The sequence below is a fragment of the Erinaceus europaeus genome, chromosome 3 (genome assembly GCF_950295315.1).
Source record: "Erinaceus europaeus chromosome 3, mEriEur2.1, whole genome shotgun sequence".
Lineage (NCBI taxonomy): Eukaryota > Metazoa > Chordata > Mammalia > Eulipotyphla > Erinaceidae > Erinaceus > Erinaceus europaeus.
In genome coordinates, this window is record NC_080164.1 from 14,489,042 (window position 1) to 14,628,534 (window position 139,493).

Consider the following 139,493-nt stretch of genomic DNA (forward strand, 5'->3'; position numbering starts at 1 on the left):
GAAAAAAAAGTCCTTCTGGGTTCTGTACAGAAGAGTGAGGATTAGGGGCCGGGTGGTGGCGCACCTGGTTGAGCACACATTAACAATGTGCAAGGACCCGGGTTCGAGCCCCCAGGCCCATCTGTAGGGGGAAAGCTTGTGAGTAGAGTGAGGCAGTGTTGTAGATATCTCTGTCTCTCTCCCTATTACCCTCTTCCTTCTTGATTTTGGGCTGTCTCTATTCAAGAAATAAAGATAATACCAAAGAGAGAGAGAGAGAGAATTCAAGCCCCCCAGCTCCCCGCCTGCCGGGGAGTCGCTTCACAGACGGTGAAGCAGGTCTGCAGGTGTCTGTCTTTCTCTCCCCCTCTCTGTCTTCCCCTCCTCTCTCCATTTCTCTCTGTCCTAATGACAACATCAATAACAACAATAATTAGGACAACAACAACAATAAAAACAAGGGCAACAAAAGGGTAAATAAATAAATATAAAAAAATTAAAAGACGAATGAGAATGGGGAAAGGCACACAGTGGGACTTGATGGCGACCTGGTCAGACCACAGGGAGTTAGTTGGTGCTAACAGACATGGAAAAAGCAGGTGGATTTCAAAGGTCTGTGGGATGTGGTGCTCGAGGCTGCCCATGGGGGGAGAGGGAGGGTGTGCGTGGGCAGCCAGGACAGGGAAATCTCAGAGAGAAGCGGGTCTGCGCGGAATAGGAATCCCATTTCAAACATCTTGCACTGGGAGTTGACTGACTCTTTTCCACCTGATTCTGGCTTGTCACAGGAATGCTCCAAAACGGGAAGAAGTTCGATTCATCCAGAGACAGGAACAAGCCTTTCAAGTTCAGGATTGGCAAACAGGAAGTCATCAAGGGGTTTGAAGAGGGCGCGGCTCAGGTAGGATGGGGGGGGGGGGGCCTCCCTGTTGAGGGGATTTGGAGAGTCCAGCGTCTGGGGACTAGCACTCTACCCTCCTCCTCTGCCCAGTCACGGGCCACTGCTTTGACTCTGTCACCACGGCAAGGTGACGCCACCTAGCGTCAGTCCTGGCTTTGTGCCTCCCGGTCTTGCATTGCCTTTGTGTCTCTGGGGACACCTCTCCACACCTGCTCAGAACTAACTGAGGAGGCCTCTGAGCCACCCAGCACTGAGACAGCAGGGGAGTTGGGGTGGGGTAGTCCAAGGTGGGTGTTTTAAACATTAAGAATAGACCAATTTGCACAGACATTGCAGAAATAGTGCATTCCCATATATGTTTTACTCAGCTTCCTGAATATGAACATCATACACACTCTGGATGATGACCAAAATCATTACTATCAGCTGCTGTTTTCAGAACCATTAAGTATGTTACTCAAATCCCAACAGTCAGCTCACGAGTGCTGAGAGGGAGTCTTTTAAAAATATTTATTTATTCTCTTTTGTTGCCCTTATTGTTTTATTGTTGTAGTTATTATTGATGTCATCGTTGTTGGATAGGACAGAGAGAAATGGACAGAGGAGGGGAAGACAGAGAGGGGGAGAGAAAGACAGACACCTGCAAACCTGTTTCACTGCCTGTGAATCAACTCCCCTGCAGGTGGGGAGCCAGGGCCTTGAACCAGGATCCTTACGCTGGTCCTTGCGCTTTGGGTCACGGGCGCTTAACCTGCTGCGCTACCGCCCGACTCCCGAGAAGGAGTCTTAATGACTGCTGTGCAGAGCCTCGGTTCACCCTTCTTCCTGGGTTTATGAAGCTATTTGCTGTTCTGTAGCAGGTCTCTACCTGCCAGGCCTTGCAGGGAACTCCAAACTCTTATTTTAAAAAGTTTTTATTTATTTATTTGATAGAGAAATTGAGAGGGAAAGTTGAGATAGAGAGGAAGTGAAAAACAGAGACACCTGCAGTCCTGCTTCACTGCTTGTGAAGCTTCTCCCCGGAAGTGGGGACCAGGGGCTTGAACCTGGGTCTTTGTGCATGGTAACATGTATGCTCTACCGGGAATGCCACTGCCCAGCCCCTCTTTTTTTTTTAAATTATACTTTATTTATTTTCCCTTTTGTTTCCCTTGTTTTTTTATTATTGTTGTAGTTATTATTGTTGTTGTTATTGATGTTGTCATTGTTGGATAGGACAGAGAGAAATGGAGAGAGGAGGGGAAGACAGAGAGGGCGAGAGAAAGACAGACATCTGCAGACGTGTTTCACTGCCTGTGAAGTGACCCCCCTGCAGGTGGGGAGCTGGGGGCTCAAACCGGGATCCTTATGCCGGTCCTTGCTCTTTGCGCCACCTGCGCTAAACCTGCAGCGCTACTGCCCGACTCCCTCTAACTCTATTTTTATTTATTTAATGTAACACTGGGAAATGAACCAAGGGTCTCACCTACATATATACCGATGTGTGGCTTCCTCAGTCCGATTTTTAAATGCTGTATCCTTAGAGAAGGAGACAGAGAGGCAGACAGAGGAGAGAAGGGGAGAGACACCAGAACACCACTCCATCTTCCATACAGCTCCCTTGGTGCTCCCTTTTTCTTTTCTTTCTTTCTTTATTTCTTTCCTTTTGTTGCTCTTGTTGTTTTATTGTTGTAGTTATTACTATTGTTGTTGTTGGATAGGACAGAGAGAAATGGAGAGTGGAAGGGAAGACAGAGAGGGGGAGAGAAAGACAGACGCCTGCAGACCTGCTTCACCACTTGTGAAGCGACTCCCCTGCCGACTCCCCTGCCTCCTCCCTGGGGAACCGAGGGCTTGAACCGGGATCCTTATGCCGGTCCTTGCGCTTTGCGCCACCTGTGTCTAACCCGCTGAGCTACTGTCCAACTCCCCATGGTGCTCCTATGTGATGCTTGGATCAAATCCAGGCTCTTGTGCATAGTTAGGTGTGCACTCTACTTAGCTGAGCTACCTCCCCCCTCATGACCTCTAAACTTTTCTGCTGATCTCCTGTCACTAATTTGAGTGTGTACATGTACATGTGCTCTTAATATCCTTCCCTTTGGGCTCCTTTGGAAGAGTAAGGAACAATGAGCTAATTTCCCCAGAGAAATTAGAAAGCAGTGCCCCATGGAGTCTATGTCCTGTAACTGTGCACGGGCATTTAGGTTGCTTCCATATTTTGACTATTTGTAAATAATGCAGCTGGGGGCTGGGCGGTGGCACACCAGGCTAAGTGCACATAGTACGATGTGCAAGGACCCTGCACAAGGATCCCAGTTCGAGCCCCTGATTCCCCACTGAAGGGGGGTCGCCTCACAAGTGGTGAAGCAGGTCTGCAGGTGTCTTTCTCTCTCCGTCTTCCCTTTCCCTCTCAATTTCTCTGTCCTATCTAAAAAAAAACAAATGGCCTCCAGGAGCAGTGGATTTGTAGTGCAGGCACTGAGCCCCAGTGACAACCCTGAAGGAAAATGATGATGATAATCATAATAATAACTCAGCTGTGAACATGGGGGTGCGATGCCTCTTTGAATTAGTGTTTTCATGCCTTTTTGATCAATGTGTAGAAGTGATATTGCGGGGAGTCAGGCAGTAGCGCAGCAGGTTAAGCGCATGTGCTGCAAAGCACAAGGACCGGCATAAGGATCCCAGTTCGAGCCCCCAGCTCCCCACCTGCAGGGGAGTCGCTTCACAGGCGGTGAAGTAGGTCTGCAGGTGTCTGTCTTTCTCTCCCCCTCTGTCTTCCCCTCCTCTCTCCATTTCTCTCTGTCCTATCTAACAACGACGACATCATCAACAACAACAATAACCACAGCAACAATGAAAAACAACAAGGGCAACAAAAGGGAAAATAAATATTTAAAAAAAAACTTAAAAAAAGAAAGAAGTGGTATTGCTGGATCATCAGATGTTTCCATTTCTATTTAAAACTTCTCTCTTTTTATTCATTTTATTTATTTATTTATTCATTAAGAATGATTGGTGGAGAGAAAGAAGCAGATATCACTCTGGTACATGTGCTGCTGGGGATTGAATTCAGGACCTTATGCTTGAGAGTCCAGTGCTTTATCCACTGCGACACCTCCTGAATCACTGCTTAAGACTTCTCCACACTGCTTCCCACAGTGGCTGTGCCAGTTTGCCTTGGACAGTGTCATGGAGTACCTTTTCTCCACATCCTCACCAATACTTGGTGCAGACCATTCTCCTTGGTGGAATCGTGTGTGTGTGTGTTTTAAAATTATTTAATTTTTATTTATTTTGGATAGAGACAGAAACTGGAGGAAAGGGGGAGATAGACCTGCAACACTGTTCACCACTCATGAAGCTTTCCCCTTAGGTGGGGAGCGGGGGCTTGAACTCAGGTCCTTGTGCATTGTAACAGGTGTGTACCACCACCCAGCTCCCATCTCTCTCTCTTTTTATTTTAAAAATATTTATTTCCTTTTGTTGCCCTTTTTGCTTTATTGTTGTTGTTATTATTGATGATGTTGTTGTTGGATAGGACAGAGAAATGGAGAGAGGAGAAGACAGAGAGGGGGAAAGATCTGCTTCACCACTTGTGAATCGACTCCCCTACAGGTGGGGAGCTGGGGGCTCGAACCAGGATCCTTATGCTGGTCCTTGCGCTTTGCGCCACCTGTGCTTAACCTGCTGCGCTACTGCTCGACATCCTCTTTATCTTTTTAAAAAAATATTTATGTATTCCCTTTTGTTGCTCTTGTTGTTTTATTGTTGTAGTTATTATTGTTATTGATGTCATTGTTGTTGGATAGGACAGAGAGAAATGGAGAGAGGAGGGGAAGACAGAGAGGGGGAGAGAAAGATAGACACCTGCAGACCTGCTTCACCGCCTGTGAAGTGACTCCCCTGCAGGTGAGGAGCCGGGGGCCTTGAACCAGGATCCTCATGCTGGTCCTTGGCGTTTTACGCCACCTGCGCTTAACCCGCTGCGCTCCTGCCCGACTCCCCTCAAACCGGGATTCTTATGCAGGTCCTTGTGCTCTGTGCCGCGTGCACTTAACCCGCTTCGCTACCGCTTGACTCCCCTTTTTTTTTTTTTTTTGTCTCCAGGGTTACCACTGGGGCTCAGTGCTGGCACTACAAACCCACTGCTCCTGGTGGCCATTTTTTCCACTTTATTAGATAGGACAGAGAGAATCTGTAGAGGGAGAGAGACGTCTGTGGCCATGCTTCACCCTGTGTGAAGCTACCCCCTGCAGGTGGGCATCTGGGGCCTTGAACCAGGATCCTTGTGCAGGTCCTTGAGCTTCTTACTACATGTACTTAACCAGGTGCACCCCCGCCTGACTCCTTGCCCCCATCTCAATGTTTTTTGTTTTTTTTTCAATTTTTTTTTCAATGTGTTTTTAATGTGCATTTCTCTAGTGGTGAGTCAAGTGGAGAGCTTCCTCCTGTGTCTGTGAGCCATGCGTATCTCTTCTTTAGGACGCTCTCTTCTGGCTTTTTTTCTTTTAAAATCAAACTGCGTCCTCTCTCTTCTCTCCCCATCTGCCCCCATCCCTGCTAGATGAGCTTGGGGCAGAGGGCGAAGCTGACCTGCACCCCTGATGTGGCGTACGGAGCCACGGGCCACCCCGGTGTCATCCCTCCCAATGCCACCCTCATCTTTGACGTGGAGCTGCTCAACTTAGAGTGAAGGCGGGAAGGACCTCACTGTTCGCACTGCGCTGTGCATAGCTGACGCTGCTGCTCTGCTGGCCCTCCTAGCGGGCTCGGCCACTGGGACGGCTCCTTCTGCTGGGGGCTCTTGATCAGTGCCCGCGGTGTCCATTCTCTCTGCCCAAGTTGCTCTGTATGTGTTCATGGTCACTGTTCACGCGCACCTTTGCTTGAGGAAGCTTCGGTTGCACACGGGAGCATTTCGGGTTGTGCATTTTGCGTGATGCATGTTGCAGCCATTCCTGATCAGTCGCAGGTTTCTTGTTTGCACAATCTCTACTGCCTTACTTTTCCTTAAGCCAGACACACAGGTGCTCAGACAGGAAACGTACATGGTGTACACCGAGGGACTCGAGCCAGTTACCTTTGCTGTCAGTTTTTCTCTTAGAACTCTTGTTGGCTTCTGACTTACATAATGTTCTACTTGGAAATGATGTGTAAAATAAAGGCTCTGTGCTCACCAACTTCCTGTCCGTTTTTATTGTGAGTAGGAAGTGTTCTGAGGACCACTTAAGCCAGTTGCCCTTGGGGAAAAGAATGGAAAGGAGCCAGGTAAGCAGGAGAGTGATAAATAGAATCGCTGCGGCCTGGGTGGGAGCACACCTGATTACTCATTCGGGTAGTATGACTGAGTAACTGTAGAACTACGTAGGATTACTAATCACAGTAGAATGCGCAAGAATGGGTTCAAGCCCCTGCTCCCCACCTGCAGGAGGGAAAGCTTTGAGAGCAGAAGAGTGTGCCACGGCTGTTCCCCCGCTTTTTTTTTTTTTTTAGATATTTATTTTCCCTTTTGTTGCCCTTGTTGTTTTATTGTTGTAGTTATTGATGTCGTTGTAGTTGGATAGGACGGAGAGAAATGGAGAGAGGAGTGGAAGAGAGAGGGGGAAAGAGAGACACCTGCAGACCTGCTTCACTGCCTGTGAGGTGACTCCTCTGTAGGTGGGGAACTGGGGGCTCAAACCAGGATCTTTATGCTGGTCCTTGCGCTTTGCGCCATGTGCGCTTAACCCACTGCGCTACCGCCCTACTTCCTGCCTTTGTTTTTTTACTGTTGTAGTTATTATTGTTGTTGTTATTGATGTCGTCGTTGTTAGATAGGACAGAGAGAAATGGAGAGAGGAGGGGAAGACAGAGAATGGGAGAGTGCGCCGCCCCGTCACGACCACCAGAGAGACTGACAAAGTCAACTCCTCTGGACCTGCATTCAGACTTCAAAGAAGCTGGGCAGAAGGACGGGAATGGGTCGACGCATTCTCCCCGTTATTGCTACAAACAATTATACTGTCACAATTGATTAATAATGCTTTGGCAGTGCCTGGTGAGAATAGAGAGTCAAAAACACCCCCTCTCCCTTACACAGGAAGATATTTGAAAGTTACATTCTGAAAGTGTAAAAGGTGGGTCAAACATAGACGGACAAAACAAGTCATGTTATGACTTGCCCCTCATAGAAACAATACAGAGATTGAGGCCTCCCAGGTACAAGTTGACATATTAAAACAAAAAAAGATTAATAGTTAAACTGTACCAGACCTAGATGAGCAGTGGTCCACGACTAGGCAAAGATCTGTATGCCCCCATAGAAGATTAATGGTAGAGATAGCCCTCAGCAAAAGTCTAAAACAATTCTGGGTATGACCTCCCCTGAGAACAGAACGATACAAAATATTGTATCCATTCTTTACAGTTATAGGGGAATAACATGTAGCTTGCTTGTTATTTCTTTATGAGCTGGTTGCTTAGGCAACCTAAATGTAACCTGAAAAAAGTATAAAAGCTAATGCAGTTTCACTATTAAAACGAGTCCGGATTCACCCTCCAATAGAGTGTGGTGTCTATCTGTTCTCCCTCGCTGACTCCTGACCCACCTGGGAGGTTGCCTTCAAGACCCCTGCTGACCCTCCTGCTGCTCATCCACTGAGTGGTCCGCGGCAGGAGAGAAAGATACCTGCAGACCTACTTCACCGCTTGTGAAGTGACTCCCCTGCAGGTGGGGATCCGGGGGCTCGAACTGGGATCGTTAAGTCGGTCCTTGCACTTTGTGCCACCTGCGCTTAACCCGCTGCGCTACCACCCGACTCCAAGCTCCCCCGCTTTTTCTAAGGGTCAGTTTATTGAAGAGTTTCACACGAGGTAGACTGCATGGAGCATATACAACTGGGAGTTTAAAATCTATTCAGACCCAGTGCTTTACCAATTGAGCCATCTCTCCGGCCTCTTCTGCACTCTTAAAAGCATTTCAGACGTGAGCCTTGGCTGGCTGTAGCGATCTACAGGACTGGCTGTAGCGATCCCCTTGGCCTCTGAGCACACATTGACCTGGCACAGCCTACTCAGTGTTTGTCCACTAAATCAAAGTTCTTGTAAATTAACTGGGACAGATTACAGATGTTCCAAATAACTAGATAACTAGAGGTCATTTTTAAACTTTAACTTTAGGTCATGAAACTCAGCTAATAAATGTAGATGAATCCAAATGACAGCCATAATTGTCAATAGCAATAATTTCCCCTTGTAATTAGTTTAAAACTACACTAGAGGCAAGCCAGTCTATTTAGATAAATCACACTAAAACACTCATTTGTTTCCTCTCTACAAAAAAAAAAAAAATTCATTGTCCATTTGTAATTACCTTAAGGCATATTGTACATTACCAAAATTCATGAGGAATTTATAAAAGCATATCCACAAGAAAAGTACAGCTGCGACCATGTCATCTTCCTGTCCTTAGGAACGATTTTACCATGCTTTCCAAAAGCACTTAGACATAATAAGAAAATTATTTCTTCATTTTTAATAGGCTTTGAGAGGACAGCATAAAAAATATAAAGCAGTCTTTGTTCTTCAAGTAATATGCATTTGAAAGCAAACAGATGCTCTTTGTCCATTTAAACACTGCAGTGTGTGCACCCTTGAGGTGAACTTGGGGTTATCGTCATATACAAAACAATTAGTCTATGTTTTCTCATTTGGCCCATGCGTAAACTAGAAAGACAAGATTACAGCGCTCTCTTCCAAGCTTCCAAGCTAAGATGAATGTGGTAACAAGCACATCGTTTCCATGCTACAGGAGCTCATGATTGTCAGAATGGACATTTAAGTATTTTATTGATGACAAAAATATACTAAGAGCTAAGTTCTAATATATACATAGACACTAAATATCTAAGGGGAAAACTACAGAAATACAACCTTAGACATACAACAACCAACACATATGCCCTAGAGCTTGCTCTCTCATTTCTAACAATGTGCTGTCATCGGAATGACCTTGTCTAGAACGGATCTGTTCTAAGGACAAGGACACTCATATTGACAATGGTGTTTTGTTATCTGTAGAGCAAGTATTCAAAGATACTGGTGTGGTTAACAACTGGGAGATAGAGCAGATTTGTCTGTCAACATTTTATTCAACCAACACAACAAACCTTGGTAACTTTATGTGCAAAATGAAGATCCTTTCACCGAGTTGTTAGGAAGATGACCAACATTCTGTAAGTGACATCTCTCAAAGAAGTTCCCTTGATGGCTAAGCTCTGCAGACTGGGGGTATTAAGAGCACAGTAAGGTCCCTGCTCTCTAGAAGCTCAGACTCTAGGATCATCTACCCTGGAACTATTACTACTTTTTTTTTTTTTTTTAACCAGAGCACTGCTCAGCTCTGGCACATGCTGGTGCGGGGGATTTAACCTAGGACTTTGGAGTTTCAGGCATGAGAGTCTTGGCATAACTATTTACCCGGACTATACTTGAAAGGGTTCAACTTCTTATTTTTTGCTGGAGAGCAAAGCTGTGGCATCATCTATCAATCACACATTCTACCACAACTACACCCCTGGACCCATCTGCCAGATTTTCTTCCCTTTGTATCAAACAGGAGGAGGGAATTCACAAGAAAACACTGGCATGTTTTTTAAAAAAGGCAATGAGTTTATTAATGTGACATAGTCTTCCATCCAAATACTAACCAGGCTCGGCCCTGCTTAGCTTCCAAGATCAGATGAGATCAGGCATGTTCAGGGTGGTATGGCCACAGACCTAGTGTGACATATTCTAATACATCCCAAAGGGGGCTATTTTGAGTCTCAAATAAGAAATCACAATATTCAGTATTGACTGAAAACACAGGAATGGGTAGTGGTGGTGGTTCATGGGCATTAGTCCAAAGGGCAAACACAGACGACGCTCACGCTCACTTTGGTGGGTCTGTGTTGATGCCGTATTTTTCCTTGAGTAGCTTCAATTGTTCTTCCTTCTTCTTTGTGTCCATCTTCTGAAATGCCTGTAAGTGTGGCAAGCACCAAATCCAACAGTTACTAATCTACAGACCCAGGAATTTCCCCAGTCCCGCTAGTCAGAGAGGAAGTCACCCTTAGGCCAAGCTCTACACTGATATCCTGTGGGCACCCCGGCGGCACTTACCCTGTTAGCGTTGTAGTACAACACCACGAGGTATCTGTTACAAACATTGAATCCTGACAAGTGGTCACAAGCATTCTTGGCATCAAAGATGTCTTCGTAGACCACATAAGCTGTTCCTCTAGTTTCAGGTGTGTTCCCCCTACACAAGCAAATCAGACTTAAGATACTCGCTTACCTGAGCATTAATAGCTGAGTAACAAAACTGTCTTTGCAATCTTTCCTGGCAATTTTTAGTAGTGAGTAAGGTTTACCAGATGTATAAAATAGAACCTATTTTGTTTGTAGAGTGGTTGAGGTGGGAGACGAACTCTTACCAAGATGTGAGATTATAATGATCTAGGAAAACAGCCAACCACCATCCTTTCTGGCCAGTAATGGCCATCCTCCAAAGCAGAGAGCTAATGGAGTTTCTTCTGTTTCTTGAGAAGATTCAGTGTCTTTATTTCTCTCCACTTAAAAAAAATTTTTTTTTACATTTATTTATTCCCTTTTGTTGTCCGTGTTGTTTTACTGTTGTAGTTATTTTTTTTTTAATTTTTTAAAAAAGATTTTATTTATGAGAAAGATAGGAGAAAGAAAGAACCAGACATCACTCTGGCACATGTGCTGCCGGGGATCGAACTCAGGACCTCATGCTTGAGAGTCCAAAGCTTTACCATTGCACCACCTCCTGGACCACAAAATTTTTATTATTTATTTTTATTTATTTTCCCTTTTGTTGCCCTTGTTTCATTGTTGTTGTAGTTATTGTTGCTGTTGATGTCATCGTTGTTGGATAGGACAGAGAGAAATGGAGAGAGGCGGGGAAGACAGAGAGGGGGAGAGAAAGACAGACACCTGCAGACCTGCTTAACCGCCTGTGAAGTGACTCCCCTAGGTGAAGCAACTCCCTTACAGGTGGGGAGCCAGGGGCTTGAACTGGGATCCTTACACCGCTCCTTGCACTTGGCTACACGTGCGCTTAACCCACTGCGCTACCGCCGACCCCCTGTTGTAGTTATTATTGATGTCGTTGTTGTTGGATAGGACAGGGAGAAGTGGAGAGAGGAGGGGAAGACAGAGAGGGGGAGAGAAAGACAGACACCTACAGGCCTGCTTCATCACTTTTAACTCCCCTGCAGGTGGGGAGCCAGGGGCTGGAACCGGGATCCTTACGCTGGTCCTTGTGCTTTGCGCCATGTGCGCTTAACCCGCTGCGCCACTGCCTGACTCCCGAGTTACATTTTCTTAAACAGTGCTGACGAACATTCAGTACACTTTGGGAGAAGACAGAGACATAAAGGAAAAGGGGCACAAAGTCCCTGTCACTGTCCCTGGCACTCCCTGGGTGCTGTCCATGGTGCTTCTATGTGGTGCCAGGGACTGAACCCCAGGCCTGCCGCACAGTAAGACAAGCACTTTGCCCACTCAGCTATCTCCCAGCCGGTGATGGTGTTATGTTGAGGAATGCACGACTGGGTCGCGCCAGAGTATAAGTATGTGAGCCAAGATAGTAATCTTACCTTGCTAAAAAAAAAAAAAAAAAAAAAGAAATTGAAAATTGCATCTCATCCTCCCCCTTAAAACTTTTTAAAGAGAGACCAGAACACAACTCCAGATGTGACTCTGGGGACTGAGTCTGGGACTCCCCGCAAGCCGTGTGTGTGCCCTGCTGGCTGAGTCACTCCTTCGCTCTGACTGCCGGTGGCACCGGGGCTGCCTGCCGTCTCCCTGCTGCCGTCTTACATAATGTGCACGCCATGCATCACACAGCTGGGTGTGGCTGGGGAGATCGGGACAAGCCAGAGCAAAACGCTGGAAGGCGTCTACGGTGCTGGTCCTGGAGGAGCTCAGAGGCTGGCAGCAGACTGCTGGCCAGGGAGCTGCTAGGGCAGCACTGGGCATGGTGGCTTCATCCTCACCAGAATTCTTTTCTACTTATTGTTTAAATTATTTTTACTTATTTGACAGAGACGGCCAGAAATCGAGAGAGAAGGGGGTGATAGAGAGGGAGAGAGACAGAGAGACACCTGCAGCCCTGCTTCACCACTTGCAAAGCTCTCCCCCTGCAGGTGGGGACTGAGAGCTTGAACCCCAGTCCTTGTGCATTGTTAAGATGTGCGCTCAACCAGGTGTGCCACCAGCCGACCCTGTCACCAGAATTCTTTAAGACAGGAAGAGATCAGGAAGATTATTTTTATGAGAACTGAAGCTCAGAGGAATTAAGTATTTTGCCCAGTTTTACATGATTACCTAGTGTCCAGTTAGTATGGGACAGTGATCTTACAATTAGCCCAGAAATATATTGTGCTGCTTTTCCATGAAAAGTTGGCAGGCAGTGGCCACTCAGACTATAAAAAGCCAGCAACCTGTGTAAGGTCACATGGTGAGTGACAAGACCCAAAGTAGAATCTGTTTCCAGATCCCTAAATTGGGGAAATCTTGACACAATCCTTACCTGCCTAGAGCCAAGTTTCTTAACCCAACAGTCAGTATGCCCACTGAAACCATATGCAAAACGTTGTGGATATTCTTCTGTAGAAAAGGTCTAAGGTCTTTATAAAATAAAGATTTGAGCTCATTTTCCTCCCCATGTAAGTAACAATGGTGAGACTTCTCAAGATATCACAAGGTTCTTAAAGGTAAGGACTCAGGGGGAGTCGGGCGGTAGCTCAGAAGGTTAAGCGCACGTGGCGCAAAGCGCAAGGACTGACCTAAGGATCCCGGTTCGAGCCCTTGGCTCCCCAGCTGCAGGAGAATCGCTTCACAGGTGGTGAAGCAGGTCTGCAGGTGTCTGTCTTTCTGTCTCCGTGTTCCCCATCTCTCTCCATTTCTCTCTGTCCTATCCAACAACAATAACAACAGTAATAACTACAACAATAAAAAAACAAGGGCAACAAAAGGAAATAAATAAATATCTTTTTTAAAAAAGGTAAGGGCTCAGGTCATAAAATTTTTCTTGGGCTGTCAGAGTGGCTCCCTTGGACAGTGGGCACGACCAAAGGGGGAACCTTGTCCTCAACACACTGAAGGAAACTTGATGCTGTGGTCTCTTTCACTCACTCTGCCTCCCTTCCCGTTCACCCCGCCCCCAAGAATCAAGAAATAGCTATTCTAATGTCAATTGGGGGGGGGGGGTAGATAGCATAACGGTCATGCAAAGAGGCTCTCATGCCTGAAGCTCTGAAATCCCAGGTTCAATCCCCTGCACCACCATAAGCCTGAGCTGATCAGTACTCTGGTAAAACACACACACACACACACACACACACACACACACACAAATTAAAATCTTAGAAATCCTTTCAGATGGCTCCTTAGGTCATCATACTAAAGGTGACAACAGCTGTGGCAGTGTATTGTGTAGAGATTCAATTCAGAGTCAGATCTCATACTAACTCTCAGACAGAACAAAGGAGTGCGAGGTATGGACAGAGGAGGTCAAGTTGATAGCAACTGGACTGGGACTTAGGTGTGACTGCACTCCCCAAGCTGAAACAGCAATGGTAAAGCTCGTAAGTTCTATTACAAAGAGAGAGAAAGAGAGAGACGTTATCACGGAGTATTTACGTGGAGCTAGAAGGACACTTTGGTTCTGTAGAATAGGTGCGTCACCCACTCACTAGGCTCTAGTGCTGGTGACACAAATGAAAGCATCTATTACCCAAGAAAGGCATTTACTAGTTGTTCAGTTAATACCACCGAGGGTTATGAGCACGAATTTCAATTTATCTTCTTCACTGCCGAGGCTTAACTGCTCTGGGCTTTTTCAGACAGAAAGAATGAGGCAGTAGCCCGGTGGAGCAATGGACCAAGTGCTGCTCTCTCAAGCATCAAGTCCCAGGTCTGCTCTCTGGCATCACAGGTACCGGGATGACTCTCTCTCTCTCTCTCTCATTAAGACATATTTCTGAAAAAGAAAGAAACAAAGGGAGAGAGGGAGAGGCACCACAGTAGCCAAGCTTCCTCTAGCGTGCCGAAGGGGGGTTCCGCCCTGAGTGGTGCACAAAGCGGTGACACTACCCAGGTGCGCTACCTCGCCGGCACACCAGCGTGAACTTCAACGTGAATTCTTGTGGGGCGGCGAGACAGCTCACGTGCAGAGTGGGCTTTGCCGAGCACATGACTCGGGGTGAAGCCCAGCCCCCGCACTACCGAAGCTTTGGTGCTGTGGTGGTTTGCTCTCGGTCTCTCACTTCTATCCTCCTACCTGGAAAAAGTAAGACTTAAGTGGTGAAAGTACAATGACGACAAAGCAATAACAAAACACTTGGATTCCTGTAGTTATTTTCTATGCTTTTCAGCAGAAAGCAGTGGTTAGACACATTTTCTCGCTGTCTTTATACCCATTTACTTAATTTATTCAGGAGCTCTGAGCTCGGACAGTGAAAGCTGTTGAGAAGATGAGTCAATAAGAACAGTAGCTATGTCAGTGACCCGTGCCAGTTCCTGCTCACGCGTTGTTTCTTGATTAGCCTTGGCTCTCAGTGAGCTGGACCGTGAGTCCCAACAGGCATTTTTCCCTTACAAGAAAAACTCTGAGGGAGTCGGGCGGTAGCGCAGTGGGTTAAGCGCAGGTGGTGTGAAGTGCAAGGATCCTGGTTCAAGCCCCGGGCTCCCCACCTGCAGGGGAGTCGCTTCACAGGCGGTGAAGCAGGTCTGCAGGTGTCTATCTTTCTCCCCCCCTTTCTCTGTCTTCCCCTCCTCTCTCCATTTCTCTCTGTCCTATCCAACATCGAACAACATCAACAATGTCAATAATAATAATAATCACAACGAGGCTACAACAAAAAGGGCAACAAAAGGGGAAAAAAATGGCCTCCAGGAGTGGTGGATTCATGGTGCAGGCATCGAGCCCAGCTATAACCCTGGAGGAAAAAACAAACAAACAAAAAAAACACCCCTCTGATTTCAACCTGTGAAGTGTCTAGACTCTCAGGGCCACTGCAGCCTCTGTGAATGCATGTGGTGATCCTGCTACAAGTCATCACTAAATTATAGAGACCAACAGTTTTTGTTTTTTTTCCCCATAACAATGTTTCAGTAATCTCAATAGACTCACACTCTGATTTGACGAATAGGTCCATATTTTCCAAAAATGTCATACATTTCTTCAGCTGTGATTTTGTATGGCAGGTTTCTTATATACAAAATCCGATTTACTTCAGGAGGAAGTCGAATCTAGAATGAAAAACACTTATTGTCACTCTAATGGGAGGCACTACTGTTTTTACAAGCTGTCAGTGATATATAACTTTTAAAATGACAAATAGGCTGTGAACTCCCAGGTTCAATCCCCAGCACCACCACATGCCAGAATTGAGCAGAATCATGACTGAGAGTGAAGTGCTGGCACTCTCCAGCCTGAGGTCAAGTTTGACCCCTGGCATCCTACACGCCAGACTGATGTTTATGTGACCACTACACGAAGTACTAATTTCAATTTCTTGTCATTCAGTTAATAAGTATTTCTTTCTTTTTTAAAATTTTATTTTTTTAATCAACTATACCGCCTAGCCCCACAAATATTTCTCGAGCATCTTCTTTATAGCTACAACAAGCTAGACATTAGGATTACAAAGTGAAAGAAAAAAGGCAAGGATGGCCGTAAGGATCCCGGTTCGAGCCCCCGGCTCTCCCCACCTGCAGGGGAGTCGCTTCCCAGGCGGTGAAGCAGGTCTGCAGGTGTCTGTCTTTCTCTCCCCCTCTCTCTCTGTCTTCCCCTCCTCTCTCCATTTCTCTCTGTCTGATCCAATAACAATGACATCAATAACAACAACAACTACAATACAACAAGGGCAACAAACGGGAATAAAGAAATAAACAAATAAAAAAAATATATCGTAGGGGGAAGACGCTGATGGAGAATCCCCGAGCTGCAGGCTCAGGGAACCGGCGCCCTGTTTACCCGACACTCATCCAGGCTCCCGCCGCCGGGGTCCGGGAGCAGCTCGGGGTCCGCACGGTCGCGGCCAGGACTCCCGCCGGGTGTGGGGGCGCAGGTGGGGCTCACGCAGCACGTCCCCAGGGCCGAGCAGGGCGCAAGTCCGCGGACAGGCCGGTACAGCCCGGGTGTCCCCTTCCCTGGGCACCACGAGGGGCGAGAACACCCCGACCCGCGCCGCCCAGGAAGAGCAGCAGCCTCCCCCGGGCCTCCCCCGGCAAGACGGCCCCGATACTCACGTTCGCCCTCTTGGCCGCTTGCATCGCCATCTTGGCGGGCTGGTGAGTTTACCGCCGCGAGCACTGGAATGCCCCCGGGCACCTCCGGGACTTGCTCAGGGGAAAGCGCCACACGAAAGCCAGCGAGACATGTACACTCAGCCCCGGCCGGAAGTTGCTGTGACACCCCGGAAAGTTGCCGTCTCACCGCCGAGACGTGATGACGTAACGTCCCTTCTTGTAAAGACTCCGGAGCAAAAAAGAACCCGAGAGAAAAATGAGGCCGGAGGCTTGAAAGGGGCGGACCCAGACGCGTCTGTGCGCCAGACAGGAAGGGGCGGGGTCTGAACGCGAAACGAAGGAGGAGTTCCGGCTGGGAGGGCCCTAAACCGGAAGTTGCTTGGGAGGGGCGGGGCCTGAGGGTCTGGATCCAGGTGGGAGTGAGCCCAGGTAAGTAAGGGGGCGCGGCCAGGCGTGGGGCCTTCCTGGTCTGCAGGGCGCACGCGCGTGGCTAACTGCGGCTTCCAGGGCTGGCGCGCCCCGTTTAGCGGGGTGTGCGGGCTTCCTTCTTGCGTGATGACCTGGCCGTGGCGCTGCCCGTGAACTTGGCATCACCAGATCGGGTCACCCCTTGACTCCCCGCAGCGAAACTCTCATCCATAATGGGACCTCCAGTGAGCACACCTGCACTTCAGTCCACTCTCTATTTCCTTATTTATTTATTTGCCTTCAGGGTTATTGCTGGGGCTCGGTGCCTGCACCACGAATCCACTGCCCCTGGAGGCCATACCCCCCCCTTTTGTTGCCCTTGTTGTATCGTTGTTGTGGTTGTCATTATTGTTGTTGGATAGGACAGAGAGAAATGGAGAGAGGAAGGGAAGACAGAGAGAGGGAGGGAAAGACAGACACCTGCAGACCTGCTTCACCGCCTGTGAAGCGACTCGCCTGCGAAGCGACTCCCCTGCAGGCGGGGAGCCGGGGGCTCGAACCGGGATCCTCACGCCGGTCCTTGTGCTTTGCGCCACATGCGCTTAACCCGCTGCGCCACCGCCCAACCCCCTATTTCCTTATTTTTTTTCCTTTTGTTGGCAGAGACAACTATTGAGAGGCGGGAAAGGAGGGAGGGAGAGACCTGCAGCCGGGCTTCAGTGTTCATGAAGCTTCCCCTCTGGCGACGGGGGCTTGAACCAGATCCCTGCACATGGCGCTTTACCGAGTGCACCACCGCCAGGTCCCGGCCTTCATTTCTTTCTTTCTTCTTCTTTTTTTAAGGCTTACTTGTTCTTTTTTTTTTTTTTAATCTTTATTTATTGAATAGAAACAGCCAGAAATCTAGAGGGAAGAGGGTGAAAGAGAGGAGAGACAGACACCTGCAGCATTGCTTCACCACTTGCAGAGCATTCCCCTTGCAGGTGGGGACCAGGGGCTCGAACCCAGGTCCTTGAACACTGTAACGTGTGCACTCAACCAGGTGCGCCACCACCCGGCCCCTCTTGTATTTCTTCAGGTGGGCTCTGCAGGAATCCAGTTGACGAACCAGGGTTTGGTCAGGTTTGTGTTACAGGCAGGCCTGGAGTGACTTGCTGTGAATGGGAAGGTGCGAGGTAGCCGTGGGCCCTGCTGCAGCCCTCCTCCTTCACCGGGGCAGCTCCAGGACGATTTTGCCTACGTTCTTGTTGGTCTCCATGTACACGTGGGCCTCTTGGATCTCAGTGACGGGGAAGATCCTGTCCACAACGGGCAGGAGACGTTTGGAGCCCTCCGCGGAGAAGAGGGGCAGGATTTGCTCCCTGAAAGCCTTCACCAGGACTTGCTTGTACTAAGATAAAGAAAAGGAAACTGTCAGCCAGGAGGAGGCCTTGCTTTCTGCTCTCTCAGATGTGTACATATCTGAATGTGAATACAAGGGGAGCTGACCCTTTCACCACCAGCGGGAGGTACAAGTTGTGACCTTTGTGTAACCTCTGTTTGGTACCAGATAAACTGCAGCCTGGAGTGAAATCCCAGAGTCACTGACAAAAGTCAAAAAGTCAAAAGACATTTTATGTAAAGGCTTCACACAGGAGGCAGCCACAAGCAGTCCTTATAGAGGTTCAGTTCCAAAGGGATGCTGAAGCTGTGCTGGGGCCCAGCACGGGTGAACCCACATTGGGAAATATCCCCAAAGCCACCTCCTGCCAGAATGCCACAGGGATTTCAGGAGCATACAGCCTGTTGAAGGCGGTGGCTTACTCATCTGTCTTACCTAAGAGGCTATCTTAGCACAGAGTTGGGTTCTGCTTTTGAAAGTACAATCTTGGAACTATTGGGAGAAATATTTCCAGTAGGTCCATTCAGGGGCCAGTTGGTGGCACATCTGGTTGAGCGCTCATGTTACAATGCGCAAGGACCCAGGTTCCAGTCCCTGATCCCCACCTGCAAGGGGAAAGCTTCACGAGTGGTGAAGCAGGGCTGCAGGTGTCTGTCTATCTCTCCCCCTTCCCTCTCGATTTCTGGCTGTCTATCTAATAAAGAAAATAAAGATAAAAAAATATTCTGAACTTTAAAAAGAATAAGAGAGAAAGTTCAGGGGGTTGGGTAGTAGCGCAGGTGGTGCAAAGCGCAAGGACCGGTGTAAAGATCCCGGTTCGAGCCCCCGGCTCCCCACCTGCAGGGGAGTCGCTTCACAGGCGGTGAAGCAGGTCTGCAGGTGTCTGTCTTTCTCCTCCTCTCTGTCTTCCCCTCCTCTCTCCATTTCTCTCTGTCCTATCCAACAACGAACGACATCAACAACAACAATAATAACCACAACAAGGCTACAACAACAAGGGCAACAAAAGGGGAGAAAATGGCCTTCAGGAGCGGTGGATTCATGGTGCAGGTACTGAGCCCAGCAATAACCCTGGAGGCAAAAAAAAAAAAAAAGAGAGAGAGAGAGAGAGAAAGTTCAAACAAATATCTGGATATGTGGCAAAGCATAGGAGTTTAGTGGCCCGTGTAGGGCCAGAACTCAAACCTGGCTCAAACATCGTGGTTTGTGCTTTTCTGGCTGAGGTATCTCCAACCTTCCCCATAGGAAGCGTTTTCTAAGTTAAAAAAAAAAAAAATTGGGAGTCGGGCGGTAGCACAGCGGGTTAAGCGCAGGTGGCAGAAAGCACAAGGTCCAGTCCTCTCTCCATTTGTCTCTGTCTTATCCAACAATGATGGCATCAACAACAATAGTAACTACAACAATAAAACAACAAGGGCAACAAAAGGGAATAAATAAATAAACAGAATTAAAAAAATTTAACAAAAAATTAATTTTAGATATTGGACAGAGATAGAAATTGTGAGGGAGGAAGAGCTAGAGAGGGAAACACCCACAGCACTGCTTCACCACTCCTGGAGGAAGACAGAGGGACTTGAACCCAGGTCCTTGTGTATTGTAATATGTACACTTTACTAGATACACCACGACTCAGCCCCTGAAGTGTGTTTTTCAACTTTCATCTTTTTTTTAAAAAAATAATAAAAAGATTTATTGCTTTCTGAGAGAGAACCAGAGCATCAGACTGTGGTACCAGGAATCAAACTCAGACCCCATACCTGCAAATTCTGTGCTCTACCACTGCACACCTCTGCCAGCGCCACCATCTGTAAAGTTTCACTCGCCTCTTCCCAAGATGTTGGTGTCTCCCGACCAATTTGAATTAGTTTTGTGAATTGGGGTTACCTGTATTTGTCCATGTGGAGGCAGATTTCCATATAGGCTCCCTAACTTAAGATTTATTTATTCAGTTTAATGAAAAGACCAGAGCACCACTTAGCGCTAACATCACACAGTGTCAGTTATTGAACCTTGAACCACACACAGGCAAGGCCTGTAATTACTGCCGAGCTATCTTCCTGCTAGCATCTGAATTTGAGAAGTGAGAAATCTCCCTGAGGTTATAGAAACGACTCCCTTTTTGAATAGTAGTTAAATTACATTTTCTTGGGGGCCGGGTGGTAGCGCAGCGGGTTAAGCGCACGTGGTACAAAGTGCAAGGACAAGTGTAAGGATCCCAGTTCGAACCCCCGGCTCCCCATCTACAGGGGAGTCGCTTCACAAGCGGTGAAGCAGGTCTGCAGGTGTCTCTCTTTCTCTCCCCCTCTCTGTCTTCCCTTCCTCTCCATTTCTCTCTGTCCTATCCAACAACGACAATAATAGTAACAACAACACTGATAAACAACAAGGGCAACAAAGGGAAAAAATGGCCTCTAGGAGTGGATTTGTGGTGCAGGCACGGAGCCCCAGTGATAACCCTGGAATCAAAAAAAAAAAAAATTACATTTTTTTGTCACCCAGCACTCACTTTTTGGTCCCTAGATCGCAGCAGACTGGTGATCAGACTTCCTCGTTTAAAAAGTAACTTGGAAAACAGAGGCCCGCTGACTTCAGCTCCTCCCATCAAGCCGTAGAGCACCCAGCGGCCATCGAGCGCCAGGCAGTTGACGTTCTTCTCCCAGTAGGATCCGCCTATGCAGTCGAGAATCACGTTGACGCCAGCACCTTCCACATGGAGCACAGATTTGGAATGCCAGTGAGACAGAGAGCTTGTTGCTTGTTGGGCGTAGTTACGGATAGATAAACACGGGCATATAAAGAAGCAGGAGCAAGTGCTGAGTGTCCAGGTTGGAACTGGAACCATCACCCATGAAACATGGCTGTAAGGAGCCAAGTGGTGGTCCAGCTGGTTGAGCACACGTTACTGTGCACAAGGGCCCCAGTTCAAGCCCTAGGTTTTCCCACACAGGAAGCAGTGAAGCAGGGCTGCAGGTGTCTTTGACACTCTTCCTCTTTATCTTCCCCTTCCCTCTTGATTTCTCTGTCTCTATCCAATAAATAGAGTATAGAAAATAAAAACCTGGGAGTCGGGCGGTGGCGCAGCGGGTTAAGCGCACGTGGTGCAAAGAGCAAGGACCGGCATAAGGATCCCAGTTCGAGCCCCCAGCTCACCACCTGCAGGGGAGTCGCTTCACAGGCGGTGAAGCAGGTCTGCAGGTGTCTGTCTTTCTCTCCCCCTCTGTCTTCCCTCCTCTCTCCATTTCTCTCTGTCCTATCCAACAACAAGACATCAATAATAACGACAAAACGATAAACAACAAGGGCAACAAGAAAAGGGAAAATAAATAAATATTTTAAAATAATAATAAAAGAAAATAGGAAGATAGCTGTAAATGGAGTTAATGAAATACTGAACTCTAGTGCACATGTGCAAATAGTTACAGTCAGTCTTGTATGGCCCCTGGCTACGACAAGAAAGAAACAGCAAAAGCACAGTCTGATATCTCCCCTGATCTCTGAAGAAAAAAAAAAAATTGATTACCCAGTTTCTAAAACCCAAGTGGCGGTCCAGGATGTAACACAGTGGATGTAACATAGTGCTGGACTCAAGAGTGAGGCCCCAAATTTGGTCTCCCGCAGCACATGTGATATCATGTGATATCAGAGTGATACCTGGTTCTCTTTCTCTCCCCCATCATTCTCATTAATGAATAAAATAAAATCTTTAAAAATAAAACTGTGTGGTGGTTCGGGAGGTGGCTCAGTGGATAAAGTACTGGATTCTCAGGCGTGAGGTTCCGAGTTCAATCCCCGGCAGCACATGTGCCAGAGTGATGTCTGGTTCTTTCTCTCTCTCTTCCTATATTGCTCATAAATAAACTCTTTAAAAAAATAAATAAATAAAACTGTGCGAGTCACACCACTTACAGTATGCACACAGTAGCCATCCTCTTCCTAAATACTGTCAGTCTTCACTGTCACACACCAGGGTTCTAGAATTGGCCAGGGCAGCTGGTGTATATATTTTTTAATTTATTTCCTTTCTGTTGCCCTTGTTTTATTGTTGTGTTATTGTTGTCATTGTTGAATAGGATAGAGAGAAATGGAGAGAGGAGGGGAAGACAGAGAGGGGGAGAGAAAGAAAGACACCTGCAGACCTGCTTCACTGCCTGTGAAGGGATTTCCCTGCAGGTGGGGAGCCGGGGGCTCGAACCGGGATCCTCATACTAGTGCTTGTGCCATGCGCTACGTGCGCTTAACCTGCCGCGCTACCGCCCAACTCCCCTACTGGTGTGTATTTTTAGCAGAGGCAAAACCCATCCAGAGGACTGGCTCGCCATCATCTCTGAAACTCCTGGCAAGCGGCAGAAGGCTGTTGTTTACCTTTGGTGAATTTCAGTGCTGCTTCAGAAAAATCCTCTTCTCTGTAATTGAAGCCAGCGGCTGCCCCGAGTTGTCCTGCCATCTGAAGCTTGTGCTGGGAGCCAGCGGTGACCAGAGGAATGGCTCCCGCCACGCGGGCGAGCTGGATGGCCGCTGTGCCCACACCACTTAACCCTGCGTGGATGAGCACAGTTTCTCCAGCCTGAACGTTTCCTGGGACAGAAAGGACAGAAACCATCTTCTTTACTGCTGCAAAGGCCTGCCCTACCACGACCTCTGGGACCCTGGCACCACCAAATGTCTGATCGCTCCCTTCTTTGCCTGCCTGCCTGCCTGCCTGCCTGCCTGCCTTCCTTCCTTCCTTCCTTCCTTCCTTCCACCCTCCCTCCCTTCCTTCCTTCCTTCCACCCTCCCTTCCTTCCTTCCTTCCTTCCACCCTCCCTTCCTTCCTAGATCACTTTATTGAGGAAATGTTGACTTGTCATGTTTGTACAGTTTCCTGTCTCCCCATGGTAGATGTCAGCAGACCACCCTCCACCGACCTGTCATCTTCCACCGTAGGATACTGGGCGGGGGCCCCAGTTCCACCCCTGGGTCTACTATTAAGCCTTGCTATCAAGCTCTTGCTGTCTTCAGAAAACATAACTGTTCTTTTTTTTCTTTTTCTTATGACCTCTGGTCAAAGTGGGAGACCACTCTTTGATACAGTTATTAGGAGCTGGATCCATGATCCCTGTCTGACCTGTGACATTCCAGAATGTGCACCTCAGGGGCCAGGCGGTGGCGCACCTGGTTAAGCACTCACATTGCAGTGCGCAAGGAACCAGGGTTAAGCCCCTGGTCCCCACCTGCGAGGGCAAAGCTTCACGAGTGGTGAAGCAGGGCTGTAGGTGTCTCTCTCCCTCTTTGTCTCCATCACCCCTCTCAATTTCTCTGTCTCTATCCAATAATAAATAAATAAATAAAAGTATTTATATAAAAAAGAAAAGCCCAAAATGTGCACCTCTGATCTGGACCCAGATAAACAAGAATGGCCACCACTGCCAGTGTCACCCTGACACTTAGTCCCTGTTCATTCTAAAACTGGCCTTCAAATGGTCTCAGTGGTCCAGTGACCACATGACACCAGGCTCCTCCTAAAATGGTGCTTTGATGGGTGGGAAGGACCTGCCCAGGTAGAACACGTATCTTATGTATAAGGTCCTGGGTTCAAGTCCTGGTACCACATGGAAAGACCAGGGATAGCCTTGGGAGCTCTGGCGAGGTGGAGCAGTGTTTGACTGTTCCTTCTCCCCCTTTCCCCCCATCTCACTCTCTTTCCTCTAAAAGACAAAAGCTGAACAGGTTGGCCTGGGGAGGCTGTTCAGTGGCGAGTCTCGTGCAGGTGCAAGGCCCTGCTTTAAACAAAAACAGTTTCCATTACACCCCTTTCTCCTCAAAATGTCAGTTTAAACTTGTAGTTTAGATAGCCTGCCACTCAAGACCGCCGTGACCTAGTCCCAGCCCCACCTTGGCAGCGGGAGTCATCTGAGCACGTCTCTGTCCACCACAACTTGACACGTCCTTCAAGTCCTTCTCTCCCCCTGCCAAGCCCTGCCCACCAGCAGCTTCTACTTGGGATTTGGCCACTCTTCTGGGCTGCACTGCGCTACCCTCCAGGCTGGGGCCAGATCCCCATACGTTCCCTCATGAGAAGTCTTGGCTGACCTCGGTGGGCTTGGGCTGATAGACTGGCCCCTTCTTCTGCACCAGGACTCCCAGAGAGAAGCTGGGACAACTACCGGACCTCCGGCATCAGTGTCCAGCCATCACCACTGTGGGGTGAAGACCTGACAGCACTGAGGGTGTAGCAGGCTGAGGGACTGGGGCCGGGTGTATCTTAGGCCAGAGCTGCCCTGTGGGCTGCGGGGTATTGAGATGGCTGAGTCAAGAAGCTGAGTTAGTATTGGGGGGGCTCACCCAGGAGATGCAGCAGCTGGAAGGCGGTTAGCCAGGCCTCTGGGATGGCCGCAGCTTCAGTCAGAGTCAGGCCCTCAGGCACAGGCATGAGGAGCCCTTCGGGGACGGTGACATACTGGGCCTGGCCCCCACCGGGCAGCAGAGCCATGGCGGGGTCCCCAATCTTCCAGGGTCCTCGGCAGCCGGGCCCCAGCTCTGCCACGTGTCCAGAGGCCTCGAGTCCCAAAATGTTGCTGGCTCCTGGGGGTGGGGCATACTGGCCCTGTCTCTGCAGAGAGAGAGATTGCACTAAGTGAGGAGCCCAAGCAGAAGTCTGTCACAGGGCTAGGGAGTCAGCATAATGGTGATGCAAAAAACCTTTCGTGCCCGAGGCTCCAAGGTCCCAGGTTCAATCCACAAAACCACCATAAGCCAGAGTTGAGTTGAGCAGTGCTTCGGTAAAAAAAAAAAAAAAAAAAAAGTCTCTTGGTTAAGAGCACATGACACAAAGCACAAGGACTAACGTAAGGATTCCAGTTCGAGCCCCCGGCTCCCCGCCTGCAGGGGAGTAGCTTCACAGGCCATGAAGCAGGTCTGCAGGTGTCTATCTTTCTCTCCCCTCTCTGTCTTCCCCTCCTCTCTCCATTTCTCTCAGTCCTATCCAACAACAATGACATCAATAACAACAACAATAATAACTACAACAATACAACAACAAGGGCAACAAAAGGGAATAATAAAAAAAAAATGTCTCACCATCCTTGACCCTCAACTAAAAATAGTGCATATCTCTCTTTCTCTTGCTCACTAGCTCTTTTTAAAAAATATTTATTTACTTATTACCTTTTTGTTGCCCTTGTTTTTTTTATTGTTGTAGTTATTATTGTTGTTGTTATTGATGTCGTCATTGTTGGATAGGACAGAGAGAAATGGAGAGCAGAGGGGAAGACAGAGAGGGGGAGAGAAAGACAGACATCTGCAGACCTGCTTCACCGCCTGTGAAGTGACTCCCCCCCGCAGGTGGGGAGCCGGAGGCTCAAACCAGGATCCTTACACCTGTCCTTGTGCTTTGCGCCACCTGTGCTTAACCTGCTGCGCCACCGCCTGACTCCCTACTGGCTCTTTTTTATGACTGAAAATTCACTATAAGGTCTTGTTTTGTGGGTCAGGAAAACCAAGGACCAAGGCTGAGTCTAGAGAGAGCTCAGTCTACAGAGCACACACCATACCGTGCGGGCCACCCTGCATTTGATCACCAAAACCATGGAGAGCATGGGGTGGGGTGGGCTCTATGGATGGTGAAGGCATGTGTTAGTCGCTCCCTTTGTGTCTCCTTCTCTCTCTCTCTCTGTGTCTGGATATAGAATAGAAAGGTTGAACCGGGGCTGCTTGATTGTTGAGGCATGAGACCCTTGGTTCATTCCCTGCATGTTGTGTTAATAATGATTTTATTTTTTTTTTACCCAAGCACTGCTCAGCTCTGGCTTCTGGTGGTGTGGGAGATAGAACCTGGGACTTTGGAGCCTCAGGCATGAGTGTCTTTGCACACCCGTATGCTCTCTCTCCCACCCGGAAATACCTTCTTGTCCTAAGTTGCAAAATAAATAGGTAGCAGGACCAGGAGCAAAGCAGGACCAGGAGTGCCCATGTGTCAGCACCAGGCTCCACACTCCGACCAAAGGTCTTAGACCAGAGGCACTGTACTCACCACGGGAGGGCATTTTCGAAGCACACTTGCCTGGGCCCCAGGTCCTGTTTATTTTGAAGAAAATCATCCCAGGTGACTGACTCTGGTGCACATTTCTCTATTAGCCCAACCAATGCAGCTGGGTGACTTAGTGCTCCAGATGAGGGAGGAAAAGGCATAAGGTACCAAGTAATAAAACAGAAGTTCAAACTTTGGAGCCACTGAGACCTCAGTCCACATGACAACTCTCCCGAGGATGTGGCCTCAAAGTACTATTGCTCTGACTCTCAGTTTCAGGGAAGAATACAAAGGAGGTCTGGGTAGCCTGAAAAATAAATCAAGTAATGTCAATGGTGCTCATTCCTTCAATAAAAGAGTTTCCCAGTGTACAAGGACCTGGGTTCAAACCCTCAGTCCCCAACCCACTGCTCCTGATGGCCATTTTTTCTAGGTTTCTTTTCTTTTCTTTTTCTTTACCAGAGTAGTGCTCAGTTCTGGCTTATAGTGGTAAGGGGGATTGAACCTGGGACTTTGGAGCCTCAGGCATGAGAGTGTCTTTGCATAACCATTGTTATCTACCCCTGCTTTTTTATTTTTTATTTTGATAGTATAGGATAGAGAAAAAATGAGAGAGAAGGGGGAGATAGAGAGGGAACGAGAAACACAGACACCTGCAGACCTGCTTCATAGCTTGTGAAGCAACCTCCCTGCAGGTGGGGAGCCGGGGGCTCAAAGTGGGATCCTTTGCACAGGTCCTTGCTCTTGGTACTATGTGCACTTAGTAAACTGAGTGCTCATCCCCCCCCCACACCCTTTAGGATTTATAGGAACATCACTTTAAAGAGGCTGGGGTCAGAATGGGGGTAGATAACATTGTGGTCATGCACCCCTCCCCCATTGGTCACCACCATAAGCTGGAAATGAGATGGGCGGGATTTAGAAGTTTTATGGCCTGTCAGGATAAGATTTACCAGTCAGGTAAGGGAGATCTTCAAGACCTTGTGTTATCTGGTCAGGTGGGTCTGGGGCTTCTCTTCCGAACATTTTGGCCTTCTACAGGAGTCCGGTTAGTTAACTTTTTTTTTTTTTAACTAATTACCCTTATTTATTTATTGGATAGAGACAGCCAGAAATCGAGAGGGAAGGGGGTGACAGGGAGTCAGGAGCTGGCCGGTGGCACAGTGGGTTAAGAACACATGGCTGAAAGCGCATGGACCTGCATCAGGATCCCGGTTCGAGTCCCCCACTCCCCAACTGCAGGGGAGTCGTTTCACAAGTGGTGAAGCAGGTCTGCAGGTGTCTGTCTTTCTCTCCCCCCTCTCTGTCTTCCCCTCCTCTCTCCATTTCTCTCTGTCCTATCCAACAATGACAATAATAATAACAATCAGGGCAACAAAAGGGAAAAAATAAATAAAATTAAAAAGAGAGAGGGGGGAGAGAGACAGAGAGACACCTGCAGCCCTGCTTCACCACTTGGAAAGCTTCCCCCCTACCCCCTACAGGATAGTGTGTGTGCTCAACCAGGTGCGCCACCAACCAGCCCCATTTTCTTTGCCTTAATATTCCTTCTTTTTTTTTTTTTTTTTTTTGCCTCCACGGCTATCGCTGGGGCTCAGTGCCTGCACTATGAATCCACTGCTCCTGGAGGCCATTTTCCCCATTTTATTGCCCTTGTTGCGCTTGCTGTAGTTGTTAAGCTGTTGTTGTTGATAGGACAGAGAGCAGTCAAGAGAGGAGCGAAGACAGAGAGAAAGACACCTGCGGACCTGCTTCACCGCTTGCGAGGCGACTCCCTGCAGGTGGGGATCTGGGGGCTCGAACCGGGATCCTTACACCGGCCCTTGCGCTTAACCCGCTGCGCTACTGCACAACCCCCCCCCCCCACTTTTTCTTTTCTATTTCAAGGCTTCGTGAGTGGTGTGGCAGTGCTGTTTGTCTCTCTCCCTTCCCTCTTGATTTCTGTCTCTACCCAATAAATAAGTAAATATTTCAAATATTTATTTTACTTAGCTAATTAATTAACTAATGATTTTTCACCAGAGCACTGCTCAGCTCTGGCTTATGGTGGTGCGGGGGACTGAACCTGGGACTTTGGAGCCTCTGGCTGGAGAGTCTCTTTGCATAACCATGATGCTATCTCCCCCGCCATAAGTCAATACTTAGCGTCTTTTCCCCTTCTAGAGCGGATGGGGCGACACGCTGGAGCCCGCTCTGGAGACAGCTCTGCATTTTCACTGTGGCAGGTGGCGCCCAGCCCTTCCTTCCAGCGTCCCGGGAGGTGCACAGGCTGGAGCCCCGCCTGCCCCGACCCCTCCGCAGCCCCTACCTGGATCAGGTCCGCCCGGTTCAGGGCGCTGGCCGCCACCTCCAGCAGGACCTCCCCGTCTGCTGGGCTCGGCCTGGCCACCTCCTTGAGGCAGAGGACTTCAGGGCCCCCGGGCTGGTCAAAGTGCACGGCCAGCATGCTGTCTGGGGACACTGGCGAAAGCACAGGGGAGTCCGGGGTTCGAGCGCCCCCTGGCGAGGGCTGGGCTGAGTGGGCCGGCACCCACCCACCTCCGGCCCCGGCCACACGGCGCGGGGTCACCTGCTCGCTGCGGTGCTGGCTGCTGGGTGCTGGCTGCTGGGTGCTGGCTGCTCGGGCCCCAACCTGCGGGCTCAGCAGGTGCCGGACTCTGCGCCCCGCCGCCGGGGTGGGGCTGACGCCTGAGCACTCCCACCCCATCCACGCCCTTTCCTCTGGAACAGAGGAAATGTGGGAAATGCGAGGAAGGAGGGGTCCACTGCCCACACCCATGTATTTATTCATTTATGCATTTATTTATTTACTCTCTTTACTTACTGAATAGAGACTGCCAGAAACTGAGAGGGTAGGGGTGAGAGAAAGACAGAGACACCTGCAGACCTGATCCACTGCTTGTGAAGCTTCACCCCTGCAGGAGGGGACTGGGGCCTTTGAACCCCAGTCCTTGTGCGTTGTAATGTGTGCACGTCACCAGGTGCACCACTGCCTGGCCCCGCCTTTAAAAAAATAATAATAATTAATATTATTATCAGAGCACTGCTCAGCTCTGGTTTATGGTGGTACTGGGGATTGAATCCCCGACCTTTAGTGCCTCAGACATGAAAAGCACTTTGCGGAACCATTATTGTCTTCGTAGCCCTCAGGCACGAGAGGTTCGTGCATAACTATTATGGTGTTTCCCAGCCCTTTCCTCTCAGGATGAGGCTCTGAGTTCAGTCTGAGTTCACTGTGTGTATCAGAACAGTGTTCGGATTCTCTCTCCTCTTCCATTATAAATATATAAATTGAACTCAGGTTAGTCCTTCAATTTTTTAAAAAATAAACGTGTTTTTTCTGATATCACTAAGGGATTTTTGTATTTATTTATTTGTACTTATTTATTTTTTATAAATAACCAGAGCACTGTTCAGCTCCAGTTTATGGTGGTTCAGGGGATTGAACCTGGGACTTTGGAGCCTCAGGCATGAGAGTCTGTTTGCATAACCATTATGCTATCTGCCCTCTGCCTGTCCTTCAATTTTTTTTAGAACTTGCCTGAAGCTCTAGGTGGGGCAGATTCAGTTCCTTTCCTCATATCCATCACCTAGCAATCCCAGGATATCATCCTAAGGGGGGGGGGGACTGTCACCAGACAAGTGGGCCATGTTAAATGAACACTTAGTAGCTTACATAGTATGGTCTAGAAGGGACTTCCCCCATTGCGAAGTATCGCATAGGCAACAGAGTGTTCATATTTCTTAGTTTAGTATTTATTTTGGACAGAGACACAGTGAAAGACCACCTAAGCTTCCTTCAATGCGTGGGGCCGGGCTGGAGCCTGGGTCATGCCTGTGGCCTAAGCAGCAAGCTATCCAAGTGAGCTATTTCACTGGCCCCAAAGTGCTCCTGGTTTATTATTATTATATTTATTTATTTATTGGATAGAGACAGTCAGAAATCGAGAGGGAAGGGGGAGATAGAGAAGGAGAGAGAGACACCTGCCGTCCTGCTTCACCACAGGCAAAGCTTTCCCCCTGCAGGTGGGGACCGGGGGCTCGAACCTGGGTCCTTGTGCATTGTAACATATGTGTTCAACCAGGTGCACCACCATTTGGCCCCAGTGCTCCTGTTTCTGAGGTTAATTCATTCAACAGTGTTGGGAAGTAGCGTGATCCTCCCATAACCACGTAACCCCGTCAGTCTGTCAATCTGTCAGTCGCATGGGCCCTGGGGCTCCCTCCACCAGCCCTGTGATGCTTGTGTCAGGGCATCTCCAGGATGATTTTGCCCACGTTCTGGTTGGCCTCCATGCGCATGTGGGCCTTCTGGATCTCAGCCATGGGGAACACCCGATCCACGACCGGCCTCAGCTGCACGGCGCTCCCGGGAGAGAAGTGAGAGATGACCGTCTCTGTGAACTCTTCCACCAGCCCTTCCTTGTACTGTCAGGGAGGAACGACACATGAGCAACGGCTGGCACCTTTTCTTTTTTTTAATCTTTATTTATAATTGGATAGAGACAGCCAGAGGGAAGGGGGAGAGAGAGAGAGGGAGAGAGACAGAGACACCTGCAGCCCTACTTCACCACTCACAAAGCTTTCCCCCTGCAGGTGGGGACCAGGGGCTTGAACCCAGGTCCGAGTGCATTGAACATATGCGCTCAACCAGGTGCACCACCACACAGCCCCACTCAGTTTTCTTTTTAATGTTTATGTATGTATTAATGAGAGGGATAGGGAGAGGGAGAGAGAGAGAGAGAGACCCCGACATCACTCTGGTACATGTGCTACTGCCTGAGTACTGAACTCAGGACCTCATGCTTGAGAGTCCAACACTCTACCCACTGCCCCACGTTCTAGACCGCAGTATTGTTTTTCCTTGCTTATTTGCTTATAAGTCAGAGAAATTTGGCTTGGGGGTAGATAGTATAATGCTTATGCAAAGAGACCCTCCTGCCTGAGGTTCCAATGCCCCATGTTCAGTCCCCTGCACCACCATCAGCCAGAGCTGAGCTGTGCTTTCTGGCCCTGCCCCTGCCAGCTGCTGGGCTCCTTCCTTCCCATCTGCAGGTGTGGGAATTCCCACGTGAATCTTGGACCTTCAGACAGGCAGAGTGAACAGCTTCTAGGGGGAAAGAAGATAAAAGACCAGGTATTCTGACGGAGGAAAGGGTCGGTCAGGGTGACTCTGAGGAGTGGCAGTCGGCACTGTCAGGGGAGGGTGACAGAGCAGGACGTACACCACAGGGTAGTGCTCAGACTTGTTTGTTGCTGTTGTTGCTTTTCTATTTTATTGAACAGAGACAGCAATCGAGAGGGAAGGGAGAGATAGACAGACCTGCAGCCCTGCTTCACCTCTCACGAAGCTTATCCTCTGCAGGTGGGGACTGGGGGCTTGAGCCTGAACCCTTATAGATGGTAACATTTCCACTTAACCAGGTGTACCACCACCTTCCCCCCATTTGAATTTTAATTTTATTGGAGAGAGACTGAGAGAAATTGAGAGGAAACAGGGCAAGAGAGAGAGAGAGAGAGAACATGGGCCCAGAGCCTGTTCAGCTCTGGCCTGGTCTATCACTCACCTTCCTGTCCCTCAGCCTCAGCAAGCTGGCCCTCAGGCTGGCTCGCTTCCACAGCAGCTTGGAAAGCAAAGGCCCGCGGACATCTTCTCCCCCCATGAGGCCGTAGAGAACCCAGCGACCATCTGCGGCCAGACAGTTGATGTTCTTCTCCCAGTAAGAGCCACCGATGCAGTCCAGGATCACGTTGACGCCCACACCTGGTGGGCGAAAGCACCGCAGGGTGATGCCCTGCTTCTGCCTCTCTTACTCCCTCTTGTGGGTCGTGTGCTGTTTTGTCATGTAGGTGGCCCAGGTTTGAGCCCAGCCCCTACCACGTTGAAGGAAGCTTTAGTGCTACAGTGTCTCTTTCTTCCCTCTCTCTCTGTCTCTCTCCCTCTCCCTCTCTCTCATAACTATTTATTTGCTAGAAACAGAAATTGAGGGCAGTGGGTAGGTAGCATAATAGTTATGCAAACAGACTCTCATGTCTGAGGCTCCAAAGTTCCAGGTTCAGTCCCCCGCACCACCATTAGCCAGAGCTGAACAGCGTTCTGGTTAAAAAAAAAAAAAAGACAAGAGACAGAAATTGAGGGAGTTGGGCAGTAGCACAGCAGGTTAAGCGCATGTGGTGCAAAGCACAAGGGCTGGAGTAAGGATCCCGGTTCGAGCCCCCGGCTCCCCACCTGCAGGGGAGTTGCTTCATGGGTGGTGAAGCAGATCTGCAGGTGTCTATCTTTCTCTCCCCTTCTCTGCCTTCCCCATCTCTCTCCATTTCTCTCTGTCCTATCTAACAACAACAACATTAATAACAACAACAATAACTACAACAACAATAAAAAACAAGGGCAACAAAAGGGAAAATAAATATAAAAATAACTTTTAAAAAAATTGAGAGGGAAGGGGAAAAAGAGGGAGTGAGAGAGATGTTTGCAGCACTGCGTTACTTCCCGTGAAGATTTTCCCCTGGAGGCAGTAACTGGGGGGCTGGAACCCAGGTCCTTTGCACATGATAAATGTGCACTCAATTGGATAAGCCATTGGTTGGCCCTGGTTCTGTAGCCCCTCTCACTCTCTCTCTCTGTCTCTATCTGAAGAAGTCATCCTGGAGCAGTGAAGTCTCAGTGGTGATAGATCTTTAAAAAATATGTTTATTAGAACCAGAGCATCACTCTGGCACATGCAATGCTAGGGATTGAACTGGGGACCTTGTGCTTGACAGTCCAACACATTATACACTGCACTACTTCTCAGGCTGCAAAGAAACACAATCTTAGAAAAGGGAACGAAAAGGAAGAGAAAGAACATTTGCTCTTTTATTTTTTAAGAATTTTTTATTATTATCCTTATTCATTTATTGAATAGAAACAGCCAGAAATTTAGAGGGGAAGGGATGATAGAGAGAGGAAACAGGGGTGGGGGTAGATAGCATAATGGTGATGTAAAGAGACTCTCCTGCCTGAGGCACCAAAATTTCAAATTCAGTCTCCCACATCACCATAAGCCAGAGCTGAGCAGTGCTCTGGTAAAAAGAAAGAAGGAAAGAAAGAAAGAAAGAAAGAAAGAAAGAAAGAAAGAAAGAAAGAAAGGAAGGAGGAAAGAAAGAAACAGACAACTGTAGACTTGCGTCACCACTCACAAAGCTTTCCCCCTGTAAGTGGGGACCATGGGTTTGAACCCTGGTCCTTGTGCACTATAACGCGTGTGCTCAACCAGGTGCACCACCACTCAGCCAGAATGTTTGCTCTTCAAACGGCTTCTGTCTTAGAGCAATTTGTTAGGCAGCAATAGCTAACTGATCCAAGAGAGGCAGAAGGAGACTCAGGCTACGGAGGTGGAGGAGGAAGAGGCGGAGAGGAGGAGGAGGGTGAAAGGAAGGGTTGAGCTGGGGAGCAAGGAGCCACCAGGCCTTTCTCACATGTGCACAGGGCTACACGGACATGCTCACACACATACCCTGTGTGGTCTTCAGCGCCTCCTCAGAGAAGTCCTCCTTTTTGTAGTCGAAGCCCGTCTCTGCACCCAGCCGCTTGGCCATCTCGATTTTCTCCTTGGGGCTCGTGGTCACTAGAGGGATGGCTTTGAACAGCCTGGTCAGCTGGATGGCCGCTGTGCCCACACCCCCAGTGCCGGCGTGAATAAGGACTGTCTCCCCCTCCTTGACGCCTCCTGTGGTGACACCCTCAGTTAGCGTTGCTGGAGAGGCTGGAGGCACACGGGCAGGAGGATGTGGGGCAAGCCCTCTAGAGACGGTCAGGCCTGGGTCAGGGAGGGCACAGAGTGGGGCAGGAGATGCTGCAGTGGGTACAGCACTGGACACTCAAGCATGAGGGCCTGTGTTTAATTCCCAGTAGCATGTGTACCAGAATGATGCTCTGGTTCTCTTTCTCTCTCTTGTCTTATCTCTCTCGTTAATGAATAATATATACGTGTGTGTGTGTGTGTGTAAGAGAGAGAGAGAGAGATTAGAAGGAGAAGGAGAAGGAGAAGGAGAAGGAGAAGGAGAAGGAGAAGGAGAAGGAGAAGAAGAAGAAGAAGAAGCAGAAGAAGAAGAAATAATAGCAGGAGGAGGAGGAGATATGTAGCAAGAGGGTCTGTGATCAGAGCTGGCCGCACTGCTAGGTGCACTCAGTGGACCAGGAGCATGCTGGGTGCTGTAGCCGTTTCTGCCTGGCAGATAGGTCCGCAGCAAAGCACAGGACTAGAATGGTTGAGGTCCCAGGTTTGGTCCTTCATACCGCATATTTCAGAGCTGAGCTATGGTTTCTCCCTTTCATAAGAATAAGTAAACATGGGGCCAGGCAGTGGTGCACCTAGTGTACATGGTGCCATGCACAAGGACCCAGGTTTGAACCCTTGGTCCCCACCTGCAGAAGGCTGCTTCTTCACAAGCAGTGAAGCAGTGCTGCAGGTATCTCTCTTTCTCTCCCTCTCTATCTTCCCCTTAATTTTTCTCCATCCTGTCAAGTAAAGAGAAAGAGGGAACATCATCCAGGATCCTAGGCAGGAAATCCTTGGCTTCCCCCATGGATGATAGGGGCCTAGACCTTGGACAGATGCCTCTCTCTGGCATCACTGGTCACATTCATTGGGACCCCTTTATAGGCTTCTTCAGGACTGTACCGTCACTTTGAGATAGCAATGGGAGGGATAGCTCCACCCTCTGGAGGGAGGCTGGGTCATCCTACTCTGCCACTACAGGAAGACTGGTTCTGAAGTGAGTGCTGCCTAGAATGTTTGCAATGGTGACTAAGGACTGTGAGCTGTCTGACAGGGACTCAGAGGTTGCACTGGCTCCTTGCTAAATAGGAATGGATATGGGCCCCGGGTAAGGCCATTGAGGTCAAGAGTTAATTGCATTTATATATCTTCTTCAAGCTTGTGAGTAACTCACTGCTCTAATCTTACTTCCTAGTTCTACTCTCAGCTCTGACACCACCTTCCCAGACAATATTTCTAGTCCACCCCCATGTTAGCTATCAAGCTCAGGCAAAGATTATTAAGACATGAGCTCCTTGGAACATTCCTAAAACAGACTTCCTAGCTTCCTTCTACCCTAAAGTTCCTACTTTCATCTGCTCTAGTCCTACTTTTTGGTTCCTATTGATAAAATATTTTGTCCTGCTTCCCATATTACTGCACTCAGCCACCAAGTACCAACTGCTACGATTCCATTCTGATTTCCCTGGACACATGACCCCACCAATGTGTCCTGGGACCCCACCTCTCCAGAGCCCTAACCCCACTAGGGAAAGATGGAAACAGGCTGGGGGGTATAGATCAGCCTGCCAATGTCCATGTGCAGCAGAGAAGCAATTATAGAAGCCAGACCTCCCACCTTCTGCACTCCACAAAGATCTTTGGTCCATCCTCCCAGAGGGATAAAGAATAGGAAAGCTTCCAGTGGAGGGGATGGGACACGGAACTCTGGTGGTGGAAACTGTATGGAATCGTACTCCTGTTATCTTACAATCTTGTAAATCAATATTAAATCACTAATAAAACACTAATGAGAGAAAGAGGAGAAGGAGAAAAGAGGGAAGGGGAGGGGAAAAGTGGCTGTTAGGAGCAGTGGATTCATTGTGCAGGCACCCAGCCCCAGTGATAACCCTGGTGGCTAAATAAATAAATAAATAAATAAATAAATGTATGTATGTATGTAAATAGGAGCCAGCTCATGTGTAGAATGCACCTTGCCAAGCATGAGGCCTTGGATTTAAGCCCTCGTTGTACATGGGGTCACCACAGCACTGGGGAAAGCTCTGTGGAGCATGACAGAATGCTGTGGTGTCTCCCCTTCTCCTTCTCTCTACATAAATAAAAACAACAGCAAATAGTCTAGAAATAGTGGTGTTGCCCATGTGTGAGGCCCGTGCCACATTTAAAATCTGTAAATGAGCAATGGGGTCTTGTCAGCTGAGGGTCTGTCCCCAGAAGAAGAGGACAGAGCTGGGGTGCTCTGACACCCTGGACACTGACTCCTATGGGTGACAAATTTGGCTCCTTTGTCTCCTCCAGGGAGTGATCCCAGCGAGCACCAGGTCAGGGGCCCCGAGGTGAAGGCAGGGCAGGGCCATGGAGGTGTCCTCACCCACACAGTGCAGCAGCTGGAAGGCGGTCAGCCAGGCCTCTGGGATGGCCGCAGCTTCTGTCAGGGTCAGGCCCTCGGGCACGGGCATGAGGAGCCCTTCGGGGACGGTGACATACTGGGCCTGGCCCCCGCCAGGCAGCAGAGCCATGGCGGGGTCCCCAATCTTCCAGGGTCCTCGGCAGCCGGGCCCCAGCTCTGCCACGTGTCCAGAGGCCTCGAGTCCCAAAATGTTGCTGGCTCCTGGGGGTGGGGCATACTGGCCCTGTCTCTGCAGAGAGAGAGGGGGACATGGGCGGGGAGACTCTGAAGAAAAGGGGCCAAAGTTTGTCTCTCTGGGGCTGGAGGCCAGTGGGACTTAGCCCACGGCCTGCTGCTTGGAGATAAGTCATTCTGGGAAGAGCTCATTTGTGAACTTTTCAGAAACACTCCAGAGGCACCTATCCCTCCAGAACATTCCCCCAGCACTATCCAAGCAGGCTGCTGTGCTGGGGGGCGGGGCTGGGGGGAGCAGGGCCTCTGAGAAGTGAGGGAGGGGCACAAGTCTACTGAGGTTGCCGACCCTGAGATGAAGGACAGGGGGACCCTACTGCCCACTCAGCTCTGTTTTCTCTGCCCTGAACTTAACTTCCATAAGCAGGTGGGTTGGGGCTGGGGAGACAGCATAATGGTTCTGCAGAAGACTCCTGCTTGAGGCTCTGAGGCCTCAGTTTCAATCCTCAGCACCACCATAAGCCAGAGCTGAATAGTACTCTGGAATCTCTCTCCCTCCCTCTTTCTCTCTCTCTCTCATAAAATAAATAAAATATTAACAAAATTAAGAAGGTGGGTTGTTGGGGGCCAAGAGGTGGTTTACCCGGTAGAGTGCATGTATTATTCTGCACAAGGACCTGGGTTTGAGTCCCCGTCGTTAGTTACATAGGAGCACCTTCAGGGGGGAAAGTGAACCAGTGCTTCAGTCTCTCTCTGTCTCTATCTCTCTGCCTCTATTTAGAGGGAAAAGATGGCCATTGGGAGTGGTGGAGTCCTGTAAACACTGAGCCCCAATAAGAAGTCTGATAGAAAAAGAAGGAGGAGGAGGAGAGGGGAGAAGAAGTGGACAAGGAGGAGGGTGTGGGCTGTCATGGCTGAAGCTGGTCTGAAGCTCTGACTGCCTGCTGCCAGGGAGACTGCTGTCCTGGCTGTGGGCTGGGGCCCAGACCTCAGCTGCCAGAGACTCAGCAAGGCCCTGCCTGCTGGTCACACCAGCATTAGACGCATCGTTGCTCCATCTAATGCCACTGGAACAAGAGAGGGTCTATACAAAGGGTCCAGGGACCCTCTGCTCTCACACCGCTTGTTCCCACTCACAGCTCAGTCCCCTCCTTCAGCCAGCTGTCTAGACTGTGCAGACCGTTGGTTCTGGGTTCAGTTTTCATCTTTGCCATTCATTCATTCACTTATTCACACCGAGTACTAATCAATACACAATACGCTTGCCATGTGTTAGGCTCTGTGCTAGTGATGGCAGGTTGTCTATCCTGGGGGAGTTCCAGGGTGGTGGGGGAGACAGATTTTTAGAGAAACCCATGTCATAGTAGTGTGGGAGGTGTTGCAATGGACAAAATATTAAACTTTCAAGCGTGAGGTCCCAAGTTCAATTCCTGACAGTGCACATACCAGAATGATGCGATGCTTCACTTTCTCTCTCCCTCTCCCTCTTTCTCTCCCTCTCTTTTTATTGCCACCAGGGGCTCAGTGTCTATACAACAAATCCAAATCCACCACTTCCAGCGGCCATTTTTTCTTGATAGGAAATTAAGAGGAGAGGGACCTGTAGCACTTGCTTCACTGCTCCTGAAGCTTCTCTCCTCCACTCCCTCCACAGGTGAGGACCGAGGACTCAAACCCAGGTCCTTGTACATGGTAACCTTGCATATGCTTAACCAGGTGCGCCACTGGCCCGCCAACTCCCCTCCTGTCTCTCTCAATCATAAACGAATACAACCTTGAAGAAAGAGATGAAGAAAGAGCCAAGCCTGTGAGCACTAACGCCCAGCCTGCCTTGCTGAGCACCCCACTGTTGTTACCTTGCCAAGTCTCTTGCAGGGGGACGGCAGGGGAGCGTGCAAGCACCAAGGTGAGAACCAAACCAGTGCTGGCTTGGGGCTCGGAGGGCGTCAGCGGTGAGGGGGAGGAGACTCACCAGAGGTCTCTTCCCAGAGGTGAAATGCAAGGCGGACCCAGGAGACTGTGGGCGCAGGGACAGAGAGAAAGTGGATTGTGGGTTTCTGGTGTAGAGGCAGGAGCTCTCTCCTCCCCCGGCCCTCTGAGGGATCCGGATAAATGAGGGAGTCTACGCAGCGCGGGACCAGGTGCAAAGTGGGTGTCCAACAAGTGTAGTTCCTCTCACAGCAGCTGCCTGCAGCTCCCAGCTGGGCTGCCTTCCCCCTCCCCTCAGAGGCGAGATGAGGAGGGAGGGGTCCCTGCAGGTGTCCGGTGCTGGAAGGCCCTTCCTGAGTCTCATGCAGATGCTGATGTCCCAAGTCACCCCAGGCCCCTCCTCACCCCCCAAGTCCCTTTCAGCCCTAGCTGTGGAGGTCAGTTTCACACATATCTGAGTGATTCCTCACTCACACAGCGACTGGCTTGATTAGGGTTAGGGTGCCTGGGCTAAGTAGAGTCAGGGCACCTGGGGTAATAGGTACCCACACTAACTAGGTCTGGGTACTTGGATAAGGAGGGTCAGGGCACCTGGATTGAAAAGGGCCCGGGTCCCTGCATTGAGTAGGGTCAGGGTACTTGGATTAAGGAAGGTTGGGGTATCTGTATTAAGCAGAAGCTCAGTACCTGGATCAGGTCCGCCCGGTTCAGGGCGCTGGCCGCCACCTCCAGCAGGACCTCCCCCTCTGCTGGGCTCGGCCTGGCCACCTCCTTGAGGCAGAGGACTTCAGGGCCCCCTGGCTGGTCAAAGTGCACGGCCAGCATTTTATCTGAGGACACAGGGGTGGAGGGACAGAGGAAGGCTGTGAAAAGGGGAGAGGACTGGAAAGAACCCCCTTCCCCAAATCACCGGACAAAAGGGTCACCCCCACCAGCCCCTCTCCCCTGGTTCATCACTGTCTCTCAGGCCTCCTCTCTCTGAGAAGAGGGGCTGGTTGGTGCAGGAGGCTCTGGAGTGCAAGAAATGGGGAGTGAGTTTTGGGCAAGAGTGGGGTTGGGGGCCTGGCACAGAGTAGGGTGCCCTGGGGGCTCTGGGCAGGCAGGAAAGGTTGGGCCAAGAAAGGGGGGGCATACCTGTGACCATTCCGAGGAGACTCTCCAGCAGAGCTGGGGTGCTGTGTCTCTCATGCCCTCGTGCTGCTTGTCCCTGCAGGCCCAGCTCAGGGAGGGAGTATTTATGTTCCAGGCACAGGCGTGACCTGGGTGTGTTCTGTTTGTTCATTAGAAAATGCACCGATCTGAGCAACCCAACAAAGTGATGAATTTGGTCCTCCACTCCCCACCCTCAGACTGAGACTGGGTCACCTGTTTTCTTCCCGGTGAAAAGGACTGGGAATGTGTGGGTCTCTGTGCCTCTGAAATTCTGGGGGCTCCCCAGGCCAGGAGGATGGAAGCTCAGCAGGTGTCTCCAGAGGGCAGACATCACATGGGGGGGGGGCCTCTTGTGCTCAACTCTGTGCTAGCCTCAAGGTGGGCAAAAGGTAGGTGGTTCAGTCTGAAGGTGAAGGAAGTTCTGCTGTAAACACCATGAAACTGGTTACTTTTTTAAAAAATTATTTTATTTATTTATGAGAAATATAGGAGGAGAGAGAAAGAACCAGACATCACTCTGGCACATGCGCTGCTGGGGATCGAACTCAGGACCTCATGCTTGAGAGGCCAAAGCTTTATCACTGTGTCACCTCCTGGACCACAACTTTTTTTTTTTTTTGCTGGATTCCACCACTCCTGGTGATGATGATTTTTATATTTATATTTCCTTTATTTTGGATAGAAACAGAAAAATGGAGAGGGTAGGGGGAAACCGAGAGACAGAGAGACACCTGCAGCCCTGCTTCACCACTTATGAAGCTTCCCCCTGCAGGTGGGGACCGGGGGCTTGAACCGGGGCCCTTACACATTATAGCATGTGCACTCTGTCAGGGATACCAGTGTCTGATCTCCATTATTCTTCTTTTCTTTTCTCTAGATAGAGAGTGAGAGGCAGAGAGGACAGGTACTGGAGTTCCATTCATGAAGCTTCCCCCTGAAGTTGCTCCCATGTGGTTCCTTATGCTTGGTGACATGTGCACTCTACCGGGTAGCCACCTGCTGACCCCCCAGGGTTCTGTTTTGTTTTTGCTTTATTTTTATTTATAAAAAGGATGCATTGACAAAGCCATAGGATAAGAGGGGTACAACTCCACACAATTCCCACTACCAGATCTCCATATCCCATCCCCTCCCCTGATAGCTTTCCTATTCTTTATCCCTCTGGGAGTATGGACCCAGGGTCACTGTGGGATGCAGAAGGTGGAAGGTCTGGCTTCTGTAATTGCTTCCCTGCTGAACATGGGCGTTGACTGGTCGGTCCATACTCTCAGCCTGCCTCTCTCTTTCCTTAGTGGGGAAGGGCTCTGGGGAAGTGGAGCTCCAGGACATATTGGTGGGGCTGTCTGTCCAGGGAAGTCTGGTCAGCATCATGTTAGCATCTGGAACTTGGTGGCTGATTAATGAGGGTGAAGGGTTGACATTCCATGCCTGATGTCTCTGGACACAGTCTGAAGTGAAGCATGCTGAGGTGGTACTTGTTGTGTTGATTAAGTTGGGATCAGCAGATGCAATATCATTTAGTATGAATTGAGAGAAGCATGCAGGAAAGTGAGCTCTACCCTAGAGGTTCCAGGATTGGGGGAAATATAGGCTCTATAGAGGAAGCAAGAGGTTTCTGCTGTCTTAGGGTTAAGAAGACAATAGATAGTTATTGCTATAATCACATTATTTGGCAAATGAGTTAAATTTTGAAAAATCCCTTTGTTATAATTTGTTGCATCATACACAACATCACACTAATTTATGTCCTTTGACATTATTTGTATATAGCTGTGCCACTGGTTGCTTCTGTTCTCCCTGGTCTAGGCTTTTAAGAGAGTCAATATATCAGACTCAGCCTATGTATTAAAAAGACTCAGTCTGGGAGTCGGGCGGTAGTGCACTGGGTTAAGCGCACGTGGCACAAAGTGCAAGGACCGGCATAAGGATCCCAGTTTGAGCCCCTGACTCCCCACCTGCATGGGAGTCGCTTCACAGGCGGTGAAGCAGGTCTGCAGGTGTCTGTCTTTCTCTCCTCTTCTCTGTCATTCCCTTCTCTCTCCATTTCTCTCTGTCCTATCCAACATTGACAACATCAACAACAATAATAACTACAACAATAAAACAAGGGCAACAAAAGGGAATAAATAAATAAATACTTTTTAAAAAGACTCAGTCGTAGGGGTCAGTGGTGGCACACTTGGTTGAGTGCACATATTACAATACGCAAGGACCCGGGTTTGAGCCCCCAGTACCCACCTGTAGGGGGAAAGCTTTGCAAGTGGTGAAGCAGTGCTGTAGGTGTCTCTCTGTCTCTCTCCCTCTCTGTCACCCCCTTCCCTCTTGATTTCTGGCTATCTCTATCCAATAAATAAAAAATAAAAAAATACTCAGTCTGTGCTTTAAAAAGTTTGAGACATACAATTTTCCCCCTCTCATATTAAATAGTGATTTATATGACTACAAATTAATAGGAGTGTACATAAACACCATTACCACCACCAAAAGACTGTGTCCCATCCCCCGGACGCCGCCCGGGAAGCCGAACAGCTACCCTCACCCTCAACCCAGGATTTTTACTTTGGTGCCCTACTCCAGATTCAGTCAAATCCTGCTTTTAGTTTCCCTTTCTGTTCTTTCTCAACTTCTCTTTGTGAGTGGGAACATCACATATTCATCTTTCAATTTCTGACTTAGCTCACTTAACATAATTCCTTCTAGCTCCATCCAAGATGGGTCAGAGAAGGTGGGTTGATTGTTCTTTTTTAAAAAAATTTCTTTAATAGCTGTATTGTTTTTGTTTTAAATGCAGTGCCAGGGAGTGAACCCAGAGACTTGAATAAATGCCATCCCACTGTTGTTTCCCTGGCCCAGTTTAGTTCGTTTTTTAAGTTATTTATATTTCTATTTTTCATTATCTGCTAATAAATATTCACATCATGTATAATTATGTACATTAGTATATCAGTATCTATCTAAAAATATGTCTTTTCCAAAGCATTTTCTCCAGGGAAAGGATGATTTGCAAGACGATTATTAGTGCAGTCTCCTCTCTGCCCGTGATGGAATCTGTGTCCACTTCCACCACTAACTCAGGTCCCTCTCAGCCCCTCACACTACCCAGCCTCCCCCTTTACAGCCCCGGCTTTGCCGCAACAAACCCCAACTAGTGTTAAGTTCCATCCTATGTTTTCGTCTTCCATCCATTCCTCTCCTCTCTGCCCCTCCCCTGCCCTTCTCTCCTTCCCTTTCCCCTTCCTTTCCTTCCTTCCTTCCTTCCTTCCTTCCTTCCTTCCTTCCTTCCTTCCTTCCTTCCTTCTCTATTTTATTAGATAGTACACTGAGAGAAATTGAGAGGGGAAGGAGATAGAAAGGAAGAGAGGAAGGTGGGGAGCAGGGGCTTGAACCTGGGTCCTTGGGCATGGTAATGTGTGTGCTCAACTGGGTGCACCACTCCCAGGCTCCTTCCCTTTCATTCATTTATTTATTTGACTCCGGGGTTATTGCTGGGCCTCGGTGCCTGCACTATGAATCTACTGCTCCTAGAAGCCATTTTTTCCCCATTTTGTTGCCCTTGTTGTCGATATTGCTATTGTTGCCATTGTTGTTGTTGTTGGATAGGACAGAGAGAAATCGAGAGAAGAGGGGAAACACAGAGGGGGGAGAGAAAACGACACCTGCTGACCCTTTTCACTGCCCGTGAAGCGACCCCCCCCTTGCAGGTGAGAAGCCCGTGCTTTGCACCACGTGCGCTTCACCCACTGCACTACTGCCTGACCCCCTTCTTTCTTAAGCTCCGCTTATGAGTGAAATCACTGGGCATTTGCAATTATTTTTATTTTATAGTAGTAGAGATGGGAAGATCCCCCAGCATGTCTCCACCATCCACAGAGCTCCCCAGTGCCATCGTTTTGCTCCCAGGTGATGCTGGGGTCTGAGCCCAGGGGCTTATACACTGGTAGACACACTCCATGGTGAGCTCCCTCCTGGACCCCGAGCAGTTACCTTTTGTGAAACATGCCCTGCTCGAATCCCTGTTCTGCCCAGATCAGTTTGGGGAGTGGGTGGTAATTTTTTTTAAACGGGTTGCAGAAGCAGCATTCACAATTCCTCCTGTAGCTTTGGCCTCTAATGGGTCTCTCCAAATATTCTGTTTTTAGCAAAACCCACTGTGTTTGGGGCTGAATGGAACCATGTGTCCCCCATCACCCAGCTGATCTGAGGGTACAGCAGCTGCTGAAAGTTAAATGGGGTGGGGGGCAGGGGGTGTCCTCTCTCTCTGATATGGATTCCATGCCTCCCTCCCGCCAGGTTTTCTTGCACATTGTGCTGAGTCACTCTGAAGCAGCAGCTTCTCTGGGATCCAAGTGAGCTCTGCAGTCAGCAAGCAACTCTAACGATGACTCAGGCTCTGCAACAGGGAGGGCTGCAGTGGACTAGCTCAAGGCTGGGTCCCCTCCAGCTTCTTGTCTGCAGAGCTTTCTTAGGCTCTTCCTCCTCCCCCGCCCTTCATGGATGCTCCTTGAGGTTGCAGTGGGGCGGCAGGATCAAGGACTTGGGGAGGCTCTAGAAGGCACGGGGACCAGGGACTTTTCAGACTGTACTGCGCACAGCAATCACGCTGGAACAGACCGTGAGCGAGCATCTGCTTTTGCAACAAGGTTGGTGCAGACACTGCTGGTTTTCAGGTCACGCTTCAATAGCAAGAGTGTAAACAGATTCCCAGCAGCTGTGTGCCAGCCTCCCAAGTGAGGCTTCTTAGATAAGCAGCGCCTGCACTCCCTGTGCACACTGCCACAGTGGTTTTGGGGAGAAGCCTGACGTGACAAGCTCAGAAACAATTCTGGGGTTCAGTTAGGTTTAGAACTGCTGTTCAGGGAGTTGGGCGGTAGTAGTACAGCAGGTTAAGTGCAGCGGGTTCATTGCAAGGACCAGTATAAGGATCCCAGTTGGAGCCCCTGGCTCCCCACCTGCAGGGGAGTCACTTCACAGGCAGTTAAGCAGGTCTGCAGGTGTCTGTCTTTCTCTCCCCCTCTCTGTCTTCCCCTCCTCTCTCCATTTCTCTCTGTCCTATCCAACAACGACGACATCAATAACAACAATAACTATAACAACAATAAAGAAAAACAAGGGCAACAAAAGGAATAAATAAATATTAAAAAAAAAGAACTGTTCATCAGTGAGCACTCAGGATGGGGATGGGTCTGTGACCCACATTACATTATTGCTTTTTCCTGAGAAGAGAAAGGCAAGGCATACTGGGAGAGATATTCTGCTTCTCAACCATGAGGTGCAGTCTAGAAAAGAAGAAAAAAGCTTATCAGCTGAGCACCAAGGACACCTCTGAGACTGTTCCCAGAGTGAGTGTCTCACTCCTTGATGGATGTAAAACATGGAATTAGTCTTTCTAAATGAAATTTATTAAACGATTAGACAGAGGTATATGAAATAGATCTGACATACAGTAATACTGCTTCTTGCCCAGGATGAACCTGGGACCTTGGGGCAGGGAAGTATTTTTGCATCATCATTCTGCTATCTCGCTGGCCCAGAATGATCTTCTCTTTCCTTTTTCTTTCTTTTTAAAAAATATTTGATAGAACAGCGATAAGTGGAGATAGGAAAGGGAGACAGGAAGAGAGAGAGAGACACCTGCAGCACTGCTTCACCGCAGGTGGGGACTGGGGCCTTGAATCCTGATTCTTGCTCACTGTGATGTGTGAGTTCAACCAGGTGTGTCACTGCCCTGCCCCCAGGATGATCTTGAGACAGAAGAACTGCTCCTTTTACTTCTTCCTTTTCAACATTTTCTGCCTAATTTCACCCTTCTTTCCTCCCTCCTCCCCTCCTCCAATCCTTTCTTCCTCTGGCAGGGCCTTGCACCTGCACTATTCCACTGCCCTTAGCAGTGCTTCTGTCTTTCTTTCAGACAGAAAGAGATTGTGTGTGTGTGTGTGTGTGTGTGTGTGCGTATCTGTGTGTGCACATCTCTGTGTGTGCATCTGTGTGTGTGCGCATCTGTGTGTGTGCATCTGTGTGTGCATCTGTGTGCATCTGTGTGTGTGAGCATCTGTGTGTGTGTCTGTGTGTGTGCACGCATCTGTGTGTGCGTCTGTGTGCGTGCGCATCTGTGTGTGCATCTGTGTGTGTGAGCATCTGTGTGTGTGTCTGTGTGTGTGCACGCATCTGTGTGTGCGTCTGTGTGCGTGCGCATCTGTGTGTGCATCTGTGTGTGTGAGCATCTGTGTGTGTGTCTGTGTGTGTGCACGCATCTGTGTGTGCATGCGCATCTGTGTGTGCATCTGTGTGTGTGTGTGCGCATCTGTGTGCGCGCACGTGTGTGTGTGTGCGCGCATCTGTGTGTGAACGAGTATACTGGAGAGACACCTCAGCAACATTCCACTTTCATGGAGCTCCCCTTGGAGTAGTACATGATGCTCCCAGGTGGCACCAGGGGCTCGAACCCGGGCCCTTGAGCATGGTGGGTGTGCTGTATTGGGTAAGTTATCTTCCAGTTCCTGCCTAGTTTTCGGCAGTGATAAAACAAGGCATTCTTTTTTCTGTAGGATCTATAATTTTCTCTAGATAATAAAAGCTGCCTTTCATCGTCCTCTGATGACTTAACTTCCTTTTCTTCTGAGATAGTCTCCTGCAAGGAAATAAGAGCTGGATTATTATCTGTGAGCAGTAAGTTATCATTACAATATTATTCATTCATTCACCCATCCATTCATTCACTCCTTCCATACATATTGACTACCACGCACTAAGGATGCAAGGATGATCGGACAATCAGACTTAGTCTGGGGGGCCCGGCGGTAGCGAACGGGGTTAAGCGCACATAGCGCGCAGTGCAAGGACCTGTGCAAGGATCTCGGTTTGAGTCCCCAGATCTCCACCTGCAAGTGTTGAAGCAGGTCTGCCGATGAAAAAATGACTTCTTAGTTCTGCTCTAAAGCTGTCTGATAGAAGAGACAGATATATATGATTATGTCCCTAGAGTCTTTCATATCAAAGAAGTTTCAAATAGTCATAAATTGTATTTCCTGATTTTTTTTTCCGGTAATGCTCAGGTATAATTTTTGAGTGAAAGTGGTAAGAAAAGCAAGTGAAGAGTTCTCCAGAGTTGGCACAGTGGATAAGATACTGGTCTGTCAAGTATGAGGTCCTAAATTCAATCTGACCAGGCGTCGTATGTCCCAGAGTGATGCTCTGGTTCTCTCTCTCTCCTCTCTCCTTCTCTATGTATTTTAAAAGAAAAGCGAGTGAAGGAGAAAGAAGTAAGAATAGAGACAAGTCACTTTCCAAGATGTGATCCCTGTGGTCCACCACAGTGAGCTCTTTGGGATGATGGGACCCGCCCTTCTAATTGGCACACCTTCTGTGGAGTCTTTTGTGTTGTTAAGTGAGCCTTCAGTATCAGCCACAGAATCTACAGGGCAGGAGTGAGAAACTTCACTGGCGTCTCCCCAGCTCCCAGGACAAAACTGGATAGGGTGTGAGGCTTCCCTAGCCAGGAAAGGAGGCAGTTTGCAATGGGACAGGAGAAACTCACTGGAGAGGGTAGAGGAGAGACGCTCAGTAGCATGCCCTCCTCCTGTTGGTTTTGCTAGAAAATCAACTTCCTTTCTACAAATTCCTTCTTCTAGCCTAGCTGGTTTGAGCTGGATCTCTGTCACATGCTGTCAGAAGCCCTAGGACCACCAGGAGTGAAGACAGGCCCTGGGAGACAAACTCACCCAGCTTCTCGGTGGCTTCCACACAGACACTGGGGTACATGCCCTCAGTGTACGTTGCCACCAGAAGATACATGTGGGTCTTCACAACTATCACGCCAGAATTTTCCTGCAGAAGAAGAAAACAGAAAGCCCATTCTTTGGTTCTCGTCACAGGGACTAACAGTTATATTCTGGTTGCATCTTCCAGTTTTTTCCAACTGCCAAATGTTCATATGTAGGATCCCCCCCCCCATTCATTTAGCTGGCTTTTCTGAAAGTTTTCTTTTCAAACTGTTGTAACAATAGCATGTGGACTGTGAAAAAAAATAAAATAAAAAAACCCTGCATGATTGTGATTGTAATACAGCCCTCTCTGAGTAAGAACAACTGACGTGACAGATTTAGCAATGGAACTTGCTTGGTACATTGTGGAGCTGGTCAGCTATGGGTTATCAAGCATTTCTCCCGTAGGATAATGGAAGACTCATTTAATTTTGTTAAGCCTCAATTTCTTTCTTAGAGTGGGAAATAGTTTAGAATGTGGATGAAGTGGAGGCGGGGCTACGGAGCAGCAGCCGCTGTGTCTCTCTCCTCTCCTGGGTCAATTAGCAATACCAAAGGAGAACACCTGGGGCCTCAATAAGACAGGACTAGAACGACTTCAGTAAACTACCAAACCACCGGCTCCAGATGCCAGCATGATGCCGACCAGACTTCCCTGGACAGACAACCCCACCAATGTGTCCTGGAACCTCGCTTCCCCAGAGTCCTTCCCCACTAGGGAAAGAGAGAGACAGGGAGTCTGGGAGTGTGGATCGACCTGTCAACACCCATGTTCAGCAGGGAAGCAATGACAGAAGCCAGACCTTCCACCTTCTGCACCCCACAATGACCTTGGGTCCATACTCCCAGAGGGATAGAGAATGGGAAAGCTATCAGGGGAGAGGATGGGGTATGGAGTTCTGGTGGTGGGAACTGTGCAAAGCTGTACCCCTTTTATCCTATGGTTTTGTCAATGTTTCCTTTTTATAAATAAAAAATTTTTAAAAAATTAAAAAAAAAGAATGTGGGTAAAGTATATTTACCTCACAGTAGAGGGCATCCAGTAAGTGTGATTTTAATCTCTTTTTTATTATTTTTAAAAAATATTTATTTATTCCCATTTGTTACCCTTGTTGTGTTGTTTTATTGTTGTAGTTATTATTGTTGTTATTATGTCGTTGCTGGGTAGGACAGAGAGAAATAGAGAGAGCGGGGAGACAGAGAGGGAGGAGAGGAAGACAGACACCTGCAGACTTGTTTTACCGCTTGTGAAGTGACTCCCCTGCAAGTGGGGAGCCAGGGGCTCAACCGGGATCCTTACGCCTGAAATTGCTCTTTGCGCCACCTGCACTTAACCCACTGTGCTACAGCCTGACTCCTCGAATTTAATCTCTTTAGTTCCTGGGAGCCAGGCGGTGGTGCACCCAGTAGAGTACACATATTACTATATCCAAGGGTCCCAGGTTCAAGGCCCTAGTCCCCACCTGCAGGGGAGAAGCTTCACAAGCAGTGAAGCAGGGCTGTAGGTATCTATCATTCTCTCTCCCTCTCTATTTCCCTCTCCCCTCTCAATATATCTTTGTCCTGTCAAAGAAAAAAAAAAAAAGGAAAAAAGTGGCTGCTGGTAGCACTGACTTTGTCACACAGGCACCAAGCCCCTGTGACACCCTGTTGTGGCAAGAAGAAGAAATAAACAAGCAAACAAACAGAAATTAATCTCTTTGGTTCCTTATAGGAAAAAGAGTCAAGAGAAATGTTTAAGTCTGGATTAAAAAAAATTATTTATTTTCCCTTTTGTTGCCCTTGTTGTTTTTATTGTTGTAGTTATTATTGTTGTTGTCGTTGTTAGATAGGACAGAGAGAAATGGAGAGAGGAGGGGAAGACAGAGAAGGGGAGAGAAAGACAGACACCTGCAGACCTGCTTCACCGCCTGGGAAGCGACTCCCCTGCAGGTGGGGAGCCGGGGGCTCCAACTGGGATCCTTACGCCAGTCCCTGCGCTTCACACCACCTGTGCTTAACCTGCTGCGCTACCACCCAACTCCCAGATTTTTTTTTTTTTAAAGGAGGAGCATGTAGAGTGTGGAAGATGAATTGTTGTGGAAAGATAGTACAGGCAAAGTCCACCTGATAGGTTCTGAAAGAAATCTCTCTCAAAACCAGGGCCAAGCAGTAGCACAGTGGGTTAAGCGTACATGGCACAAAGCGCAAGGATCCCTACACACACACACACACCAGCACTAAAGGGGAAACTTCCCCAGCAGTGGAGAGGTGTTGAGGTGTCTCTCTCCTTGTTTTCGCTCTCTGTCTCTTTGTCTCTCACCTGCTATCTTGGGAAAAAAAATAATACAGAGTCTACCAGCACAAAGTTCCAGCAAATCTCTGGCAGGAAAACAAAAACCAATCAGATTTGCCTTCCTGGCATTAGGCTGCTGTCACCATCACTGCTTAGTCTGTGTCATAGACAAACTCAGGAGGGGCCCAGAAAATGATTGGAGTCAGCTCTCTTCAAAGCTTGAGCACTCACGTTCTTAGCGTAGAGTGAGTAGTCATCTGCGCGCACACATTTGTAATCCTTCTCCTTGAAATACAGCCCTTCTCGTCGGGCTTGTAAAGGGTTCTTGGCGAATCCGTTTGTAAGTGTTCGAATATCGTTGGGCATGACCTGTAGAAGTTAAATAGACTAGGAGCTGGCAGACTTCGGCAGGCAGGTCAAATTTGGCCCACTGTCCACTTTTGCAGGTCTATAAAATCATTTTATTTATTATTATATTTTGGGAGGGATGACAGGGTATCATGCATGTTAATTTTTACTGCTCCTATATACTCTTTCCCCTCCCCCCAGAGCATTAAGAAGGAGAGATTGGGGAGTCGGGCGGTGGCGCAGTGGGTTAAGCACACGTGGCGCAAAGCACAAGGACCGGCATAAGGATCCCTGTTCGAGCCTCCGGCTCTCCACCTGCAGGGGAGTCGCTTCACAGGCGGTGAAGCAGGTCTGCAGGTGTCTATCTTTCTCTCCCTCTCTCTGTCTCCCCCCCCCTCCATTTCTCTCTGTCCTGTCCAACAACAACGACATCAATGCAATGATAATGATAGCCACAGCAATGGTAAAACAACCAGGGTAACAAAAGGGAAAAATGGCCTCTAGGAGCAGTGGATTTGCACACCGAACCCCGGCAATAACCCTGGAGGCAAAAAAAAAAAAAAGGGGAGATTGGAGCTTCCTGCAGTGATGTGGGCATCCCCATGGGGTATCAGGGCTCAAACCTGGACTTTGGACATGGCAAGGCACTCACCTACCTGATTCAGTTGTAAGTTTAAAAAAAACTCCTTTTTAATGTTTAATGAACTAATTCATTTATTTTATAGGCTAGAGAAAAAATGAAAGGGGAAGGGCAGATAGAGGTGAAGAGAAAACAAGAGATACCTGAAGCACTGTTCACTACTAGTGAAGCTTTCCCCTTACAAGTGGGGGGCTGGGGGCTTGAACCCAGGCCCTTGCACATGGTAAAATGTGAGTTCAACCATGTGTGCCACCTCCAGCCCCTCAGTTATCAGTTTTTAAGTGGATGGAGTAAAGAAAACAAAACAAACAAAAGCTCAACTATGAACTGGTGTTGCATTGGAATTCCCTGAAATTGCATTTGTATCTAGAAAGCTTTGTGGGAACATCTCCACACCTGATCTTGTACACATCTGTGGCTGCTTCCCCAATCCAACTCAGAAACAATCAGCTGTGACACAGACCTTCTGGCCCTAAAATACTTACAGAAAAAGTTCATTTAAAACTGGCTGGGGGGGGGGGGCTGGGAAGTAGTGCAGCAGGTTAAGCGCACATGGCAAGAAGAGAAAGGACCGGCTTAAGGATCCCAGTTTGAGCCCCCGGCTCCCCACCTGCGGGGGAGTCGCTTCACAGGCGGTGAAGCAGGTCTGCAGGTGTCTATCTTTCTCTCCCCCTCTCTGGCTTCCCCTCCTCTCTCCATTTCTCTGTCCTATCCAACAACAAAAACAATAATAATAACTACAACAACAATAAAAAAACAAGGGCAACAAAAGGAAATAAATAAATTAATTAGTTAAAAGAACTTAAAAACAACAAGGGTGACAAAAGTGAAAATAAATAATGAAAAAAATAAAGAAAAAAAAAAAAAACCAAACCAAACAACAGTGGAGCAAAAGCATGTCCCCCCCCCCCCCCCCCCCCCCCCCCCCCGCTTGGTCTCTCTTACACTGAATCCGGGCGAGGCGACACACAGAGTCCGCTCGTGGAGTTTGATGAGGGCCGCGCTGTCCACATGCTTTGTGCCCAGGAGAGTGTCTAACATGAGGGTCTGCAGGTGGCTCATGCTGTCTCAGCGCTGAGGAAGCAAACTGCAGTTGAACCCGTGTGCTCTGGCCAGTTTGTGAAACTCCTGCAAATACAAATGTCCCGCCAACGCTGGGTAGCTCTCCTGTGAGTGTGCACATGCTGGCGATCGGTGAAAGTGCTGGGCCTTCTTTTCTTTCCCTTTCTTTTTAAAAATCTTCTAGTTTCCTACTATGTGCGCTTAACCCGGTGCGCCACCCACCACCTGGCCTCCCAATCTCATAATTTCCTAACCACATCAGTGATGTGTATCGGAATCACCAGCAATTAAAAACTAAACACGGGGAGTCAGGCGGTAGCGCAGCGGGGTAAGCGCACATGGTGCCAAGCGCAAGGACCGTCATAAGGATCCCGGTTCGAGCCCCGGGCTCCCCACCTGCAGGGGAGTCGCTTCACGGGCGGTGAAGCAGGTCTGCAGGGGGTCTCGTTGTCTCTCTTCCTCTCTATCTCCTCCTTCTCTCTCAATTTCTCTCTGTCTCTATCCAATAATAACAACAACAAAAAGAACATATTTATAAAAAAAAAAAATCAAAACAAAGTAAACACAGGTCCCTGTAAGTGTGGCAGTAGTAGGACTTGCTGGCACGGGGTGTGGAGTTCGAGTTCTGACACTGCCTTATCAAAGTGATAAGGTGCTCTGGTCCTCTCTCTCCTTAACAGGTAAATCAATCTAACGGTTGGGAAGTGGTGTGACTGGTTGAGCACACACATTATAGCATGGAAGGATGGAGTTCAAGGCCATGGTCCCCACCTGCGGAGGGGGGAAGCTTCATGAATGGGGAAGCAATGCTGCAGGTGTCTCTCTTCCTCTCTCCCAGCTCCCCTCTCAATCTCTCTCTGTCCTATCAAATAAAACAATAAAAAAAGACAACTCTGTGGCGTAAGGATCCCAGTTCGAGCCCCTTGCTCCCCACCTGCAGGGGAGTTCCTTCATAGGCAGTCAAGCAGGTCTGCAGGTGTCTGTCTTTCTCTCCCCCTCTCTGTCTTCCCCTCCTCTCTCCATTTCTCTCTGTCCTATCCAATAACAATGACATCAATAACAACAACAATAACAACGAGGGCAACAAAAGGGAGATAATATTAAAAAAAAAAAAAGAAGAAGAAGGAATTAGGGAGTCGGACGGTAGCGCAGCGGGTTAAGGGCAGGTTGTGCAAAGCGCAAGGGCCGGCGTTAAGGATCCTGGTTCCAGCCCCCAGCTTCCCACCTGCAGGGGAGTCGCTACACAGGCAGTGAAGCAGGTCTGCAGGTGTCTAACAACAATAATAACTACAACAATAAAACAACCAGGACAACAAAAGGGACTGAATAAATAAATTTAAAATAAAAAGAAAAGACAACTTTGTGGGGAGGGCAGGGGTGGGCACCAGTATATCACACACATGACCATGTGCAAGGACCCAGGTTCAAGTCTCTGTTCCCACCTGCTGGGGGGAAGCTTCTGGAGTGGTGGAGCAGTGCAGGCGTCACCACGTCTTTGCGTTTCACCCTCTTATTAAAACCCAGGACTAGGTAGTGGCAGCCTTGTAAAGTGCATGTTATGGCCGTGCACAGGGACCTGGATTCAAGCCCTCAGGCCCCCCTTGTGGGGATGGGGAGGAGCTTCACAGTAGTGAAGTGGGTCTGCAGTTGTGTCTGTCTCCCCCTTCTTCTCAATTTCTCTTTGTTCTATCAAATAAAAAAGTTAAAATATTTAAAAAAGAAACCAAAAATACCTGGCGGGGGAGGCGAAAGGGGGGATGATAGAGTAGTATAGGCACTAGGCCCCAGCAATAACCCTGGTGACAAAGCAAACAAAGTAAGACACTTGCCATGAATTGAACAAGACTCCTTGAGCCCGGCTGGTCATGAGCCCTCACAGCCGCTTCCAGGAAGGGCACCAGCCGTGGACACCAGGGTAGAAGCTGTCCGGTCTGAAAGCCCTATTCTCACCTGCTCTATTCCTACTTTCCGGTTACTGTTTATTCAACATTTTGTCCACCAGGTTACAGACGCTACTGTGATTCCATCCTGACTTCCCTGGGCAGACGACCCCATGTGTCCTGGAGCCCCACCTCCCCAGATCCCTGTCCCATCAGGGACACACAGACAGGCTGGGGGTCCACCTGCCAACTCCCGTGTCCGGCGGGGAAGCAACTACAGAAGCCAGACCTTCCACCTTCTGCATCCCCATAAGGAATTTTGGCCTATATCCTCAGAGCAGAAATGTCAGGGGAAGATGACCAGAGAGCTCTGAACTCTAATTCCATCAGGACCCAGAGAGAGAAGAGGAAAAAAAAAAAAAAAAGAAGAAAGGAAAAGACATTCGGAAAAGAAAGACTTTCGCAAGTAGTTAAGAGGTGTTAAGTGTGACTTAGAAAGGAAGAGAAGGCAGGCAGGACCATAGAAATATCTGCGGCCAGTATGTACAAACACAGACAGTTACAGAGTAACAGCCAACCCCCATCTGTGACCTTGGGAGAAGCACTTTGGCTTCCAGGGGACATGGGGACACAGAACTGCGGTGGTGGGAACGATGGTGCAGAGCGATGCCCTCGACATTTTGTAGTTTTGTAAATCACTAAGGAAAACACTGATTGTGTTGTGGTGGTGCAGTGGCTACGGCACTGGACTCTCAAGCATGGGGTCCTGAGTTCCATCCCCGGCAGCACATGTACCAGAGTGAGGGCTGGGTCTTTCCTCCTATCTTTCTCATGAATAAACAAATAAATTCTAATAAAAACAAACAAACAAACAACAATGATCGTGGTCCGGGACGTGGCGCAGTGGATAAAGCATCGGACTCTCAAGCATGAGGTCCTGAGTTCGATCCCCGGCAGCACATGCACCAGGGATGTCTGGCTTTTTCTCTCTCCTCTTGTGTTTCTCATTAATAAATAAATAAATTTTTAAAAAGTTATTAAAAAAAAAGAAAACAAACAGCTGGCTGCTTTCTGGGGGACGAGGGGGAGTAAAAAGACCTTTAGGACACTTCAGGCGACAGGTCCCGCAGTCACAGCTCCCGAGGCCGCCGACCCCCCAGCCCTGCGCCTCCGCCTCCCCCTCCCCCTCCCCCTCCCGCCCGGGGTTCAGGCCGCGCTCCGGGCGGGGACGTCAACAGACTGGGGGCGGGGCCCGGCAGCGACGTGTCCCGCGATTGGCTGCGATCGCCGTCCGTCATCGCGAGGCGCCGGAGGGGTCGTGGCCGGACTCGAGTCCTCCGCTCGGCTCGTCGCTGTGAACGTCGTCTCACTCCCCGGCGACAGGCAGTGTGCGGGCCGCGCTCACGTCGGGCGGGCTCGGTCTGCCGCCGCCGACTGGGCTCTCCGCCGTTCCCGGGAGCCGAGGTGCCGAGCGCGGCCCACGTCCTTGCCCCCTGGGCTGACTGGGGCGCTCTGAGCCGGCTCTCTGCCCGGCCTGCAGCTCCCTCTCCCGGCGGGCCGGGGCCGGGGCCGGAAAGCGCCCGCTGCCCGTCGCGGCAGCGCCCCCTGGAGGCCGGGCGGGTGGGGCCGCGCTGCTGGCTGGGCTGCGGGCGGTCCATTCGATCTCTGTCCCTGGTCACCAGGAGGGGTCACTCATTAAGCAAAAGAAGAAGGTGACTGAGTGGCCACGGCTGAATGAGCGCTTTCCCTCTCTCTCTCTCTTTGAGCTTTTCTAGGGGCTCTGTTGCTTGCGACCACGATGACAAACTTAGACAGTGTTGACCAGACGACTGACACCCTCCCCGAGCTCAAGAGCTCCAAGGAATGGTTGCAACCGAAGTCAATTTCGTTCGTGGAGGTATTTCGAGGTCTATACCGGGGCGGTTACATTAGGAAGGGTTGTGTGCATAATTATAATAAAAATAGGAAAACATATACACACTATATATATATATATAGAGAGAGAGAGAGAGAGAGAGAGAGAGAGAGTTGGTTTTATTTATAGTTATGTTCTTATCTTCGTTCCACCAACTTTGTTGTTTTCTAGCTTTTTAAAATATATTTTATTGATTTATTATTGGATAGAGACAGGCAGAAGTTGAGAGGGGAGGAGGAGATAGACAGGGAGAGAGACAGACAGACACCTGCAGCCCCGCTTCACCACTCGTGAAGCCTCCCCGCCTGCAGGTGGGGACCAGGGGCTTGAACCCAGGTCCTTGCGCGCTGTAATGTGTGCGCTTAATCAGGTGCGCCACCGTCTGGACCCCTCACTTCTTTTTTTTTTTTTTAAATATTTTTATTTATTATTGGATAGAGACAGATTGAGAGGGAAGGAGGAGGTAGAGAGGAAAAGAGACAGATACCTGCAGCCCTGGTTTGTTTTTCTAACTTCTTAAGGTGGAGTCGAAGCCCATTACATATATAATTTCCCCAATATAACCAAGTTTGAAAGTTTCTGTTGAAGTACTGCCTGAACTGCGTACTCGAACACAACACACGTTATAACTTTTTAGCTTGTGATTTGTTCCCAAGCCGCTCTATGAAGGTATGGTTTGTATAAAATAAACTGCCTTTGGGTGAAGCAGGTCTGCAGGTGTCTGTCTTTCTCTCCCCCTCTCTGTCTTCCCCTCCTCTCTCCATTTCTCTCTGTCCTATCTTAACAACAATAATAACTACAACAACAATAAAAACAAGGTAACAAAAGGGAAAATAAATAAATTAAAAAATGAAAAATAGTAGAGATGTCTTATAAAAAATAAACTGCCTTTACTATTATTTCAGATGTATGTTTTATTTTAGTGAGATAGAGATGTAGAGAGGGTTTTTGGGTGGTGGTGAACTTACTTAAACACACAGCAAAGACCAGAGTTGCACATCCCCATGCTCTCCAGATAACTCTGTTCTTTTAATACTTGACTTTTCAAAATGTTGTCATTTTAGGCACTAGCTGAAGATGATATTGATGCAGCTATTCAGTCGATACTGTATAAAGAAAACTATGCAATTAAGGTGAGCAGTCATGGGGCAGCTCAGAAATTAAATGGTTTTCTACTTTAGATACAGTCCGTCCTCGTTGTAAAAATGTCAGAAAACGGAAACTAAACACCACTAACTCCTAAGAGTGGGGGGCATAAGAGATCTCTGAGATTGGTTTGGTTGACTTCGGGAGTCGGGAGGTAGTGCAGTGGTTGAAGTACACATCGCGTGAAGTTGGAGACCTGCGTAAGAATCCCGGTTCGAGCCCCCAGCTCCCCACCTGCAGGGGAGTCGGTTCACAGGCGGTGAAGCAGGTCTGCAGGTGTCTGTCTTTCTCTCCCCCTTTCTGTCTTCCCCTCCTCTCTCCCATTTCTCTCTGTCCTACCCAACAACAATGGCATCAGTAACAACAATCATAACTACAACAATAAAAAACAACAAGGGCAACAAAAGGGAAAATAAATAAATATTAAAAAGTTAAAAAAAAGATTTTAAAGCATTTGTTTATTTACTTATTATTGTTTAAAAGTACTTTTAAAAAGTTTTTACTTATAAAAAGGAAACACTGGTGGTCCGGGAGGTGGCGCAGTGATAAAGCTTTGGACTCTCAAGCATGAGGTCCTGAGTTCTATTCCCGTCAGCATCTGTGCCAGAGTGATGTCTGGTTCTTTCTCTCGCCTATCTTTCTCATTAATTAATAAATAAAATCTTAAAAAAAAAAAGGAAATACTGACAAAACCATAGGATAAGGAAGCCGGGCGGTGGCACAGCAGGTTGAGCGTGCACGGACCGGCATAAAGGTTCAAGCCCCCGACTCCCCACCTGCAGGGGGTTTGCTTTTGATTCCTGGAATCCCGGACCACCAGTGTTTCCCTTTTATAAATAAAAACTTTTAAAAGTACTTTAAAACGATAATAAGTAAATGCTTTAAAATCTTTAAAAATTTTTTTATATTTATTTATTTTCCCTTTTGTTGTCATTGTTTTTATTGTTGTAGTTATTGTTATTATTGATGTCATTGTTGGATAGGACAGAGAGAAATGGAGAGAGGAGGGGAAGACAGAGAGGAGGAGGGGAGGGTTTGCAGGGGGTTTACGGGTGGTGAAGCAGGTCTGTAGGTGTCTGTCTCTACTCCTCTCTGACTTCCCCTCCTCTCAATTTCTCTCTGTTCTATCCAACAACAATGACAGCAATAACAACAATAATGACAATAAACAAGGGCAACAAAAGGGGAAAAATTAAAAAACAAACAAAACCATAGGATAAGAGGGGTACAACTCCACACAGTTCCCACCACCAGACCTCTGTATCATATCTTCTCCCCTGATAGCTTTCCTAGTCTTTATCCCTCTGGGGGTATGGGCCCTGGGTTATTGTGGGATGCAGAAGGTGGAAGGTCTGGCTTCTGTAATTGCTTCCCCGCTGAACATGGGTGCTGACAGGTCAGTCCATACTCCCAGCCTGTCTCTCTCTTTCCCTAGTGGGGCAGGGTCCTGGAGAATCAGAGCTCCAGGACACATTGGTGGGGTTGTCTGCCCAGGGAAGTCTGGTTGGCATCATGCTAGTATCTGGAACCTGGTGGCTGAAAAAAGTTAACATATAAAGCCAAACAAATTGTTGACTAATCATGAGCCTAAAGGCTGGAATAGTTCAGATGAAGACTTGAGGGGGGTCTCCATTTTGTAGATAGTAGGCCTATTTTAGTTATATTCCAAAGGGCCCATGACTGTACTAGTTTTTTTTTTTTTTTTTTTTTTTTCTGAGCCAGAAAGCTAGATCAGGGAAGAGAGTAGCTCCCTAATAGATAGAATCACTGTATGGCTCAGCAATTCCACTCTCAGGCGTATACCAAACAAAGTTAAAACAGGGACTGAAGTACATATGTATGTCGTTACAATAGCCAACAGGTGGAAGCAACCCAAATGTTCATCAGTAAATGTATAAACAAAGTGAGTTCCGAATTTATCAAAGAAAATTATTCATGCATAAAAAAGGAATCCAGTTCTCATTACCTGTACAACGCGGACGAACCTTGTAATAATATAATATGCTAAGTGAACTAAGCCAGACACAGAGGGCAGATATTACCGTGTTTAACTTATCTGAAATATCTAGAACTGACAAAATTCATAGAGACTAAAAGTAGAGTTTACTGAGGATATGGGGAGAAAGAAACAGGAGTCAATGCTCAGTAAGTACAACATTTCGGTTTGGTGTGGTGAAAGAGCTCTGAAAACAGATCACGGGGGCCAGGCAGTAGCACAGCAGGTTAAGCACACATGGCACAAAGCATAGGGACCAGGGTCAGGATCCCGGTTGGAGCCCCACCTGATTTTGTGAGTTACTTCTAAGAATATACACCATGTCTAAATTTTAGAATAAGACAGTTTAGGATGATTTACTTATTTGCTTCTTCTCTTATTATTTACTAGGAACTAGATAAGTATTTACAACATCATGACTTCTTAAACACAAGAAGAAAAGAGTTATTACATAAAAGATGGGTTGACCATGTAGCAAATCCTCTCCAGAAGAAAATTATAGAAAAAGTTTGTTCACACAAGAATATTACTAAAAGGAGGCAACGGGAATCAGCTGGGTTTTTAAAACATGTAAATAAACAGGTACTAAGATCATTGGATTTTTTTCCCCAGTTGTCTTAAAGATTAAGTCGTCTTTCATCTTTAATCTCCTCTGGGCACGTGTGTGTCATCTACTTGAATAGCATGTCATGTCCTTTAGCCCAGGGCCTGTGGGAAGGTTGGGGAAGAGGGTGAAGTCTGAACCTGAATGCATATGTTAAAACTATTTTCCTTTTTACTCCCTACCCAAGTAATTAGCTTTTTTAAAAAATTTCTTTATTGGGGGATTAGTGGTTTATAGTCAACAGTAAAATACAGTAGTTTGTACATGCTTAAGATTTCTCAGTTTTCCACATGACAGTTCACCACCCATTAGGTCCTGCTCTGCCAGCATGTTCCAGGAGCTGAGCCCTCCCCCCACCTCAAGTAATTACCTTTTAAAAGAAGCTTATTGTATAGAGATAGGCAGAGAGAAATTGAGATGGAAGGGGAAGGGAAGAGGAAGAGAGGCCTGTCTGCAGCCACTGCTTTACCACTAGTGAATTCTCCCTTGCATGGAGGCTGCAGGGGCTTGGACCCAGGTCCTTGCACATGGGAATGTGTGTGCTCTGCCAGGCGCACCCCCCCCCCTCCACTATCAATTCTACGGGCCAATTAAAATTTTCTTTTTACTCTTAAGATCATGGCATTGTGTTACTCTGGCAACCAGTTACTTAGAAAACTATAAAGTGTTCCTATTCTCCTGTCATTTAAAAGAGAACTGAGATGTTTGGCTAGTAAGAATTCTTTAAAGTCACCAATATTTTAGCTTTCCCACATTTTATAAGATTTACTTATTTGTATGTGTGAGAGAGAGACACCAGAGCATCTGTCCACTCCAGCGCAGATGGCCCAGCAGTTAAACATTGGGACCCAGGGCATCGTGCGTACATACTCTGCTCTCCTGCTCAGCCTCCCCCAACACCACACTGTTTCCACACTCTTTGTTGAGCGCTTGTTTGGAGAGTCTAGCAGGGGAGCGCAGCTACTCGTATACCCTCGACCGAGAACCGGTCCGTCGTCTCTGTTCGGGGAAGGCCGTCCTCTTTGACCGAGCACGCAGCTTCCGGAGGGACGCACATGGAGCGGGGAGGGAGGAAGGGGACACCCGCCTAGCCAGCCAGAGCAGCCGAATCAACGCTGGCGATCAATGGGGTGACGGATGTCACAGCCAGATCGCCCTCACATCCCTCATTCTTTGTTGAAACTTCACACATTTAAAGTACGTTTCATCACTATTTCTGTAGTATATTTAAAACAGCAAATGTTTATACAGTAAGTTTAAATTCAGACTTGATTCTTTTTGCATGTGCCATAGATGCCGTTTTGAAGCATAAGAGCAGCACAGCCTGACTCTTCAGTACTATTTTGCTCAGAATTTACAGTGACCTGCCTCTTGTCATGTGTAGCTTTGTGCCCTCTCTATAGGGAAATGTGTTCATAGAACACTATGATCCAAGAGAGTATGATCCCTTTTATATGGACAAAGAAGACCCCAGTTTTATGAAGGTAGGATAGATTTCTTATGTTAGCTTTGGTTTTATATAGTTTCTTTAGGTTTATTGGATAGAAACTTCTGTAAATTGTATTTTCTATCACTAAATTGTATTTATATATTATACCACTATACATTAAGCGATGAAATCCCTAAGTTTTGCTACCTGAAGTAGATTGAACATCTATGAAGAAAAAAACATCTATTCACATGTCTATTACCTAGGATTAATTATTATTATTTCTTTTTAACCAGAGCACTGTTCAGCTCTGGCTTATGGTGGTGTGGGGGATTGAACCTGAGACTTTGGAGCCTCAGGCATGAGAGTCTGTTTGCATCAGCATTATGCTATCTACCCTCCGCTCCATTAATTTTTTTGTATGTCTTTAAAGACTTCCTTTTAATTTAGTTATTTGCTTATTGTTTCTTATCTTTATTTATTTGATAGAGACAATCAGAAATTAAGAGGAAGATATAGAGAGGGAGAGAGACAGAATTACTGCTTCACTACTCTTGAAGCTTTCCCCCTGCAGTTGGGGACCGGGCTCTTGAACTTGGGTCCTTGTGCACTGTCACATGTGCGCTCAATCAGATGTGCCCGCCTTCCTTTTTATAGCTGTGTGAAAATATCGGTGGTAGCGCAGCGGGTTAAGCGCCAGGACTGGCATAAGGATCCTGGTTCGAGCCCCCGGCTCCCCACCTGCAGGGGAGTCGCTTCACAGGCGGTGAAGCAGGTCTGCAGGTGTCTGTCTTTCTCTCCTCCTCTCTGTCTTCCCCTCCTCTCTCCATTTCTCTCTGTCCTATCCAACAACAATGACATCAATACAACAACAATAATAACTACAAAAACAATAAAAAACAAGGGCAACAAAAGGGAAAATAAATATTTAAAAATATGCACAGCTATATAGAGCATTTTACTGTATAAATAAGGATGTGTAGATTCCTGTACACATGGTGTAGACATTCAATACTGGTGATTGAATGTAGGGTCTTGCACATCGCTCTACTGCTGAATTTCTCTCTCTCTCTGAGTGTGTGTGTAAGACAGCAGGCACAAAGTACCACTCCAGCATCCACGGAGGTCGGAGTCGCTGTGTCTTTGCTTCTCTCACGTGCCAGTGCTGGAGAACACATCAGGGCTCGCCCTTGCTGGCACGCACACTGCCGCTGTGCCACCTCCCCAGGCCCTGTGTTAGCTTTCGTGGTTTTTACTTTTCCCTCAGTTTATTTTCTTGTCAATACATTCTCATCATTGTATGATACTTGATTAAGAATAGCAACTAATTTTCACTGAGGTCTTAACCAGGTTCTAGAAAATTTTTTTTTAATGAGAAAGACACACACACACACACACACACACACACACACACACACACACACACACACACACACACACACACCAGAACACTGCTTGGCTCTGGTTTATGGTGGTGCTGGGGATTGAACCTGGGACCTGAGAGCCACAGGCATGAGAATCTTTAGCACAGCTCTTGTGCTATCTCCCCAGCCCTTCTGGGACTCCCATGTGACACTGGTCAGGTTTACCAGGACCTCACAGATCTCTAGTAGTGCTGAGCTGTCTCTCTGGCCCAGCTTTTTTTTTTTTTTTTTTTTTTTTGCCTCCAGGGTTATTGCTGGGCTCGGTGCCAGCACCATGAATCCACTGCTCCTGCAGACCATGTTTTCCCCTTTTGTTGCCCTTGTTTGATCATTGTTGTGGTTATTATTATTATTGTTATTGATGTCATTGTTGTTGGGTAGGACAGATATTGAGAGAGGAGGGGAAGACGGCAGAGAGAAAGACAGACATCTTCAGACCTGCTTCACTGCTTATGAAGCGACCCCCCTGCAGGTGGGGAGCCGGGGTCTTGAACTGGGATCCTTTTATTTCATATTTATTTACTTATTTTCCCTTTTGTTGCCCTTGTTGTGTTTCATTGTTGTTTTAGTTATTGTTATTGATGTCATCGTTGTTAGATAGGATAGAGAGAAATGGAGAGAGGAGGGGAAGACAGAAGGGGGAAAGAAAGATAAACACCTGCAGACCTGCTTCACCGCCTGTGAAGTGACTTCCTTGCAGGTGGGGAGCCGGGGCCTTGAACCAGGATCCTTACGCAGGCCCTTGCGCTTTGCGCCATGTGCACTTAACCAGCTGTGCTACTGCCTGGCCCCCTCGCCCAGTTTTTTTGTTTAATATTTATTTATACCCTTTTGTTACCCTTGTTGTTTTTATTGTAGTTACTATTGTTGTTGTTCTGGCCGAGTTTTTATTCTTTGTTTTGAGATAAACTTACATGAGTGTTACCAAATTGTATTTGTTATTATGGGCATATTTCTTTAAAAAAATGTGTAGTTTTTTAAAAAAGACTTATTAATATGAGAGGAGAAGGGACCAGATTTGTTTACTGATAATTTGTTTATTAATAATGAGAGAAGGGGAGAGGAACCAGAGCGTCACTCTTGCACATGCAATGTCAGGGATTGAACTCGGGACCTCATAGTAGAGACTCCAGTGTCTTAACACCCTGTGCCACCTCCCAAGCCGCCTGAAGAGGCTATTTAATGAAGAGCTAGTCGGGGGCCAGGTGGTGGTGCACCTGCTCCCTACCTGTGGGGGAAATGCTTTCAGAGCAGCAAAGCAAGTACTGCAGGAGTCTCAGTCTCTCTTCTTCTCTGTCCACCCCTCACACCTTAACTTCTCTCTGCCCTATCAAATAATTTAAAATAATAATAAATAATAATAAAGAAAAAGTGGCGACTAGCAGTGGTGGATCTGATGTGCAGGCACTGAGTTCCAGCAACAATCCTGGAGGGAAAAGGAAAAAAAAAATGCTTATCGTGTTTCTTTGGCTGGAGGATTTTGCTAATGGAGTTAATAGACTATCTCCCCCGCTTCCTTCTCTCCACTCCTCTCTCTCTCTCTCTCAAATGATTTATCAACGAGAGAGAGGAGGAGGAGTGAGTGAGAACTAGAACATCATCTGGCATATGCTTTGCCAGGGGCTGAATTTGGGGCCACAAGCTCGAGCGTTCCAGCCACTGTGCTACCTCCTGGCCCTTCCCATCACTTTCTGTGGTAAGTCTGCATCATGATTTAGGTTGCTGTTAGTGGGTAGGGACTGCGTCTGTGCCCATTCTGGCACGATAGTAATTGTGATGCTTAGGACAGGCTGAAAGACCCCTAAGCCCACTTCTCAAAGAAGTGCTTTTTCTTGTAGGTAATCATCCCACCATTCCGAGATCCTTTGAAAAAGGCCCAAGCAGACAGATACAATGAAGAAAGAACGCTTCTTCAGTGTGAGACTGGTACTTAGTTCCTAATTGCGACGTGATTCCACAGCCCGAGTGCAGTGGACGTTGCATGTAAGGTGCTAACACAGATGACTTCATCTTCCTGCAGGCAAAATCTACACAATGACAGAATTCAAGGAGGAGGCCAAGTTGCGTTCCAGATTCCCCAGAATCCGTAATTCAAGACACTTCATGACTCCAAATGAGTGGCTGAAAATGCCCACATCCTACATGGAAAGTGACTTTTGTAAAAGGAGAAGGTAATGCGTGACCCAGTCGTAAAGACACGCTCGCGCTGCTTTTCTGAGAGACGAGAGCACTGCTCCACTTCACCCTCAACAGTGCCAGGCATTGAACTCGGGGCCACGACTACGAATCCATTGCTCCTGGAGGATTTTTTTCTGTTTTTCATTTTACTGGATAGGAACGAGAGACGTTGAGAAGGGAGTGGATGAGAGAGAGGGGAAGAAAGCTAGACACCTGCAGCCCTGCTTCGCCGTTCATGAAGCTTTCTTTCCCTCTGCAGGTGGGAGGGTGCAGTGCATGAAGCCGCATCCTCGAGCTTGGTACTGTGCGCACTTAATTGGTGTGCCACCACCTGGCCCCGAGCTTTTTTTAATTTTCTTTTTCTGCCTCCAGCGTTATTGCCGGGGCTCGGTGCCTGCACCACGAATCCACTGTTCCTGGAGGCCATGTTTTCCCTTTCGTTACCCTGGTTGTTTTTTTACCATGGTTGTGGTTATTATTATCGTTGTTATTGATGTCGTTGTTGGATAGGACAGAGAGAAATGGAGAGAGGAGGGGAAGACAGAGAGGGGGAGAGAAAGATAGACACCTGCAGACCTGCTTCACCACCTGTGAAGTGACTCCCCTGCAGGTGGGGAGCCGGGGGCTCCAACCAGGATCCTTCCGCCGGTCCTTGTGCCATGTGCGCTTAACCCACTGCACTACCACTCGACTGACCCCCTTTTAAAATTTTTTTATTTATAAAATGGAAATATTGAGAAGACTATAGGATAAGAGGGGCATATTTCCACACAATGTCCACCCCTAGAGTTTGTTTTTTTTCCTTCCCTCCAGGGTTATTGCTGGGGCTCAGTGCCTGCACTACGAATTCACTGCTCCTAGAGGCCATTGTTTGATTTTTTTTTTTTTGGATAGGATGGAGAGAAATTGAAAGAGGAGAGAAGGGGTGGTGGAGGAGAAAGACAGATACCTGCAGACTTGCTTCACCACTTGTGAAGCGACCACCCTACAGGTGGGCAGCCGGGGGCTCGAACCCAGATCCTTGCGCGGCTCTCCGTGCTTAGACCTTACTACGTGTGCTTAACCTGGTGCGCCACCGGCTAGGCGCCTTGATTGATTGATTTTTAGGGTGTGTTTTCTTAACTCTTAATCACACATAACACTCGTGTTGTATCACACATAACACTCGTGTGTGTTTCAGAACACAGACCGTCACTGTCTGACACAGCGCGGGATGATGATGAGCGTGCAGCTGTCTGAGTGTTGTGCATGTCTGTACAGACCGGCACTGTCCGACACAGCGCGGGATGATGATGAGCGTGCAGCTGTCTGAGTGTTGTGCATGTCTGTACAGACCGTCACTGTCTGACACAGCGCGGGATGATGATGAGCGTGCAGCTGTCTGAGTGTTGTGCATGTCTGTACAGACCGTCACTGTCCGACACAGCGCGGGATGATGATGAGCGTGCAGCTGTCTGAGTGTTGTGCATGTCTGTACAGACCGTCACTGTCTGACACAGCGCGGGATGATGATGAGCGTGCAGCTGTCTGAGTGTTGTGCATGTCTGTACAGACCGTCACTGTCCGACACAGCGCGGGATGATGGTGAGCGTGCAGCTGTCTGAGTGTTGTGCATGTCTGTACAGACCGTCACTGTCCGACACAGCGCGGGATGATGGTGAGCGTGCAGCTGTCTGAGTGTTGCGCATGTCTGTACAGACCGTCACTGTCCGACACAGCGCGGGATGATGGTGAGCGTGCAGCTGTCTGAGTGTTGCGCATGTCTGTACAGACCGTCACTGTCCGACACAGCGGGATGATGGTGAGCGTGCAGCTGAGTGTTGCCATGTCTGTACAGACCGTCACTGTCCGACACAGCGGGATGATGGTGAGCGTGCAGCTGTCTGAGTGTTGCCATGTCTGTACAGATCACACTGGCCAGACCAGCAGGCCAGACACTCACAGCACTTCAGATGCTTGTTTATCCCTTCTGAGCCAATCCGTAGCCTATGTTCTTGAATTTTATCCAAATGGAACGACAACGGTTTTTTTTTTTTTTTGCTTGTTTCCGGTTTCTTTATTCAGCACGACGCCTGTGGGGTTTAATCTGGGCAGCAGATAACACACCCATGTGGCTAGCAGTTTCTCTTCGTGTTGCTGGGTAACACTCAAGTTGGTGAATATACTTCCGTTTATTGATTCACTTTCCTGTTGGTGGACCTTATACTGGGGTGAACAGAGCCTCTGAAAATACTGCCGGCATTGCTTTTCAGAGGGCATGTGCATACAGTTCATTACATACTAGCGGCAGAGCTGCCGAGTCATGGAGCAGACACGTGCCTCTGAGACTCTATTACCTGGTGTCTCTTTTAGAAGATTCCAGGTTATTTTCACTTCAAATATTTTTGTGCCCTATTCTTTCTTTTTCTTCCTAAGACTGCAGTTATATGTATGTCACACCATTTTACTTAGCCCTTGCTTGTGTTTTGTTTTCTTTTTGCCTCCAGGGTTATTGCCGGGGCTCAGTGCCTGCACCCCGAATCTACTGCTCCTGGAGGCCATTTTTCCCCTTTTGTTACCCTGGTTGTTTTTTTACCATTGTTGTGGTTATTATTATCGTTGTTATTGATGTCATTGCTGTTGGATAGGACAGAGAGAAATGGAGAGAGGATGGGAAGACAGAGAGGGGGAGAGAAAGATAGACACCTGTAGACCTGCTTCACCTCCTGTAAAGCGACTCCCCTGCATGTGGGGAGCCGGGGCTTGAACCGGGATCCTTACGCCGGTCCTTGCGCTTTGTGCCATGTAACTTAACCCACTGCACTACTGCCCACCCCTCCCCCCTTTTTTATAAGACAGAATTAAAGAGAGGAAGTGGAAGAAAGTGCAGCACCAAAATTTCTTTCAGAGTGGTTGGGGGCTGGGCCCGCACCTGGGTAGCTCACATGGTAAAGCAGTTCACTAGATCCAAGTGAGTATTCTAGCCCTGTTCCTTGGTTTTTACTCTGTCCTTTTTAGTTCACTTTTTCTTTTCTTTCTTTTTCTCTCTCTTTTTTTAACCAGAGCACTGATCAGCTCTGGCTTATGGGGTGCGGGGGACTGAACCTGGTACTTCAGAGTCTCTTTGCATAACGGTGATGCTATCTACCCCTGCCCTGTTGCCCTAGTTCCTGAGGTGTATTTCAGTTGGGCACTTTCTCCTGACCTCTCTCAGCTCTCTGAGCTTTCCCCAGTTGTGTTCCATGTGTTGATTAACCAAACAAGTCTTCTCAGCTGCATTCCATATACTGAAAAGTTCATCAGAGGGATCCTTATGCCGGTCCTTGCACTTTGCGCCACCTGCACTTAACCCACTGCGCTGCCGCCCGACCCCCCTTATTTATGTATTTTAATGAAAGAGATACAGAAACACACATACACACACATAGAGAGAGAGAGAGAAGAGAGAGAAACCAGAGTATTGCTCAGCTGTAATGGTGGTGCTGGGGATGGAACACAAGACCTCAGAGCCATGGTCATGATATCCTTTATATATGTATTTGCTTCCAGGGCTATTGCTGGGGCTTGATGCCAGCACCATGAATCCACTGCTCCTCGCAGACATTTTCCTTTTGATTGTTGTTGGATAGGTTAGAAATCGAGAGAGGAAGGGAAGACAAGAGACAGAGAGAGAAAGACACTTGCAAACCTGCTTCACCACCTAAGAAGTGACCCTCCTGCCCCCACCCGGCCCCCAAAGGCTTTTCTGTATATCTGTTATGTTACTGCCTCAGCCCCTGATGTGATTTTTCCTTCCACCATTTCCATTTGATTCTTCTCATATAGTTTTTATTTCTCCCTGAAATTCTCCGTCTGTTCACCTGTGTTAATTCATGTTGCCACCAGAACTTTGAGCTACAGATACACACGTGCACAACACATGCCGGGTGCCATGTGAAGCGAAATGGAAAGAACCTGGGACAAAGTGAAGTAAAATAAGTCAGGAGGAGAAATGCAGGTATTGGGTCATTTCACCTGTATGTGGAATTAAAAGAAGCAAAACAGATGAAAGAACAAAATGGGAAGAGTAGTGGACTGACGGCAGAGCTGAGGTTGCCAGAGGGAAAAAGGGACTTGCAGGCCTGAGGTCCAGATTTTAATTTTTTAAAAAATGTATTTATTTATTTAAGGAGACATTAACAAAATCATAGGATGGGGGGGTACAACTCCACACAATTCCCACCACCCAATCTCCATATCCCCTCCCCTCCCCAATAGCTTTCCCATTCTCTATCCCTCTGGGAGCATGGACCCAGGGTCATTGTGGGTGAGGTCCAGATTTTAATACCCAGCCCACATACGCCAGAGGGATTCTATGGGTCTCTCTCTGATAAACAAGATTAAAAAAAAAATTCTTTATTGGGGGACTGATGGTTTACAGTCGATTATAAAATACTATAGTTTACTTAACATTTCCCAGTTTTCCACATAACAGTTCAACCCCCACTAGGTCCTCCTCTGCCATCATGTTCCAAGACCTGAACCCTCCTCTCACCCCAGAGTCTTTTACTTGAGTGCAATATACCAACTCCAGTCCAAGTTCTGCTCAGTGTTTTCCCTTTGTTTTTCAATTTCTGCTTTTTTTTAAAAAAAATTTATTTATTTATTTATTAATGAGAAAGATAGGAGAGAGAGAAAGAACCAGACATCACTTTGCTACATGTGCTGCCGGGGACTGAACTCGTGACCCCCTGCCTGAGAGTCCAATGCTTTATGCACTGCGCCATCTCCCAGACCACAAATTTTCAACTTCTAAGTGAGATCATCCCATGTTCATCCTTCTGTTTCTGGCTCATCTCACTTAACATGGTTCCTTCAAGCTCCATCCAAGATGGGGAGAAGAATATAAAGAAGATATCAAGGTGCATAAACAAGATTAAAAAAAAAATTGTGGCGCTCGGAACCTGCTCATTCCTAGCACATTCGGTCTGGGAGGACCCTGCCAAACCACTGTACTTGCGCTCATGGTGCTCAGAATCCAAGGGGAAAGAAAGTAGAGTTTTCTTTCAGGGTGAAGTTGGGTAGTGAACTCAGGGCCCCAGGCATTACCTGATACTGCTGAGCCGCCTCTGGGTGATAGTTTTTAAAATGATCATTGTTCCTCTATAGACATCTTCAGATAGGGACCAGGCGGTGATGGACCCATTAGAATGCTCATGTTACAGTGCTCAAGGATCCGAGTTCAAGCCCCCGGCCCGGTTCCCACTTGCATAAGGGAAAGGCTCACTGATGGTGAAGCAGTGCTGCAGGTGTTTCTCTATCTCCCCCTTCTCTTTAATGCCTCACTATTAGTGTTTCTCTATCTTTATTTAATAAATAAGATAAATGATTTATTTATTTTGCCTCCCGGGTTATTGCTGGGGCTCGGTGCCTGCACTGTTTTTGGAGGCCATCTTTTCCCTTTAGTTGCCCTTATTGTTTATTGTTGTTGTTATTGCTGTTGGATAGGACAGAGAGAAATGGAGGGAGGAGAGGAAGACAGAGAGGGGGAGAGAAAGATAGACACCTGCAGACCTGCTTCACTGCCTGTGAAGTGACCCCCTTGCAGGTTGGGAGCCGGGGGGTTTGAACCGGGATCCTTAACGCTGATCCTTGAGCTTTGCGCCATGTGCACTTAACCCTCTGCGCTACCACCTGGCCCCCGATAAACGATCTATTAAAAAAAAAATCTTCAGCTAATGTTGCTCCCAGCCCGTTGTTATGGAAAAGCAGAGCAGTGTGTGAAGTCACAGCTTGTGCTAGTGGGTCTTGGCATGTAGAGGTGTCTGTCACCTGCTCTTCCGCCCAGTCTCTGACCCCAGCTCCCCACAGCTCTGGCTTCTCACGCCTTTATGTTGGATTCTCTCTGCGAAAAAGGTTCTGTTTTTTACAGTTATGTTCATAAATGACACAACTTGGGGCTAGGCAGCGGCACATCTAGTTGAGTGCACACATTACAGTGTGTAAGGACTCAGGTTCAAGCCCCCGGTTCCCACCTGCAGGGAGAAGGCTCCACGAGTGGTGAAGCAGGGCTGCAGGTTATCTCTCTTTTTCTCTCCCTCTGTATCTCCCCTTTCAGTTTCTCTATCCAATAATAAAGAGAGAAAGAAAGAAAAAGAAATAAATCAGTGACACAACCCTTTGGCTTCTTTTTCACTGGTGTATAAACTCTTATTGACTAGGGAGTGTCTTAAAACTTTGCCTGGCTGATTCTTGACTGTCAGTAAATGGTAAAACAGTCCTCATCACGGTTTTAACAAAACTGCCCAAACAGCCAAGAAAGTACTGCAGTCTTCAGTAGTGGTTTTCTGGAATGAATATATACAGCCAGTGTATCACAGTAATTTCTGTACAAATGTAAGCTCGTCTGACTCTTAGAGCACTCTCCCATATTTTATCTTGTTGAAGGTTAAACATGAAAGTGAATTTTAACAGCAGTAGTTTTGATTTGGAACACTGCTCAAGAGCCCCTCCTCTTCTGGAAATGCCGAATGGAGAAAAAGCAGTGGTTTCCAGGTGAGCCTGCTACTCTGTAGATTGCTGCTTGTTTTATGACACTTCACGATGGTTCTCCGCCCCTTGGCCCCACCGTGTCCTTTAAGTTGCTGGGGTCAGTGTCGAGGCATGCGCCAGACTGCTGTACCACTACCATGTCTGAGGCAAGCAGTGATTGTCTTTAGCTTTAGATTTTAAAGGGCGAATTGCAGCCAGGGAAAGAGCAGCTGGTGGAGCACAGGGTTTATGTGGCTGGAACATGGTTTGAGCCCTGGCACTGCAAATACTGGCGTGATGCTCTGGCTTCTCTCTTTCTTCCTCTCCTATGAAGTTTTCTCTCTCTCTCTCTCTCTCTCTGTCTCTGACACACACACACAATGAATGAAATACCTATGAAGAAGGACAGGTAGGGCCAGGAGGTGGCTAACTGCCACAGTGCACACTTCACCATGCTCAAGGACCTGGGTTGGAGCCCCTGGTACCACACAGGAGCACCATGCATGGCAGGTGCTGTGGTGTCTCGCCTTCCCTCCCTCTGCTTCTCTGTTTGTCTCTCTCTATCTCTTAAAATAGAAAAAGAGTCTGCCAGGAGTGATGGAATTGTGCAGGGGTGAAGTTTGGGCACATCTGACAAGATAAAAAGGGAAGGAAACACCAAACAACAGATCCTCTTAGAAGTAACATCGATACAGAAAGATCTAACACCTCATACTAAAGGCTAGGTTTTAATTTTAATTCGGGCACGAAAATGGAATTTCGGACTAGTTTTGGTAGTGGTATCTGTTAGAATATTCTACCCAGAGAGGGGAGATGTTCTAGGCAGAGAACGAGTACACTGTACTGGGCAGGTAACGTGAGAATTCACCCCAGTTAACAGTAGGAAATTACCAGGAGAGCTTCCTCAGCATGGTTAGAGAATTTGTTATCTGATCATGAGTAATGAGACTCTTCATGTGTTTTCCTGGAGGGATGTAAAATAGTACGGAAACTTTGGGGGACAGTTCAGTAGTTTCTCAAAGTGTTAAACATGTGGGCTGGGGAGATAGATAACATAGTGATTATGAAAAAGGTTTTGTTAGAAGCACCACCATGAGCCAGACCTGAGCAGTGGCTTTGGTTTAAAAAAAAAAAGTTAAACATGCAATTGGGCAAATAGTTCAGCTGGTAGAGGACAGGACTTGCATGTGTTTGGCTCCTGGTTTGGTCCCCGGCACAGCGTGCATTAGAGTGGTAGTGCTCTGAGCCTTAGAAGGAGGGTGTTTGTTCTCAGAGTCCTGTTAGTAGAGCATAGTTCAGGTCTTAGCAAGAAGAGTGCATTGTTGGAGTACTTAGGGACTGACATTTTAAACTAGAGACTCAAGTCTGAGCTCCTACATGAAGGAAGCGCACTGGATCATCTCCCCGGGATTCGGGAAGCATCTCGGTCATGAGGGGGAGGAGAAGGCGTATTTGGCAGTTGGCTCTCTCTGGGACGGCACAGTGGGCAGCTCTGTGAGGAGCTTGCTTACTAGGATCTTCAGTCTGCTGTTTGACTCAGCAGCAGGGGTTTAGATGAAAACATCACTAGAGAAAGTTGATGCTTTTTATTTGGAGTTTGTTTTCACAAAAAGTCAGTACACTCCCCTAAGCCAGAGCTGAGCAGTGCTCTGGAAAAAAGAAAAAGTACATTCATATACATTCATCAACTTCCTTTAAAAAAATATCTATGATTATTTTTTAATTAGATAGGACAGAGAGAACTTGAGAGGGGAGGGTGAGATAGGGAGAGAGAAAGACACTTGCAGACCTGCGTCACTGCTGCAGATGGAGACTGGTGGCTTGAACCTGGGTCCTTGGCACATGGTTCCAAAGTACTGGGCGCTACACATGAGTTCATAATTAAGAGACATGTTTTCCATTTTGGTTCTTCCCTACAGAGTCAAAGACTCATCCTTTCTGGAGAAAGGACCTCTGCATTGTCAGATGGGAAAGACTCCAAACCGCAGAGAGGCCGACTCTGAGGGGCAGCGCCTCAGCCTGGAGGCAGGAAGTGCTGTGGCCCAGGAGGCAGTAAGAGCGGGGGTCCTGCTGTTTTGTAACACACAGGCACCAACTGCTAATCCCCAAACCTAAACAGATGGGCACTAATCTGTGTGAAAGGGTTCCAGGGAGAGAGGAGCAGCCATCCCCCTGAAACACCCTTCTTCACCCCCGACAGAAAAAGAAAAAAAAAAAAGGCAGGAAAAAAGTACTAGAAGCTGAGAGAAAAGTTTGCTCCCGGGCGTCCACAGAGTGGAGAGCAGGACTCCCGAGGCCCCGTTCCCGAGCTGTTGGCCTGCTCCCTCTCCACCATCTCTACCATTTCTCAACCACTTCTCACTCATCTTTGGGCTCTAAGCTTGGCCTCACCTACTGTTTCCTTTAATTCAGTCAGGACAGCTAGAATAATTTCAGTAGGACCACCAGAGTAGTGAAATGTAAGGCATAAAAGTCTGCAAACTGAAAATGTCAGCTGTATAGAAACTGTCCACAGAGCACAGAGGTCTCACCCTAAGACAGCTCTGCAAACTTGCTGGCTGGCTGACCATCTCAGCCCAGCCTACTGCTTCCAGGTCAAGAGTCCACCTCTCCCTCTAAGCCCCAAGGCCTGGAGGCCTGGAGTTTAGGGTTTGGAGAAGTCATACCTTTCCCTCCATCTTCCTTACTGCCCAGTTAGAAATCAGAAGAGCAGCGAGCTCTTAGTTCTGAGTAAGCAGTCCATCTTCACCTCTCATTTTAGATGTCTCTCTGTTTCACCCAAAGGAGAAAGAAACACTGAAGCTCTGTTTTGTGGTTTAGCCTCTCCGGTGGTTCGATTTCAGTATCCTTCCGGGTGCTTTCTCTCTCAGAAATTTCACCAGCACCTACTGTGAGCCAGGCAGTGTTTGAGACATAACACACAATATCAAGAACTCTGATCTTCAGGAGCTTATAGGACAGGGCAACAATATCAATAACAAATATATGATGTGAACTCAGAATAAGTGCAGCAGGGAAAACGCAACAGGTAAGGGGCTGGTGGTGGTGCACCTGGTTGAGCACACATGCTACAGTGCACAAGGACCCAGGTTCGAGCCCCCCAGTCCCCACCTGCAGGGGGAGAGCTTTGCAAGTGGTGAAACAGGGCAGCAGGTGTCTCTCTCTCTCTCTCTGTCTTCCCCTTCCCTCTTGATATCTGGTTGTCTCTATCCAATAAGTAAAGATAGCAAAAACAAATTCAAAAATCCAATAGGAAAAGTGGGATGAGGGAAGAACTACCCTGACAGAACCGGTCTAAGTGGACAGTGAGGGGGACGAGTTGTTTTACAGTCGCACCCTACACACCCTCTTTGTGTATTGTGATGGTTATTAAATTTAATCAGCCTCAAACGTGACTACTCCTTACTTAGCTTACTTACCTCTGCCCCTCTTCCTGTCCAGACTGCTTCCCTCCATCCCTCCAACCTACCCCGGTCCCCACCCCCAGTTCAGTGAATAGCTCCAGAATCAGGACCCTTCAGAACAAAAAAAAAAAAAAAAAAAAAAATCTGGGCCTGGACTTGTGTTGTTGGAGACATTTTTGATGACCTTCTCAATCTCTTTGGTTGTAATCAACCTATTAATGTTTTCCAGTTCTTGCTGGCTCAGTCTGTTTCTATCCTGTCAGGTTGAGTGGTACTCCTGCAGACAGCTCATGGTTGCATTGGCAGTCCAGTGAATCCAGTGCCTTTGATGGGTGAGTTGAGACCACTAGCAGATACATAGATGTAAGATATTTCAATGTCACTACTTTAAACATAGGTCGAATATTCTCACATGTGTGTTTTAATCATAAAGGATACAACACCTTTTTTAATTGCAGCATAGCATGCCATAGCATGAATGTATGTCCTATGACTTCTTTACCCAGACAACTGTTGATGGGCATTTAGGTTGCTTCTGCTCCTTAGCAATGGTGAATGAAGCAGCCATAGACACAGGAGTGCATCTGTCCCTTTGAATCACTGCTTTCATGGTCTTTGGATATATGACTAGGAGCGGCGCGGCAGGATCATAAGGTCTGCCCATTTTATTTAAGGACTCCATGCCGTTTCCCATAATGGCTGTACTCCTCTGCACCCCCCTTAACGGTGTAACAGAGTTCCTTTTCCTGCACTTTCTAACCATGTCATTTCCTATTTTGATGTAGGCTATTCTCGTGGTTGTGAGATGGTATTTCATTGTGGTTTTAATTTGTATTTCTCTAATGATATGTGAAATGGAATATCTGTGTGTCTGTGGGTCATCTGTATTTTATTTACTTATTTATTTTACCAGAGCACTGCTCAGTTCTGGCTTATGGTTGTGTAGGGGATTGAATCTGGGACTTTGGAGCCTCAGGCAAACAGTTTCTTTATATGACCACTGGGCTACCTATCCCCACCCCCATCTGTATATCTTCATTAGAAAAATGGCTATTCTGATTTATTGCTCACCTTTTAATTGTGTTGTTTCTGCTATTGACTGTATGATTTTTTTAAAAAAAGAATTTATTTATTCATTCATGAGAAAGACAGGAGGAGAGAAAGAACCAGACATCACTCTGGTACATGCGCTGCCGGGGATTGAACTCAGGACCTCATGCTTGAGAATCCAATGCTTTACCCATACGCCACCTTGTAGATCACGACTGTATGATTTCTTTATAGGTGTTTGACACCAGTCTCATCAGATATGTGATATGCAAATATCTTCTCCCAATTGCTTTTTTATTCTTGTGGAATTTTCTTTTGATGTGGAAAATTTTTCCGATGTAATGTATTCCCGTTTAGTTTCATTTGCGCATTCAGTTGACTCTGAGTACATCTTTGATGTTAAGGCCCTAAAATGTTTCACTGATGTTTTCTTCCATGTATTTTATTGTTTCAGGCCTAGTATCCAAACCATTAATCCATTTTTGAGATAACTTTGGTATATGGTGTTAAGTGGCCTTCTAGTTGCATTTCTTCTTGTGGGTCTCCTTTCAATAGTTCTTGCAAGGCCAGGCTGGTGATGGCAGATTGCTTTCGTTTCTCTGGATTAGAGAATACCCTTCTTTCTCCCTAATATCTGAAGGATAAATTTGCAGAATAGAGTATCTGTGGTTGGCAGTTCTTATCTTTTAGTACTTTGAATGTTTTGTTCCACTCTCTCTTTGCCTCTAGAATTTGGATGACAATCTAGCAGGATATAGTATTCTTGGCTGAAAGCCTTTCTCATTGAGCACTCGATAGATATCTTGCCATTCTCTTCTGGCCTGTAGTGTTTGTATGGAGAAGTCTGCTGCTAATCTTATGGGTTTTCCTTTGTAGGTGACTCTTTGTTTTTCTCTTGCAGCCTTGAGGATCCTTTCTTTATCCTTATTCCTTTCCAATCTAAGTATGACATGTCTTGGTGTCTTTAGGTCTGGGTTAATTCTGTTTGGGACCCTCTGGGCTTCTTGAATCTTTATGTCTTTGGTGTTGTCTAGACTAGAGAAATTTTCAGCTATTATCGCCTGGAGAACGCTTTCTTCCTCCCCTTCTCTTTCTTCCTCTGGTAAGCCAATAATGCGTATATTGTTTCTTTTGAAGTCATCCCATAAGACTCTGTTGTTGTTTTCAGCATCTCTTAATCTCTTTTTGAGATCTCTTACTTCTTCTTTAGTTGTCTCTAATTCATCCTCAATCTTGCTAATTCTGTCTTCAGCCTCATTGATTCTATTCTCTCTGCCCTCTACTGCTTTCTGGAGTTCATCTATTTTGTTGCCCTGCTCTGATACTGTTTTAGCTTGTTCAGCTAGTTGCCTTCTTAGCTCAGCAATTTCAGCTTTCAGCTCTCTAATAACCATGAGATTATTAGAATTTTCTTCCATATTCTCATTTGTTGTTCCTGCATTTCTGATTACAATTTTTTCAAATTCTTTACTCACTCCTGTTATTATTTCCTTAGCTAATGTTTGGATGTTGAACTCGTTGTTTTGTGCTTCACCCTCTGGAGGACTTTTAGCTGGACTCTTGTCCTGGTTCGAGTCTCCATTATTTTTTCTTGTTGTTTTAACCATTTTATATAAGTTAACAGTTTTTTCAATCCCTGAGTTGGAGTTCAGTGGTGTAAAAGCCTTTTTTTTTTCCCCTGTAGGCTATGGTAGCCTGAGGGCTTTTAAACTATCAATAGGCTTCTTGGCTTAATCAATGACTCCTGACCAAGAGATAAAGCAGGGTGTGGCAGAGATAATCCAGTGGTTATGCAAAGAGACTTTCACAGCCCTTCAGCTATGCCACCGAGGTATAGGTCTTCTCCTGAGTTTCCCGGTTAGATCTCTGTGCCCTCCCTGTTGCTGCTCCAGATTCTGAGGGTAGTAGCAATGGAGACTCAGAGTTGTACTTGGTGAGTCTCTGGGGAGTCCTTTCCTCCCTTCAGCTGTCCCCTTGTTGGTGGAGCAGACTGGAGGTGGTGTCTCCACTGACAAACTGTCAAACTGTTAGCAGTCACTTAATCTCTCCTTAGGCCCCTCTCTCCTCTCTGTCACCAGCCACGCGTGTTTGTACTCACGGGTGATTTACTGGGTTTCTGTGGTCATTCTAGTCCTGTCTTGTTTCGGTCCGGGTGGTCTCCTTTGGTATTCCTAGTTGATCCAGGAGAGGAGAGGAGAGGAGAGAAAGCGATCTGCTGCTCGTAGCTCCGCCTCCGGAAGTCGAATCCCAGTCCCAATTTAAATTTCCAAGAAAAATGTGTGAGGTCCCAGAAGCACTCGCTGTGTATACCAGAGCTATACTCCGGTTTTTCTTACTCTTGCATGTGTTCGCCTCTAGAATTTGGAATCAGAAATTTGATCAAAGCCTGATATCCCAACCTTTATAGATCACTTTTTTCCTTTCCCTAGTATCCTGCAATATTTTTCTTTGAGTTTTGATAGTTTTATAATGATGTGTCTTGGTGTAGGCCATTTAAGATAGAAATTTATTCTCTAAAAAAAAAAAAAGAAAAAGAAATTTGTTCTCTGAGCTTCTTGGATGTCTTTTATTCACATTGCCCTGGTGTGGACATTTTTCTGTGTTCTTTGAATATGTTCTCTGCTCCCTTCTCTCTCTGGCAGTTCTATAACTTTCATATTTGTCTTTCTTATGGAGTCTTCTATTTCATGGAGAATTGCTTTATTTTCCTTAAGCCTTTCTCCTCTGTCATCTTTGAATTCACAAAGTGTGTTCACTATCTCCTAATTCTGATATTCTCGCTTCTGTCTCATTGACTGTACTTACTGGACTTGTCATTTGAGTCTGCTATGCATTCAAAGTGTCCTTTACACCTTGTACTTTTGTTTGGATTTTTTTTTTGTATGTTTTCTATTGCTTTATTTAGAGAATCACTCAAGTCTTGAATATGTTTTTCTTTCTTTTTTTTTTATTTCTTTATTGGGGAATTAATGTTTTACATTCAACAGTAAATACAATAGTTTGTACATGCATAACATTCCCCAGTTTACCATTTAACAATACAACCCCCACTAGGTCCTCTGAATCCTTCTTGGACCTGTATTCTTCCCACCCACCCACCCCAGAGTCTTTCACTTTGGTGCGATACGCCAATTCCAGTTCAGGTTGTACTTGTGTTTTCTTTTCTGATCTTGTTTTTCAACTTCTTCCTGAGAGTGAGATCATCCCATATTCATCCTTCTGTTTCTGACTTATTTCCCTTAACATGAATTTTTCAAGGTCCATCCAAGATCGGCTGAAAACGGTGAAGTCACCATTTTTTACAGCTGAGTAGTATTCCATTGTGTATATAGACCACAACTTGCTCAGCCACTCATCTGTTGTTGGACACCTGGGTTGTTTCCAGGTTTTGGCTATTACAAATTGTGCTGGCAAGAACATATGTGTACACAGATCTTTTTGGATGGGTGTGTTGGGTTCCTTAGGCTATATCCCCAGGAGAGGAATTGCAGGATCATAGGGTAGGTCCATTTCTAGCCTTCTGAGAGTTCTCCAGACTGTTCTCCACAGAGGTTGGACCAATTTATATTCCCACCGGCAGTGTAGGAGGGTTCCTTTGACCCCACAGCCTCTCCAGCATTTGCTGCTGTTACCTTTTCTGATATATGATGTTCTCACAGGAGTGAAGTGATATCTCATTGTTGTCTTTATTTGCATTTCTCTGACAATCAGAGACTTGGAGCATTTTTTCATGTGTTTCTTGGCCTTTTGGATCTCTTCTGTGGTGAATATTCTGTCCAAGTCCTCCCCCCATTTTTGGATGGGGTTATTTGTTGTCTTGTTGTTGAGTTTGGCAAGCTCTTTATATATGTTGGTTACTAAACTCTTGTCTGATGTATGGCATGTAAAGATCTTCTCCCATTCTGTGAGGGGTCTCTTGGTTTGGGTAGTGGTTTCTTTTGCTGTACAGAAGCTTTTTAATTCGATGTAGTCCCATAGGTTTATACTTGCCTTAGTCTTCTTTGTAATTGGATTCGTTTCATTGAAGATGTCTTTAAAATGTATGCGGAAAAGAGTTCTGCCAATATTTTCCTCTAAGTATCTGATAGTTTCTGGTCTAACATCCAAGTCCTTGATTCACTTGGAATTGACTTTTGTATTTGGTGAAATACAGTGATTCAGTTTCATTCTTCTGTATGTTTCAACCCATTGTTTCCAACACCATTTGTTGAAGAGACTCTGCTTTCCCCATGTAATAGTCTGGGCCCCTTTGTCAAAGATTAGATGTCCATAGGTGTGGGGCCTCACTTCTGGGCTCTCAGTTCTATTCCATTGGTCAGTGTGTCTATTCATGTTCCAGTACCAAGCAGTTTTGATGACAATGGCCCTATAATACAGTTTGAGATCTGGGGGTGTGATGCTTCCGGTTCTGTTATTTTTTTCTCAAGACTGTTTTTGGCAATTCTAGGTCTTTTCTGGTTCCAGATAAACATTTGTAGCATTTTTTTCTATTCTCCTAAAAAATGTGCTTGGGATGTTCTATCTTAAGTTGAGATTCTTGAATTGCCCTCATGATGAATTTTCCAAATTCTTTCTCTGATAAATCCCCCCGTTTTGTACATTACTGTGGTTTTTCAGTAGCAGTTCTTTCTGTGGCTGTAGCCTTAATTTCGTGGACAGCTGACATTTTCCTCTGTTTGCATAGTTAGCATGGTGCCTTCACCTTCAGTTCTCAGTTAATTTTCTGCCACTCTGGTGATTTTTTTTTTTTTTTTAAGCAATTTTGTGCCTGATACCCTGAGGTTAGGGGTTAAGAGCCCAGTGATTCTCAGCACTGCAGCAGTACTGTGCTACACTGCAAGCCACCAAAAGGGTGCTGGTGGACAGCATGCATTCTTTCTTCAGCATGGGGACTCTCTCCCCTGCTCCTCTGTTTAGCCCACTGGCCACATGTGCCCATCTCTGGCTATGTTTTTTTTCAGAAGCCTTAGCTATAGTTTCACGAGACTGGTGTGTTCTCTCGTCGGATTTCTAGATCTCTCCTTGACTAACTACCCCGGTTCACTTAAACCTCTGCACAGATATCTCTTTAGAGAAGCCTTCTTCAACTTTGCTACTTGAAATTATCACCCCATCCACCCCCACACCCCGTAAGCTGTGTATGCAAAAAGCTGGGGCCACGGACTCAGAAGGAAGGCGGGACAACCCTTCTGTTGTAGAAGGAAGACAGATATATGGGCTTAGATGAAGCTGGCTCCGTAAGGATTGCTTCCTTGTGTTTCTTTAATTTTCTTAATGTAGTGAGAAGATCGCCCACAGTTAACAGTGAAGGAAGAAGTACAGATTTAGAGATTTGGGAGCAGAAGAAAGCTCACTGGTGGTGTGCATGCCTTACCATGCCTAAGGGCCTGGGTTTGAGTCCCGGCACCACATGGGAACACCACAGACAGTATTGGGGGGAAACTCTACTGAAGATGGAATGGTGGGAGCTATCTCCTTTCTCTGTTTTCTTTTCTCTTCCTCTGTAAATAAAAATAATGAGAAAATGGACCATGAAGATCACTTAATGGTCCCTTGCGTGTGAAGACCTTAAGTTCATTTCCTGTCACCATATAAATAAAAAAAAAAAATGAGAAAAGAGAGGAATATCGTGTTTTAAAACACCCCAACAACTCTAGAGTGAGTTAGCCCTCAAGATACACTGCCATCTGGAGTGTATCTTCCTGAAGCCCTGTCAGCATCAGTCACCTACTCTACCTGTGACAGGGCCAGTTCTGTCCCTGATTCCCCACACGTCTAAGCCCAGACAAGGGAAGGAGAGGCTGAGATTAGGGAGGGGACCCTGCCTAGAGGACAAGTCTCCTAGCGCCGGCAGGATGAGGCTTTGGGGGGCAGCTGAGCTGAGCTGAGCAATTCTGCTGCTCTTACAAGCCTCTTATCTCTGTGTGACACCCAAGACTTATGTCATCTTCAAAATATTTTAGCGACTAAGGAGTACGTACCCTGATCCCTGACTTGTAAAAGAGCCTGGTAAAGAAGGTCACTTCAGAGGACGCCATCCCCAGCAAGCACCGCTCAGGGGAGGACCAAGGAAGGCACTCCAGAATCGTTCTGTGTCTGAGAAAGGAATTCATAATAAATTTCATTTACTTTTTGAGTTCATTGTATGACAACTAGGAAATAAAAATACCAGGTATTGACAATTGCTGCTGATGTATTTCTCTTAGAGGTCGAGTAATAATTGCCTGAAACATCCAATAAAAGTAATAAGGGGTGCGGGTGGTAGCACAGTGGATTAAGTGCACATGGCATGAAGCACAAGGACTGGTACAAGGATTGGTGTAAGGATCCTGGTTCGAGCCCCTGGCTCCCCACCCGCAAGGGGGTCGCTTCACAGGCGGTGAAGCAGGTCTGCAGGTGTCTGTCTTTCTCTCCCCCTCTCTGTCTTCCCCTCCTCTCTCCATTTCTCTCTGTCCTATCCAACAACAGCAACAGCAGTTACAACAACAAGGGTAACAAAATGGAAAAGATGGCCTTCTGGAGCAGTGGATTTGTAGTTCAGTCACCGAGCCCCAGCGATAACTCTGGAGGCAAAGAAAAAAAAAAAAAGTAACAATAGTTACTTTGCCTATTTCATGTCATTTAGTCTTCCCCCAAATCAAGCTGCGTTCCCTTGGCTGGGCCCTCTTTAAATCCACACTCACAGGCTGGCAGGTGGCTTACCTGGTAGGGTGTACACACTGCAATACATGAGGCCCTGGGTTCAAGCCCTGGGTCTGTCACAGAGGAGTCCCAACAGGGGAGAAGCTTCATCAAAGCAGTACTGTGACATCTCTGTGTCTCTTCCTGTCTGTCTCTCACCCATGAAGGCAGGGCGTGGGGGTGGGAGGAGACATCTGGCCTACAGGCTCTGTAAGACCCGCTAAGTCATTCAGTCTGGCCCTGCCAAGGCAACCATAGGTGGCACTCAAAATTCAGTAAATCTGGGAGTTGTCACAGCAACACCAGTTTATATTAAGTGAATCATAACAATAATGTAAATGTTGAGGAACAAGCAGCAAGGGCTGTCCATTATGGGACAGACAGGACACATAGAGGAAGAGGCAGGACAGAACGTATGCTGCTTCTGTGGTGACTCACAGGGAGGACAGTCAGTACCAGGCAGAGCAGCAGCGCCCTTAAACATTGACACACCGTGGCAAAACCCCTGTGAGCTGTGGAGTATTTGACGACGGGACTCCCTGTGGTGTTAACGGCCTTGCCTCTGGTGACTGAATGAAGCCGTCAGTTTCCTCGTCAACAGACAATAAACTGCAGTCCAGCCTCTACCCACACTTGCACGATCAACAGTCCTTGCAAACACCGAGTCTCAGATGAAGATTAAGGAGATTACAGTCGACTAAAAAGACCCCAGGAGTCAACACGCATGCTGGGTATGCCCCAAGTCCAAGATGCAGCGTGAGGACAGCCACCAAAGCAAAACGATCGAATTGCTGGCAACACACACTGGGCAGCTATTCAAACTAAGTTAAAGTGGTGGGACATCCTGCAAATGGCGACTACATAGGAAAGTCAATGCAGTGTCATCCTTCAAGAGAAATGGACCGATGATGATTTTTTAATATTTATTTTCCCTTTTGTTGCCTTTGTTTTTCATTGTTGTAGCTATTATTATTGTTGTTATTGATGTCATTGTTAGACAGGACAGAGAGAAATGGAGAGAGGAGGGGAAGACAGAGAAAGGGAGAGAAAAAGAGACACCTGCAGACCTGCTTCACCGCCTGTGAAGTGACTCCCCTGCAGGTGGGGAGCTGGGGGCTCGAACGGGCATCCTTAGCTAGTCCTTGCGCTTCGCACCACATGCGCTTAACCCGCTGCGCTACTGCCTGACTCCTGGACCAATGATTATTTGATGAAGTCCAAGGAGAACCTACGCGTCTAATTTGCGGTGATGCATTAACGTCCAATCTGGGGTATCATTCTGGCTCCAAATATGCTGAACTCAGTGACTTGCATCTGGATCAAAGGATGGGTGGTGGCTGTTAAGGAGCTTTCAGCAGCGGACAAGTGAAACTGTTGCAGTGTTAGTTTGTCTTGGATCGTGTCTCAGATCAGATGACTGACTTAGCACAAAAGGCAAAAACAAAAATACAGACAGCAACAACACAAACTATTGAAATGTTCTGCAGGGAGTGTCCAGTTTTTCTGACAGACAACACAAATACTGCCCAACGGATCATTTTCATTAGTGGAGTCACTCCAGAGTTTTTGACATTTGAGAGTTAACTTCTGTCGCAGCACTACAAGAGGCAAAGACTCATTCTGAGAGACTTGTTTTTATCAATGAATCAACTTCAGCTAGTGACCTTCTGACAGAATGTGCTCCGGCCACGGTTGGCTTGCAAAGGGTTAATTGCTTTTGTCAGGAAAGAACAAGTGATTCACAGGTACAGAGCCATATCTTCCCAAAGACAGGTGTCAACACACCTCCTCCAAATTGTCATCACATTCTGGCACAGGGTACTGGGCGCCCAACCCCTCTTGACCTCTCACCGCCCCTTTGAGGCCACAGCTTCTTCCTGTTTCACTCTGCAGTTTTCCCCCGACTCTGTCTCCTAAGCCTCACTATGAGCGAGCACACCCGGCATTTGTCCCTCTTTAAGACAGAGAAACACCTCATCACAAGAGATAAGGGGAGTTGGTAATCTCCAGGTCCTAAGAGCTCCTGCACCCCTAAAAACTGGAGCTGCTCTGATTAAAAAAAGAACAGAAAGAAAAACTGTCCAAATAAAATGTGGGCATTGTGCAGCTGATTCTGGGATTTCATTTAAGCGTCTAGAGAAAATGACAAGACGACAGGCTAGCTGGCGGCACACATCACAGTGCATAAGAGCCCATCCCTGCCTGCGTGGGGAAGGCTCGGGAGTGCTGGACAGTGCTGCAAGTTTCTCTCCCTCTCTCTCTCTCCATCCCCTCTTTTTGAAAATTATTTTAAAAATTTTACTTTATTATTGGGTAGAGGCAGAGAAATCAAGAGGGGGGGAGAGGGAGCTAGAAAGGGAGAGAGACAGAGAGACACCCGCAGCACTGCTTCACCTCCCGTGAAGCTTTCTTCCTGCAGGTGGGGGCAAGGGGGTTGAACCCGGGTCCATGCACACTGTAGTGTGTATGCTTAACCAGGTGCGCCACCGCCCGGCCCCCCTCAACTTATCTCTGTGTATATTCAAAATAAATTATATATACATATATATATATATATATATACTCAGCGAATACAGAAAACACACCAAGGAAAGCCATGCTCAGAGCATGTGTTGAAGGCCACGCTGGGTTTCAGTGGCAGGACATTCAAAGTGAGCCCAGATGTGGCTGGCATCCATCCGCATGTAGCCCAGCTCTGAGGGCAGCTTGAAAGGCTCGTGTACCCAGGCCGCCTGGCTAGCTCGCTCTCCAGCCTATAGTTTATATGACAACACAGAACCCTAACAATAGAAACTGAACTGAGTGGGGCTGGGTTGGTGGCGCACCTAGTTGAGCGCATATGTTATAATGCGCAAGGACCCGGGTTTGACCCCCTGGTCCCCACCTGCAGGGCGAAAGCTTTGCAAGTAGTGAAGCAGTGTTCCAGGTGTCTCTCTCCTCTGGTATTCTCTTCCCTCTGGCTATCACTATCCAACAAGTACATAAAGATAATAAAAAAGTAAGTGAATTAAGTCTTTTACTTTTTAAAAAAAATATCTATTCCCTTTTGTTGACCTTGTTTTATTGTTGTAGTTATTGTTATTGACGTCGTCGTTATTGGATAGGACAGAGAAATGGAGAGGAGGGGGGAGAGAAAGAGAGACACCTGCAGACCTGCTTAACCACCTATGAAGCGACTCCCCTGCAGATGGAGAGCCGGGGGCTCGAACCGGGATCCTTACACCAGTCCTTGCGCTTTGCGCCACCTGCGCTTAACCGGCTGCGCTACTGCCCGACTCCCTAAACCTTTTACTTTTAGAAGCTCTGTGGTTGGGGGAAACCTACTCAATTTAGAGGACTTGTAGTTCTTCAGTATCCATTAGGAAAAAGGAAAAGAAACCTCACAAGAGCCTTTCTCCTGAGCTCTAGACTAGGACCAGAATTAGTCTGAGTCCTGGGTTTTCCATTTTGCACATTTTCCACATAACTCTCTCAGCCATTCACTCCTGGAACTCCGCAAACAGGTAGCTGGGGAGGGAGAGGAAGATCTGTGGACTGAAGGCCGGTCACAGTGCCCTGTGGAGAGCTCCCCCCTGCAGTCAGCGGGAGGAGAAGAGATCAGAGGGAGCAGCCCAGCAGAGCCAGCAGTTGACCTTGTAAAAATAAGGTGGTACAGGGGAGGGGCCCCGGGGCCTCAGGCATGTGAGGTATGGACAGTTCCTGCTGAACCATCTCAGAACCCCAGTTTCCTTGGAAGAAGTTTCTCCAGTTTCCTTAAGAGCCCTTGGTGTACAAGGTTTGCAAGCAGTTCCATTCATAAACTTAGACTTTTATTCTCTCTCTGTACATAATGGCAATGATAAAGCTTAAAGATGCATGTTCTGTGAAATACGCAAAACAAAGAATTAAATAAGACTTCAGAAAATTAAAGTTGAAAAATATTTTCCACATCATTAGAGTTCACAGTATTTAAAGCAAATCAAGCTTTCCCCACCCCCTTAGATTTCAAACTGCATTGTCTCAGCAGAGAGAGCTCCCGCCTAGCCAGGAGCCAAACCATCAAGTTTCTGCTGTTTCTGGTCAGTGCATGAACGGACACTATTTCGGTATCAGCCTTCCCAGTCCTTCACCTCCTGAGTGGCTGTGACCCAGCAGAGGTCACAGGGTGTGGAATGGTTACAGTGTCCCCAGACCACCCACAGTGGACACATTCAGCCAAGTGGTATGACAGCTGCTGGTCCGACGCCGTCTCCACGTAATACATGAGTAGCCCTGAAAATGGAGACCTTGGCGAGGACGCAGCCCACCGCGTTAACACTAATACAAGGCACTGCGCTACCGGGCCGGGTGTGTTCAGAGGGAAAGTCATGTTTGCATAGATTGCTAGCGGTTTAGTGTGCAATAAAATCGGGCCCAGTGGGTGTGACCTGGTGATGAGTGAAGCTGGGAGCCCTCTACCCGGGGCAGCACCGCTGTCTTCTCCAGCCTCGGTTCGAGGGCAGCTCCCCAAGTCCCTAGAGGAGAGTTTTCTGCTCAAAAAGCTGCAGGTCGAAGCGGACCCAGACCTCCCCGGTGGAGACTTCATGCAGCAGAAGCCGGCGTGTGGTGGGGCCCTTGCTTTCCTGCTCCGTGTGGATTTTTGCCAGTGGAACTTCAGTCCGACCCAGGAAATCTGGTGAGCAGACAGGGGAGAGTCAAAAGCCCTGTTTTACTTTAAAGAAAAATTACTCATTGATAGTAGAGAGGGAGAGAGACCAGAGCACTACTCGGCTTGGACACACAGTGGTGCTGGGGATGGAGAACCTGTAGTCTTGGGTTTTTTGTTTGTTTGTTTTTTAAAGAGAAATTCTTGGGAGTCGGCTGGTAGCGCAGCAGGTTAAGCGCAGGTGACACAAAGTGCAAGGACCAGTGTAAGGATCCCGGTTCGAACCCCTGGCTCCCTACCTGCAGGGGAGTCGCTTCACAAGCGGTGAAGCAGGTCTGCAGGTGTCTTATCTCTCTCTCCCCCTCTCTGTCTTCCCCTCCTCTCTCCATTTCTCTCTGTCCTATCCAACAACGATGACATCAGTAATAACAACAATAAAATAATAAAACAAGGGCAACAAATGAAAATAAATAAATATTAAAAAAATAAATTCTTATTTAAAAAATAAAATTGTTAGGGGCCAGGAGGTAGCTCTCCTGCAGAGTGCACACATCACCATGAATGGGGGCCCAGAGTCAAGCCGCTGACCAAGCACCACACAGGAATACGGCTGTGCGGGGCAAGCTTCACGGTGGCAGAGTGGTGCTGTGGCATCTCTCCTTCACTCTCTGTCTCTCTCTCTCTCACCTATTATGTAAAAAAAAAAAAAAAAAGCCTGCCAGAATGAATGGAATCATGCTGGTACAGGATCCCAGTGAAAAGCTTGTTGGCAGAAAATAAACCGTTGAGAAGCTCCTGGAGGGAGGGACCTGGTGACAGCTCACCACCGGAGCGCAAACTTCTCAGTGTGTGAGCAAAGGGCTCAGAACCGGCACCACATGGGCAGGCGCCAAGGGAGGCTCCAGGAATGGTGAGGAAGCTCCTCCTCTCTCTCTTAAGAGGAGCCTTTAGGCAGTGGTTGAGTCACAAAGGTGAGAGTCACAAAGGTATGGAGTGCTGAAGGGAGGGAGGGAGGGAGGGAGGGAGAGAAGAAGGAAGGAGAAAGAAACTACTATACACGATACTATTTGCATATTTCAAATAGGGTTAATAATTTTTTTAAAGATTTTTTAAAAGTTTTTAAAAATATGCATCCCTTTTTGTTGCCCTTGTTTTTTTTTTAAATATTCATTTATTTTTTGTTGCCTTTGTTTTTTATATTGTTGTAGTCGTTGTTGGAAAGGACAGAGAGAAATGGAGAGAGGAGGGGAGACAGAGAGGGGGAGAGAAAGACAGACACCTGCAGACCTGCTTCACCGCCTGTGAAGCGACTCCCCTGCAGGTGGGGAGCCGGGGTTCGAACCGGGATCCTTTTGCCGGTCCTTGTGCTTTGTGCCACCTGCGCTTAACCCGCTGAGCTACAGCCCGATTCCCGCCCTTGTTTTCTTTTGCTGTTGTTGTTGTTGTTGTTATTGATGTCGTTGTTGGATAGGACAGAGAAATGGAGAGAGGAGGGGAAGGCAGGGGGAGAGAAAGATAGACACCTGCTTCACCACCTGTGAAACGACTCCTCTGCAGGTGGGAAGCCAGGGGCTCGAACCAGGATCCTCATGCCAGTCATTGTGCTTTGCGCCACTTGCGCTTAACCCGCTGTGCTACCGCCCGATTCTCCCAATTTTTTTTTATTGCCACCAGGGTTATCACTGGGGAGTGGTGCCTGCATGATGAATCCACTGCTGCTGGTGGCCATCTCTCTCTCTCTCTCTCTCTCTCTCTCTACTTTTCCTTCTTGATAGGACAAAGAGAAGTTGAGAGGGGAGTGGGAGATAGGGAGACGGACAGAGAGATATCTGCAGCATTTGCTTCACCGACTGTGAAGCATCCCTTCTGCAGGTGGGGAGCAGGGGCTCGAACCCGGATCCTTGTGAATGGGAACATGCACTTAACCAGATCCACCACCGCCTAGCCCCCCTCATAAAGCTTTCAGACCCAAGCAGGTGGCTGCACACAGGGCCGTGGGCTTGAGGGAGCAGCCAGGACGGTGCCACAGTCTCTGGAGGCTGTCCCGGCAGTGCCACCAGAAGGGCATTTCCATTCTGTTTGCGGGGTGTGACACCCCCACCCCACCTACCAGTGTGAACAGCACAGGACCACCAGCCCGTGCCCTTCCCCGTGGGCCCCTGGGGGACAACCTGAACCTTGGCTTCTTGATCGTGGGGCCCCTGTCCCCCCCCCTCCCCACACACAGGCCCACGCACCATCCGGCGAGAACTGGTCTCTGTCAAACATGGTGAGACACAGCACATCCTGGTGCAGGTCCTTGATGAAGAACTGGCAGTTAAAGTTCCACTTGGGGTTCAGCGTGTCCTGGAGGGTCCTGGTGGTGTAGCTCTGGGAGCCCATGCTGACCTCACAGTAGGGGCTGCTCCTTCCTGCAGACGGGGCAGGGGGCACGCCCGTGAGTGGCCGGCGGGCAGGAAGCTTCGGTGGCCTCTGGGCCCTGGCTGGTGAGGGTGTCACCATCTGGAGGTGACTCACCCCAGGTCCCCGGCCTGGGCAAGTGTCAGTGCAGCCTGCTTCACGCTCCCCACATGGAAGCACAGACGAAGGAGCCTTTGGTACCTACTTACTGGGCAACTAGAGTGCTGATAACCATGTCTGAGGCCGGGAGATAGTTCACCTGGGAGAGAATGTGCTTTAACATGCATGGAGCCCTGGGCTAGAGCCCTGGCACCACAGCACCAGGGGAAGCTCCCCAGGTGGTAACTCTCCCTACCTGCCCTTTTTTCTCTACTTGAAGTGACCGGGTTTTGGGAAAAGTCAGGACGCATTTTTGCATAGAAAAAAAAAATAGCTCATGGCTTCCAATAACCCAATAAAAAAAAAAAAAAAAGAACAGCGGCAGGGGAGCCAATGGAATCGAGAAGCTCCAGTTCTGCGGAAAAGTGAAAGGCGAGCAAAAGCGTTCACTCCGTGCAGCGCCCGATGCCCGGCGCTTACCATTGGGTTTACAGGCCTTCAGTTCCGCGGCTTCTATGACGTGCACCATCAGACGCCCGATGCCTGCCGTCTTCTGAGAGCGAGCTGCGGGAGGCAGTGATGTCAGACACAGCTGGTCCGCGCGGTTTCACATGCAGGCTTACCTGCCACTGCGCTGGGCCCTGCCCCGGCTCTCCAGGGCCTCAGGAGCCAGCGCCCGCCCGCCCGCGGGGCCTGACTGCGTGTGCCATGATTTCCGCGGCCAGCAGGAGCGCTGGAGAGCGCCGAGAGGACACTGTTCTGCCGCCTGCTTTTCTGGGGGGGGGGGGGGGGGGGTGGCGTTGCGCCTGTGCAGTTCTGCCACACCTGGTGCTGGGCCGCTAGGGAGCTTCCCCCTGACACGTTACTCCCAAGTGGGGGTTTGGGGGTGGGGGACTCAAACCCAGGCCCTTGGCGTGGCGGAGTGTGCACTCTTGCTGGGTGAGCCACCCCCTGGCCTGGATTGCTTATTCGTCCTTGTAGTTACCCCTCACTTGTGACATGAATACAATTATATTTGTTTTAACATTCAAAAGCAGGGAAACATTTATTGGGCACTTGCTCTGTGTCAGTGTGTGCCAGGCCCCCAGCAAGTCTCACGATTTTGACCGCCTGGCCAGTAAATAACCCTTTATAACCTCTGAACATGAGAATCTGAAGCTTGAAAAGGGACGAAAACAACAAACAAACAAACATACAAACAAAAGCCCAGTCGGGGAGTCTCTAAATGCAGATACCAAAGTCGAATGTGTCCTTTGCTACTCACCACAGTTCTGATTCTGTGAGGACACTTCACTCAGCAGAGCCACCCAGGACCTTACCCCATTCAAAGAACTACTCGGAGCTGCTCTCCAGAGCCAGAGAGAAAGCAGGCAGAGGAGTTAAAGCATCATGGCCACTGTGAAGTTAGATCCACGGGTCTCACCTTCCGAAGCCTACAAAGACTTCTCACATCTGAGGGTGCCCAGAAACTCTTCTAAGGGAGTCGCCCCCTCAGGCCCACCTGCCCCCCCAGCCATCTTTGGGGTCCGGTGAGAACCGGCACAGGCCTGACACAGAGGAAGGCCAATAAATGGCCAGAGGGGAGTGTGTCTGCAGGTACTGAAGTTGAGCAAACTGAGAGAGACTCTGATTTACATCTGACGGATTAAGGGATCACCATATGAATCTCATTAGGGATGATTCCATCATTTGTAACAGCAAGCCTTCAAGGTATAATTAAAACAAAATTCAATGGGCAACAGCCAATCCACACATACCTTTCAGGAGTTTCTAACAAAAGAAAGGAAACCTGAATTAGAAAAAAGCAAACATAAGGAGCGGCAGCCACAGCCTGGGGCAGGCTGGGGTGGGGGGGTCACTCAGGGAAAGGGGGCTGGTACACAGATGCCACTGGGGAGGGGCCCAGAGTTTGCAGATTTGTTTGATTGCAGAGGCAGAGGGAAGATGTTGCAGTGGGGAGAGAGTAGCCCTGTGAAGACGATCTTTCGAAACAGAACGGGACTTGTGCTGAGGTCTGGTGGGCTTGTTTATTGACTTGTTCATTCATTTTACTTTCTTAAATTTGTATTTATTATTGGATAGAGACAGAGATTGAGAGGGGCGGGGGAGATGAAGAGGGAGAGAGACAGGCGCCTGCAAGCTCTACTTCACCATTTCTAAAGCTAGCCCCCTGCGGGTGGGGGCCAAGGGCTTGAACTCGGTCCTTGCACACTGTAGCACGTGTGATTAACCAGGTGCTTCACCACTGGCCCTATTTTATTTTATTTTATTTTATTTTATTTTATTTTATTTTACCAGAGCACTGATCAGCTCTGGCTCATGGTGGTGTACGGGACTGAACCTGGGACTTCAGAGCCTCAGGCATGAGACTGTTTGCATAATCATTATGCTGTCTACCCGTTTATTTTTATTGGAAAAGATATTGAAAGGGGAGGGAAAGACAGGGAGAGAGACACGTGCAGACTTGCTTCAGAGCTCTTGAAGTCCCCCCCCCCCCCCCGCATGTGGGGAATGGGGGTTTGAACCTCGGTCCTTGCACATGGTAACACGTATGTTCAACCAGGTGCCACCGCCTGGACCCATGGGCTGGCAGTTCTTAATAGGACGAAGCCACCAGGAAAGGACAGTCAGGGTGGAGGACAAGAGAGCAGCCCGAGGGATTGTGGGACGGGCCTCTGGCTGGAGGAGCCCACTGGCTCTCCAGTGGCTCAGGCCCACACAGCCACACATGTCCTCAGCGGAGGGATTCTCAGTGCTAATCCCGCTGGAGGTGCCAATTGGCACTGCCTAGCACCAGAAGTGAAGCTGGGTATCTGGAGGGTGGTGGGGTGCAGAGTGTGTGTGTGTGTGTGGGGGGGGGACTCAGGAGAGAGCGGCAGAAAGCCAGTGAGAGGAGGAGGGAGGCTCTGAACTACTGAGGAGGTGCAGAGCTACTGGTACTGGGAGGGGGAGGGCCCACCGGGAGGCAGGGGACTGAGCTCGGGTCACCGCTGTCCCCTGAGCAAGCTGTTTACTGAGTGATGGGGCACTGACAGGTGGCAGGGGAAGAGGAGAAAGAGGGAAAGAAGTAGGAAGAGGAGAGGAAGAAAAAGATTAATAGGAGGAGTGGGAGGAGGCAAGTACCAGGAGGAAGAGGAGGAGGAGGAGGGGGAGGAGGAGGGGGAGGGGCAGGAGGAAGGGGAGGGGGAGGGGGGGAGGAAGGGGAGGGGGAGGGGGGAGGGGAGGAGGGGGAGGGGGAGGAGGAGGAGGGTTGAAGCTGAGGAGGAAACAGCAGCAGGAGTCTTGAGAGGAGTGTGAGCAGGAGGGAAGGGGCGGGGGGAGCAGCAGAGCCGGACAGTGAAGAGAAAGAGGAGGAGGAAGGGAGCGAGAAGGAGGGGAGTGGGGACTGAGGGGAGGGCTCACAGGGCAGAGGCTGCTCTGGGGAGGAGCCCAGGACTGAGCTGACAAGAAGCGGCCCAGAATGGACCGAGCCAAGATCAGGACTGGAGATGAGTGAGGCCCCGTGTGTGTGTGTGTGTGTGGGGGGGGGGGGGGGCGGGTGGTCTCAGAGCTCCTGTGAACCCCCCCATCAGTGCAGAAGGGGAGGGCAGGCAGGGGTGCGTCAGATCCTTTCACAGGGAGTCTGGTCTTTGGTGCCCGCTCCAACCCCCACTGGAGCTGGAGTCAGACCCCCCCCCAGCCCCCTCCAGGGCCCCACCATCACCTTGGTAGGCCTTCTCCCGCTTCCTCTTCTCGGTGTCGATGTACTGCTCCGACGCCGCCTTGATCTTCTGCACCCAGGCCGTCCTTGGGGAGAAGTCGAGTGGGACCCCCTCCTTCCCACACCCCTCGCCCTCACGGGCTCTGCACCCCTGCTTCTCCCTTGCGCTAATCTTGCTCTGAAGATCTGGGCCACTCACAGATCTAACTGTCAATCGAAAGGCTCCTCTGCTAATTGAGGATGGAGCTGAGACATTCTGGACAGTTCTTACAGACCACCAGGTGCCCGGCAGGTGCTGGGCTCGGACAGAGAAGGTGCAAGGCAGCAGGACAGAGCAGCAGGTCCCACCCCAGGGAGAAGCACCCCAGGGAGAAGCATCTAGGCTGTCTTACAGGGGCTGAGCCAGAGCTCAGGACAGGAGACAGACCCTGGCGGGTTCTGTGGATGAAGGCTGAGGCCCAGAGGAACCAGGAGCTCTGACTGTCACCTGCTGGGCTCTAGGAGGAAGTGAGCCATGGGGCTGCCCTCTGGGAAGAGGCAGTGAGTGGGAGGGGATGACAGGACGAGGTGTGTCCGGCGGAGAGGACAGGGCAGAGTGAGGAGGACCTGGGCGCCCGCTGAGATGTCCCATGGCAGAGGGAGGAGTCCAGGCCTCCTCCTGGCCTTCCAGGCAGGACTCACCTCTCATTGATGTTGTCTGTTCGGAGGGTGTAGACCCGGTCGATGTGAGAAATGTGGAAGATGGGCTCGTCGCTGGAAGGGTCTGTGGGCAGTTTCACCAAGACTTCATTCAGGAAAATGGGCTGAAAGAACGAAGGCCAGACACAAGCTGTGAGCAGGGCGTCCGGTCTGCCGAGGAAGGCCTTGCTGAGGGTGTGTGTGTGTGTGTGTGTGTGTGTGTGTGTGTGTGTGTGTGTGTGTGTCTGGCTTTGGGGGCCTGTTACTCAGGGCTAACAAGGAACAGCCTCTGGTTTGTGCTGGTCAACCTTTGGGGTAGATCAGATGTCCCCGGAACGGAGCCAGGAGTTCCCAGCATCCACAGCAGCGCCGGTGTGCCACACACCACTCGGCACTTTGCTTTCTGCCTCAGCTTTCCACAGAGATGGAGTTGTCATCGTTGTCATCGTCTTTTTTAATTTGATAGGACAGAAATTGAGAAGGGAGGAGGCGGGGCGTGGCGTGGGGGGGAGGAGGAAGACACTTATAATACTGCTTCACCACTCCTGAAGCTTCCCCCCTGCAGGTGGGGACCAGGGTTTGAACCAAGGTCCTTGAGCATGGTAATAGAGACGGGTCCTGGTGTGGAAAGAGGTAGGTGGTGGGTCCTGTTTGCTGGGGAGGAAGCCAGGCCCAAAGCTGGAACCCACTAGAGGCCTAACGAGGGCAACGGAGGCCCAACCTGACTGGGGCTTCTTTCCCCAGCAGGGCCGAGCCACCGAGACGGGCAGTGTCCCATGAGGCAGGAAAGGCACAGGCTGGGTGGGCACAGTCCTTCTGCTCAAGGGAACACTTGCGAGGCTCCCGCCAGCACGGCGTGCTTACCGTTTTGTACATCTTGAACTGAGCGTTGGACTTGGAGCTGAAAAGTTTCTCTGAGCCTGAGGAGACAACGAACTGCTTGACCATGTAGGTGAGAAGCAGGAAGTCGCTGAGGAGGAAGCCGTGCAGCTCCTTGTTGCTCTTGGTCTTGTACAACTTCCCGCTGTGCAGAAGCTTCCGGGGCCCCAGGCAGTTGGTGAGGGAGTTGAAAACGAGTTGCTTAAAGAGAGAGAGGGAGTCGGGCGGTGGCGCAAAGCACAAGGACCGGCGTAAGGATCCCGGTTCGAGCCCCTGGCTCCCCACCTCCAGGGGAGTCGCTTCACAGGCGGTGAAGCAGGTCCGCAGGTGTCTGTCTTTCTCTCCTCCTCTCTGTCTTTCCCTCCTCTCTCCATTTCTCTCTGTCCTATGGTCACTCGGAATGTTCCAGCACAAACTCTCCTGGGGCCCCAGGAGGCCAGGGGGTTTTATTTTTAGGGTGGGGATGTGGCTGTGATCATTCATTCCCCTTGACATAAAAAGCCTTGCCTCAGAGTTCAGAGGGGCTTGGAGAACACCTTTCTACCCACGGAACATGGTTTCCACCAGCTGAATGCCAAGATCTCCCAGCAGGGGCTGGTGAGACGGCCTCGCTATGTGTGAGACCCAGGCTGGGGCCTCTGGAGCACCCCACGGCAGGCCCACAGCACCCGGAGAAGCTCTGGTGTTGGAGTCTCTCTATCGGAAAAAGTCAGCCCTGAGTGGGGAAATCCTGGCAATGACAAGGAAGATAAATCTAGAAAAGCAAAACAAAAACCCAAAGACCTCCGGGGCCAGGCGGTGGCCCGCCTGATTGAGCGTGTAAGTTACGATGCCTAAGGACCCAGGTTCGAGCCCCTGCTCCCCACCTGCAGGGGGGAGGCTACAGGAGCGATGAAGCAGTGTTTTCTCTTTCTCCCTCCTCCTCCTCCCCTCTCCATTTCTCTCTGTCCTATCAAATAGAAGAGAAATAAAACATTAAAAAAGAAAGACCTCAAAAACACGTCTGAATCTTTCTTTGTCCAACACCCTCCCCCCTCTCTGTTGGTGGCACTGGGGACCCGATCTGGGGCCTCTCACATGCAAGTCTGGTCACTACTGCTGTGCTACTTCCTTTGCTCTAATGTTTCTTTACTTTTTAAAAGTTTTAACTAATTAATTAGGAAGAAGGGAAACAAGGAGACAGGAGAGAGGAGAAGAAAAGGAAGAGGGATGAGTGGGAGCAGGAGGAGAAGAGGGAAGCAGAGCATCGCTGCAGCGTAAGAGGCGCTGGGGATGGAACTCAGGACCTCATCTTGAGAGTCCAACACCCCGTGCAAGGCACCACCTCCCAGGCCACTTTTAATTAGTTGTTTTTGCCAGAGCACTACTCAGCTCTGGCTTATGTGGTGCTGGGGACTGAACTAACCATTGTGCTATCTCCAGAACCCTTGAAGATTTATTTGGCGAGAGAGAGAGAGAGAGAGAGAGACCGAGACCAAAGCGTCAATGCAACATATGCAGTGCCAGGGATTGAACCCAGGGCCTCCCACACACAAGCTGTGCGCTCTACCCACTGAGCCTCCCTAGCCACCCCATCTCTCTCCACAGAAAGGGAGGCGATCCCTGCAGGGGAGTCGCTTCACAAGTGGTGAAGCAGGTCTGCAGGTGTCTGTCTTTCTCTTCCCCTCTCTGTCTTCCCTTCCTCTCTCCATTTCTCTCTGTCCTATCCAACAACAACAACAACATCAATAACAACAATAATAACCACAACAATGATGAAAACAACAAGGGCAACAAAAAGGAAAATAAATAAATATCGAAAAACAAAACGAAAAAGAAAGGGAGGTGATCTGAGGAGCAGCAGGACGGGAGTCCCGCAGGGCCCAGCTGGTCTGAGGTGTAGACTGTGCACCTGCGGGGAGGCCTCGCCCGGCTGCACTCGCACCCCGAGCCCCGAGCCTCACCTCGGTGAGCCCCTCGCACTGCACGTGCGCCTGGATCCACTCCAGCCGGTCTGAGTTCTCCTTCTCCCGGACGCCCTCGTTCACCTGCGAGCACAGCAACTCTGCCCGCTCGAGGGCCAGCTTCAGGGGGGAATGGTCCACGTGGCTCTCCGGGGTGTTGTCCAGAATCTGAGGGAGAGGAGCTGCGTCACAGGGTGCATTCTGTTGTCCGCTCCCTACTCCCCTCACGCGCAGGAGCTGGGAGCTGGGGAGGCACCATGTCACGGCCGAGAGCCAGGCCCCAGCTCCGCCCAGTGAGTGGCTCCCAATCCTTGGGGTTCCTGGTGACCCCAGCGCCTCGCCTCAGGGTGAACCCACAGTGGAAGCCGGCTGCAGCAGCCTTGCTGACACAGCTGACTTGTTCAGCAGCGGGGGCTCATGACCCCGGGTTCTTTTTTTTTTTTTTTAATATTTATTTATTTCCTTATTCCCTTTTGTCGCCCTTGTTGTTTTATTGTTGTAGTTATTATTGTTGTCGTCGTTGTTGGATAGGACAGAGAGAAATGGAGAGCGGAGGGGAAGACAGAGAGGGGGAGAGAAAGACAGACACCTGCAGACCTGCTTCACCGCCTGTGAAGCGACACCCCTGAAGGTGGGGAGCCGGGGGCTCGAACCGGGATCCTTCCACTGGTCCTTGCGCTTTGTGCCACCTGCGCTTAACCCACTGTGCTACCGCCAGACTCCCGACCCTGGGTTCTGACAGTGTGATGGGAATCATCAGGAGTGCGACTCAGGAAGACACGACAAAGCCAGGCCGTCAGGGGCCGGGTGGTGGTGCACCTGGTTGAGCGCACATGTTACAGGGCACAAGGAACCGGGTTCGAGCCCCCAAGCCCCACCTGCAGGGGGAAAGCTTCGCAAGTGGTGAAGCAGGGCTGCAGGTGTCTCTCTGTCTCTCTCTCTCTATCTCCCCTCCTCCTCTCAATTTCTGGCTGCTTCCATCCAATAAATAAATAAAGATAATTTAAAAAATGAACAAAAAGAAAAGCCAGGCCGTTGGCTTGGCGTGGAGGGAAGAGCGTGCAGTTCACTGGGAAGTGGCGTCAGAGGCTGCAGCATGGAGACCCGTGGGCAGCCCCGGGAGCCCCCTCCGGGCTTCGAGGACCCACTCAGATGACTCCTGGCTTCCACGGCAGCTGTGGGGGTCCATCTTCCCGACTCGGCAACCCCAAACGCCCAAGGCTGACAATACAGAGTTATTTAGGAAAGACACCAGGTAAAGACAATGCGGGCTTCATCTTGGGAGATGAGAAAAAAATGGACTCTAAGTGCCATAGGGGTAGAAAATGTATTTAGTGAAGGAAAAAAGACAAAGAGTAAAGGCTTGATTAGAAGATTTAAAGGGCGGTGCGGGGCCGGGTGGTGGTGCACCTGGTTGAGCGCATGTGTTACAGTGCGCAAGGACCCAGGTTCAAGCCCCCGGCCCCCACCTGCAGGGGGAAAGCGTCACAAGTGGCGAAGCAGGGCTGCAGGGGTCTCTCTGTCTCTCTAGCTCCCCCTTCCTCTCTATTTCTGGCTATCTCTATCCAAAAAAATAAAGATTGAAAAAAAGAAAATTTAAAGGGCTAGTACACCCTTGAGAAAGGAAGGGTGGGTAGGAAGTGGGTCTGCCCCAAAGCTGCTTTTTACCATCCTTCTGGGCAACGCCGGCCAGCCGCTAGAGATGTGCCCGCACAGTGGCCGCGCCTGTGCTTCTGCTTTGTGCCGGGCCTGTCTGCGTCACATTCGGAGACGCCTACCCCAGACTTCAGATACGGCACCTGCTGCACAGCTGCCTCTGCTGCCAACCCCTTCACACTGTGGGGGTGTACACACTCTCACACTCACACACACACACCACACTCACACACCACACACTCTCTCTCTCACACACACACACACACCACACACCACACACTCTCTCTCTCATACACACACACACACACACACACACACCACACACACACCACACACACCACACTCACACACACACACCACACACTCTCACACACACACACACACCACACACTCTCACACACACACACACCACACACACACACACCACACTCACACACCACACACACACACACACACACACACACACACACACACACACACACACACACAGCGCAGGCTGCAGCCCCACAGCCGTGTGTGAGACGAGGCTCCGCACACCCGGCCTCCCCGCCCCACCCCGCCCCAGCCCGGCCCGGCACTCACGCTTCTGATGAGCAGCGGGTAGCGGGTGATCCTCTGCATGGGCTTCAGCAGGAAGCTGGACAGGGGCATCCCCTGACACCGCGGGTCAGCCGCCAGCTTCTGCAAAGTCGCGAGAGGGGCGTGAGGAGACCGGAATCCCGAGAGCACGGCATAATGGCCATCTTCCTGACTCGGACAGCCGCCTGTTCGTCTCCTCTCCCTGTCTCCCTCTCTCACTGGAGTCTGGGGTGTGCATGACTTCGCTGCTCCTGGGGCCCGCTTCCCATTCAAATGAACACACACACACACACACACACACACACACACACACACACACCCCACAGCACTGGAGAAAGCTCCCATGCCATGCTGGCATTCGAACCTGTGCTGTGCATGTGGCAGGCAGGCATCCTACCCAGTGAGCTCTCTTTGACACCCTAATTTTTCTTTCAAACTCAGGGTCTAAAATGAGAGCTCCCAGGCTGATGGAAGCGGCCCCTCCTCCCAGTGTGAAAGCCAGTGTAGGCCGTCTTGTGCTTGGGTCACCCTCTCCTCAGCCTCCTGAACCAACTCCTCCAGGCTGTCCTCTCAGCCTTCCCTACTTCTTAAGGTGCCCAAGCAGCCTGACCTCTCCCTTTCCTCTGCCTGCAGTGAACCCTCATAGAGCCCTGTGCCTGTGGTAGTCCTCCCCTTCTCAGCTGGTGCAAAGACACAATGATCTCACATACCCCAAAACAAGACCTCCCTTCCCTCCCCAAGGGTTTTCATCCTGCTTCTCCCTCCTCCCTCCTTTTCTTTCTTCCCACCTCTCCCTCTCCCTCTCTCTGAGCTGGGAACCCCATTCTGCCCACAAACAGGAGTCCCTCTGAAAGATTACTTTTTATATTCCCCACCTCACACCCCACCAGTGCCCCTGCTATATTTCCTCTCTACCAGGATACCCCACCTACCTTCCTTCCTTCCTTCCTTCCTTCCTTCCTTCCTTCCTTCCTTCCTCCCTCCCTCCCTCCCTCCCTCCTTCCTTTCTTCCTTCCTTCCTTCCTTCCCCTCCTCCTCCCTCTCCCTTTTTTAACCAGAGCACGTCTCAGCTCTGGCTTACCGTGACATGGATGATTGAACCTGGGACCTCAGAGCTTCTGGCATGAATTTTTTTTTTTTTTTTTGGCAGAACCATGACGCTGGTTGCCCAGCCCCCATTCACTTCTTTTCTTGTCTACTGGGTGAGCGACCTCCAGCCTCCACTTACTTTAAATCTCAACAAGTTGCATTTAAAAAAATTTTTAAAAAATATTTATTTATCCCCTTTTGTTTCCCTTGTTGTTTTATTGTTGTAGTTACTATTGTTGTTGTTACTGATGTCATTGTTGGATAGGACAGAGAGAAATGGAGAGAGGAGGGAAAGACAGAGAGGGGGAGAGAAAGACAGACACCTGCAGACCTGCTTCACCGCCTGTGAAGCGACTCCCCTGCAGGTGGGGAGTGGGGGGCTCGAACCGGGAAATTTACGCCGGTCCTTGGGCTTTACACAACTTGCTGCACTACCGCCCGACTCCCATCATGTTGCATTTTTAAAAATAAGTAACTCTCAAAACTGCTTGGTACTGGAACATGAACAGACACACTGACCAGTGGAATAGAACTGAGAGCCCAGAAATGAGGCCCCACACCTATGGACATCTAATCTTTGACAAAGGGGCCCAGACTATTACATGGGGAAAGCAGAGTCTCTTCAACAAATGGTGTTGGAAACAATGGGTTGAAACATGCAGAAGAATGAAACTGAATCACTGTATTTCACCAAATACAAAAGCAAATTCCAAGTGGATCAAGGACTTGGATGTTAGACCAGAAACTATCAGATACTTAGAGGAAAATATTGGCAGAACTTTTTTCCGCGTAAATTTTAAAGACATTTTCAATGAAACGAATCCAATTACAAGGAAGACTAAGGCAAGTAGAAACCTATGGGACTACATCAAATTAAAAAGCTTCTGTACAGCAAAAGAAACCACTACCCAAACCAAGAGACCCCTCACAGAATGGGAGAAGATCTTTACATGCCATACATCAGATAAGAGTTTAATAACCAACATATATACTCAACAACAAGACAACAAATAACCCCATCCAAAAATGGGGGGAGGACTTGGACAGAATATTCACCACAGAAGAGATCCCAAAAGGCCGAGAAACGCATGAAAAAATGCTCCAAGTCTCTGATTGTCAGAGAAATGCAAATAAAGACAACAATGAGATACCACTTCACTCCTGTGAGAATGTCATACATCAGAAAAGGGAACAGCAGCAAATGCTGGAGAGGCTGTGGGGTCAAAGGAACCCTCCTGCACTGCTGGTAGGAATGTCAATTAGTCCAACCTCTGTGGAGAACAGTCTGGAGAACTCTCAGAAGGCTAGAAATGGACCTACCCTATGACCCTGCAATTCCCCTCCTGGGGATATATCCTAAGGAACCCAACACATCCATCCAAAAAGATCTGTGTACACATATGTTCTTGGCAGCACAATTTGTAATAGCCAAAACCTGGAAGCAACCCAGGTGTCCAACAACAGATGAGTGGCTGACCAAGTTGTGGTCTATATACACAATGGAATACTACTCAGCTGTAAAAAATGGTGACTTCACCGTTTTCAGCCGATGTTGGATGGACCTTGAAAAAATCATGTTGAGTGAAATAAGTCAGAAACAGAAGGATGAATATGGGATGATCTCACTCTCAGGCCGAAGTTGAAAAACAAGATTAGAAAAGAAAACACAAGTCGAACCTGAAATGGAATTGGAGTATTGCACCAAAGTAAAAGACTCTGGGGTGGGTGGGTGGGTGGGGAGAATAGAGGTCCATGAAAGATGATGAATGACATAGTGGGGGTTGTATTGTTAAATGGGAATCTGGGGAATGTTATGCATGTACAAACTATTGTATTTACTGTTGAATGTAAAGCATTAATTTCCCAATAAAGAAATAAATTATTTAAAAAAATAAAAAAAATAAGTAACTCATTTTTTCTGTTACTTTATTTTACAGAACAGAGAAAAATTGAGAGGGAGGGGGAGACAGAGGGGAAGAGACAGACTGCAGACCTGCTTCACCACTTATGAAGCTTCCCCTCTGCAGGTGGGGACTGGGGGCTTGAACCTGGGTCTCTATGCATGGTAATACATACGCTTGACCATATGCGCCCCCACCGGGCCCCTCATGTTGCATTTTGTCTGTTTCTGCAAGCTATTTTATATCCTGTCATAGGATAAAGACAGTTTGCAGAATTAAGAGAGTGGCATTCTGAATTTTCTCCCCCTGGAGAGTGAAACAAGCAAGCAAGCAAACACTCAAGTTATCAGATAGGAAAATCATAGTTCTGGTGCCAAGAAAAAGCAATGTAACTGGGACGGTCAGAACATTCCTGGCTAGGTATGTGTTGGCCCCTCTCCCCCGCCTGCAGGCTCCCCCCAGCCCTCAGGGTTACCCGGAGGAACTCCTTGCACTCCGTGTCCTCGTCTGTCTTCTGCTGCAGCAGTGCCGCCCCGTTGAGCTGGCAGCTGCAGAAGCGGATGTAGGCCTGCATGTGCGCCAGCTCGGCCGCCAGGATGTCCCCGATCATCTGCACAGGCATCTTCTCGCCCTCCGTCTTCTTCCGCACCCGCAGGGCCCTGCAACACACGCACGCACGCGGCCCTCACCCTCCACTGCTGTGCGGTCGATGGCCAGTCGATGGAGGAGGCCAGAAACCCTGAGACCCTCTGCCCCACCACGGGGAGGAAGTGGAGGGGGAGGAGAGGGACTGGAGGGAGGAAGAAGAGGACGGGTGAGGGGGAGGAAGATGAGGAGGAGAAGGAGAAGGTTTTGAGGCTTAGCACATTAGCAAAGAAAAGGTTGGAGGAGGCCGGGCAGTGGCACTCCCAGTTGAGTGGACACATTGTAGCAGGCAAGGACCTGGGTTCAAGACCCCAGTCCCCACCTGCTGGGGGGGAAAGCTTCATGAGCAGTGAAGCGGTATTGCAGGTGTCTCTCTCAGTCTCTTCCTCTCTGTCTCTCCCCTTCCCCACAAGTTCTCTCTGTCTTATCCTATAAAAGAAAGGGAGGAAAAAAAAAAAAAGGAAAAATGGCCACCAGGAGCTTTACGGTGTGTACCACCCAGGCTGGGCATGGTCACCACAGCCCTGGGGCAGCAGCTTCGGCATGTGGGTCCGTGTCTGCGCCTCCCCACCCCCACCCCCACCCCCGTCTCTGTCTGAAAAAAACCAGCCTGGAGCAGTTAAGCCCCAGAAAGAACAACAGAAAGTTCTCACACTCTGTAGGGGAGAAACAGAAGCCCACACAGGCCAGGCGTGGAGCTGCCAAGCCCCATGGGGCAGCCGGGGGCTCTCTCTAGGGCATCTGTCCCCATGGGAAACCGTTCTGGGGAAGGCAGGTCATGCAGGAACTTCAGACACTACCAGCCAGCTGTGGGGATGGGCTGCCTTTCCATTCTGCTGCACTGGAGAGCCGCGTACTTGGGAGTCATGTGCTAATACGCTGATTCGATTTTTGTTTGTTTGTTTAATGAAAATGTTCTCTTTGTTATTTCCCTTTTTTCTTTCTCTCTTTCCTTTTTTCTTTAACGCTGCACCGGGGACTGAACTCAGAGCTTTGCATGTGTGACACCACCAGCCTTCTTTCATTCAGCCTGCTTTCTTTCATTTTTTTAAATTTCATTTTTTTGTTTGCTTGTTTGTTTTTTACCAGAACATGGCTCAGTTTTGGCTTCTGGTCATGGTGGGGATTGAACTTGGGACTTCAGAAACTCAGGCTTGAAAGTCTTTTTGCAGAACCATTATTTTACCTTTTTTTTTTTCTTTAGAGAGAGGGGAGGGCCCCAGCACAGCTCCAGCATCCACGGTGCTCCATGGTGCTGGGCTTGAACCTGGGTCCTCGTACAGAGTAAGGCAGGGACTTGACTGGGTGAGTTGCCTCCTGGCCCATCTGTGCTGTCAGGTTTCTGCACTTTCTTTGATAATCGCATATGGACAATTTCAGAGACTTTCGCAAAATGATAGTGAAATCAAAAGGAAGGAAGGGAAGGAAGTCCCTTGCTATGTGGCCCCTGCAGAGAGAGCGCCAGGTGAGACCCTTAGCTCCCAGGCTGGGGGTGGGGGGAGGTCTCTGCAGTGACAGGAGAGGCTCCTGACTCACTTCAGCAGCTTCGTGTTGGACATGATAAGCTCCTTCCAGTTGACAAAGATCAAGGCCATCTCTCCTTCAGTGAGAAAGCCTGACTCCGCCATTCGTTTCTGGAAAACCTGAATTTTAAACATAAAGGCAGTCAGTTAGCTCAAGTGTGAGCAGTCTACGTGGCCTAAACCCCGAAGTACCTTTGTACACTGAAGCCAATAAGATAATAGTCATTAACCCCCCCTTTTTTTTCTTCATCTTCTCCTTTTTTTTTTTTTTTACCAGAGCACTGCTCAGCTCTGGCTTGTGGTGGTGAGGGAGTTGGGGGGGGGGGGTTTGAACCTGGGACTTCAGCGCCTCAGGCATGAGAGTCTCTTTGCATAACCATTATGCTATCTACCCTTGCCCTGGTAAGTAGTTAATTATTTAACTGGATATTTAAAGAGAAAGGGCAGCAGAGAGGGAGGGACACCTGCAGGACTGCCTCACTGTTTGTGAAGACCGCCCCCAAGAGGACTGAGGCCTGCATCTGGGTCCTTGTGCATGGTGACATGGGTGCTCTGCTCTGCCAGCTGTGCCCCCTGCCCGGCCCCATAGAAAGGCATTTTTCATTTACTTATTTATTTTTATTTGGTAGGATAGATAAGTTGAGAAGGGAGGGGAGGTAGGGAGAGAGAGAGAGAGGCTGAGAGAGAGAGAGAGAGAGAGAAGGAGAGAGAGAGACTGAGAGAAAGAGAGAGATTGAGAGAGAGAGAGAGAAGGAGAGAGAGAGAGAGAGAGACTCCTGTGGCACTGCTTCACCCTTTGTGAGGCCTTGCAGGTGGAGACTGGAGGCTTGAACCTGGGACCTTGTGCACAGTAATGTGTGCTCACACAGCTGCACCACGGCCCAGTTTTCTTCTCTCATCCCTCCCTCCCTCCCTCCTCCCACTGCCACTCCTTGCTGAGGCCTCACACATTTGTGATTCCTCTGCTTCCAGGGTGGGTGAACCTTCTCCTTTTTAAACTTTCAGATAGACATAAGACATAAGACAGACAGACAGACAGACAGACAGATGGATCATAGACAGGGGTAGAGAGAGGGAGAGCGGATGGACACCAAAGCACCACTCCACTGTCTGCGGGGCGCCCCTGTGGTGCTGGCCTTGAACCCAGATCCTTGCACATCAGATGGTGTGGAGGGTGCAGGAGCTCCCTCACAGCCGGTGAACCTCAGAGGTGACTCTGGGCTTGAAGGCCCGAACCCAGTCGCCCACGAGACCCTCACCTCCACCACCAGCTGCAGGTCGCTCACGTAACGCTCCTCAGTCTGGATCAGCTCGTGGATGTAACCCTGCCTCTTCCTCTCGGCCGGCCGCATGGTGTCCAGGGCCTGGAGGTCTGCGCACCCTGTGGGCAAGCAGGGCAGAGCATTAAAGGAGGACCCTGTGGTCTCTGGTGGACAGGCCTTCCCGGGAGGCGTGGGGCTCTCAGGCGCACAGCTCCCCCGGCCACCTGATCAGCAGGCCAGCAACACTCAGACATTCCCATATGATCCTCACTTTCCTTCCTTCCTTCCTTCCTTCCTTCCTTCCTTCCTTCCTTCCTTCCTTCCTTCTTTCCTTCCTTTCTTTCTTTTTTTTAAATTTTATTTATTTATTCCCTTTTGTTGCCCTTGTTGTTTTATTGTTGTAGTTATTATTATTGTTGTCGTTGTTGGATAGGACAGAGAGAAATGGAGAGAGGGAGGGGAAGACAGAGAGGAGGAGAGAAAGACAGACACCTGCAGACCTGCTTCACCGCCTGTGAAGCGACTCCCCTGCAGGTGGGGAGCCGGGGGCTCGAACCGGGATCCTTATGCCGGTCCTTGTGCTTTGCGCCACCTGCGCTTAACCCGCTGCGCTACAGCCCGACTCCCCCTTCCTTTCTTTATTCTTTCTCTTTCTTTCTTTCTTTTCTTCCTTCCTTCCTTTCTCTCTCTCTCTTTTTTTTTTTTTCTCTAGGGTTATTGCTGGGGCTTGGTGTCTGCACTACAAATCCACTGCTCCTGGAGGCTATTTTTCCCCCCTTTTGTTACCCTTGTTGTCTATTGTTATTGTTGTTATCTCTGTCATTATTGTTGGATAGGACAGAGAGAAATGGAGAGAGGAGGGGAAGACAGAGAAGGGGAGAGAAAGACAGACACCTACAGACCTGCTTCACCGCCTGTGAAGCGACTCCCCTGCAGGTGAAGAGCTGGGGGCTCGCTCAAACTGGGATCCTTATGCTGGTCCTTGTGCTTCACGCCATGTGTGCTTAACCTGCTGCGCTACCACCTGACCCCCCCACCCCACAGTTTCTTTCTTAGTAGCAACCGCAGAAGATTTCTAGAAATGGTCTCAAAATGATCAAACCATGATGAGCCTCTGAGGATCTAGAGTCTTCATCTTAGGATCAGTTCAGAGGTGTGGAAATGACTAAATAAATAAACCAAGGGTTTGAGACCGAGGGCTTTCCAAGCTTCCTCCAGGTTATGATCTTTTAGCATCTGTCTGTCTGTCTGCCTGCCTGCCTGCCTGCCTGTCTGTCTGTCTGTCTGTCTGTCTATCTATCTATCTATCTATCTATCTATCTATCTATCTACCTACCTATCTACCTATCTATCTACCTACCTACCTATTGATCGATCGATCTATCTACCTACCTACCTATCTACCCACCTGTCTGTCTTCTGCCTGTCTGTCTGTCTGTCTGTCTATCTATCTATCTATCTATCTATCTATCTATCTACCTACCTACCTACCTACCTACCTATCTACCTATCTACCTATCTATCTACCTATCTATCTATCTATCTATCTATCTATCTACTTACCTATCTATTTTTAATGTTTTTTTTTCTTCTAATAGAAACTACATTGTGCACAGAATTGTTCTGAGTAAGTTCTGGGAAGTCTTGTTGTGGGAGCTTTTTTTTTTCACTTTGGAATCTATTTGGGGATTAGAATGCACTTAAAAAATTTTTTTTTAAATATTTATTTATTTTCCCTTTTGTTGCCCTTTTTCATTGTTGTCGTAGTTATTATTGTTGTTGTTACTGATGTCATCATTGTTGGATAGGACAGAGAGAAATGGAGAGAGGAGGGGAAGACAGTGAAAGGGAGAGAAAGACAGACACCTGCAGACCTGCTTCACCACCTGTGAAGCGACTCCCCTGCAGGTGAGGATTTGGGGGCTTGAACCCGGATCCTTAGCCAGTCCCTGTGCTTCGTGCCACATGTGTTTAACCCACTGCGCTACCGCCCGACTCCCGAGAATGTGCTTCTGACTGTGAGCTGCTAATAAGTATGTCTGAGAAATGCTTTCAGAGTAAAGCGCTTAGTCAGCAAGCCTGGGGTTGGGCTGGTGAGGTAGCTAGCTCCCTTGGACAGTGTGCTGCACTGCATGTGTGTGACCCAGGTTCGAGCCCAGCAGCCCGGCACTGAAGGACACTCCGGTGCGGTGCTCTCTTTCTCTCTCTGCCACTCTGTCTCTATCTTAAAAAAAAACCTAGAGAACCTGGAGTTCCCAGGACAAACAGTTCCCTGCCTGAGGGCCGGGGGAGAGAGCCCAGTGGCAGAGCACAGCGTCTGAATGCCAGAGGCTCCAGGTTCAACCCCAGCAGCACAGGTGCCAAACACGAGCAGAACTGGCTCTCTCTCCATCTCGACGACACAGACACACACACACAGACACACACAGACACACAGACACACACACACACACACACACACACACAGACACACACACACACACACACACACACACACACTTCTCTAAAACAAACAAACAAAGCAAAACAAAAAAACAGACCACCACCACTGCCTTGATCCAGAAGAACAAAGAACGGGTTGAGCCCATATGTAACCATGCACAAGGACCTGGGTTCAAGCCACCTGCAGGGGGAAATATCACTAGTGGTGAAGCAGTGCCACAGGTCTCTCTCTCTATCGCCCCCTTCCTTCTCGATTCATCTCTGCCTAAATAAATAAATGAATGAATGAAGCGCAAAGAACCCCAGGCTTGGGCCACACTGCAGCCACAGTGACACTGAAGAGGACCTCATTTGGATCAATTTACAGGCACCTTGGGAGGTGACAAAAATCTCCCACCTTCTGCACCCCAGAACGACCCTAGGTCCATACTCCCAGAGGGTTAAAGAATAGGGAAGCTATCAGGGGAGGGGCTGGGATACGGAGTTCTGGTGGTGGGATTTGTACCCCTCTTATCCTATGGTCTTGTCAGTGTTTCCATTTTATAAATAAATAAATTTGTTTTAAAAGGAGCTGACATTAAAACCAGAAGAAAAAAAAAAAGTCCAGCAGTGAAGGCAGAGAATTCCAGAGTCACCTGCGGGGAGCCAGGGCTTGTCCCCCCCGCACAGGAACTGAGAGAGCAAGACCAGAGGCAGCCCATGCGAGGCTCAGCTTGGGTTTGGTGGGTTCTCCTGTCGGCAACAGCTCTGAACATTTCCCCACCATAAACGGACACTGAGCCAGGCCAGCTGTGCTTGAGGCGATGCCATGTTGAGGGTGGTGGCATCTCCCTGGGGACTGTACCGAGTCCTGTTCTGTCGGGGACCCTGTGGGAATGACCTCAGCTGGGGGCCAACAAGGCTGACAAGGCCCCGTGAGGGCTGTGTGGTGCGGAGGCACTGACCCTGGAGACTGAGCGGCAGTTTGAGGGGCAGAGTGGCCGCCCGGTGCGAGGGCCGGCCAGTTCCTCACTTCTGGGCTCTAGTACGGCTCAGGTCAGTTGGCCCTAACTTGGCTCATGTTCCAGTCATTTGGTTCACTGTGCTGGTGATATTTTTCCTCCCAGGAGTCACTAGACTCCAGTGACTAGAATACAGATGTTGAAAGGTTTCTCCTGGGCGTCGTTTAGTGTCACTGTGCCTGTCACTACTGGGGATTTGAGTTCCAGTTAAACACCCCACACCCCCCCAGCATTCTGAATCGTAGAAAAATAGGACGAGTCTCAGTTTCATCATTTTGAAAGTTGGGACATGTGTGTCTTGACAGTGGCTCTTTTCGTAAATTTATATTTTTATGATTTATTTTTATTGCCACCAGGGTTATTTATTGCTGGGGCTTGTGTCTGCACTATGAGTCCACTACACTCTGTGGCCACTGCTCCTTCCTTCCTTCCTTCCTTCCTTCCTTCCTTCCTTCCTTCCTTCCTTCCTTCCTTCCTTCCCCTCTCCTCCTCCTCCTCCTCCTCCTTCATTTTACTTGATAGGACAGAGAGAAATTGAGGGGAGGGAGACAGAGAGACACCTACTGGCAGTTTCACTGTTCATGAAGCTTCTCCCTGTAGGTGGGGAAGGGGCTTGAACCGGGGCCCTTGTGCACGGTGATGCCTGTGCTCTAGTGCACCGCCACCCAGCCTCTCTGAACAGAGCTTCTTAAACTTGTCTGTTCAGGATTTGAAGAGCCCTTTACCTTTGTTTTCAGATGTTCTCCTTTTTCACTGCTCTGAGCTGACTTTTTCAGATAGAGACGGAAAGACAGACAGAAAGGCGAGAGGGCAAACAAACATCACAGCACTGAAGTTTCCTCCAGGGTAGTGGGGCCTGGACTTGAACCCGAGTTGTGTGCCTGGCAGAGCAGTGCACGATTCAGGTCAACTATCTTGCTGGTTCTTCAGGCATCCTTACTCCGATATCAGAGGGGAATTCAGGCGCTATGTCCACTTTGTTTTGTTTATTTATTTTGGTTATCACCAGGCCTCCAATGCTCTGGGCCAACGTTTTCCGAGAGAGAGAGAGAGAGAGAGAGAGAGAGAGAGAGAAGTGGAGACAGCACAGCACTGAAACTTCCTCCAGTGAGGTGGTGGTTGGGCTCAAGCCTGGGTCACCCACATGACAGAGGGAGTGCCCGCCTAAGAGGCCTGCTTTGCCACCCACAGCACCTGACCTTGCACCAGGCACCAGGCCCCCGCTGCACTGGGGGGAGCTCTGGTGCTGGAAATCTTTCCTTCTGTTTGTTTTTTTTTTTCTCTCTTTCTCCAAAAACGTCGGCTCACAGCAGTGAAGCCCCTGTGATGACAATCAGCAGAACGTGACTCTTGAGCACATGATGTGTGGCCAGTCCAGACGAAGAGGTGCTTGAGTGTCGTGCGCCAGATTTCAAGCCCCGCACAAAAGTACCCAGGATGTAAAACAATGCAGTGGCCATGCTTATACTGACTGCATGTTAAGATGACAATAGTTTGAACCTCAGTGGAGAACAGTCTGGAGAACTCTCAGAAGGCTAGAAATGGACCTACCCTATGACCCTGCAATTCCTCTCCTGGGGATATATCCTAAGGAACCCAACACTCCTATCCAAAAAGATCTGTGTACACATATGTTCTTTTTTTTTTTTTTTTTTTACATTTTTATTTTATTTATTTATTCCCTTTTGTTGCCCTTGTTTTTTTTTTATTGTTGTAGTTATTATTGTTGTTGTTGGATAGGACAGAGAGAAATGGAGAGAGGGAGGGGAAGACAGAGAGGAGGAGAGAAAGACAGACACCTGCAGACCTGCTTCACCGCCTGTGAAGCGACTCCCCTGCAGGTGGGGAGCCGGGGCTCGAACCGGGATCCTTATGCCGGTCTTTGTGCTTTGCGCCACCTGCTCTTAGCCCGCTGTACTACAGCCCGACTCCCCACATATGTTCTTAGCAGCACAATTTGTAATAGCCAAAACCTGGAAGCAACCTAGGTGTCCAACAGCAGATGAGTGGCTGAGCAAGTTGTGGTATATATACACAATGGAATACTACTCAGCTGTAAAAAATGGTGAATTCACCTTCTTAACCTCATCTTGGATGGAGCTTGAAAGAATCATGTTAACTGAGATATGCCAGAAACAAAAGAATAAATATGGGATGATCTCACTGACAGACAGAAGTTGAAAAACAAGACCAGAAGGGAAAACACAAAGCAGAATTTAGACTGGAGTTGGTGTACTGCACCAAAGTAAAAGACTCCTTTTAAAAAAAGGCCCTGCAACAATGGCAGAAGAGAACCTAGTGGGGTTGAATTGTTGTGTGGAAATGTTACATATGTACAAACTACTGTATTTTACTGTCGACTGTAAACAATTAATTCCCCAATAAAGAAAGAAAAAACAAACAGAAAGATGGCAGTAGTTTGGACAATAGTGGGTTACCTTAAAAAATTAAAATTAGGAGCTGTGTGGTGAAGCATCTGTTTCAGTGAGCAAGGATCCCAGTTCAGTCCCCAGGTCCCCACCTGCAGGGGGAAGCTTCATGAGTGGTGAGGCAGTGCTGCAGGTGTCTTTCTCTCTCTCTCTCTCTCTCTCTGTCTCTATCCAAAATAATAAAATAAAATAAATATAACATAATTAAAACTAGTTTCACCTGCTTCTTTTTCTTCTTAAATGTAGCAGCTGAGAATTTTAACTTACACACAGGACTGCATTTATGACTGATACTGTTCTTTCAGGGTACGCCAGAAAAAAATCTTTCAGGTAGTTAAGGCTAGCTGTTTTTTTGTTTTTTTTTTTTGCCTCCAGAGTTATTGCTGGGGCTCGGTGCCTGCACTACGAATCTACTGCTCCTGGAGGCTACTTTTTCCCTTTTGTTGCCCTTGTTTATCATTGTTGTTATTATTGTTATTGCCGTCATTGTTGGATAGGACAGAGAGAAATGGAGTGAGGAGGGAAAGACAGAGGGGGAAAGAAAGATAGACACCTGCAGACCTGCTTTACCACCTGTGAAGCGACACCCCCTGCAGGTGGGGGGGGCAGGGACTCGAACCAGGATCTTTACGCCGGTCCTTGCACTCGGTGCCATGTGCGCTTAACGCTACCGCTCGACCCCCTGCTTTTTTTTTTTTTTTTTTTTTTTGCCTCCAGGGTTATCACTGGGACTCTGTGCCTGTGCCACGAATCCACTGCTCCTGGAGGCTATCTTTCCAATTTTGTTGCCCTTATAGTTGTGCTTCTTGTAGTTGTTATTGTTCTCATAGCTGTTGTTGTTGGATAGGACAGAGAGAAACAGAGAGAGGAGGGGAAGACAGAGAAGGGGAGAGAAAGACAGACACCTGCAGACCCCCTGCAGGTGGGGACCTGGGGGCTCGAACCGGGATCCTTACACCAGCCCTTGTGCTTTGAGCCATGTGTGCTTAACCTGCTGAGTTACCGCCCAGCCCCCGATTTATCTTTATTTCTTTAACCAGAACTCTGCTTGGTTTTGGCTTATGGTGGTGCCAGGGACTGAACCTGGGACTTTCCTGCCTTGGGAAGTCTGTTGCATAAGCCACTGTGTGATCTCCCTGGCCCCTACACAGAATGCTCAACCACTCTTGTTTCTGACAGAACGGAGCCCCAGCTGAGGCACTGGGCCCCAGAGTCTGAAAACTGCAGTCCCACCTTGCTCCTCTCCTTTCCTGAGCCACTCTGACCTCGCGACAGCTGGGACCTTCCTCTCTGCAGAGAGCCATGGTGACCTGACTGGGGAAAACCTTTCTCCCTCCCTAGACAAGCCTCTCTGGTATGCTTCTTTGGCACTGGCTGGTGCCTGCAGGGTATTCTTCCTTCCTTCCTTCCTTCCTTCCTTCCTTCCTTCCTTCCTTTTCTCCTCCTCCTCCTCCTCTTCATCTTCTTCCTCTTCCCCTTCCCCTTTAGACTTATTTTCTTTAATTCGTGATTTAGAGAGAGCTTCCCATGAGAGTGAGCCAGAGAGAAACCACAGCACCACTGCAGCTCAAGCGGCAGCAAGGACTGAGCGGGGAGCCTCAGACATGCGAGCCCTGTGCTCCATCAGCTAGGCTGTCTGTCTGGCTGCCGTGAGTCTGTATGCCATTCCGCCTGAAGCTCTTCTGCATGTCGTTAGTAAGCCCACCTTGCCTCTAGAGGTTATGGAACATGCTCCGAGAATATCAGTTTAGCACAGAGCTTTGATCACAGAGTTTAGAAAAAGCCAGCCATGGGAGTCCGGCGGTAGCGTAGCGGGTTAAGCGCAGGTGGCGCAAAGCACAGGGACCTGGCATAAGGATCCCGGTTCGAACCCCGGCTCCCCACCTGCAGCGGAGTCGCTTCACAGGCGGTGAAGCAGGTCTGCAGGTGTCTATATCTTTCTCTCCCCCTCTCTGTCTTAGGAAGGAAGGAAGGAAGAAAGAAAGAAAGAAAGAAAGGGCGAGCCAGTCACATCATCCCAGATCCACTTCTGCCTTGGCCCTGCTTGGCGTCAAACTACCCGGGGGTCAGCCCCGCAGGCTGCCTTACTAAGCTGCTATTTTACTAAGCTTCTGCCTGTGTGTGGCCAGAAACAGGAGGCGCTGAGAGGAAGACTGAAGACTAAGGCTGGAACAGGAAAAGTCCCTCGAGACAGAACAGGAGATGGCAAGGTTTTCTAGTTTCAGGTGGAGGAAGAAGAGAGATCTGGGTCTGCACCTCACTGCATCAGGAGCGAGCGGCACCACTGTGAGAATGCCATCTGTTAAAAAAAAGAAACAATGGGGGCCAGGCAGTGGCGCACCTGGTTAAGTGCACACATTACAATGAGCACAAGGACCCAGGTTCAAGTCCCTGGTCCCCACCTGCAGGGGGAAAGCTTCACGAGTAGTGAAGCAGGTCTGCAGTTGTCTCTCTGTTTCTCTCCATATTTCCTCCTCCCCTTTCAATTTCTCTCTGTCTCTATAGAATAATAAATAAAAAAATAAAATATTTTGTAAAAAAGACAGAAGCAACAAGTGTCGGCAAGGAGGTAGTGAGAAAGACCCCTGGGGGCCAGGTGGTGGAGTACTGGGTTAAGCGCACATAGCACTGGACACAAGGACCTGTGCAAGGATCAGGGTTTGAGCCCCCAGCCCCCCACCTGCAGGGGCAATGTTTCACAAACGGTGAATCAGGACTGCAGGTGTCTCACTTTCTCTCTTCCCTCCTAAGATGGAAAAGCAGCCACCGGGAACAGTGGATTTGTAGTGCTGGTACCAAGCCCCAGTCAAGGAAATTCCTCAAAACAGTAGAAATGGAACTACCATCTATGATCCTGCAATTCCTCTCCTAGGCATCTATCCAGTGAAAATAAAAATATATGCCAAGAAAAAAAAAATATGCCAAGAGATCTCTTCACATCTGTGTTCCTTGCGGCCCTGCTTGTAACAGCCCAAATCTGGAGACACCCCAGATGTCTCCAATGAAAGACAGGCGCAGGGAGCTGTGGTCTGCGTGCACAGGAAAATACTACTCGGCGGCAAGAAATGATGAATCTTCTCTTTTTGCTACAACTTAGATAGGACTTGAAGGAACCATGTTAAGTGAAATAAACCTACAAGAGAAGGAAGACTACTAGGTGATTTTACTAGGTGGGGCCTCAGAAATAAAGAAAGGGAAGACAGAGGTGGGAAACACTAGTTAGCTGTGGCCTCTCCCAACAGATCCCAAGACGAAATTGAGGAAGAGGCTGGAGGGAGTTGGGAGTGGGCTGAGGACCCAGTGTCCTGTGGGGGAGGAAGAAGACAAGGAGGTGGAGGGAGTGGTGAGCTGACATCTATCAGAGATGTGGAACTATATACATGTGACAATTGTCTTGGAAATCATTCCTCCTAAAAACGTGAGTTAAGAAAAGAGAGCTAACCCACCTACTTTCTCTGCGTCACATTCTCTCACTAGTTGTTCACACCATCCATTAAAAATGGGTGCATGTTATTTTAGGCAGATAGGACAGAGAGAAATGGAGAGAGGAGGGGAAGACAGAGAGGGGGAGAGAAAGATAGACACCTGCAGACCTGCTTCACGTCTGCGAAGCGACTCCCCTGCAGGCGGGGAGCTGGGGGGCTCAAACCGAAATCCTTACACTGCCACGTGCGCTTAACCCACTGCGCTACCGCCCGAAGCCCCCAAATAAAGCATTTTTATTTTCACATAGTTTGGCTTAAAGCAAGTTCCTGAAAGCCTCTGGTTGCTTCTGCCTATAGTAAAATGCACCCCATTGACTCAGCCATCACTAGCATCTGGGACATGCTGTTCACCCCCTTTCTTTGCTGGGGTGTGGATCAACCTGTCAACATGCATGTCCAGTGGAGAAGCAATTACAGAAGCCAGAACTCCCACCTTCTGCTCCCAATAAAGATCTTTGGTCCACACCACTAGAAGGATAAAGAAAAGGGAAGCTGGGCGGGGGTAGATAGCATAATGGTTAGGCAAAGATACTCTTGTATAAGCCTGAGGCTCCGACGTCCCAGATTCAATCTCCCACACCACCAAGAGCCAGAGCTGAGAGATAATAATAATAAATAATAAAAATAAATAAATTAATTTTAAAAAAGGGGCTGGGTGGTGACGCACCTGGTTGAGCACACATGTTACAGTGCACAAGGACCCAGGTTTGAGCCCTCAGTCCCCACCTACAGAGGGAAAGCTTTGCAAGTGGTAAAGCAGTGTTGCAGGTGTCTCTCTGTCTCTCTCCCTATCACCTCCTTCCCTCTCAATTTCTGGCTATCTCTATCCAATAAATAAGTAAAGATAATGAAGAAAAAAGAATAGGGAAGCTTTCAATGGAAGGGATGGGATATTGAACTCAGGTGGTGGGAATTGTGTAAGAATTGTACCCCTCTTATCCCACAGTCTTGTCAATCATTATTAAATCACTAAAAAACAAGCAAACAACCATTTGTTTTGCTTGCTTCTAGATTAGACCACTGCCTCACCTCCCAGCCTCTTGCCTCTGCTCTGTGCTCTTCAGCCAGGTTCCTCCTTAACTCCCTCGACTGAATGTTGGAGCCCTAGATTCAGTCCTTGGAGCTCTTCCTGCCAAGTCCCAGCCCTACAGCTCTGGTCTCACGTCTTAGCCCTCGTCACTGACTGATAAACTCCCAAATCTACACTCCAGCCTGAATCTCTCCTGACTCCATCCTGTGCTCTGCTGCCTCCCAGTGTCCCTAAAGATGGATGTTACTTGCGTATCTAAAAGGTGAATTGTTGGTCTGCTTCTAATTCTGCTTCTAAGACCCCTTCTCTTTTGATCATCACGTTAGATTCGCTTGCATTGCTAAATGCTGTGGTCTATTTACATAATCACTGCTTTACCTGAGACCCGCCCTTCCTACAGGTTTAATCCTCACTGGTTAGATGCAAGCTTGATACTTCTGAGCACACGAACTTTCCTTCTCCCCACCCCCTGTCCTGCGTACTTCCTCTTCCGACCTGACACTTCCGCCTCAGGAGATATAAAGGACAGGATTTTCTAATGAATAGAGATTAGATAGATTGCACTGCATCCCTGCTCATCAATAAAGATTGAACTGCGTTCCCAGCTCAGCCATGAGTCCCTGGTCGTCTGTCTGCTGCCCGTGAAGCTAGCCCAGCAGTGAATGAAGGTATCACTGAAAACCACACCCCCTTTACACACACTCTCTCCTCCCTCCCTCCCCCTCCCTCTCCCCTGCAGGTGGGGAACAGGGGCTTGAACCCAGGTCCTTGTGTATAGTGATATTTGCGCTTAACTGGGTGTGCTGTCACCCGGCCCCCCACCCCTTTACTCTCAGCCCATTGCTCCTTGCTATCCATATTTTTCTTCTCGAGCCCCACCCTCAGCCCACCTGTTGGCTCTGTTTTCAAAATCTGCCAATCGTCTGATGACCAGCTGGACTACTCAACTAACATCCTGCCAGCTGGCTTTCCTCTGGCCTCTTCCCTCTCCCACTCTCTGCTTTCATCTCAGGAGCCAGATCTTTCCTGTTAAAAGCTACCAAGTGACACGACCCCTTTGATGGAAGCCTTCAATGAGTTCTTCTGGGGGCAAAAGTCAAAGGTCAACCAACCAGCCCACTAGAACCAGAACCATTTCCGTATCTTCCTGGTTACCTCTCTGTCCTCCTCTACTTTCCATCCTTTGTGCTGCCCTGAAGCACTATGAGCGCGCTTCCACTTGCGGCTTCTGCAACTTCTGTCCTCTCTGCCTGCAGTCATCATCATCATCATCATCATCATTTTACCAGAGCACGGGTCAGCACTGCAGGGAATGAACCTGGGACCTTGGGGCCTCAGGTATGAAAGCTGTTTGCATCCCCTGTTCTATCTCCATGGCTCCCACTTGCAAAGATCTTGCAGCTACACATACGGCTTTCTGGGCGTGTGCCCCACATCCTTCAGGTCACTGCACACCTCTCACTGTCACAGACAGGCTTTATTGGGGAGCCTGTATCTATGCCCCTCTGGGTCTCCCCCTCCACCCTGCCCTTCACCCCAACCTTCATGTTTCCAAGACACTACTTACTTATTCACTTTGCTTTCTGCCTTACCCTACTCAAATGCCAGCTCCAAGAGGGCAGGGGTCTCTCATCACGATCAGAAAACACTCCAGTCTGTATTTATGGAGCGAGACATGAAGGCAAACCCTGAGTTGTAGGAGGTGGGAGCATTCAGAGAGGACGGTGAAAAGTCCCTGTGAAGTTCTTTCTGGCAGACAAGGAGGATGGGAAAGGAAAGAAAGTGAGAGGGCTGGGGAGACAGAACAATGGTTATGCGAAAGACTATTATGCCTGCGGCTCTCAGGTGTCAGGTTCAATGCCCAGCACCACCTTAAACCAGAGTTGGTTTAAGTCTGGAAGAGGGAAGGAGGGAGAAAAGAGAAACAGAGAGAGAGACAGAGACAGAGACAGAAAAAGGAAGGAAGAGAGAAAGGTGAGGGGAAGAGAGAGTGCGAAAGAGAGAGAGAGGAAAGAAAGACGGGAGATCATGGTTACTATCTGAACAAAGCTCTCAGAGGAATGATGAGTAGTGGGCTGAGCCAAGACGCCCCTCCCCACCTTTGTGTTAGGATGGAGATGGAGAATTACATTATACATAGTGACTGATGGTTAGAAAAACTGTGTGCCACTGTAACTGGGAACGGTTCCAAATTACCGTGCGAACAAGAGCAACAGACAAGTGTGGCCAAAGAAAGGAGAGAGGTCTGTGAGACTTCCAGAAGGTGAAGGACAAAAGATAGTCTGTGAGGACTAGCACAAAGGGAGCTTGTGCAGGCTGCGTCACGGAGCCCCAGCAACGCCCTCGCCTGCCTAGCAATGCGATTCTCTCTGCGCCCCAAGCAGGCGGGCAGAACGCCACGTGACGGGTTTCAGTCTGACAGGGTTCAGGCTCAGCGAAGAGGCATGGTTTTCGTGGCAAATCCAGATGACTAAATGGTGCGTTTTCTGAAGGCCGCCATTAATACTCAGGTTTTATCAGGGCACTAGAAAAATTAGTGGGGACCTTCCTTACTTTGTGAAAGAATAGCCTTTACCTCCTTGGTAAATATCTACAGAGCAGAGACTCTATCAGCAGCACGCACCATGCGAACTATAGATATTTTTGTTTTAAAAACTTTAAACCAGGGCCTGGTGGTGGTGCACCTGGTTGAGCGCCTATATTACAATGTGCAAGGACCTGGGTTCAAGACCCCGGTCTTCACCTGCAGGGGGAAAGCTTTGTGAGTGGTGAAGCAGGGCTACAGGTGTCTCTCTGTCTCCTTCCCTCTCTGTCACCCCCTTCCCTCTCGATTTCTGGCTGTGTCTAGCCAATAAACAAAGATCATTAAAAAATAAGTAAATAACTTTAAATCATTCTTGAATAACATTTCAACTCATAGGTCTTTTTTTTTTTTTTTTTTTCTTTTTGCTGCTTGTCAAGGTCTGTCATTAGATGCCAGGTTGCTTATTTACTTGTTTATTTTTCTGGGTTTAGCACTGATTAACAATTTTACAAGCTTTTAGGAGCCTATACCTATCTGTGTGTGCACATGTCACCTTCCAATCTGCCAAGTCCTGACACTAAGTCAAGTGAGGGGCTGATGTGCTGCTCAGAGGCCGAGGCCGTTAGGAAGAGTTGTCTGAGACCCCATGTCAGCTATGACAGTTCCTTCATGTTTGCTAACATAGACCTTTCCAGTTCTCAGAGTAAAAATAACTGTTACCAACAAGTACAGCACGTTTACAACACCAGCATCTACCAGGTAACTGGCACAACTTGGACCTTGTGGCTGAGTGACTTGCCGCAGAAATCAGAGCCACCACACCCCTCATTCTAGACCTCTGGAGTCAAGTCTGACATTTGGAAACAACGGGGTGTTTTCAGTAGTGTCTCCAGCCCCTTCACTGATTTTGCAGCGGTTGACAGATGACCACTGGTGACAAAGGGGTTCTGATATTCTCCTGGAACTCTTAAGATGTCATTTGACCAGCGTGGACTCACTGAAGGCAGTGACTTCTCTCTATCACCTTTTCCCCTTTGTCTAGGCACCAGCTGCTGGTGGTTCTCATATGAAATATTGAAGGTAGAATGTGTATGACTTGACCTGGCCTTATGCTTGTGGAACAGAATTCTAGGGGGGTGGGGGAAGGATTCTGGATAAAGGTTCTGAATGCCAAATTGCCCAAAGGCACTGAAAATGCCAACAGGGTCTTTCCTTTCCTTTAACTCTGTGCTTGCGTCTAAGTGACATAACTGGTCCCTTCCATATACCTGGATTCCATGACGTGTGATCAGTAGCTTGTGTCTAATGACTAACTTCTGTCTCACTGGGCATATCTACATTTGAACTTTGTATCAGTACACCTATGACTTAGTAGGACATGGTCCTGGGGTAACAGGGGTTTCATATGCATCAATGTGTATTCTGACGTAGTGATTTATAAGACTGTAAGACGACAGGGGTATAATTCCACACCATTCCTACCACCAAAATTCTGTGCCCCCCAGTCCTCAGCGATAACACTGATATATTTTCCTTTTTTTTTTTTTTGCCTCCAGGGTTATCGCTGGGGCTTGGTGCCAGCACTATGAATCCACTGCTCCTGGAGTCCATTTTTTACTTTTTATTGGATAGGACAGAGAGAAATTGAGGTGGGGGGGCAGATAGGGAGAGAGAGTGAGAAGGAGGGAGGGGGAGAGAGAGAGAGAGAGAGAGACCTGCTGACCTGCTTCACTGTTGATGAAGCATCCCCCCCTGCAGGTGGGGAGCCGGGGCTCGACCCAGGACCCTTGCACTTTGTGCTGCGTGTTTAACTCAAGTGTGCCACCCCCTGTCCCCCCTTTCTAGGTATTCCTCAACAGTCTGCTAAACCGCTAGCTTCCCCTCCTGGTAGACATATAGCCAATCTTTTCCATTTGTTGATGACCACAGAATTGGACGCCTTGCCCCAAACTGTTAAGACACACTAATTCACTAACTTTCTAGCACTGCCTAACTCTGATTTCACAGCGGTTAACAGATGACCACTGGCGACACAGGGATTCCAACAATGGCGCTCCCAGAACTCTGAAATGTCACTCGACCAGCATGGGCTCACTGAAGGCAGTGACTTCTCTCTACCACCTTCTCACTTCTATCTTGGTACTAGCTGGCTTTGCTTTTGTGATCTGGAATATAAAAGCAGCTCCCCGTTAATGAAAAAAAAGCATGGAGTTGAGTGTGAAGTGTGATTTTGAAGCCAGCTCTGACGTCAGTTCGTACTAGAGCAGACGCACACTCGAAGCGCGTGCATGGCACGTGCTTACTACACGTTAGCTGTTGCGTCTAGTCTCTACGCATTAGTTAGACGCTGAACTGGAGCCTCATGAGTTCCTTATTCTCATCTGCAGTGCAGGTGTTAGGACAGCAGAGGCTCAGACTCAGAGGAGTGAGCTGACAGAACCAGATACTAAGCCCCCTCCCACCACATCCATTTTACCACTCTGACTGATTTTTTTCTTTCTCTTTCTTTCCTTTTGGTGTTGCTTCACTGCTCCTAGCCAGTGTTTTCTGGGGAGAGGGAAAACAGACAAGACCACTAAACCTTGCCTCAGTGCCATACTGCCCCCATGTGAGATTCCCAGGTGACCCATGTTGAGGACATAAGGCACAGCAACCTAGGAGAGTTACCTCAGAGAAGGCCTGTACAGTTCTTGTAGACAGAGTCCAAGAACCTCTTGCTCTTTCCCATGGACTCAATCACACAGGTGCTGTAGAAATCATTGGCAGACAGACCAAGGTTACTCTCACCTTGAGTGCAGGCTGCAGCTGGGTTCAGGGAAAGTCAATGAAAGGTCTTGTTACGTCTTCACTGCTTCACTGAGTTATACTCTGGACATCGTGCTAACATGTTTAGCTGTCTAAGCTGAGAAATAAAGTCATTGTTATTGCTTCACTATATAGGCTGAGCTCTGTAAGAAATAAAGTATCGGGACCGGCGTAAGGATCCCGGTTTGAGCCCCCAGCTCCCCACCTGCAGGGGAGTCGCTTCACAGGCGGTGAAGCAGGTCTGCAGGTGTCTGTCTTTCTCTCCCCCTCTCTGTCTTCCCCTCCTCTCTCCAGTTCTCTCTGTCCTATCCAACAACGACAACACCAATAACAACAATAATAATGACAACACTAAAACAAGGGCAACAAAAGGGAATAAATAAATAAATAAATATGAAAAACAAAAGAAAGTATCAGACGATTAGCCTGGTCCTTCTGTGCCCTGCCATTATTCTGCCCTCCTCTGGGGGACCATTCGGATTTCCTCAGGACCGGTCAACACACATGACAAAGCAGGTGCCCTCCCAGATCTCACTGACACACCTTTGAACAACAAGCACACCTTTCAAAACTTGTTCTTGTCAAAACAGAGCTTAAGCGGTGCTTATGAAGAGAAGTTACTCGATTAAAAACTAGCGGGAGAATCTGAGTGCGCATTTCCCTAGAGACGGCCAACACCACAGCAGAACTGCTCTGCATTCCTAGTCAAAGCGCTGGAAGCCAAAACCATAAGACGCTTCACACCCACAAGATGGCTGCTACACCACACACATCAGACAACAGCAAGTGCGGGTGAGGATGCAGAGACAGGAAACGGTGTCGGCTGCAGTAGGAAAAGAAAGTGGTGCAGCCACTTTGGAAAACAGTCTGGCAACGGCTCAAAAAGTTGAAGAAGAATTACCACTGGCAAGCCCACCCATAGGTAAATATTGAAGAGCAAGGATGATGTGTGTCTACACAAGAATTTGGGTACTAAGGTTTATAACAGGTTTATTCATAGCAGACCCAAAGGAAAAGCAACCCAACTATCTGATGAATGGAAAAGCCATGTGGTATATCCATCTAAAGGAATTTTATTTTCCTATAAAGAGGAATACAGTACCGATACATGCTACATAGCAGGGGTGCACCTTGACGTTATGCTACTTGAGAGCTTGTTTGGAGGGTCTAGCAGGTTGTAGCTGCTCGTATACCCTCGACCGACCGAAGGCGGGTCCGTCTCTATTCGGGGAAGGCCGTCCTCTTCGACCGAGCGCGCGGCTTCGTGAGGGACGCACATGGAGGGGTGAGGGAGGAAGGGGACACCCGCCTAGCCAGCCAGAGCAGCCGAATCAACCCTGCGATCAATGGGGTGATGGATGTCACAGCCAGATCGCCCTAACATCCTGACGTTATGCTACTAGAAATAAAACGATCACCAGGGCCGGTTGGTGGTACACCCAGTTAAGCACACACAGTACAAAGCTCAAGGGCCAGCTCCAAGATCCGGACTTGAGCCCCGGCTCCCCACCTGCAGGGGGGACACTTCACAAGTGGCGAAGCAGGTCTGCAGGTGTCTCTCTTTCTCTCTCCCTGTCTCCCTCTCTTCTCTCAATTTCTCTGTCCTGTCCACTAAAATGGGAAAAATGGCCACTGGGTGCAGTGGATTTGTAGTACTGGGTCTGAGCCCCAGCAATAACCCTGGAGGCAACAAACAAAGAAAAATGAGCTACCCCCTCCCCACACACATTCTATGATTCTGTTTGTATATATGGCCAGTTTGGGCAAACATATCAGATGATTTGCTTAGGGCTGGAGGCAGACAGGCTATAGCTAACAGCTCCAAGGCTTTCTTTCCTTCTTCCCCTTCCTCTCTCCCTCCCTTCTTTCCTTTCCTTTTTGTGATATACAAATCTGTGACTCTACTAAGTCATCCAGCATGTACTTCCAGTGACTGAGCTATACAATACAGGGCAGGTAAGTTTAAGCTCAGTGAAACTGGCTGGGAGGTGACTCAGAAGCCAGAGAACAGGATATGCTTGAGGCCCTAAGTCTGGTCTCCTGCACCACCTATTCCAAGGTGTTGCTTTGCCCACCCCAGCCTCCATGGATTTTTTTTTTTTTCTGTCTCCAGAGTTATTGCTGAGGCTTGATGCTGGCAGTACGGATCCACAGCTCCTGGTGGCCATTTTTTTCCCATTTTTTTTTAAAAAATAGGATAAGATAGAGAGAAATTGAGAGAGGAGGAGAAGAGAAAGGGGGCGAGAAACATAAGACACTTGCAACCCTGCTTCACTGTTTGTAGTGTGTGCGCGCTTAACCAGGTGCGCCACCACCTGGCCCCTGCTTCACCGCTTGTGAAGCAACCCCCCTACAGATGGGGAGCTGGGGTCTTGAACCAGGATCCTTGTGCTTCATACTATGTGCACTTAACATGGTGTGCTACTGCCCACCCCCACCCCTTTCTTTACTTTTTTTTTTTTTAAGCTCAGGGATGAGACAGCTCATTAGGGAAAGCCCATGTCTTCTCAGGGTGAAGTTCTGGACTGTCCTATTCCAGTAGAGGAACCATGCATGAGCAGAAACAAAGAGCCGGGAGTTGGGTGGTAGAGCAGTGGGTTAAGTGCATGAGGCGTGAAGTGCAAGGACCGGCATAAGGAACCCGGTTCGAGCCCCCGGCTCCCCCACCTGCAGGGGAGTCGCTTCACAGGTGGTGAAGCAGGTCTGTCTTTCTCTCCCCCTCTCTGTCTTCCCCTCCTCTCTCCATTTCTCTCTGTCCTATCCAACAACAACGACAGTAACAGTAACTACAACAATGATAAAACAACAAGGGCAACAAAAGGGGAAAAAATGGTCTCCAGGAGCAGTATATTCGTGGTGCAGGCACAGAGCCCCAGCAATAACCCTGGAGGCAAAAAAAAAAAAAAAAAAAGAAAGAAAGAAAGAAAGAAGAGAGAAAAAAAAACAAAGAGCCTTCTATTGATGGTGGAAGTTACTCTGGGCTCTCTCCTGCTCTCCTGCTTCCCTCAGTATGCAGAATAAGGATACTGGGCACGGCCAGAGAGATGGCACCGTCTGTGATGCAACAGTCCGAGGTGCCAGTTTCGGCTGTCATCACCACCAGATGCCAGATCTGAGCAGTACTCTGGTTGAATGAATGAGTGACAGGGCCCCCTGGGCCAGTGTGGTGGGTATCTGAGACTTCACTGTATCTGGCCTCTGTCACCCTGTTTCATCTGTGTATGTTTTCTACACATATAAAAATAAAGACACCCTCCCAGTTTCCTTCTTTCACTGGTTCAGTTGGCAATTGTACTGCAGGACCCCGTTTAAAGATGTTGGCATTGCAGGCACATGAATTAGCGCAGAGGTGAAGAATGTGGTTCTGGAGTCGGTCCACTTGGTGGACCCCGCTCCATCGTGAATAGATGCAGACCTCAGACAAGTCACTTCACCTGCGTTGCAACTCCCTATCTGTAAAAGAGAGTAGTCCTCATCAGGCAAAGATACCCCGTCCGTAGGCACTCAGTAAAGAACACTGTTTTATTGCTCCGAGACATGGTTGTATAGGTAGAACTTCATTCTTTCAGAAAAACAGTGGCAATATTCACAAGTCAACCTCTCTATTCTCTGGAATCCCTCGTTTGCTCCCACTGGCTCTTCTTACTACCCAGCTCTGAGCTGCTGATACAGTCAAATGCCTGATTTTCTCCCTAAATAAGATCACTGGTTTTCATTGGCTCAATCATTCCCCCTTCTTTCCCTTCTCTCCAAAGATTTACCTTTTTATTAATGAGAGAGAGGGAGAGAGAGAGCGCCAGAGCATCACTCTGGTACATGTGACACTGGAGGTTGAGCTCAGGACCTCATGCTTGAGAGTCAAACTATCTCGTGGGCCATGGCTCATGCACTGACCCAGCTATGGGTCAATACCTTCACTGGCTGTTCTGAGTAGCTCACAGGTGGCGCTACCAAGCAAACTTCTCTGCTTAACTCTGATTCTTTTTTTTTTTTTTTTCCGCCTCCAGGGTTATTGCTGGGCTCGCTGCCTGCACCATGAATTCACTGCTCCTGGAGGCTATTTTTTCCCCCTTTTGTTGCCCTTGTTGTATTATCGTTGTTGTGGTTATGACTACTGTTGTTATTGATGTCGTCGTTGTTAGACACTACAGAGAGAAATGGAGAGAGGAGGGGAAGACAGAGAGGGGGAGAGAAAGAGAGACACCTGCAGACCTGCTTCACCACCTGTGAATCTACCCCCCTGCAGGTGGGGAGCCGGGGGCTTGAACCCAGATCCTTACACCGGTCCTTGTGCTTTGCGCCATGTGCGCTTAACCTGCTGTGCTACCGCCCGACCCCCTGGCCCTGATTCTTTACTGCAGTTGGTGACACCATTATTGCTCCCTGTCACCAAAACACAACCTGAGCCTGCTGCCTGTCACCTGTCCCCACCTTCTGTTAGATAGCTTTCAGACGTCACTTTTCACCGTGGCGTCGTATCAGAATAATCTGGGGAGCTCTGGAAAGTCCCCATGCCTGGGCCATCCTCTAAGGCCTGTAAAATCAGGACTCCAGTAGCCAGCACTCTGTAAGATTTCCTAGGGGAGCTGAATGAGCAGCCAGCTCTGGAGTCCCTGACTTGCCCACTGGTCTGCTAGTCAAGCCTCCACTACCACTATTTCTGGCTCTGCACCTGCGCTGTGGCACCCACATGGCCCCTGCCTTTACCATACCCTCCACCCCCTCTCCTCCGACCCGGATGACTCCTACTTATCTTGTGGATGCTAAAAGCTCTGCCAATCTACGGATGGGTGGGATTTTCATTCACATTTTTTTTCATTCAAGATATACATCGCCAATTCAGTTATTTTGCTTTGCTTTGGTACCCCTAAACATTCTCTGATATAGAGTCGAACTTTGTATGTCTTAGTCTCTATTTGGAATGAGTATTAACCTGTTAGTGCCGTCAGAAATGACGTGGAATCTAGTCTCAGAGATTTTCTTTTCAACCCAAAATTCATTTTGCTTTTGGAAAAACAATATACATCAAATCAAGCTCTCAATTTTGATCACTTAAAATTTCTTTTGCCACCTGTGGTATAAAATAATGCTGGCCTATATCCAGAAACTATGCTAGAGAAAAATAAATTCCAAGGAAATTCAATCAAGACTGCAATTGAAGAACTAAAAAGTTTTAAAGGATGCTTCAAAAGAAATACACAATACAAGTAATGGAGTTTGTGTCCTTTTAATAAACACACTTGCATAGTTATATTACAATTTTGTAAAAATTGAAAACAATTATCTCATGCCAAGCGTGCCCAGCATTTGCACAATCTCAACACCTTTAATATTATAGTTTTCAAGACACACAAAATAAAAATTTAAGGCAAAAAAACCAGCACTTTGCAACAATAATTTATTACAGTACAGTAGCGTCACAGCGGCATCCAATAATGCCACTTTAGGCCAAAAAAAAAAAGTCTCTCAGTATTTCAATTTTAGAGTCTATTTACAAGAATTTATAACTTGGTGAGATTCATCCTAAGAATATTTGGCAAATAAAGCTTTGGACTGGAACTGGCATTTCTTTCGTTACTTTTCCTTCCCCCACTTTCTATACCTGAAGCTATCAGCATTCATGCTGAATTGATATTTTAACACACCCAAAGTAGCTGTTACATCGTTTTAGTAGTTGTATTACTTTTAAATGATTCCTTAAGCTTTGGAGGAAATTACATAATGGTTAGAGTTGATTTAAATCGTCTGGAAAAAAAATCAAGGTTGGTTTTGGAATTGATTTTTTTTTCCCTTGTTGGAAACCCATCAGGTTTAATCACATACCCTGAAAATGGTCGCTGTGTATTACAGGTTTTAAACAGGGACTTTGTTTGCCCCTACAGGGCTCAGATTTATTCAGCGGTGCTCCCATTTTCAAATTCCACAGTCCTGACCAATTCTTGCCTTCTAATAGTCCTTTCTAAGCAAATGGAAAGCCGCCTCTTATATTGACCGAGGAAGAGAGCAGATATGTGGCTGAAAATGAGGTATGCCAAGGACTGCATGCATTTCTGGAAGGGCAGAGGTTACTATTATTACTGCGTGTCAGAAATTTCCTGTACTTTCAGTGAACACAGCAATTTATTTTCCAGACTGACATTCAGCTTAAATGTGCCATGATGTGACTTAGTCCAGTATGTACCTGATAAGTATACTATTTTCAAATTGATTACAGACGCTAAGCTCTACCTGAATACCATTTCTAATCGACTACTTCATCGGTATACAGGTGAAGTAATCAGAGTTATTAAAAAATGACTTGTTATCAGTGGATTAGGTTAATTCCCAATTAAAAATCACAAAGAGAAAACGTTATTCCAAGTGAAGTGGCTAATTATCAGTGGTCTGACTTCTTTCTAGCTCAGAGTTTAAAGTGGACTAAACGTAATTGTCCTTACTCTGAACTCAAGTAAAGGGCGCAAGAGCAGAAAGCTCCGAAGTTCAAAGGGAAGGCCCGGGAACCCGCACAATTCAGGAGTTGGCTCTATGAGGACCCGGTCTTTGAACTATCTCCTTTGCTGACTGCAGGCAAATCGCTGTTCCACCTACTTAGTGACATTACTGCTTCCCTACTCATGTCAGATGCTAGAAAAGTATCATGATTATGCCAAATATTAAAGAATGAGGTGGTCTAAGAACCAGACACTCCCTCCCTGGGGAGCACACGTACACATCAGCACACTGCCCTGTCATGTGAGGGTTTACAGCACAGACATCTGAACCTTGTGAAGTTCCAACGGAACTGCTGGTCCTTTTTCAAGAGTCCAAAAGTTACAATCTAGGCAGTGTGTGACTGCAATCACTCACTCATAAAATATAGGCACATTAACAGAAATATTGCACAAGTATGCCTCTTAACTGAAACTCAGGTATAAAAACATTTTTCGCTCTTCTCCAAGAACCCTGTGAAGAAATGAGAGCATGACTGTGTGTACACTTGTCCTGATGCTTTGACATTCAGACACAGTAGATTGCACTGCAGCTTGTAAACATTTTAAGTTGTATAAACTTCTGACTTTCAAATGTAGTTTAATATTGCCCACCTTATCCTCCTTTTAGCTTCAGCTAAGGATCCTTACATATATTGACTGACAGACAGTAATGTGTATCATCTCTTGAAGTTTCTTCCCTTAAAGGAGAAGTAAAGTCCTAGGCCAGAATAGCCAAGCTGGTTGAAGAGTAGCTTTCAGCCAGAGAAATCTGGGCGGTGAGTCTAGTCTTCCCAGACACAGAGGTCATGCCCGCTCACACTCATCTGCTTCACTAGTTTGTATTCTGGACTAGATAGTGTCGATCTGCCTGCTTCAGGGGCCTTTGAACTGGGCAAGGATTCCTTATGGTCTGCAATGAATGCCAAGCAGTGTCCTTGTAGGACCTGGGACTTGGTGGCCTGACTTTGACAGGTAACAGGAACTCTGGCTTTATAGTGCAGCACAGACTTAAAACGTCCTGTCTAGGCTGAGGAAGGTTTTTGAGCACATGGTCAATCAGGGAGCCTTCCATTTATTGAAAATAATCAGTTTAGCCATCCGTAAAGCAGCAGCCCTGGCCATAGGCCATGCTGCGGTCTTCATGAGGCAACAGTGCACACAGGCCCAGGGGAACCCGGTTGCAGAGGAGACACACCTCACTCTGAAATACCCCTGAGGCTGGGCAGAGTCCTCCTCTACCAGTTCACAGAGCTCCGCCTCTGATGTCACTGTTCTCACCCCATAAAACACAGACAACAGAGAAAAGCTTATTTCCAGTTCTTGGCCTTTCAACAAGTTTAAATATTGGTAATTGTCACAGCATCTTAGAAAGTAAACTGCGCGTTTGGGAGCCAACCAGATACTGAACCTGTTAAGAGCTCACTGTGATTACCATGAGGTCTAATCTAACATAGTAGCAAAACACAAGCGCATTTTATTTGAATTCTGTAATGAATACACATGTTGCAACAGCATTAGAAAGCATGGCGGCCCATTCCAAACCAGCAAGAACAGTCTCTGCAAATAGTGGGTCTTTGTGTGTTTGAACTCCCACCATGTAAGGGCAAACTTAATATGCATGCTAGTGACCTAGAATTACAAAAAGAAAAGTGCTAAAGGATGCCAGAGTGAACAGCAGGGAAAGCCACACAAAGACCCACTATCCTTTAAATTGTTACAAGTAAGTTTTAACTCTGAATTAGAAGCACAAAGAAATAATCACAAGTGGCTCTAACATTCAAACGAAGTTAGTGAATTGTGTAGGAGATATTTGCTCAGGGCTGCCTGCCCTGCCTCCACGCTAGAGTCAAACTTGGATAGTGGGTCTCTGAGGTGCTTTCACACTGGAAGACAACATTGGGTCCTACAAAAAGAAAAATGAGGAATAAAATGAACAGAACGCAAATCAACCAGGAGAGAAAAAATTTGACTAGTAACATGCAACATCATACTTCAACAAATTTGGACTATTAAAATTCTCAACCCCAACTGAACACCCCAACTGAAAACAAACAAAAAACCCCACCCCAACTCTTTAATAGATGAAAATTATAAGCCCAAAGAAACACAAATGCCAATCTAAAACTTAACCGGTTCCCACTGACTTACTCAGATTATAAATAGGTGACTCATTTCTAAAAATTCTGGGGGTACAACAATGCATGTGACAACTTTAAGAGCCACACATTTTCAGAATCGTATTCTAGTAAGATCACAGACGTACAGAAACTTTACGTGAGTGAACTTCATAGCTATCAGTATAATGAACTCTGTTCCTTTCTCTCTCCCGCCCCCTTTCCCCTCTCTTTGACCAGAGTTTCACCTTTTAGTTCTGGCTTCTGGAGGGGTGAGACTGAACCTGAGCCTCAGGCAGGAGAGTCTCTTTGCGACCATTCTGCTGTTTCCCCCTACCCCTCCCTTTACTGTCTTAATTTCCTTTGAAAATACAATTGTGACTATTGTCTTTTTGATAATTATTCTGAGTAAATACCATCAGCACTCCATTCCTTGCTCTCCCCCCCACCCCCCGCCGCCCCGCCTCACCCCACCGGGAATAGTAAATCCTCTCAGAAATCTCTTTAGAAATGGTTCTCCTAACTGCAGAACTGACAGCTCTTTTATTCTAAGATGCCTGATAAACCTTGGGTCATCCTTTCATATAAGACAAAAAAATACTCAGCTTTTAGGTATTTGAAAAAAAAAATCAGCAAAGCGCAAAGCAGTAGATAAATTACTGCCAGCCGTTTTATAACAAAGAAAGCATTTGTCTTTGTTACTCTGAAGTAATGCTGACGACTGAACCCAGGGCTCACACATGCGAAGCAGGCGTTTTACTGCTGGGTATCTCTCCGACTCTAAACTACTCAGACTTTGAAAGTGCCTCTTGAATATGCAGTTTCTAATACATAAATGATCAGGAAAACTACAGGCACTCCCTCACCTCCATTCTCAATAACTGCCTTCCCGGAAAACTGACAGTACTTGGCCTTCATGTCCGAGTTCAGACACTCTGTGGAGTCTCCGCTAGGCTTTCTATCCTCACAAAGATTTGGGGCATCTTTTTCCAACACATACAAGTGTAAGTATCCATTTATCTCAAAGCCTGTTCCCCCATGAAATTCTAAAGTCATTACCTCAGGATAACTATTTTTTCCTGCTTCTATTTCTAATTCTTATATACATATTTACACTCACTACTTACTAAATAAACAAATTTCCTAATTGAACGGTGTGCAGAGTAATAATCCAAAATTCAGAAATATCACCCAAAGTAAAACCTGAATCTCACGGGGGACTTTGTTCCTTTAAAAATCACTGAGCTTGTCCAGTAATGACTAAAGGGTAGTTTTTCCTTTTCTTCTTACGTCTATGGTTCATCATTGCCTTTTCCTTGTTTTATTTCAGGAGGGCTTGAAAACAGGTGCTCTAGAGTGGTGCTACCACTTGTCATTTAGGCTTCAACTCATTAAAATTGTGCTCTCAGTCCAATTAACCTTACTTCAAATGCTCAAATCGAACACAGTACTGGGTGGGGCAGACTCAGACTATGTCCTTCATTATAGAAAATTCTACTGGAGATCTTTTTTTTTTAGTGGTCACTTTTTAGATTGGCATCTCACTGTGGGTAAACACAGCCAATGAAAGAATAAATAAGGCCTTCGTTGGCAAGCAGTAATTCCCATAGCAAAAGTGTCTTGGGATAAAGAACACATCAATTTACTTTCTAGAGCATTCATGTATCAAAAACTCTGTTGACTATGTACAATGTGGCTTAAAAGTTATCACTCAATTAACTTTTGAGAATGCTAGTTTTCTGTCTTGAATGAGGAAGATTTCCTAGAATAGAGGTTTTAAATTCTTCTCAGAGGAGAACCAGAAAGGACTGTCATAAAACAGACAGAAAATGGGAAGGAAAAGGTGTGTGTGTGTGGGTGTGGGTGTGTGTGTGTGAAGGAAAAGGTGTGTGTGTGTGTGTGAAGGTAAAGGTGTGTGTGTGTGTGTGTGTGTGTGTGTGTGTGGGTGTGTGTGTGTGAAGGAAAAGGTGTGTGTGTGTGAAGGTAAAGGGGTGTGTGTGTGTGTGTGTGTGTGTGTGTGTGTGAAGGAAAAGGTGTGTGTGTGTGAAGGAAAAGGGGTGTGTGTGTGTGTGTGTGTGTGTGTGTGTGTGTGTGTGAAGGAAAAGGTGTGTGTGTGTGTGTGTGTGTGTGTGTGTCCCCCAACTGGCATTCCTTTAGAACAGCTTTTATCTGCTCTCCAAATTCCTTAATTACATAAGACGTAGCTGGAACAACAACAACAACAACAACAACAAAAACAAAACATTTGGGAAGCTACCTCTTCGCATCAGAGAAACTATGAAAGTCTAAAGTACTAACAGCCTGGGATCCTCTTAGGAATCACTGGCCAAAGACCTTCCAGGCCCAGCAGGCCTGAAAAGTACCTTCCTCTCTCAGGCCAGGCAGAGCTCCTGGGGTGTTTTATTCACCAGATAAGCAGGAGAGTGCTGTGACTGTCAGGCACCAACAGCTGAGCTTCCAGCGGTCCTTCATTTAGGTGGCCCAAGGCTCTCAGTTTTCTTTACCACTTCTCCTGGATTCCGATTTCCAGGAATGTTCAGACTACAAAGCAACTGAACTCCTTCAACCTCCAGATTGGGAAGTTTAGTTGCTTTATCTGAAGGAAAGTCTTTTCTCATGAAAAGAAGCATCTCTACAAGGTTTAAAGTAAAGTACTGCTCTATGATAACGTTTCAGACTTATATAGCATGAAATAAATTCATAATACTTGTGCTGAATCATAAACATACCCCAGCTTTGACAGGGTTACTGTTTATATGTTCTCTGCAACTAAAAACAAAAGGCTAATTAATTCTTTATATAGTGGTCCGGGAGGTGTTGCAGTAGATAAGGCGTTAGACTCTCAAGCATGAGGTCCCAAGTTTGATCCCTGGTAGCACATGTACCTGAAAGATGTCTGGTTCTTTCTCCCTCTCCTATCTTTCTCACTAATAAATAAAATCTCAAAAAATTAAAAAAAATTCTTTATATAATTTCCCATGTATAATATAAATACAAATTTTGTGCTTTGTCAAAAAAAAAAAATCAAAAGTGGGGAAAGTAACATTCATTTTTATAAAGAAGAAATACTTCCTAGTTTATTATCAATGCTAAGTTTATCATCAAATACTAAAAAAAAAAAGTATATGTGTTTGTCTTTGTCTTTGTGGGGGTGTTTAGTGGTTTAAGTGCAGTCTCGACACATAGGCATAGTCTCTCGTCTCGCCTTGGGAGGTGTCTGGGAGACATCTGTTCCTAGAAAGATTTCTTTTAACACTCTCAGTTCTGGATCCCCTGCTAGGAATGCTGAAATAGGTCTTGATCCATAAACCATGTAGCATAGGGTATCTATCTAAAAATACCTAAGGAGAGTTTTGCAAGCAGTGTCAACACCTTGTTTTGCTTTTTAAATTTTCCTCTAACCTCTTGTACCCATGTGGCAATAAAGGAAAAGGGGTGAAAGGTCGTGGCATCTCTACACTGGAAGGGGAATTCTAAATAGCTGCATAGGGCGATTACTGCTGCTCTTTGCTAAGGTGAAGAAGGTCATTAGACTGAGAGGTGACGGCATTCAGAAAACGTCTAATAGGCCTGAAACAAAGGAAAAGTGTTCCAAATAAAGGAGTACAGCTTGATACCTTTTGTGGACAACCCTCCCTTTAAATCTTCTTACTTTAAGCTTTCACAGACATTTGCTAAGAGTGCTGAGCCCAGGAGGCACGGGTGCAGTGCTGCCTGTTAGAATCTTTAAGCTAGTGGAGAGGAAAACATAGTCCGGTATTACTCACACTGTTGACTTGGATCTGAGTCTGTCGTCATCTTAACGTAGTTTGAAGGGAAGAGACCTGTCACTCCGCTGATTTCTCCTTGCCACCAGTCAGGGTCATCTTTGCTTAAGACGTTAATAAGCTGGCCTTTGGAGAAGTTGAGCTCATCCTCATTATTTGCTGCGTAGTCATACATAGCAATCACCTGACACACTGCAGGAGAGAAAAGGACAAAGCAGCGCATCGGTGGTCTGGGAGGCGGTATAAAGCACTAAAGCACGGACTCTCAAGCATGAGGCCTCAAGCTCAATTCCCAGCAGCACATGTACCAGAGTGATGTCTGGCTCTTTAACGTTCCCCCTATCTTTTCATAAATAAATAAAATATTTAAAAAATAAATGTTAAAAAAAGGACAAAGTAACAGATCAAAACACACTGCTACTTAAAGGCTGAAGGGCTAAGATTCTCTTAGGATTGAAATTATGCTAGCATTGAATGTTACTATAGTCTAATATTCAATGAGGCTAAAAACTTTCCTTTGGCAGCTCTCTCCTACTCTTTTTTTCTTACTTTCTGGTCTACAAGGTAAAAAAAGAAAAAAAAAAAATTCCTAGCTACAGGTAAATATTCAAATATATTGCTTCACTTTAAGAATGAAAGTATAGTAGTTCCCCTTGAGAAATGTTACGAGTGAAGTGGTTTAAACATTACCGAACAACTGGCTGCTTCTACAAGGACACTGAAAGAAGAAGTTCTCGATGATAGCGCTTCTGGGCAGAGATAAGTTAAAGACACACTTTTAATACTGTTCCCCAGAGTTAGCTCATCTTAGAAGGTGCTGTGTTTTAACAGAACCTCTAGAAGAAGAACCTCTAGAAGAAGAAGTCCAAGTTAGCCAACTTCCATACCAGGCTGAAGTGCAGGCGTGGTTCTTTCACTACTTGGACCCAAAAGTTTAACATGGCTGGCGGGAAACCATCCTTTCTGTCGCTTTTTCCCTCTGGCCTGCAAATTAACAGAAGGAATAACAAAGATAAGATTGAAAGCAATAATTTAAGACATAACTTAAAATTCATGGGGGCTAGGGGCTGGAGAGACAGTATAATGGTTCTGCAAAGGACTCATACTTGAAGCTCTGAGGTTACAGGTTCAGTCTCCAGCACCACCATATGCCAGAGCTGATCAGTGCTCTGATTTCTGCCTTCCTCTCTCTCTCTTCTAAGATAAATAATACATATCTTTAAAAAAAATTACAGGGTCTGAGAAGTGGCTCAATGGGCAGAGCAGAGGACATGCATAAGGGCCTGGGTTCAATACCTAGTACCACAAGAAAGCATCAAAGGCTTAAAGGTGGGTGACACTGCAGGGATGCTGAGTGTCTTAGTTTACCTGGGGGTCTTGACCAGGCTTTGCTGCTGTTGCTGAGGCTATACTGTCAATCTTGGACTCTCCTAGGCACAAATCATGCTATTCTTTCCTTTAATAAGGTTTCCCGTGGCTTACCAAAAGTATCATGGGAAAACAATGATGTCTTAGAGAAAAATCATCCTTTATATTGTCAGTTATATTAATTCAACTGCTCTAGAAAGTAACACAGAGAAGTAGATACAAAGCAGAACACACGACAATGTTAATATTGAGTACCTCAGTTGGAACAATAACGGGTGATCTAAAAGGCTAATTTCTTTTAATGGACATATATTCCCTTTCTAATCAAACAGACAGGTGTTACTGAATGACTATTACCTGTAACTCCCCCTGCCACCATCCACTTGTATTTTTCTTTAGAATTAATATTAACTGTCCTGGTGCAAGGCTAAGCTGTTCAGAACCAGAAGCCACATATGCTGAAGTTACTTGAGCAATCTCTGAGGAAGAGAAAAACAAGAAACTATGAATTAAAGACTGCAAATGGACACGAGTACTTTTCTCCCTGCATACAGTTCAACTGTGTACGTACGTATGTACGTACATACATACATATATATACATACATACATACATACCTGGTTTTTTGTTTGATGTTCCAGATTTGCTGGCACTCCCAAAACTCTGTAAGGGAAAGATATCGTTTAATTACTTTTACAATGATCCAGATGTGAAAGTATAAATATAAAGAACTAGAGGATTCTTGATTCTTTTTTTTTTTTTTTTTTTTTTGCCTCCAGAGTTATTGCTGTGGGCTCAGTGCCTGCACTACGAATCTATTTCTCCTGGAGGCTATTTTGTTGCCCTTGTTCTCTATCATTGATGTCGTTGTTGGTTAGGACAGGGAGAAATGGAGAGAGGAGGGGAAGACAGAGAGGGGGAGAGAAAGACAGACAGACACCTGCAGACCTGCTTCACCACTGGTGGAGTGACCCCCTGCAGGTGGGGAGCTGGGGGCTTGAATCGGGATCCTTATGCTGGTCCTTGTGCTTTGCGCCACGTGCGCTTAACCCACTGCGCTACTGCTGGGCCCTGGAGATTCTTGATTCTTTACACGAAGATCAAAATGATAGTGACCTTTGTACTTGCCAAATAAGAGTCTAGCACTTATGGGGAAAGAACTGGCCTTGCTAACAGAGTAACTGTGAACCAGTGGTGGTACTGCCATTCAGACACCACAGAAACAGTTTGCTTTCTCGATCTTTTCCTTCTTTCTCAGCAACAGGGAGTGAGCCCGGGCTTTGGTACATTCCTAAAACCAGTGCTGAGCAGCCTCCCTGGACAACCTCTTCAGAGAGACAGAGGGCAAGTGGGAGATGAGGGCCCGGCTCTATGGCGCAGGGGCTCCACCATGCCGGGGTCCCTCAGTGCTGTACAGGCTGCTCCAATGTCGTGTGGGGACCTGAACTCAGTTCTCAAGGAGAGGTCTGCTCTCTACAAGCTAAGTCATTTACATTTTTATTTATTCATTCACGTATTGGACAGAGTCAGAGAGAAACTGAAAGGGGCAGGAGAGACAGAGAGGAAGAGCAAGAGATACCTGCAGCACTGCTTATGAAATGTCCCTCTGCAGGTGGGGACTGGGGACTGGACCCAGCTCACCGCACACAGCAGCATGCGTGTTCTACCTGGCGAGCCACCACACAGCCCTTGGGCAAGCTTCCTCATGCTCCCTGTTGCCTGGATCTTTTCAGTATATTCAGTGTGACAGTCCAGGCCAAGTACAGCCCATATATCAATCGCTAAAGCCTCAGAGCCCACCTCAGGCACTGTGCCTGTCCTGGACATGGCAAGCAGATGAGTTTTACTCCTGCTGTAGAGGAAGACATATAATTTATAAAGTAATAGTAATAATAATGATTCTTGGTACATTTACCCTTAGTGTGATCTAATAACCAGAACACAAATCAAACCAAGCAAACACAAACCAAATGCTGAGCAACAATTAAGACCTGATTGAGGGCAGGGGTAGATGGCACAGTGGCTAAGCAAAGAGACTCTGATGCCCGAGGCTCCAAAGTCCCAGGTTCAGTTCCCTGCACCATCATAAGCCAGAGCTGATCAGTGATCTGGTAATAAAAAACACATAAACAAAAGCCCTGGTTGAAAAAAAAAAACTGGGTACATTATGTTTCCTCTTTTTAGAATTTTGAACAATGAAAGGACAGGAGTTAAAACTTTCTTGCTTCTAGTAGAAACAGATGTAGGAAAAGTATTGACGTAGAGTTGATGACAGTCAAAAGCCAACACTGAGTACCTACCATGTAACAAACACTGCTCTAAGAATTTCACGTCTGTCCACTTGTACTTAAATTTCCATAGTAATACAATTGCTTCTGAATAACCCAAATTTTGAGATTCAGAAAGCTGACGTGACTTGTTCAAGGCCACTGGCCTTTAACTGGTATAGCCAGAAATCGTCTCAGGCAGGCAGTCTCGTCTCTACGGTTTTCAGGTTGGTTTGTGTATAACTAAAGTGACATGACCACAGCTGCATAAACATGAGCCTGTTTTCAACATTCATCTTGATCAACAATAATGAAGTGATTACTTTTTGTCTATACCAAAAAGAACTCTACCTCTTGATCTTTTGGTTTGACATAGTTTGATGGGAAAATCCCAGTTCTATCTCCAATACTTCCTGTCCACCACTCTCCGTCTTTCTGGGTCACCAGGATCTCTTCACCTTCAGTGAATGTCAAGTCTCCAGGTTCTACACTTGAATAGGGGTAAAGTGCAATATACTCTGTTGGGAAAAAAAGTGAAAGGAAATTCACTTTAGTTACAAGATCATAGAAGCAAGAAAAGAAGATCTCCGAGGTCTTGAGAAAATTATCAAAAGACCTTGTGATGTGAGAGAATCTAATGTAAGAGATATAGATAGAAAAAAGAATAAAACTTATTTAATAATTTCTTAGAGAGTATTTCACACGAAGCTTTATCATGGAGTTTCTTCTCCTCCTCAGTTGTACCATCACCATCACATCCCCGAGCATACGTCAGAACGACAAATCCTGGGTGGTCTGCAAGGTGATGATGTATTTTCTATGCAAAAATACATCCTGACTTTTCTGACCACCCAATAAATGTCATTATCTCTACAGACAATAAATGAAAATATTTTACTCAACCTTTTTACAGAAATTATAATTTGATTTGAAGTCACCTCTACTTTGTCTTTTTTATACACAGACATCATGTTATCAACAGAAACCAAGTCCCACCACCACGGTTCTTCCATGATGCCTGGGAGGGTGGATACTTATCAATATTGGTGCTCAGTCAACACTTGTCAATCAGTGGCTTCAAGAGAAATTTCTAAGATTGCCTTCTTTTTATTTTATTTTTGAGAGAGATGGAGAAGAGAGACAGACCAGAGCACTACTCAGCTCTGGCTTATGGTGGTGCGAGGGATTGAATATGGGACTTTGGAGCCTCAGGCAAGAGAGTCTGTTTGCATAACCATTATGCTATCTCCCCCGCCCCTCTAAGATTGCCTTTTATTACCTTTTTTGTTTGTTTCTACAGTTAGTATTACATAGAAGATGATTCCAATAACTAGATTTAAGTGTTTTTTTTCCCCCTTTCCTAGTTTTATTTGCATTTGTCAACGCAATTTGATCTGCATTATCATACACTGCAAGTGCCAGAAACAAAGCACACAGAGGGGGTCGGGCAGTGGCGCAGTGGGTTAAGCGCATGTGGCGCAAAGCGCAGGGAACAGCGTAAGGATCCCAGTTCGAGCCCCCGGCTCCCCACCTGCAGGGGAGTCGCTTCACAGGTGGTGAAGCAGGTATGCAGGTGTCTATCTTTCTCTCCCCTTCTCTATCTTCCCCTCCTCTCTCCATTTCTCTCTCTGTCCTATCCAACAACGAATTGCGTCAACAAGGGCAATAATAATAACCACAACAAAGCTACAACAAGGGCAACAAAAGGGGGAAAAAAATGGCCTCCAGGAGCAGTGGATTCATGGTGCAGGCACCGAGCCCAGCAATAACCCTGGAGGAGGAAAAAAAAAAACCAACAAAGCACACAGAACCAACTCACATTCATTCCCAGGGAGTGCAAGGTTTGGCTATGATGCTTCAAAAGGAGGTCCTTTCCAAAAAACGCTCCCCAGCCCTCTCGGCTCCATTCACAGCTCCCGATCCACAGTAAACCCAGCTTCCTGTCTCACACAGCTGTGCCACTCCCACTCTCTTTTCCTTATCACTGCACAGGACCCTGCCTACTCAATGTTTAAGATGGCGGGAGTATCGCTACCTCCATGAATTCACAGGTTGTATTGCTGTTTTAGCTTTTGTTCGCTTATTATAGAATTTATTACAGCTAATGCCTGTGAGGACTTGGAAGACTGTGTTTTATTTATTCTTGTATTTCTCGTGTGGAATTTCTGGCATAGTAAGTACTGAATAAATTACTTAACTTGCCATTAAAAATTTAAAGTAATTGGAGGTCGTGTGGTAGCGTAGCGGGTTAAGCGCACATGGTGTAAAGTGCAAGGACCGGCCTAAGGATCTGGGTTCCATCCCCTGGCTCCCCACCTGCGGGGAGGGGGGTAGGGGGGTGGGGGGGTGGGGGGAGGGTCGCTTTACAAGGGGTGAAGCAGGTCTACAGGTGTTTATCTTTCTCTTCCCTTCTGTGTCTTCTCCTCCCCTCTTGACTTCTTTCTGTCCTATCCAAAAACAACAACAATAAACAACAAGGGCAACAAAAAGGGGGGTGGTGGAAATGGCCTCCAGGAGCAGTGAGTTTGCAGTGCAGACACCAAGCCTCAGCAATAACCTCAGGCAAAAAAAAAAAAGAAAGAAAGAAAGAAAAGAAAAAGAAAATAGTTCTTTGTAATATTTATGGTAAAGTATATTTTGATCTCAAATCTTAAAGGTTTATTATACTACAATGTAATTAAAATGCAATTTACAGTGATAAAGCTTTGGACTCTCAATTATGAGGTCCCAAGTTCGATCCCCCGGCAGCACATGTGCCAGAGCGATGTCTGGTTCTTTGTCTCTGCTCCTGTCTTTCTCATAAATAAATAAAATCTAAAATTAAAAAAAAAGCAAGTTGTAAACAACTAAATGTACTGAAATTTCCTAACCTCCTAAATCTCTATAAGCTACATAACAGGAAAACGAAAACCTTCGCGCTACCACGTGGCAACAGTTCCCCGTTACTGTCTTATTTATCAAACCTTCTGTGCTGAATTTTTATAGACTTGGTTTGCTTTTAGATAATCCAAGTTTTTCTAACTGTAACTGAGTATGAAAATACAGAAGCAGGGAGAATAATTATTGGAAATCAAAGAAGTCAACCCTCCTTGAATTTACAAATTGCCAAAAGCTTACCTTCTCCAGCTGCATAGGCTGAGGAGGT

The 139,493-nt window shown here is 47.8% G+C and overlaps 7 protein-coding genes across 21 annotated transcripts in view; 2 read left to right on the top strand and 5 right to left on the bottom strand.

The window, feature by feature from the left end:
* The window catches only part of FKBP1B (FKBP prolyl isomerase 1B), a 24,004-nt gene extending 17,959 nt beyond the window's left edge, over window positions 1-6,045 (top strand). For both annotated transcript variants that reach the window (XM_060186648.1, XM_060186649.1), the window contains 2 exons: window positions 768-880; window positions 5,430-6,045. In XM_060186648.1, the coding sequence (XP_060042631.1) occupies window positions 768-880; window positions 5,430-5,558 (242 nt within the window). In that variant the 3' untranslated portion in view covers window positions 5,559-6,045. The remainder of the gene's footprint in view (window positions 1-767; window positions 881-5,429) is intronic.
* A 3,446-nt stretch (window positions 6,046-9,491) lies between these two features.
* Window positions 9,492-16,417, bottom strand: SF3B6 (splicing factor 3b subunit 6). The gene is made up of 4 exons (XM_007516764.3): window positions 16,169-16,417; window positions 15,048-15,166; window positions 10,007-10,145; window positions 9,492-9,866 (listed from the first exon to the last, which is right to left on the bottom strand). The coding sequence occupies exons 1-4, from the start codon at window positions 16,196-16,198 to the stop codon at window positions 9,777-9,779; spliced, it is 378 nt and encodes a 125-aa protein (XP_007516826.1). The 5' UTR covers window positions 16,199-16,417; the 3' UTR covers window positions 9,492-9,776.
* A 1,030-nt stretch (window positions 16,418-17,447) lies between these two features.
* On the bottom strand, window positions 17,448-28,865 carry TP53I3 (tumor protein p53 inducible protein 3). 2 transcript variants are annotated; one of them, XM_007516763.3, is made up of 6 exons: window positions 28,532-28,865; window positions 28,271-28,422; window positions 24,279-24,546; window positions 22,320-22,532; window positions 20,464-20,660; window positions 17,448-17,966 (listed from the first exon to the last, which is right to left on the bottom strand). In XM_007516763.3, the coding sequence occupies exons 2-6, from the start codon at window positions 28,406-28,408 to the stop codon at window positions 17,784-17,786; spliced, it is 999 nt and encodes a 332-aa protein (XP_007516825.1). In that variant the 5' UTR covers window positions 28,409-28,422; window positions 28,532-28,865; the 3' UTR covers window positions 17,448-17,783. The 2 variants fall into 2 exon arrangements, with proteins under 2 accessions (XP_007516825.1, XP_060042637.1); XM_060186654.1 differs by having other exon boundaries at window positions 28,271-28,865.
* Window positions 28,866-29,506: 641 nt separating this feature from the next.
* On the bottom strand, window positions 29,507-39,426 carry LOC103107935 (quinone oxidoreductase PIG3-like). Of its 2 annotated transcripts, none has more exons than XM_060186655.1 (6): window positions 39,370-39,426; window positions 38,923-39,065; window positions 36,097-36,364; window positions 33,462-33,674; window positions 31,530-31,726; window positions 29,507-30,390 (listed from the first exon to the last, which is right to left on the bottom strand). In XM_060186655.1, exons 1-6 carry the CDS (start codon window positions 39,377-39,379, stop codon window positions 30,211-30,213), a joined length of 1,011 nt encoding a protein of 336 aa, XP_060042638.1. In that variant the 5' UTR covers window positions 39,380-39,426; the 3' UTR covers window positions 29,507-30,210. The 2 variants fall into 2 exon arrangements, with proteins under 2 accessions (XP_060042638.1, XP_060042639.1); XM_060186656.1 differs by lacking the exon at window positions 29,507-30,390 and adding an exon at window positions 30,800-31,072.
* Window positions 39,427-45,754: 6,328 nt separating this feature from the next.
* On the bottom strand, window positions 45,755-55,123 carry PFN4 (profilin family member 4). Of its 7 annotated transcripts, XM_007516762.2 has the most exons (6): window positions 54,451-54,563; window positions 53,206-53,268; window positions 51,356-51,538; window positions 49,654-49,791; window positions 47,106-47,211; window positions 45,755-46,015 (listed from the first exon to the last, which is right to left on the bottom strand). In XM_007516762.2, exons 3-6 carry the CDS (start codon window positions 51,470-51,472, stop codon window positions 45,987-45,989), a joined length of 390 nt encoding a protein of 129 aa, XP_007516824.1. In that variant the 5' UTR covers window positions 51,473-51,538; window positions 53,206-53,268; window positions 54,451-54,563; the 3' UTR covers window positions 45,755-45,986. The 7 variants fall into 7 exon arrangements, with proteins under 7 accessions (XP_007516824.1, XP_060042655.1, XP_060042653.1 ...); XM_060186668.1 differs by lacking the exon at window positions 45,755-46,015 and having other exon boundaries at window positions 46,986-47,211; XM_060186669.1 differs by lacking the exon at window positions 45,755-46,015 and having other exon boundaries at window positions 46,986-47,211; window positions 51,356-51,577.
* On the top strand, window positions 54,692-81,169 carry LOC103107934 (protein FAM228B-like). Of its 6 annotated transcripts, XM_060186659.1 has the most exons (11): window positions 54,692-54,816; window positions 55,119-55,249; window positions 56,332-56,400; window positions 58,800-58,991; window positions 60,417-60,497; window positions 63,705-63,792; window positions 63,887-64,037; window positions 70,450-70,557; window positions 72,453-72,585; window positions 74,201-74,269; window positions 80,951-81,169. In XM_060186659.1, exons 2-10 carry the CDS (start codon window positions 55,151-55,153, stop codon window positions 74,249-74,251), a joined length of 972 nt encoding a protein of 323 aa, XP_060042642.1. In that variant the 5' UTR covers window positions 54,692-54,816; window positions 55,119-55,150; the 3' UTR covers window positions 74,252-74,269; window positions 80,951-81,169. The 6 variants fall into 6 exon arrangements, with proteins under 6 accessions (XP_060042642.1, XP_060042645.1, XP_016040889.2 ...); XM_060186662.1 differs by lacking the exons at window positions 70,450-70,557; window positions 72,453-72,585; XM_016185403.2 differs by lacking the exons at window positions 74,201-74,269; window positions 80,951-81,169 and having other exon boundaries at window positions 72,453-74,190.
* A 4,286-nt stretch (window positions 81,170-85,455) lies between these two features.
* The window catches only part of ITSN2 (intersectin 2), a 166,931-nt gene continuing 112,893 nt past the window's right edge, over window positions 85,456-139,493 (bottom strand). The window contains exons 24-40 of the mRNA XM_060188414.1: window positions 139,466-139,493; window positions 136,700-136,866; window positions 134,699-134,744; window positions 134,439-134,560; window positions 133,601-133,697; window positions 132,714-132,905; window positions 104,644-104,765; window positions 103,398-103,504; window positions 101,692-101,875; window positions 98,230-98,328; window positions 95,992-96,159; window positions 94,034-94,249; window positions 93,173-93,294; window positions 92,495-92,577; window positions 89,272-89,355; window positions 88,530-88,703; window positions 85,456-86,319 (exon numbers count right to left, since the gene is read on the bottom strand). The exon at window positions 139,466-139,493 is cut by the window's right edge and continues 37 nt beyond it. Of these exons, the coding sequence (XP_060044397.1) occupies window positions 86,162-86,319; window positions 88,530-88,703; window positions 89,272-89,355; window positions 92,495-92,577; window positions 93,173-93,294; window positions 94,034-94,249; window positions 95,992-96,159; window positions 98,230-98,328; window positions 101,692-101,875; window positions 103,398-103,504; window positions 104,644-104,765; window positions 132,714-132,905; window positions 133,601-133,697; window positions 134,439-134,560; window positions 134,699-134,744; window positions 136,700-136,866; window positions 139,466-139,493 (2,169 nt within the window). The 3' untranslated portion in view covers window positions 85,456-86,161. The remainder of the gene's footprint in view (window positions 86,320-88,529; window positions 88,704-89,271; window positions 89,356-92,494; window positions 92,578-93,172; window positions 93,295-94,033; window positions 94,250-95,991; window positions 96,160-98,229; window positions 98,329-101,691; window positions 101,876-103,397; window positions 103,505-104,643; window positions 104,766-132,713; window positions 132,906-133,600; window positions 133,698-134,438; window positions 134,561-134,698; window positions 134,745-136,699; window positions 136,867-139,465) is intronic.

Coding starts and splice junctions, on each gene's coding strand:
- SF3B6 (XM_007516764.3), bottom strand. CDS start 16,198: ATGGCGATGCAAGCGGCCAAGAGGGCGAAC. Junction 15,167..16,168: donor AAGCGGCCAAGAGGGCGAAC/GTGAGTATCGGG, acceptor TTTTCATTCTAG/ATTCGACTTCCTCCTGAAGT. Junction 10,146..15,047: donor CCTATTCGTCAAATCAGAGT/GTGAGTCTATTG, acceptor TTGCTTGTGTAG/GGGGAACACACCTGAAACTA.
- TP53I3 (XM_060186654.1), bottom strand. CDS start 28,753: ATGAATAAATACATGGGTGTGGGCAGTGGACCCCTCCTTCCTCGCATT. Junction 24,547..28,270: donor ACCGGGCGGACCTGATCCAG/GTAGGGGCTGCG, acceptor CTCTCTCTGCAG/AGACAGGGCCAGTATGCCCC. Junction 20,661..22,319: donor AGCACTGAAATTCACCAAAG/GTAAACAACAGC, acceptor TCCATGTGGAAG/GTGCTGGCGTCAACGTGATT.
- LOC103107935 (XM_060186655.1), bottom strand. Junction 36,365..38,922: donor ACCGGGCGGACCTGATCCAG/GTACTGAGCTTC, acceptor CTCTCTCTGCAG/AGACAGGGCCAGTATGCCCC. Junction 31,727..33,461: donor GGCGCTGAAGACCACACAGG/GTATGTGTGTGA, acceptor TTCGCCCACCAG/GTGTGGGCGTCAACGTGATC.
- PFN4 (XM_060186667.1), bottom strand. CDS start 55,010: ATGGACCGCCCGCAGCCCAGCCAGCAGCGCGGCCCCACCCGCCCGGCC. Junction 53,269..54,592: donor GCTGCCGGGCCCCGCCCCCA/GTCTGTTGACGT, acceptor CTTTGTCACCAG/GGTTATTGCTGGGGCCTAGT. Junction 49,792..53,205: donor CCTTTCGCCTCCCCCGCCAG/GTATTTTTGGTT, acceptor TAACTTCTACAG/GTCATGCCCAACGATATTCG.
- LOC103107934 (XM_016185403.2), top strand. CDS start 55,151: ATGACAAACTTAGACAGTGTTGACCAGACGACTGACACCCTCCCCGAG. Junction 58,992..60,416: donor TAAAACATGTAAATAAACAG/GTACTAAGATCA, acceptor CCCTCTCTATAG/GGAAATGTGTTCATAGAACA. Junction 70,558..72,452: donor GAAAAAGCAGTGGTTTCCAG/GTGAGCCTGCTA, acceptor TCTTCCCTACAG/AGTCAAAGACTCATCCTTTC.